Source organism: Natator depressus, chromosome 6 (genome assembly GCF_965152275.1).
Source record: "Natator depressus isolate rNatDep1 chromosome 6, rNatDep2.hap1, whole genome shotgun sequence".
Classification (NCBI taxonomy): domain Eukaryota; kingdom Metazoa; phylum Chordata; order Testudines; family Cheloniidae; genus Natator; species Natator depressus.
The window spans coordinates 71565404-71680882 of record NC_134239.1 but is presented as its reverse complement, the minus strand read 5'-3'; the positions used below and the strand labels follow the sequence as shown (position 1 = coordinate 71680882).

The window sequence follows — 115479 nt, the reverse complement described above, 5'->3', positions numbered from 1 at the left end:
GATATTGGTGATAAAACATGGTAATTGTACTTACTGTACTTTCATTTATCTGATTTAATTTGAAACACCTGTTTTTGACTGTAAATATTAAGTGATGTACAGGCATCTAAAATAACCAATTACAAAACAATCATTCGTGTAAAATAAACAGTATGTTTCAGGAGGGGTTCAAATTTGACTAATGGTTTGTTTACACAGGGAATTATTCCAGAATAGCTATTCCTGATTAACTCTCTGTGTAGAAGTTTTTATTTCAGAATAAATCCAAAATAGCTATTTCACTTTAAATTCACACCTTCCCTTAATCTGAACTAAGGCTTGTCTACACTCAGAAATTAAATTCATAGTGTCATGAGAAGGAAATCTTTCTGAGGAAACGCAGGGTATCAGTTTCTCTCCAGTTACTGATTTGGGACTGATTTCTGTGTAGTAGTAAGTGCAGAAGCCACTCAACGCTCATGGTGTCCATTCTTCATGTTCAGTCTTTACATCTTGCTTGAGTAAATCAAATTTGATGCTGGATTAAATTCTCCAAATAGCTGCAGAAGGATTAAGGTGAGGATGAAGGACGAGGATGAAGGTCACTTTGCCCTGTATTATAAATATTGTATTTCTCGTGCCCTCAACTTTTAATTTCCATAGGAAACATCTAAAACTCTGTCCCTAGGATAGATGCACTGGTTGAAAGAAAGTGCATGCTGCTCTCCCATTCAAGTCTCTGCCTTCAGGCAGGCACACCAGGTAGTGCCCCAACGTAGTATGCCAAGTGATTAGCCTACTCATCAAAGATAATGAGAGTGAAAAGGAAACTCTTGAGTTGGGATTAGATTTACATCTATCCCCACAGCAGAAGATCTAGTAAAAATCAGACTTAGAATAAAGCCCGATCTTGCCTGTGCCTCTGTCTTGTTGGGCCCAGTGCCTCTAGCACTTGAGGAACCAGGTTCTTTTTAAAGAGCCCCATGTGCCATTATACTTGTAAAATGACTAAAAAAATTTAAATTTTAACTTTGTGAAATACTAACTTTTTTTACATCACCTGCAGATATGGAAGCTACTAATATTTAGCTTCAATGTAAATTCCATTCTTTTTTAGGAACTCTGAGGAAAAAAACTCTTCTCAGGCTCCTGGATTAGAAATGGGGTCTCTAAATATGCTTCTCAGGGTTATGCTTTCAAAGTTACTTCCGTTTAACTCAGAATGACCTGTTTGGTATCAAGGACTTCATTACATCTAATGGCTTAGACTTTTGCACTTACAGTACACAGCTTATTAATTTTATTCAGATAAACTGATAATCCTGTGTAGAACTTTCTCAGCCAGGCTCCCAAAGCTGTGTATATTTTTTATGATTCCTCCAGTCCAGCCAATGAAATGCAGTCGTTGGTCTGGGTAGATATTTGTAGTTACTTCTCATTATACTTGTACCTTATTTTTCTAATCAAACCTATAAAGGCCCCTCTATCATCAGAACTACTCTATATGTTAATGTGAAAAACTGGGCCTGCTGCTGTCCTCCTTTTCAGACTGGTGTGGCTCTAAGCTATATGAAGCTCCTGTCTGTCTGACTGGGGCTCCAGCGCATGTGAGCAGTAAACTGCTCCTAACCTTTCCAGCCCAGTGAAAGTTGGCATGAGTGGTTCCAGGAGTCGGATTACAACTGCCAATAATTTCCTGCTCTTTCATCTTAGTGTTATGAGGTCAGCAAAGTTCAGTAATGAATCCAAGGCTGCAACACCTCTGGTAACCCTTTGGCTTCCTCTTGTGCTGGGGATTTCTCTGCAATGAGAGAAAATCAGGCTTTGAGATAACTAGTTCCCTTTTTCCTGTCTCCCTCCTGCACAGCCCACAGTTCTCAAAAACTAAAGCTCTCCTCAGAATTTGTAACCTAGTTTGGCAGAGGACTTTAAATAAAGCCTGTAAAATGATCTCTTTATATAAATTTAGTTGGGAGGTGGGGAGGCAGAATAGGTACTGACAGTGATAAGAAAGCCATGGTGGCATGATCAAAAATTTACAGTGGAAATGGCTTTTTGATTCTATATACTATAATCTGTGTGTGTTGTTTAAGGCTGATCATTAGGCAAGTACTGCTCTTTTCAGGACTTGCTTTTTATGAAGTTAGGCATTTACCATTATACGGTAGCTGCTACCAAATATAAAGTAGACAATTTGTTAAGCAAAAGAATAAGACCATTGAAAAATAATTAGCAGATCAAGTAGTACTTTCATAGTGCCACATACCTACATGTGGCACTTTACAAATGAGTTAAAGGTCTCTGCCTTGAGATACTTATGAGCTACATTGGAAGGACATAATGCAAATAAAAGGTAAGAAAGTGGTATCAAGTAGCGAATGGGGGAGGGGAGGCGGAGGGATAGAACATTCTCTACCTAAGATTCACCATGTTCTCCCCCCCCCACCCCAACTTGATACCACTGTTGACTTATGAGGGGGTGGCTCATGAAATGTTATGACTTTTAAACCCTGAATGTGAGTGCTGTGTATATATTGTACTACTTAATATACTTAATCCTAAAATGCTCTCTCTTACTACTGAATATGAGACAGGCTGTCCACCTTTAAAATCTTCTCTATTCTCTCTATGGATGGCTTACTGTTGCACATGTTCACATGCCTGGTAGTTTGCCAGTACTAAAAGACAGATTAAATATCTTAATGGAAATCATGAAGACTTAGAAGTATCTACAAACAATGCTATCCTGCTTAGGCAATGCTTTGTCTATGTTAAGACAATTTCCTGTCAGTGTCTATAATGATACCATGCCATTACATTTTGTCCTAATATCTTCCTTTTTCTTGTTGATCAGTAGCAGATAAATGCTAGGATGCCATACAAATCTTGGTCATTCTAAGGCATGCACCAATGAAATGTAGATACTCCTGTTTAAGCACACCCCTGCCTTGACATGTCTCGTTACTTTCGTTAAAATTATTTTTTATAATTATGAATAAAGTGGCAGTGGCATCTTATCAGATTATCTGTTAATTGGAACTTGTTGGCTAACTGGAGGCTCCTTTTCCTGACTTAGGTTCTAGACCTTGTCAAGTATGCTGAAAGGACAGCGGGGGGATGGGGTGGAGGGGAAAGCAACCAAACTGGGACAAATTGGAATGGCATTACTTGTGATCCTGTGCGCCAGGACACAATGCCACTCATTCAAATTTGGCCTGGTCACCCCTCCATGCCAGCAGGGCTCTGCCTTTATTCCACCCAGCTCTAGTCCGTGGACAAGGGGTGGGGCTACCCCCGCTCCCATTGCATCCCTCCTAAGTTTAGGTTCTCAAAAGTCGGGGAGGTCAATGGCCTTTTGTCCCTACTCCCCCATCTCTGGCGCCTATGACCATTATATGTTCCCACAAACAGTTAATGTAGTGACTCCATATCTCACCAACACAAACAATAGAAAGTAGGGCAATAAGCTGTTAATTCTTTGAGTAGTGTCTCTATGGATGCTTCACTTCAGGTTCATGTGCACCCCACATACCTTCAACTGGAGATTTTCATTAGCAGTGTCCATTTGGCCTGCACATGCACTGCTGATATCCTTGTGCCCTGCACCAGGGCTATATCAGGCTGTGTGGGCGCCACCCTCAGTTCCTTCTCAACCGCCTTGGCCTGAGACGGAGCTTAGCATGTCTGCATGGTGTGCACCTTAGCTGCTTGCTGACTTTAAGTTAGAACTGTTTTAGTTTAACTGGTTGATTAGTAGTAGTTACCAGTTATTTGAGAGGTTTTATTTCCTCTGGAGAAATCCTCCCAGTGAGGTGCATGCCCAGTTCAACAGGGGTTAAAGGTCGCCTCTCGTATAGAGAGGCTATCTCGGTCAGTGATGGACACTGAGTGTGACCGCTGCCAAGGAGAGTTGCTTGTCTCACAGAAGCGTAACTTCTGTTTAGCCCTCACATCTATGGCATGGAAGAACTGGGAAATCAAGCTGCAACTGTAAATGATGGAGTGCTCCCTTTATCCTGCTTTGGAGCCAGATCAGGAGAACCCCCTGTATATCGGTCTCTGGAGGTTTCTAGCACCCCTTCAATCTCAGTGCAACACTCTTAGAAGGGGAAAGCCTCAGACATCTAAAGATCCTAAACGAAACTCCCTTCTTAAGGAAACCACCCCAAAAAGACCTCGCTCTCCAAGCAGGGCAACAACCTCAGAGACTTTGTTCTCGAGGCTCAGTACCATAGAGGTGAAGGGCTCCTCCAGCACCAGTGAATCAAGAAAATCCGGTAGCTCTTTTAAGAGTAAGCATGACTCCAGTACAGTCTACTGGAAATGGCCAGAGTAAACAGAAGATTGGTACCATCAGACTTACCCCCTTTCTTGGTACCCTATCAAACTCTTCAGTAGTGTGTAAGACTAAGCCTCCATCTATGTCAGTGCTGTTTGTGAAGCACTCAGAACCCTTTGTACCATCCTTCAGGGACAAGCACACCACGCTGTTGGTACCGTAATGCTTCGCTCTACTGCAAGACTTTTAGGTACCTGAAGGGCTCATCTGTGACTGCTGAACCAGAGTCTCCATTGTTTGCAGGTACTGAGTGTCTCTCAGTACCAAGAATGACTTGGTCTCAGACCCTTATACATCCCCAGTACTGTTGTTTCCCTTTGCAGTCGGAACTCCCCTGTTAGAGAAAGAAGACGACAATGATGGAGACCTGCCTTCAGTATCATTGATATCTCTCTAGGGTTCTCCTACATACCCATATAGGACCGCTTTTCTTGGAGAAACAGTGAAGATGTCCGGGAACCTCATCACTCTTAGTGGGAGCAACCCTGGATGCCACCCCTTCTCCATTATGGCCTTTATGGTCATATTAGGATCCCTGGGCAGCTTATCATCAACAGTTTTCGAGAGCCCCAACCCTTTCCCATCGGGATGATAAAGAGACTCAAGCTTCCCCTTCCCCAAAACCAGAAGGAAACATTTGAGAACCAAGAGACTAGGGAGGACAAAGAGGCTACCCTTGAGACTACCATCTCATCTGATGAGGCAGTAATGTTTCCTCCTCCATCTGTGCGCAATTTTCAGCACTTTCAAGATCTCATTAAACAGATGGCAGATTCCCTCTGGATATCTCTTGAGAAGGTCAAAGAATTGCAACACAAGCTGTTAGATATTCTTCACTCTGACACCATCCAGAGTTGCCCTTCCTATCAACGAGGCTCTGCTGGAACCTGGAAAAGCCACTTGGCAAACCACAGCTACAGTAACACCTATGTTTGAGAGAGCTGAAAAAAAGTATTTTCCCACCAAGGACTCTGAGTACTTATTTTTCCTCAATCTCTGCCCAGTTCTCCGTTGGTAAACGTGGTGAATGAACAGTGCAAACAACACTGATGTAAGTCCATCCCATATGATAGAGACCAGAAGCACAAGAAGTGGAAGGTTGGACATATGACCAGGGAAGAGTATAAAAATATTGCTCGGGCATGTAGGAAAGATATCAGGAGGGCCAAATCGCACCTGGAGCTGCAGCTAGCAAGAGATGTCAAGAGTAACAAGAAGGGTTTCTTCAGGTATGTTGGCAACAAGAAGAAAGCCAAGGAAAGTGTGGGCCCCTTACTGAATGAGGGAGGCAACCTAGTGACAGAGGATGTGGAAAAAGCTAATGTACTCAATGCTTTTTTTGCCTCTGTTTTCACTAACAAGGTCAGCTCCCAGACTGCTGCGCTGGGCATCACAGAATGGGGAAGAGATGGCCAGCCCTCTGTGGAGATAGAGGTGGTTAGGGACTATTTAGAAAAGCTGGACGTGCACAAGTCCATGGGGCCGGACGAGTTGCATCCGAGAGTGCTGAAGGAATTGGCGGCTGTGATTGCAGAGCCCTTGGCCATTATCTTTGAAAACTCGTGGCGAACGGGGGAAGTCCCGGATGACTGGAAAAAGGCTAATGTAGTGCCAATCCTTAAAAAAGGGAAGGAGGAGGATCCTGGGAACTACAGGCCAGTCAGCCTCACCTCAGTCCCTGGAAAAATCATGGAGCAGGTCCTCAAAGAATCAATCCTGAAGCACTTACATGAGAGGAAAGTGATCAGGAACAGTCAGCATGGATTCACCAAGGGAAGGTCATGCCTGACTAATCTAATCGCCTTTTATGATGAGATTACTGGTTCTGTGGATGAAGGGAAAGCAGTGGATGTATTGTTTCTTGACTTTAGCAAAGCTTTTGACACGGTCTCCCACAGTATTCTTGTCAGCAAGTTAAGGAAGTATGGGCTGGATGAATGCACTATAAGGTGGGTAGAAAGCTGGCTAGATTGTCGGGCTCAACGGGTAGTGATCAATGGCTCCATGTCTAGTTGGCAGCCGGTGTCAAGTGGAGTGCCCCAGGGGTCAGTCCTGGGGCCGGTTTTGTTCAATATCTTCATAAATGATCTGGAGGATGGTGTGGATTGCACTCTCAGCAAATTTGCGGATGATACTAAACTGGGAGGAGTGGTAGATACGCTGGAGGGGAGGGATAGGATACAGAAGGACCTAGACAAATTGGAGGATTGGGCCAAAAGAAATCTGATGAGGTTCAATAAGGATAAGTGCAGGGTCCTGCACTTAGGATGGAAGAATCCAATGCACCGCTACAGACTAGGGACCGAATGGCTAGGCAGCAGTTCTGCGGAAAAGGACCTAGGGGTGACAGTGGACGAGAAGCTGGATATGAGTCAGCAGTGTGCCCTTGTTGCCAAGAAGGCCAATGGCATTTTGGGATGTATAAGTAGGGGCATAGCGAGCAGATCGAGGGACGTGATCGTTCCCCTCTATTCGACACTGGTGAGGCCTCATCTGGAGTACTGTGTCCAGTTTTGGGCCCCACACTACAAGAAGGATGTGGATAAATTGGAGAGAGTCCAGCGAAGGGCAACAAAAATGATTAGGGGTCTAGAGCACATGATTTATGAGGAGAGGCTGAGGGAGCTGGGATTGTTTAGTCTGCGGAAGAGAAGAATGAGGGGGGATTTGATAGCTGCTTTCAACTACCTGAAAGGGGGTTCCAAAGAGGATGGCTCTAGACTGTTCTCAATGGTAGCAGATGACAGAACGAGGAGTAATGGTCTCAAGTTGCAATGGGGGAGGTTTAGATTGGATATTAGGAAAAACTTTTTCACTAAGAGGGTGGTGAAACACTGGAATGTGTTACCTAGGGAGGTGGTAGAATCTCCTTCCTTAGAGGTTTTTAAGGTCAGGCTTGACAAAGCCCTGGCTGGGATGATTTAACTGGGAATTGGTCCTGCTTCGAGCAGGGGGTTGGACTAGATGACCTTCTGGGGTCCCTTCCAACCCTGATATTCTATGATTCACCTGCACCTTTTGGGGAGAAAATCCTACAATTCTGCACTGTGAATTCCCGGGCGCTGATGTCCAACTACAACTTCACAGTTGTAAATTATGCAAAATTTGGTTCCTTTTTTCAACATTTTCCTCCAGATCACCAGGAACAATTTCAGGATACCATTATTGCAGGGCATTTACTGGCTAGAAAATCTCTTCAGGCAGCTCTTGATGCTGCAGATACCACAGCCTATTCCCTCTCCACAGCAGTGGTGATGCACAGTTGTCTGATTTCCCCAGAGAAGTCCAGAATACAGTAGAGGATTTCCTGCTTGATGGACTGACTATGTTCATGGAGAATACTGACAAATCGTTGCATACTCTTAGATTACATTGGATTACGCTATCCATTTTACCTCCATCCCTCCTCCTCATCTCCTTACCCTATCTCCCTTCAAAAACCCTTGTCATGAGTTCTTAGTAGGACATGAAATAAACTCCCTTCTTCAGTTATAAGTGATAGAGCCAGTCCCTGCTCAGCACAGGGGAAGGAGCTTCCACCCAAGGTACTTTCTCATGCCAAAGAAAAATGGAGGGTAGAGACTAATCTTAGATCTAAGACTCCTAAACAAATTCATGAGGTCTCAAAAATTCAGAATGGTAACTGACAACTATAATTCCTTCTCTAGATTTCAGGGGGATTGATTTTCAGCCTTCAAGACTAATACTTCTGTATAGCAATACACCCGTCCCAAATAAGGTTCCTGTGTTTTGTCATAGGCCAGGATCACTTTCAGTATCGGGTGCTCCCATTTGTTCTCAAGAATGTTTACAATGGTCTGTCAGTGGTGGCTGCCTGTTTGCATTGTCAAGCAATTGTATTCCTGTATCTTGACAATTGGTTGCTCAAGAGTCAGTCCCACCAAGAGGTGTTGACCACTGCATGGGCAGTGCTTTCTCTGTTCTTGGACTTAAGTCTTCAGTTGAATGTGGGAAAATCCCCCCTAAACTCATGTTCAGATCAATTTATAGGGGCATCCCTGGATTCTTTGGCAGCCAGAAACTTACTTCCCAGGGACAGATTTATGACACTATTAAACCTTGTCTGAACTATTAATGGGAACCCCTAGACTTCAGTCAGAAACGGTCTTCAACTTCTAGATCATATGGCAGCTTGCACTAGTGTGACAGAACATATAAGATTATGCCTTTGCTTTTTCCAGGGCCGGCTCAGATCAGTTTACTTTACAGACACAGCCTAGACCAATGGGTCAGTGCAACAGGTGAATGCTCCCTAGACTGAGGGAAGGCTTATCACAGTGTAGGGGTGGGAGTTCTCTTCCTCCACCAGACACTAGTGCTAACTGTAACCATAGATGCATCTCTGTTTGGATGGAGGTGTACCTTAGTGCTCTCCTGGTACAGGGCAGATGGTCACCCCAAGAAACCATCCTCTATATCAGCCTGTTGGACTGAGTGGTCAGAAATGCCTACTTTCATTTTCTGCCTCTCACCAGACACAGGTCTATCAAAGTCATGACAGAAACATGCCCTGCATGTTTTATATCAATCGGCAGGGAGGAGCAGGATCCCTTTCTCTCTTTACCAAGACAATAAAGTTATGGAAGTGGTGCATAATACTTCACGTAACAATTTCAGCAATGTATCTCCTGGACAGGCAAAATGTCACTGCTGATACTTTCAGCAGGTGTTTTTCCCAAGACTACTAATGGGAGTTGGATTCCTAGGTTCTTGTCCGCATATTTCAGGCTTGGGGGCTTCTAGAAGTGGACCTCTTTGCCAGAGCTAAGAACAAAAAATGCCATCTAGTCTGTTCAAGGGGGAATTTAGGGGTCATAGTTTCTTGGGGAGTCCCCGCTTTCCTCACTTGGATGACAGAGAGGCACAATAACAGTTGACAAAAGCACTCTCCAAGGGCAGTTTATGGGAACTGCAGCAGTTTTTACACCTACCCAGGGAATCAATCAGACTCCTTTAGTAGCTGAGTGCATCCGGTCAGACATGGAAGAGCCGGCTTGGCTGTGCTCAGGGCTGCACCGTGCCTCCCTGCGAAGCGGGGGCTGAGATGCACAGTCCTGCCGGGGGCTGGAGCCGCTCTGCTGCAACCAGTGCAGAGGGCTCACCCCCGCTGGGCTCACTGTCATCCCCTCTGCCCCGGCCTGGCAGTGCATCGCCCCCTGGCTTGGCTTGGCCCCGCTCCTTCCCCTGCTTCCAGCTGTCTGACCCGCCTGTGCAGCAGGCTTGCCCCTGCGCAGATACCCCACTACCCCGCTTCTCCCCCCGCCCTCGGGAACGGCGGGGAACGTGGCACGGTGGAATCCAGTGACTCGAGGGCAACGTGAGGGCACCGGTTTCAACAGATGTTACGGAGCAGGCTCAGCTCTCAAGCGCATGCGCAGTAACACCACACGACCCATGGATTCCGATGACAAGGCAGCGCCAGGAAGAGGCGGGGCGTTGCGTCGCAGGGAAGGGGTCCCATCGGCGCGCGGGTGCGCACGTCACGTGACGGTCTGGCGGGCTCTTCCGAATCTGCTAGTGGAGTCGAGCCGACGGGGAGCACCAACGGGCCGGGCCGGGGAGCCGGGCCAGCTCCGCGGGACAGGAGCCGCCACCATCGCGGCGGGGTGAGTGCGGGGCGGCCTCAGCGCCTCCCGTCCGCTCCGGGACAGCGACGCCCCAGGGGTCCGGCCAGCAGCCCTCCCTCCCCGGGCCCGTGCCGGGGCAGCTGCGCGGCGTCGCCCTCGGGGCCGCGGCTGTGCGAAGCGGGGGCCGGGCTCCTCCTGCTCGCTGCCCGGCTGCTGTTTCTGCGGCGCTGTGCAGATGAATCCAAGTTGGGGCCCTCACGCTGCGGAGCAGGGCTAGTGGGAGGGCCCCATTGTCTGGACATGAATAACTCTGCGTGGGGCGTGTGACATCCCATTGACTTCAAAGGCCCGGGGTACATGAGTAAAGTTATTCGGGGCTGTGCTTGAGAGACTGGGCCCTAAACCGCAGTTATTTCGGATGGCACCGTTAGTTGCTGTACCAAAAAATATTAATAACTGCACCCAGCTCAGTACCAACTCAAGGAGACTTGGGTGTCACTGTAGACAAGTCAACAAAGATCTCTACTTAATATAGAGCTGTAATAAAACAAACAAACAGTGTTAGGATATATAAGGAATGGCATGGCAAATAATATGGAGAGTCTTGTCATATAAAATCAGCGATACAGCCTCCTCTGGACTATTTTATGCAGTTGCTGTCCTTCTCAAAAAGGATAATACAGACTTAGTAGGGGTTCAGAAAGTGATATGGGGTTTGGGGAAAAAAACTCATGGGGGAGAGAATGAAAAGATTGGGGTTCCTGACCTTAGAAAGGAGTTGAATAAGAGGGGACATGATAAAAGTGTATACAATAATGAATGGTATAGAAAAGGTAGTTTAGGAACTTCTGTTTTTCCTGCCTCATAGCACAAGAACATGGGGACAGTCAATAAAACTAAAGTGGGAAATTCAGAACAATAAAAGGAAACACTTTTTCACACAATGTGTATGTAATTAGACTGTGGATGTCATTGCTACTGGATGTCATTGAGGGCAAGAACTTAGGAAGATTCAAAAAAGGATTGGACATTTATGTGGATAACAAGAATATCCAGAGTTGTCATAATTTATGATAAAAATTTGGAAGGGATATTAAAGCTCATGCTCCAGGGATTTAAGATCATGTCCAAGTATTAAAGTCCAAGATGAGGCTTAATGGGAACAGATTGCCCCATTTGCTTGCAGTGAGATTCTTTCACCTTCTCTGAAGCACCTGGTATTAGTGACTCTTGGTACAGGGATTAGATGGTTTTTGTCTCTGATCCAGTATGTCAATTCTTATGTTCCTTCACAGAGGTCTCTTTGGTCTCAAAGGAGCTAATAGCAATTTAAAATCCAAAAAGCTATTTTGTGCATTCTGTCCCTATAAATATGAGGCAAACAGATAATGACCTAGGCAGTGTTGTTTCTAAATAAACAATTTTCTGAGTTTTCCAAGAGAGGTTATTGTTAAGGCTGTGAGTTTGTTATGGAAGTCACGGATGCTGTGACTTTCTGTGACCTCCATGACTTCTGCAGCTGCCACTGCTCCCCCCCCCCCCACACACAGCAGCAGGAGTTTGGATGGGGGGCTCAGGGCTGGAGGTTGGGAGGGGGTGAGGGCTCCGGGTGGCACTTACCTCGGGGGGGGCTCCCTGGAAGCAGCGACATCCCTCGGCTCCTAGAGAGAGGCCTGGCCAGGGGGCTCTGTGCACTGTCTCCACCTGCAGGCACCATGCCCCGTAGCTCCCATTGGCAGAGCTGCCTGGCCACGCCTCCACCGGAGTTGAGGGATGTCGCTGCTTCCAGGAAGGTGGGGAGCCAGGTAGGGAACCTGCCAGCCCCGCCAACCCCCGGGCTGTCCCTCCTCCCCACTGGCAGCGCTCCCCTGGGCTGCCCCCCCATCCCTGAGCACCCAGTGTGCACCACACCCACTCAACCCCAAGCACCAACAGCACCCCTGAGCTGCACCCCTCCCCAAGGTTTAGTCAGGGGTATATCGGACAAGTCATGGACAGGTCCTGAGCTGTGAATTTTTGTTTACAGCCCGTGACCGGTCCATGACCTTTACTCAAAATATCCATGACTAAAATGTATCCTTAGTCATTGTTTCTTTAACTGTTACAGGTCTTTCTCAGATCCCTTTTCCCAACATCCAAAACATCAGGCTAGATCTCTTAAACTCCTACAGATATATAGAGAAAAAATCATAAACTTCCCTGCCAGGAGACAAATTTGTTTAGTACGTGTTGGGGCCAGATAAATATCAGGGATTTAGTCTACTCAACATATGTCGTGAAGTGCAGACTTGATTCACATCTTCAGAATAATCTTTGTGATCCTTTAGTATGTCAAGGAAATTTGGTGCTAACATGAGTCTCCAAGAGTGGTGGATAATCAACAAGAAATCCTATAAAGAGATCTTTGATATCACACTCTTCATCATTTAGATTTAAAATTACATTTTGGAAAATTCCCTGTTAAATCCCCGATAGTTTTTATTAGGTGACCTTAACATTTTTTAGTGAGTTGCACAAAGAGAAAAATACACATAAGGAATTAATCATTCTCTGCAATATACGCACAGTTTAATACCATGTGGGAGAGAGAAGTTCCTGTGTTCTATGATGAAAAAGCTGTTGAACAAATGCAGTATGTTTAGAAACATTTGATTGTCTTGTGGAAGAGAAGCATGTTTGAGCAGTGGATTTTTGTGATGCTACAAATATTGTATTTTCTCTTAGGGAAGTTGTATCTAATATTTGGTGCAATGGCCATGCAAATGCAATATGAAGCAAATGCAGAGACATCAACTGAGGAAGAGAGCTTGGGTCCACAGCCCATATCTAGGCTAGAGGTATGTAAAGAGTGGCTAGCTCAGGAACTGTTTGCCAGACAAACCAACAGTCTTTATCTTTAACTAGAATTGCATTTAAAAGTTGCCACTGTCTTTGCCTACTTGGCTTTTGTCAAAGAAGAAAAATCTTATCCAGAAATGTATTTTAAAAATATGAAAGATTAACTTCAGCAATGCATTAATACGAAACATAATGTTCAGTTAACACTCTAATAATATACTGGTACTCCAGGGTTTGTAATAAATGCACTGAAACCAAATAAAACTAACTTTTTTCATAAAGAGGTTAGATTCTGAACTACAACATAAAATTACATGCCAAATATCCTGTTGGGGCAGGATGGACTCCTTGTACTGTTCCTTCTTCAATAGCTAATAAGCCAAATGGTGAATAGTGCCTGTTTCATATGATGTGCTATCTTTAACATTGATACTGACACATGCAAATAGTATACAGTATAAAGGAGAATTTATGGAGAGAAGCAGTCATTTCATCTATGGTTTTATTTGCAATTGAATGGGGAAGTGACACTCATTAATGTTGCCTTGTAGTATCAGACTTTGTGTCTGATACAGCTCCCAGTGACATCAATTAGAGAGTTTCCATTGACATTGGTGGAAGTTGGATCAGGCTGGATCAGTGTGTCTGCTCCTGAATGTCCTATGTATTTTTTTTCTTTCAGCAATGTGGTATAAATGCAAATGATGTGAAGAAGTTGGAAGAAGCTGGATTTCACACAGTTGAGGCTGTTGCTTATGCACCAAAGAAGGAGCTACTAAATATTAAAGGCATCAGTGAAGCCAAAGCTGACAAAATCTTGGTAATTATACTTTGCAGTTACATAAACAATTTAATCCAAGAATTTCAAAATGCTTTACAGACACTGGCCATGATTTTAAAAAGGGACTTAAGTGATCTTGGGGACCTCAATTTGTTGGTGCCTGGCACTTTTTGAAAACAAAGTCCCATTAAAATGTCTCAAGTGGGGCACCTAAAACCACTAATTACCTTTTAAAAATCTTGGCGCTTCTGGTGAACACTCTAAGCCAATGGGAGGGGGGCTCTCCTGTCGGCTTAATGACTGCAACTCAATGAGAGACTGTAGCTGTGTTGGCGGGAGAAGCTCTCCTGTGGACATAGCACTGTCTTCACAGGGGGTGAAGGTCAGCATAAACTGCGTTACTCACGGGTGTGGATTTTTCACAACCCTGAACAATATAGTTATATTGCAAGAAGTATGTAGTATGGACCTGGCCTAAGTTTGTTGTTCATGACAAACAATGTGAAGCCTACAGTTTACAGGGAAAATATGCAAAAAGCCACAGGGTCACATTGTTTTGTGAAAATAACCTTCGTTTTGTGAAAATAACCTTCGTTTTGTAATACAAGTATTTTAACATATTTACTTTTAAAACAGTTTAAAAACTCTGTTTATTATTACTTGGTTACGTTTCCGTATTTTCTTATAAAGCCAAATCTGTAAAAACTGATGGAAGAGTTCTTGCTTGGTGGTGGGCAAGTTGGGGATACAAAAAAGACAACTTACTATGAATAAAAAACCCTAAAAGTAAATTTTTTTTGTCATGAAAGTCATGATAATGACTAATAGAAACCTTACAAATTGGCTGGAAGGCCCTATTTACTAGTCGGAATGCTGTGGTGTGTGTTCTTGCTAACATTTGTTATAAATCAGTGGAGATAGTTTGATAAAACTATGCTGTGTACTAGGGGGCCCTGTCTACATTTGGCTTGTAACCATATTGACCAGAACAGTGTGTTTAAAAACAGTTTTTTAACACAGTTCTGCCTGAACATGGTTCAGTGTATCCACATTATAGCAATACCTATAAAACCATGCTACAACAGTGTTGGTACATTCATAGTGAGACCATTTGAGAACTGTTTGTTGTATGTTTTGGGACTTCTGTCCAACGATATCAAAACAGCCATGAACTCTGGGTTGACAATTGAGTTGGAAATTGTGAGTAATACAGATGTTGACACTGTGTGCATCTGTGCTACTGGAAGTGATAGGCCAATGGGTATTCTTTAAATTACTCCATTCTGTGGCACTGGCCTCTTTTCAGATTTGTCAACTGTGTACTATAGACAAGAATAGACATCTGCTGCAGTTGGTCTCTTTTGATTGAGTGAACCCTGAGTTACTGTATCAAGAACATTCTGAATTAGAAGATGCTACATAAGACACTGAACCACTTCTCATTTATCAAAATCTGAGCTGATAAAACTCAGAGCTTTCCTCACTGCGTATATTTGCTTATGTACTATAAGGAGCTAGCTAGCTTTGAAAATAAAATATGTGCACATGCTAAATATTTCTAATCGGGCAAGCTGTTTTTTGTGAAAATGATTGCTGCTGTAAAATAGGCAAAATAGATTCTGGAGATATTTCTTTGAATGAGATTCACTTCCACCAATGAGGTACAAGTAACTGAAGGTATAAACTAACAGAAGAAATGTGCTGAAATACATACCAATTTATGTAAATACTTCTCCACATTGTGGAAGAGGAAAATTCCTGTATTAGTTATACGAAAGATAATACAGCTTGTAAACCCACAATATGTCTCCCCTTCACCCTATATATAGTTTGGTTTTGTTATTCTTGTCTTCAGGCAGAAGCTGCTAAACTGATTCCAATGGGTTTCACCACAGCAACAGAGTTCCATCAGCGGAGGTCCGAGATCATCCAGATCACCACTGGATCCAAAGAACTTGATAAACTGCTTCAAGGTGTTAATTCTACTTATCTTTGTGCATTATTTTAGTTCTCCTGTCACTTCTGGAAATCATAAACCCCACATGAGAAGTGCATGGTATAAGGGGTTTTCTGCTATCTGCACTGGAATCTCCTTAGCACTGCTCTGCCTTGTAATGATCAATTCCCCTCAGCTAGCACCTCCAGAGAAAGTTGCAGGAGTAGTTCCAATAGGAAAGGAACTTCACTGGATGTGGGAGGACACAAGACAGTTTTACATTTTAAACACATTTCCTGTTATTGACTATTAGTAAATTTTTTTTATTGAGAAACAGAAGCAGGTATTTGCTTCTCCTTAATTCCCCTTCCCTCCCTCCCTCTCCCCTTGCCTACATGAGAAATGTAAAGTAGAATGGTATTCCCCTTAACTAACCTGTTCTCACAAGAACTTTATCTTGGCTTCTTATCAACAAAATGCACAAACCCAGGTACCCAGAACTGTTGTTATAACTAGTTAGTTAACTAATTAGTTAATTGAGTTTTGAAATGTAAGTGATCACTTCTAAAATAAGCTATGCAGATACAGAAAACATATATGACAGACAAATCCCCATAAATCTGAAATTATTTACTTGCGTTGTGCATTTATAGCCTATGATGTTAATATAAGTGCCATTGTTTTTTGTTTTCCAGGGGGAATAGAAACAGGGTCCATAACTGAGATGTTTGGGGAATTCCGCACTGGGAAGACACAGTTGTGTCACACTCTGGCAGTAACCTGTCAAGTGAGTGGTTGGTCATTTTATTAAAATCAAATATGTATTTAGAAAAAAAATGTTTCTGAATCCTTGCCAGTCAAAGTGCCTTTCTCACTCATGCAAATAAACATGCAGCTAAAAAGGTAGTGCAAAAAATCTGTAGTCATGTATACTGTACAGCAGAAACCATCCAGACTTTGCGACGCCATGGACTGAATTGGCAACTTGCTAGGATCTAGTGTACCATGCTTACTCTGCTTGCAGGGGTAACTTTTTAGTAGAGATTCAATGTATTTAAAAAGAAACCTATGATAGAAATCAAGCATGGAAATAAAAACCAAATTATGTTCAGTCGAACTACAGAAATAATAAATGGTACTCAGGAGGCTAGTTGTTGCCTTGCTTTTGGTTCTTTGAGGAAGTTTGGGAACAGAAAACAAACTTCCTGGTTTCTCTCTAACCTGGTCACCACACTGCAAAAAACCTCTCTCCTTGCCAACAACTGAGAAAAGGGAGGTGAAGCTGTTTACATGGGCCCAACTCATCCCCTGTCCAGCTGCTTGTGTTTTACATGTCTCAAGCTTCATCTCATGTCCTTTCATACAAGCTTCAATTGGCTCTTGTTATCAGACAGTACATCAGTGTAAGGTGGAAATGGTTACGTAAGATTGAATAAGAGGGTTGTCTTTAAATTAGATTCATATGCATACTATGACAAGGGCATAGTATTCAACTTGACCACTTAAGTTATGGTGCATAAGTCAGCATTTTTGTGTTCAAATTGGTTATTGGGTGCTCAGGTTTTAGGAATCTTAGTGCTGATTTGTGCACTTGGTATAGAGTTGACTACCCTAACTTATGTGTCCACTTTGAAAATTAGGCTCCTATAGTGGGGTTTTTCACTTTCCAGCTTAGTTCTCAGACAGAGGAAGGCTAGGACGTAGCGTTGTCCGCCCCCCCGTCCGAAGTGGCTGTTCCCTGTGGGCAACAGAGTCCCTGCTCCGCTGGGCGGGGCTGAGCTGCGCTGCACCCTGCCGCCCGTCGGAGAGCGCCCTTCCGCAGCCTTGCGCGGTGCCACCTGCCCGCCTCGATCCAAGCCCGGGGGGCGCCCCTCAGCCTCCTTCGCCCAGCTCTGGGGCCCCCAGCCAGTCCGGGGTGAGGGCTGCCAGCGCCGGCCGGTTTCCGCAGGCTTGAGCGGTGGGAGGGTTTGTTTTGTTTGCCTCCGATTTTAACTCGCTAGCACTGGAGTCAGAGGCTTGATTTTACAAACCCTTGTTAGTCGCTGTCTGCTGAGCGCACAGCCCGGTACCTGCCCCACACTGCGCGCCTGCTCCTGGGTGCAAGTGCGAAGGGAGGGAGGCATGGAGAGAGCTGGAAACTGTCCAGCCCTCTCAGGACCTTGCACGTTCCCTTGGCCAATGAGAGACACGTGTTGTTTCCCAACGGGATGTTTTTATACCCGAGTGACGTGTTGCCTTGCACTGTGCTGCACCTGCTAATCGCTAGTGGGAAAGGTCGTGGGTGGACCAAACCTCTTCGGATAAGTGAAGGGGCAGGAGCTTTAACACATCAGCGAGCAGCGTTTACAGCTTACTTTGAATAGTGAATTTTTAAAAGGTCCTGGTGTAGCTAACTTTTACACTAGAACCTCAGACTTACAAACACCTCAGGAGTGGAGGTTGTTCATAACTCTGAAATGTTCCTAACTCTGAACAAACCGTTATGGTGGTTCTTCCAAAAGTTTACAGCTGACTATTGACTTAATACAGCTCTGAAACTTTATTACATAAAGGGAAAGCAGCACTTTTCATCTATTTTTAGTAGTTTATGTTTAACACAGTACTGTACTGTATTTGCTTTGTTTTCCTCTTTTTTTTAATCTCTGCTGCTGCCTGGTTGCATACTTCCGATTCCAAATGCAGTGTGTCCTTGACTAGTCAGTTCCTAACGCTGGTATTCCTAACTCCAAGGTTCTACTGTAATAACTTGCGACTGATCATGCTCTGAGTCTTATATGCGTAAACTGATTGTGTAATTAAGCAACCTGTAGTTAGGTGGAGAACGCTGTAGGTAATAATCAGCAATATTCTCAGGGGGAATCTTCTGACAAATTAGTATGTTACATAACATCTTGAATCCCTGCTGTTGCTTTCAGTTATCCCATTCCAGTGTTGCCATGTGTTCTCCAGGTCCACCCTTTAAAACTAACAAACTTTTGATTAATATTAAAGGGTTTTTTTTTAGTTATTTTAAGTTCTGTAAAGAGATGTAAAAAATGTTTTTATCACTTAAGTATGGAGTAGTTTGTCACACATGCACCCTTGCCTTAAGGCTTTCTCTTTTAGGAAAATTCCCACAGTCCACTAATTCTCAGCTCCACAACACAATAGCATCTATAGTTATGCAAGTTAAAATAAGTGAGGTACTGAATCATAGAATATCAGGGTTGGAAGGGACCCCAGAAGGTCATCTAGTCCAACCCCCTGCTCGAAGCAGGACCAATTCCCAGTTAAATCATCCCAGCCAGGGCTTTGTCAAGCCTGACCTTAAAAACCTCTAAGGAAGGAGATTCTACCACCTCCCTAGGTAACGCATTCCAGTGTTTCACCACCCTCTTAGTGAAAAAGTTTTTCCTAATATCCAATCTAAACCTCCCCCATTGCAACTTGAGACCATTACTCCTCGTTCTGTCATCTGCTACCATTGAGAACAGTCTAGAGTCATCCTCTTTGGAACCCCCTTTCAGGTAGTTGAAAGCAGCTATCAAATCCCCCCTCATTCTTCTCTTCCGCAGACTAAACAATCCCAGCTCCCTCAGCCTCTCCTCATAAATCATGTGCTCTAGACCCCTAATCATTTTTGTTGCCCTTCGCTGGACTCTCTCCAATTTATCCACATCCTTCTTGTAGTGTGGGGCCCAAAACTGGACACAGTACTCCAGATGAGGCCTCACCAGTGTCGAATAGAGGGGAACGATCACGTCCCTCGATCTGCTCGCTATGCCCCTACTTATACATCCCAAAATGCCATTGGCCTTCTTGGCAACAAGGGCACACTGCTGACTCATATCCAGCTTCTCGTCCACTGTCACCCCTAGGTCCTTTTCCGCAGAACTGCTGCCTAGCCATTCGGTCCCTAGTCTGTAGCGGTGCCTTGGATTCTTCCATCCTAAGTGCAGGACCCTGCACTTATCCTTATTGAACCTCATCAGATTTCTTTTGGCCCAATCCTCCAATTTGTCTAGGTCCTTCTGTATCCTATCCCTCCCCTCCAGCGTATCTACCACTCCTCCCAGTTTAGTATCATCCGCAAATTTGCTGAGAGTGCAATCCACACCATCCTCCAGATCATTTATGAAGATATTGAACAAAACCGGCCCCAGGACCGACCCCTGGGGCACTCCACTTGACACCGGCTTCCAACTAGACATGGAGCCATTGATCACTACCCGTTGAGCCCGACAATCTAGCCAGCTTTCTACCCACCTTATAGTGCATTCATCTAGCCCATACTTCCTTAACTTGCTGACAAGAATACTGTGGGAGACCGTGTCAAAAGCTTTGCTAAAGTCAAGAAACAATACATCCACTGCTTTCCCTTCATCCACAGAACCAGTAATCTCATCATAAAAGGCGATTAGATTAGTCAGGCATGACCTTCCCTTGGTGAATCCATGCTGACTGTTCCTGATCACTTTCCTCTCATGTAAGTGCTTCAGGATTGATTCTTTGAGGACCTGCTCCATGATTTTTCCAGGGACTGAGGTGAGGCTGACTGGCCTGTAGTTCCCAGGATCCTCCTTCTTCCCTTTTTTAAGGATTGGCACTACATTAGCCTTTTTCCAGTCATCCGGGACTTCCCCCGTTCGCCACGAGTTTTCAAAGATAATGGCCAAGGGCTCTGCAATCAGCCGCCAATTCCTTCAGCACTCTCGGATGTAACTCGTCCGGCCCCATGGACTTGTGCACGTCCAGCTTTTCTAAATAGTCCCTAACCACCTCTATCTCCACAGAGGGCTGGCCATCTCTTCCCCATTCTGTGATGCCCAGCGCAGCAGTCTGGGAGCTGACCTTGTTAGTGAAAACAGAGGCAAAAAAAGCATTGAGTACATTAGCTTTTTCCACATCCTCTGTCACTAGGTTGCCTCCCTCATTCAGTAAGGGGCCCACACTTTCCTTGGCTTTCTTCTTGTTGCCAACATACCTGAAGAAACCCTTCTTGTTACTCTTGACGTCTCTTGCTAGCTGCAGCTCCAGGTGCGATTTGGCCCTCCTGATATCTTTCCTACATGCCCGAGCAATATTTTTATACTCTTCCCTGGTCATATGTCCAACCTTCCACTTCTTGTAAGCTTCTTTTTTATGTTTAAGATCCGCTAGGATTTCACCATTAAGCCAAGCTGGTCGCTTGCCATGTTTACTATTCTTTCGACTCATCGGGATGGTTTGTCCCTGTAACCTCAACAGGGATTCCTTGAAATACAGCCAGCTCTCCTGGACTCCCTTCCCCTTCATGTTAGTGCCCCAGGGGATCCTGGCCATCTGTTCCCTGAGGGAGTCGAAGTCTGCTTTCCTGAAGTCCAGGGTCCGTATCCTGCTGCTTACCTTTCTTCCCTGCGTCAGGATCCTGAACTCAACCAACTCATGGTCACTGCCTCCCAGATTCCCATCCACTTTTGCTTCCCCCACTAATTCTACCCGGTTTGTGATCAGCAGGTCAAGAAAAGCGCCCCCCCTAGTTGGCTCCCCTAGCACTTGCGCCAGGAAATTGTCCCCTACGCTTTCCAAAAACTTCCTGGATTGTCTATGCACCGCTGTATTGCTCTCCCAGCAGATATCAGGAAAATTAAAGTCACCCATGAGAATCAGGGCATGCGATCTAGTAGCTTCCGTGAGTTGCCGGAAGAAAGCCTCATCCACCTCATCCCCCTGGTTCGGTGGTCTATAGCAGACTCCCACCACTACATCACTCTTGTTGCTCACACTTCTAAACTTAATCCAGAGACACTCAGGTTTTTCCACAGTTTCGTACCGGAGCTCTGAGCAGTCATACTGCTCCCTTACATATAGTGCTACTCCCCCACCTTTTCTGCCCTGCCTGTCCTTCCTGAACAGTTTATAACCATCCATGACTGTACTCCAGTCATGTGAGTTATCCCACCAAGTCTCTGTTATTCCAATCACGTCATAGTTCCTTGACATCACCAGGACCTCCAGTTCTCCCTGCTTGTTTCCAAGGCTTTGTGCATTTGTATATAAGCACTTGAGATAACCTGTTGATCGCCCCTCATTCCCAGTATGAGGCAGGAGCCCTCCCCTCACAGACATTCCTGCCTGTGCTTCCTCCCGGTATCCCGCTTTCCCACTTACCTCAGGGCTTTGGTCTCCTTCCCCCGGTGAACCTAGTTTAAAGCCCTCCTCACTAGGTTAGCCAGCCTGCTGGCAAAGATGCTCTTCCCTTGGAATTTCCCTGAAATAGTTTGTGATCTGAAGATTCATTGCTTGTAGGGGTATAGAAGGCATTTCCTCCCTGCCCCTAATGCACAGCATAGTACAATTGATTGGGGTGCATTTAAGGGGCCTTGTCTTGAAGAAACCATTTTTGGCCATTGCTGATGGTCAGATACCAGATCAGATGGAGTTAGTGGTCTGATCTTATTCCCATCTAGGGAGATTCTGTGGCCTGCGTTGTGCGGGGGGTCAGACTAGATGATCATAATGGTCCCTTCTGACCTTAATATCTCTGAATCTATTTGGCTCACTGATTCTGGTGTATCACTAAATGTACTAGTATCAGTAGGGTATGAGGCAGTAATTGGCTTTAATTTCCGAGACTTGCAAACTGTGTTTAGTAACATTTATTTGTTGGTCTCATTAGCTTCCCATTGACCGAGGTGGTGGCGAAGGAAAGGCCATGTACATCGACACAGAGGGTACCTTCCGCCCAGAACGTCTGCTTGCTGTGGCTGAAAGGTGTGTACTTATGGTTAGACATTCACTGACGCTAGTTAAAACAAATGCATGCATTGCCTCATCAGTAAGTTGTCCAGTACCATTGTACATCAACTTGACTCCTTATATATACTTCAGTGGAAGCTGTATATGAGGACTGTTCCTACAAGATCTTCCCACATTACAACTGTCCACCTATATAGAAGCAGTTTGAAACAGTACGCATACACTGGCTTTTGGCAAACACATTTTGTGACACAAGTTCTCCGACTTTATTGAGCAGCAAGAATAATTAGCCTTTATTACAGCTGATGACACTAATTTACCTTTTAGTAGCTGTTCCTTGTAAACCCATTTCTGCCTAAAGTACTGTACATGCAAAAGATTTCATTTTAAGCTTAGCCTACAAATATTACTGTAGAAATAATAGAGGATCCCATGTGTAAACGTCTTCATGATACCTATTAGACCTAGGTTCTTGTCAGAAAAGGTAGGCCAATGTTCACCATCTCTGAAAAGCTGTGAAATCTACTGTCCCTTCTTCAAAACTGCAGCCGGGTCACTGTTGACCTCCATTTGAAGATTCTAAAATGCTTTACAAACTTGGATATATGCCACAGCTCTGATTATCTGCTTGGGGAGGCACCAAAAATCTTGTCCCTGCAAGGATTCTTATCAGTGTATAAAGCCTGAGTTGCTGGTTCCACTGATTAGAGACAGCCAAGTAGTTCTACTTCTGTGGAGCTTTAGAGCTCTGCAAGACTAAAGCACCGTGTCTGTGGCACCTAACTACATGTGACTGTTGCTTAAATGAAACATTAAGGGGTATATCTGAACTTCACTTAGTCTAGGTTCAAGTATATCGTTTGATGATATCATTCCCACTGGACTGCTGCAACTTTAACAGAGTAAAGACATGTCAGAGGTTAGGACAGTAAGTGAAGATATCATATGCAACTGAAATGGCAGAAGACTTTTAGGGAAGCAGAATGTAACTCCCCGGTTTGGAATTTGGCCGTAAATCTGAGGCTAACACTTCTAGTACTGTAATAATTAGCAGATCTAGTTAACTCATCCACTTTGTGAGTGACTAGAATCACAGCACTAGACCAGAGGGATCAGCAGCATTAATTAACCAAAACACCCTGCCAGCTGAACTTCCCAATAAAATGAACATTGTGTTTCTGGCCTGCAGCCTGTTGCATCATGCAGAAAGGCTGGTTTGATTTGGATACACAGGTTAAGATGTTCTGCAGAGATCTAACAGTAAAAGTATTCAGCTGGCTTCCTGCTTTCCTCTGGCTAACCTGCTTCGGGTTTGTGGTTTGTCAGAATGCTGTCTGCTTTTGGAAAAAACCTGCCATGCACCAATTTCCTGTCTTAAAAAAAAGCCCTTTACTTGTTTCCTTCTGGAGTAACTAGTACACACACAGGCAAGGTTTATCAATCTGTAAGTGACTGATCCCTCTCAATCTGCCCAAGGGTGTTTCCTTCTAGAGGCCTTGGCTGTCATTACAGAGACTTCCTCAGCACTATGACCTCCTCATTCCTCAGCATATTTCTTCTGTCATGCCTGACTAATCTAATTGCCTTCTATGACGAGATGAGGGGTTCTATGACAAGATGAGGCTCTGTGGATGAGGGGAAAGCAGTGGATGTGGTGTTCCTTGACTTTAGCAAAGCTTTTGATACGGTATCCCACAGTATTCTTGCCTGCAAGTTAAAGTAGTATGGGCTGGATGAATGGGCTATAAGGTGAATAGAAAGCTGGCTAGATCGTCGGGCTCAACAGGTAGTGATCAATGGCTTCATGTCTAGTTGGCAGCCAGTATCAAGTGGAGTGCCCCAAGGGTTGGTCCTGGAGCCGGTTTTGTTCAATATCTTCATTAATGATCTGAAGGATGGCATGGATTGCACCCTCAGCAACTTTGCAGATGACACTAAACTGGGAGGAGTGGTAGATACGCTGGAGGGTAGGGATAGGATACAGAGGGACCTAGACAAATTAGAGGATTGGGCCAAAAGAAATCTGATGAGGTTCAACAAGGACAAATGCAGAGTCCTGCACTTAGGATGGAAGAATCCCATGCACCGCTACAGAGTAGGGGCCAAATGGCTAGGCAGCAGTTCTGCAGAAAAGGACCTAGGGGTGACAGTGGACGAGAAGCTGGAGAGGAGTCAACAGTGTGCCCTTGTTGCCGAGAAGGCTAATGGCATTTTGGGCTGTATAAGTAGGAGCATTGCCAGCAGATTGAGGGACGTGATTGTTCCCGTCTATTCGACATTGGTGAGGCCTCATCTGGAGTACTGTGTCCAGTTTTGGGCCCCACACTACAAGAAGGATGTGGAAAAATTGGAAAGCGTCCAGCGGAGGGCAACAAAAATGATTAGGGGACTGGAACACATGACTTATGAGGAGAAACTGCGGGAACTGGGATTGTTTAGTCTGCAGAAGAGAAGAATGAGGGGGGATTTGATAGCTGCTTTCAACTACCTGAAAGGGGGTTCCAAAGAGGATGGCTCTAGACTGTTCTCAATGGTAGCAGATGACAGAACGAGGAGTAATGGTCTCAAGTTGCAATGGGGGAGGTTTAGATTGGATATTAGGAAAAACTTTTTCACTAAGAGGGTGGTGAAACACTGGAATGCGTTACCTAGGGAGGTGGTAGAATCTCCTTCCTTAGAGGTTTTTAAGGTCAGGCTTGACAAAGCCCTGGCTGGGATGATTTAACTGGGAATTGGTCCTGCTTCGAGCAGGGGGTTGGACTAGATGACCTTCTGGGGTCCCTTCCAACCCTGATATTCTATGATTCTAATGAGGGGGGATTTGATAGCTGCTTTCAACTACCTGAAAGGGGGTTCCAAAGAGGATGGATCTAGACTGTTCTCAGTGGTAGGAGATGACAGAACAAGGAGTAATGGTCTCAAGTTGCAGTGGGGGAGGTTTAGGCTGGATATTGGGAAAAACTTTCACTAGGAGGGTGGTGAAGCACTGGAATGCATTACCTGGGGAGATGGTGGAATCTCCTTCCTTTGAGGTTTTTACGGTCAGGCTTGACAAAGCCCTGGCTGGGATGATTTAGTTGGGGATTGGTCCTGCTTTGAGCAGGGGGTTGGACTAGATGGCCTCCTGAGGTCCCTTCCAATCCTGATATTCTATGATTCTGGTGGGGGTGGTCTGTGCCAAGACCCCATATGAGCTGTGTTATGGGGAAAGCCACAGCTGCTTCACTTGCTTTGGATGACTTCATAGTATGTCTGTAGTAAAATCACACAGCACAGCTATCATTCTATATGCAACATATACTCACTGTCTGTTTTCCTTTCATGACTATATTTGGTAAACCAAATATGCTGAAGGGCAACAAACTGGTACAACTACCAGCTTGTTGGCCAACACTCTTGTCTTTGTGGAAGGAAGTATCTTAACCAGCTGTTCTCCTCTAAATTTTAAGGGACCTCTGGGTCATTATCAATATGCCCAATGGCAAGAAATCAGTCATAAAGGTGGCTCCAACCTTTAGTAATGGAGCAGTGACAGAAGAATTGCAAATAGAGGATAGTTTATTACTCTTTACATAGATATCTCTTTAATTTATAATCAAATAAAATTCAAATTAGTTCATGAATCGTTTTTCAGTCTCATAATGTTTTATTGGAGTATCACACTGCCTTTAGCGTATTCCATGGCAGGATGGTAATTTGTGTGTTTTTTCATTCTCTTGTTCTCAAGTTTGTTTTGCAGAGGTGTCCTGGTTGGTGGTGGGTGGCTGCTGTTTCTAGGCAGTAAGATCCTGTAAGTTCAATGGGGAGATCGCTTTTATTTTCAAGTTAATTATTGTTTTTATCACCAGTTTTTATTTACCTATAAGAATCTCAATCTCTCTCTCGCTCTCCTTCCCCTTTACCTACTTTTGGGTCAGTTTAAGCTAGCCTTCAGGTACACCTGCTAGTTAACTGCTGTAGGCAAAGTTGTAGAATCTCCCAAGTTGTTCCCGTCTGATTTGTTTCTCTAGGTATGGCTTATCTGGCAGTGATGTCCTTGATAATGTGGCATATGCTCGAGCATATAACACAGACCATCAGACCCAGCTCCTGTATCAGGCATCTGCTATGATGGCTGAATCAAGGTAACAAAACTGACTAACAGAAATAACTTGTGCACTCTTAAATGACGATACTGCAAAGTTACCCAAAACGAAGGACAAGTGTGTAGCTTGCATAATTGCAAAACAGATTAATTTTTAATCAAATACTTTTAAACATATCTACATTCTACAATACCTGTCATGAGACCAGTCTTGATTCTTTTCAGAAGAGACAATGGGTCATCCCACTAAAAGAGGGATCCAGCCAATGAGCCTCATGTGAAACTGCAAATATTTGTAAATAAGAGATGTTCCATAACTGCTGGTGAAATTCTGGGTGATTCTGACTCATGCTGTGGTAGGTTGGAGAGGAGTATTTTACAAAGAATAGGTGCTAGAATTAGATGCAGTTCTAACTATCAGTTCCCATTAATTTTTAGGAGAGGGGAAATTGAATTCAAATGTTGAGTGTTAAAGAACTGTGATATAACCAGAGGGCTGTGATGGATTTTAGTTTAGAATTAAAATTAGTAGTTGAACTGGAGAGAAGAATAAACTGATGATGTAGGTATTTAAAACTGTTCATTAAAGGCTTGACCTTCCAAGGTGCTGATCACTCTGAGCTGATGAATCAAAGCATTAAAGCACATGCTTAAGAGCTTTGATACATGTGAGTAGCTCCACTGAAGTTGATGGGCTACTTACATCCTTGAATGGTTAGCTGAAACAGATCAGAGTGCTGAGCACCCTGTAGGACTGAGCCCTACTGTTCTGGAGACTCCATCCTGCTCCAGAATCTTCAAGCTTTGACTGTAGTGCTAGTTGTCATAGTTCCTAAACTCCTGCAGCCTCCTCATGCACCACAGCAAAGGACTGAGGGGGACATGCTAGGTGCACAGTGCTATGGGTATTGATGTTCAGTAAGCAGTGGGTTGGTGAGTTCAGCCCCATTTGAAAATGTATTTGGGTTGGTACCAGCTATGTTCTCCTCCCTAGAAAACCTGACCATTCTTGAGGAAACCCCAGCTTAGAGTGTGCACTAAGCCACAGCAACCCTGAGCAGCAATGGCCAGTGCCAGTCCTCTCTTATACTCTTGAAACAGCTGAGGAAAGGGGTAGGAGAGAAGAGTTTAGCACCATCTTAATTATGGGGAAATGGGTATGGCCTTTAGATCACTACACATTGTATAACTATTGTATTAGGGAGGTATCTTTTTAAAAATATAGCTCCTGATAGTTGGAAGGACAGTTATGTTGATTTATTATTTTGTTTCAGTAATGCCCATAATGTGCTGGACATTGTACAAAGACAAATGAAGGCATGGCTCCTGCCCTGAAATGCTTATGAGAGCTAGACAGGCACTGAAAGTAATACATATGCCATGTTCTCTAGGTATGCATTGCTGATAGTGGACAGCGCCACAGCCCTATATAGGACTGATTACTCTGGCAGGGGTGAGCTGTCAGCCAGGCAGATGCATTTGGCCAGATTTTTGCGTATGCTACTTCGACTTGCAGATGAGGTAAACTGTCACTGGACTGTCTCCTTCATTCCCCGTATTATTTCATTCTCTGAGTAACCACTTTCTGCAACATTTCCTCTTACTGGAGTTTACTTCATACACAGGATTTTCCATATATTCATACATCGCCCAATATCAGTCTGGGGGAGGAGGGTTGATTGGACCTCACTAGCTCTAGAATGGGAAAGTAGTGCCTACAGAGGAGATCTGGTTACCAGGGAGTTTGGCTTTTACTAGCTCTATCTGTGAAAAAGAAATGGAACTTGATTTTGTGCCTCTTTCCTAATAGTTTGGTGTGGCAGTTGTGATCACTAACCAGGTGGTAGCACAGGTAGATGGAGCTGCCATGTTTGCTGCAGATCCCAAAAAGCCTATTGGAGGGAACATCATAGCACATGCCTCAACCACAAGGTAAGACCACATTCCTAAATTCCATTCATGTTATTCTTCAAAGTCTTCATGAAGCCATAATTAACTAGACACCTAAATGTTTCTGATTTTTTTTTTGTTGTTGTTGTTGTATGGGGTCTGTCAGTCAATAGCTTTTCTGATCTTTTTTCAAAAACCTAAGGGCATCTTTGATCACTGAAAGGTGACTTTTATTTCCAGTTAATGTGGTGAAATTAAAACAGTGTGGTACAGCAATCATAAAAACCTTGGTGGTCCTCAGTGCATTGTAGCTTTATGCTACCAGAAATGTAATGTTGACTTACTGAAAGCCAACAGTATTTGAATAAATTGCTTTGTTTTTCTCTTTGTCAGGCTCTATCTGAGAAAAGGCCGAGGTGAAACCAGAATATGCAAAATTTATGACTCTCCTTGCCTTCCTGAGGCTGAAGCTATGTTTGCTATTAATGCTGATGGAGTGGGAGATGCTAAAGACTGAGGAGTCCATTCCATTTCACTTGTAACAGCATGAGGCTGTTGACCAAAGGAGGCTGCCTTCTCTATAGGGCCAACTTTTACTGATACTCTCCTACTGCAGCCACTGGAAAGGCTGCTTGAAGAATCTATCACATTTGTGTGACTACACAGATATGTTTGGGACACATCAGGAGCAGCTAATCCTGGTTGGAGGAGTATTTCTCTTGGGGATATAGCTGCATGTTAATCTAACATGGTTTCTTTAGAACACCTGAGAGGGCCATAATTCCCCCGACAACTGTTGCTACAGTTGGATACTGCCAATGGAGGTAGCACAGTAGTGTTGTTACTGCACTTGGCAACAATTTGTAATTTTTTTTGTGAATTCTGTGCAAGGTTATTGGGTTTGTCAAATGGGAGGAGTGATAACTCAAACATTTTCCCAGTTATTTGAATGATTAATTGAGAAATAAAACAGACTAGTGTTACAAGATACAGGTACAAGAATAACCGCTGCATCATGTAGCTCCAATGAAGACCACAACATACTAATTCTATTCTTTTGGCTGTTGAAAACATCCTCTGTTTTTGAATTTGCATTTGTGTGGATTTCTTTTGTATCTCAATAGCACTGAATGAGCATCTGTTTTCAATAAAGGAGTCATGAAATATTGGTTATATTAGTGGTTTCTGGGATTTAGACAGCCACCAGTTCAGACTACTGCGTTTTGTGCTGACCCAATGAGTAGAAAGTACATTAGTCTGCACTGGTGCCGCTGATTCCCAGAACCTGTATTACTAACTCCAACTTTTCTTTGTAGGTTCCTTTGCACAGCCACAGCGATGATAAAGTGTAGGGTCTCCATGTCTGCTTGAAACAGCTAAGCAAACTGTAGAGCCCTTTTGGGAGTGCTTTTGAGATTAGATCTTAGCCATGTAAATAATCCTTTTACACAAGGGGTAATTGTGATTTAGGATTGATTGATAAAATTAGTCATAACGGTAATGGTTGGCAGTGAAAATGGTGTCTCCTTGTTTCATTCTTTGTCCATACCTGGCTTCATAACTGTTTCTGGGGAATAGAAGGGAGGAAAACATATAATTGAGTCGCACTGTGACTATTAAATTAAACTGTGTACTGTCTTTATCAAATACTTCCCTTCACTAACATTAAGATGTTTTTATCCTGTCTCTTTGTATTGATGGCAGAAAACTGTCCCCCTTCCTTTTCCTTCATATAGAGGGGGCCATATCAACTGCTGTACTGATTACATTCAAAACAAGTGCACAATTATGCACTAGGACTGGCTTCAATGGAATTAACGTATTGTAAGAACCAGCACCTATATTGAAAAAAGAACAGGAGGACTTGTGGCACCTTAGAGACTAACAAATGTATTTGAGCATAAGCTTTCATGAGCTACAGCTCACTTCATCGGATGCATTCAGTGGAAAATACAGTGGGGAGATTTATATACATAGAGAACATGAAACAATGGGTGTTACCATACACACTGTAAGGAGAGTGATCACTTAAGGTGAGCTATTACCAGCAGGATAGCGGGGTGGGGGATCTTTTTGTAGTGATGACCAAGGTGGGCCATTTCCAGCAGTTGACAAGAACGTCTGAGGAACTGGGGGTGGAGGAGGGGGCAATAAACAAAGGGAAATAGTTTTACTTTGTGTAATGACACATCCACTCCCAGTCTCTATTCAAGCCTAAGTTAATTGTATCCAGTTTGCAAATTAATTCCAATTCAGCAGTCTCTCGTTGGAGTCTGTTTTTGAAGTTTTTTTGTTGAAGAATTGCAACTTTTAGGTCTGTAATTGAGTGACCAGAGAGACTGAAGTATTCTCCAAGTGGTTTTTGAATGTTATAATTCTTGACGTCTGATTTGTGTCCATTTATTCTTTTACGTAGAGACTGTCCGGTTTGACCAATGTACATGGCAGAGGGGCATTGCTGGTACATATCTCATTGGTAGATGTGCAGGTGAACGAGCCTCTGATAGTGTGGCTGATGTAATTAGGCCCTATGATGATGTCCCCTGAATAGATATGTGGGCACAGTTGGCAACGGGCTTTGTTGCAAGGATAGGTTCCTGGGTTAGTGGTTCTGTTGTGTGGTGTGTGGTTGCTGGTCACTCTCACAGATCTTGGGAGACAGGCCAGTCCTTGCTTACAGACAGCCCCCCAACCTGAAGCAAATACTCACCAGCAACCACATACCACACAACAGAACCACTAACCCAGGAACCTATCCTTGCAACAAAGCCCGTTGCCAACTGTGCCCACATATCTATTCAGGGGACACCATCATTGGGCCTAATCACATCAGCCACAATATCAGAGATTCATTCACCTACACATCTACCAATGGGATATATGCCAGCAATGCCCCTCTGCCATGTACATTGGCCAAACCAGACAGTCTTTACGTAAAAGAATAAACGGACACAAATCAGACGTCAAGAATTATAACATTCAAAAACCACTTGGAGAACACTTCAATCTCTCTGGTCACTCGATTACAGACCTAAAAGTGGCAATACTTCAACAAAAAAAACTTCAAAAACAGACTCCAACAAGAGACTGCTGAATTGGAATTAATTTGCAAACTGGATACAATTAACTTAGGCTTGAATAGAGACTGGGAGTGGATGGGTCATTACACAAAGAAAAACTATTTCCCCCTGTTTGTTTCCCCCACCCTGCACTGCTCCTCGGATGTTCCTGTTATCACCATAAAAAGTTTCCCCCCACCCCCTGCTGGTAATAGTTCACCTTAAGTGATCGCTCTCGTTACAGTGTGTATGGTAACACCCGTTGTTTCATGTTCTCTGTGTATATAAATCTCCTCACTATATTTTCCACAGTATGTATCTAATGAAGTGAGCTGTAGCTCAGGAAAGCTTATGCTCAAATAAATTGGTTAGTCTCTAAGGTGCCACAAGTCCTTCTTTTCTTTTAGCAGTAATACTGAAATTACTATAAGTTTGGTGCTTAGCACTTTAGCAAACACACTATAGGTGGGGATGGTAGCTCCTATTATTAGGCTGACATTTCCCCTTATAAGACTCCATTTTCAGTTTATCATTTTGCCAGATTTTTCCAGGCTGTGTCATCTTTCAGCTGAATTGTTTTTGTAAAATTTCAGCCAACACAGTTTGGATATTTTCAAAAATGAGGGTAGAGGAAAATACTGTGTTTTGCCCTTTTCTTTGAGAGAGTCTAGCAGCCAGATGCTTTAGACAGGGCTTGAAAGGTGGCAGGGAGCTAGCCTTTGGGTCAAGGATGTGCTTTTTGGTGGTTAAGGAGACTAGAACTGAGACAGCACAGACTACCTTAATTCAGCCATTTCTTAACTTTTGAGTGTTTGACTTTGCAACTTTAATGTTCTGTTAATAGTTTTTTGTATACAATATATAAAGTTGCAGTCACCTGTAGTATAAAACACACCTATTGTTAAATAGCACACATAATACTACACCACAATTTAGAAAATCACAAACATTATTCAGTTTGTAATTGCACACAGAATGTAATTAGCTGAAGTGAAATTTACCCAGTAAACTGGGATTAATATTTCTACATGAGTTTTGTTTTAAGTTTGATATGAACCCAACCCTCCAATAGCAGACTGCCCCTTCACATCATAACCAGCTCAATTCTAACTCAGAGAAATGTCACCTACTGAATCGCCAACACACTATTCTATTCTAGTTAGGTTCTTATATCACACATCACTCTGGTATCAGTGGCTTCTAGTAAGGCATTAAGCAACATGACTAACATCTGTCATGTGTTTATCCTCTAATCCTTCCCAGGGGGAGAAGCAGGTGCAGTGGATTTGTCTTGTTTTAGTAGGGTTATGCTGTGTGTTGTTATAAATTTGTCAGAGAAGGCAATGAGCCTTGCAGTTGGAACAGAAGATGGTCAGGTTTGTGATGATCCTTAGTTCCTGGTGGCATTCATTCCACAGTCTCAGACCAGCCCCCAGGAAAGGTCTGTCTCCTGCAGAGATGCACATTTTTACAACAGATTTTCATTGCAGTTGTCCTATGAAGTAGGAGCTAGATTTGACAGCTTAGTTTCTGAGATTTAATCTGAGAGCAGTTTGAGTTTAAAGGCCTCTCTTGTCTATGAAGACTTTTTTTGGTGCATAGTAATGCCAGCTTGTCTTTTTCTAGCAGATAACTACTCCTGAATTTGCAGAGAACAAGGTTAGCTTTATTCAGCCTTCAGCAGCACTGAAAGGTGAAAGTTCCATTTCCACTCTCATCCTACTATGTATTGTGTTGCTTCTGCTGTGCTTTGACAGCATCTGATAATTTAGTTATAGTCTCTATTTGGATCTCCCTGTATGTTAGCTCCATAAAATTAAACTGATGCTACTAATCCATTTTTTCCCTCTATTTCTATCTCTAATATTTGGTCTTTTGCACAATTGCAATTACTCCTGAAGTTCTTACCTGTATTGGTATCAAATTGCCACCCTCCATAAAAACTCTGGTTTCCACACTGTCTAAGAGCTGTCTAGATGTAGTTGCAAAACTTCGAGCTAAACATTTAGGGGGGAACAGAGGTAAAATTTTCAAAAGCACCTAAGTTACTTAAAGCCTAAACCTATTGAAAGTCTGTGGGATTTAGGCTCCTAAAGTACTTAGGAAATTTTGCCTAATGTAACTTTTGTTTTATCCATAGAGCTGGCCAGCTAGGCATTTCCCCATGAAGGCTGATAGTGCTCATCACACAGCAGTGATTTGTATGTTGAAGTAATAATCCTCTTTGAAACATGTTAAATACTTAAAAATAAGCTTGTCATCAACATATCCCTTGATCTCAGGGGAGCACAGCTAATACTGCTTTTCCTGTAAACACTCTTCCTAGCGTCCCCTTATAGCACTTTCCTTGACACTTCCAAAAAAAGGTGTCCTTGAGAGCACTGGGATGTGATTAGTCAACAGGGTGGTTATAAATTCAGAGAGCTGCTCTTTTTACACAGACCACGCTGTTGAAGACAATTTTGCTGAGTACCTAAATTGGAGTCTAGACATGACTAATTTGAAAGGATTATTGTTGAACTGAAAGTTTCACAGTGCATGACAATCTGTGTACTTAGAAGTATTGGTAGGGGAAACCAGGGGGCTGAAGTATTTGGATTAATTAAAAGCTATACATGCCCAGAGTGTGATATTTTGCTTTTTCTTTTCCCCCCTGAGGGCCATTGACTGTGGTATGGTGGACTGTAATATATCCTGCTGCCTGGACTGACCATAGTGGTTTCAGCACTGGTTAGTTACCAGTCACGAACGTCCAGCTGCCAGTCCTCTGAGGAATGACACATCTGCTTTGCATCTCCAGGAAAACTGGCAACACTATTGGCTACATAATTTGCATTTTGTACACAAATTGAAAAGTGGCATGATTCAAATGTGAAATGCAGAAACCATGGGGCCTGAGGAATTGAACTAGGCTCACAGTTGGAAGAATAGCATATAGTATCATGCTGTTGAGAAATATTTGAGTGTTCTCTCATAAGAAAACAGTTACAGCTCATAACTTGCTGCATCTTACTTTGTGGGCAGATAGCTGGCTGAGTTTATTCCATTGTGTGTGGTCAGTAAAGTTTTCCTAACTAGCCAGCTTCAGAAGCATATGCTAAATTTTTCCAGATGTAGACATGCTGGTGCAAGCGTAAAGAAAGCACTACTCAATGGCTCCAGTTATCCCTCTTTGTTAGCTTTGCAAATATACAAACCCACTGTGGGACAACAGAGCTTGCCTCTGGAGGGGATCTTTGCTAAAGGTCAGAATTCAGAAGGAAAACAGAAGCATTTCTGCACATGGTTTGTGTTATCTCAGCAATTCTCAAACTGGGTCGGGACCCCAAAGTAGGTCACAACCCCATTTTAATGGGGTTGCCAAGACTGGCTTAGACTTGCTGGGGCCCAGGGCCAAAGCCAAAGGGTTTCAGCCTGGGGCATCGTGGTGTAGGTTACTGGCCTCCTGCCTGGGGCTGAAGTCCTTTTGGCTTTGGGCCCCCCTACCCCGGGGTGGTGGGGCTCGGGCAGGCTCAGGTCCCCCCTCCTGAGGTCACGTAGTAATGTTTGTTGTCAGAAGGGGGTTGCAGTGCAATGAAGTGTGAGAACCCCTGTGTTATCTCATTTCAACGTTGCTCATGCCTAGGTTTCCTCACCAGAATCTGAGGTTGAAGCATCAGTCTCATCCACAAGGGATAACTCTGGATGCTTGCTTGTCTTCTCGCTCAAGTGCAGTCTGTGTCGTCGAGTTTAATATCCACTATTAACCTTAAAAAAAAAAAAAAAGCTGTCTCCTTTGAGTCCTACAGGGTCTATAATATAATGGTCATTGCTACCAGTGGTAAAACACTGGCTGTTGGTGCTAGTGGAGAGATTGTACGGCTGATAGTTACAGGAAGGGGATACAATTGTAGCTGCCAACAGGACCATGCGTTATCTGTTCCGTTCCCCCCCACAATCGGCTTCAGTATTTCCATTAGCTTTAGTCACTAGAATCTCTTTTATTTAGTTGAACAGGGGAAGATAGTTTAATTATTACAGTGAACTTTGGGCTTTGAAGCCCCATGGATTGCCACCAATCTTTTCCTTGTTTTCAGTAACAACTATTGGCATTCAATCACCTAAGAGAAAGTTTTCAGAGTAGCAGCCGTGTTAGTCTGGTTCCGCAAAAAGAAAAGGAGGACTTGTGGCACCTTAGAGACTAACCAGTTTATTTGAGCATAAGCTTTCATGAGCTACAGCTCACTTCATCGGATGCATTCAGTGGAAATCCACTGAATGCATCCGATGAAGTGAGCTGTAGCTCACGAAAGCTTATGCTCAAATAAATTGGTTAGTTTCTAAGGTGCCACAAGTCCTCCTTTTCTTTTTTCTAAGAGAAAGTGTGTCCTACTGAGATAAGCAGGATGTTGATTATCTAAATTCCCCCCACAGTGATAACTGTCTACATTATTCTTCACTCCCTGCCCTAAACTGTTCTATAAGTTTGTTCTCTACCGTTCAACTGATTCCATGTTTCTTCCTTGAGACTGCATGCACCGGTAGGTAAGGGCTATATAGAGACTCCCTTCATCTATCTCTCACATATCATTTGAAGCTTAGTTGATTAACCTGTGGAGCCCACCGAGCTCCTTGAATGAAAGATACTAACTGAAATACAAAGTAATTATTACCTGATAGTTCTACAGCTGAGTAATTCTTCCTTATAGTTTTTCGTAGCATCTGCAATTTTTGAGAGGGAAGAAAACAAATGTAACTGACATAACACTGAGGCTGAAGTTAAATTGATGGCCCACTTTAGAGCAAAAGTAAACATAAAAATATCTTCAGCTAAAAGGGATGCAGAGCTGGGGGCACCCTGGTTAAAATATCATGTATAGTACATTGCAGAAAGTTATTTTCTCTAGGTTTATGATAGCTATTCTCAATAATCATCTGTGCCTTGAATTACACTACTCTTTCTATGTTACTACTGAAAAGATGATCCTTCTGGAGACTGTACCTCTACACACATCATCCTGAGCATTCATTTAGCTCACAGATCAGCTAGTGCTGACGTTCTAAGGGTTTACCTCTTTCCCAGTGTTTTCCAGTGCTCAGAGAAGTTCTTATTTGGCTAGTGAGGTAGTGTCTAAGGTTTCTGGTGTAGCAACAGATCTCATCCCACCGTAACTGCAGCCAGGCCTGGAATGGCATGACACACTGCCTGTCTGAAAACAAAGGAAACATTTTCAGCATTAGCACGTTGCATGTGAATACAACTCACTGCTTGGTAGGCAGGCAGCTGTTTGTTAGTGGTGTCATCCTCAGTTCCCATTTACTTCAGAAGAAGTTGCTGCTGCTCAGGAACTTAGGCCCCAGATATCAATTTTTTTTTTTAAGGTACTTAAAATTCCAGGCCCCTTTTGAATAGTTAGGCCTGTCCTCATACTTTCCCCCTGTAAGTGTTTTGGAGCAGCTGTTCTAGTTTTTGTTGGGTGCTATTTAGCTGTTTTACAAGGCTGTGTACATCTAGGGTGCTATGTGAAGACATTTATATGTTTATATTCTATACAATGAGAGGTAGATGAGAGTGTTTAATATTTCACAGTGTTCTTTCTCTGCCCCCCTTCCCCCCCATTCTGAGTGTTGGAGTTCCACTCTCTGAACTGGGCAGCAGTTTGCTGGGGAAGGAAAGAATGCATTAGTGTTACAAAGCTCCATCAGTCCTGGAAGATTTGATGAATTAGGCTATGTCGACACAGTGCACTGTACAATGCCACGGCTGTGCCGCTGTGGCCACACCGTTGTAATGTGCGCTGCATGGCCGTTCTCTATCACCAGGAGAGAGCTCTCCTGGTGACAAAATAAAACCACCCCCAATGAGGGGTGGTAGCTTCATCGCCAGGAGCGCAGCTCCCGCCGACAAAGCGCTATCCTCACCAGCACTTTTCATTGCTAAACTTTTTGTCGTTCAGCGACAAAAGTGCCAGTGTAGACGTAGCCTTAGACAGTTAGTTAGTGGTGAGAAACAGCCTGTCGATCACAGGTTCCAATCCATCCCAGTTTGGCAGTGACCAAAATTCCTGTGTTAACAGGAGTCCATCACAACATGTCCAAGATTCTCCCATAAGTAGTTACTAATTTTTAGGGCTCTCTTTTTTCTACATTTAATGTAATCCTTAAAAAAAACTGAGTGAATTTAGTACTCTTGAAAGTTAGCAGACTGCTGGCCCTGGAGACAAAGTCCTTTAGTTGTCCAAGGAACAGACCTAGCATGGATGTGGGGGATGAACTTGGAGGAGGTAAGGTTGTTCTACCTATGTGCTCTATTATCTCTTTGTGGAGACTGGTATTGGTTTTACCAGTCTGATATGCTCACTTGTCCACTAGGAACGGGACTGAGCCAACCAAATCACATCAGAATACAGGCCAACACCAGCCTTCAGCCAGTAGCAACATTTAGTTACTACCACTCTGAAAGCCCCAGGGCCGCAACTGTTGGTATGTATCTGCTTTATTCGGCCTGTACTCTGAGAAACTTTGCTGTGTTCCCAGCAGAGCTATTTATCCATTGTGACTGCATTAGTCCACCTCTTTTAAAACAAATATCCATCTTAAACAAAAATTCCCACCACAGCAGCTCTTTTCCAATATTTGTCAAATCCTGAAAGTTTCAAGCAGGAAGTGGAACAACAGTCATTTGATTCCTCACATACTGTACTGCCCCCACAGCTTACCTCACGTCCGGTTACTGTGGAGGGAAGAGTGAGCCAGGGGCCCTGTAGAGGGCTCAGGGGAGAGCCAGTCTGAAGAGTGGCCACAGGGGAAGTGATGGGGGAGGAGAGGTTGGGGGTGCCTGTGAGAGACTGCCCCAACAGGAGCAGAGCTGGGCTTGGGGACTTACTTAGAAGGAGCACACTGGGGATTTTTAAGGTGAAAGCTAGACGTACACTGGAACTTTGAAGGGGAAGACCTTAGCAGAGCAGGGAGTAGCAGCAGACCATGTTCTGTACAGCTGGTTTGTATTTACAGTGACAGGATAAAAGCCTGAGTGCTGAATTGCTACCATTAGCAGTGTGGGTACATGAACTAGGGTGAACGTACGTCTGGTTGTGGCTGGGACAGTCCCTTTTTTAAGCCCTGTCCCAGCTGTCCCCACTCTCCCCCACCCCCCCAAAAGGAGGCATTTGTCCAGTTTGCTCCTGCTGACTTGATCAGTTAGCAAGAGCAAACTGGACAAATGCCCACTTTTGTCAGAAGAGTCAGGTGCGGTGCGGGAAGGGTTGAGCAGAGATGCCAGCCCCCCGCAGGTGGGGAGGCAGGGCTAGGGGGAGGCAACATTCCAGCATGTGGGGGCCCTGCACATGATTCCAGCCATGGGCATAAGCCTCCTGAGGGGGGCCCTGCAGGTTCCAGCGACTGGCAACAGCATCGGGGGAGAGGGGCCCCTCCGGATGTCCCGTTTTCTCATTGGGTAAAATGGTCACCCTAATGAACTGATCTATCAGGCTATTGATTGATGGCTGAGATCATGGGAGCTCCTGCTCTCTGAGAGCGCTGTGCAGCTGGAAGCTAGGAGCGGGGAGTTTGTGCTTCCTTCCAGTGCTAACATACCAAACCACTCTTGTAAAAGAAGCTGCCCTCTGAACAAAGCAGGCTTCTCGCATCTTGTTTCACTTCTAAACCCTGGGCCAGATTTCCCCTCCTGCCCCCTGACTCCTCCAGTCTCTGCACTCTCCCTCCCATGGACAGAAAAGAATGAGTTAAGAGAGCAGGTCACAAGGTGGAAGCTGGCTGGAGGAGAGAAGGAAAGCAGTCACGCAAGGAAAACAGAGCTCGCTTAAAAGGGGCAGGGTTCTCACGCATTGCCGTGTAACCCTGTCATCTATCTTGTTGCAGTCCAGCCCTCCTGTCAGCATTAATCCACAGCGACAGTGGATTAATCCTCCTCTCCACACACTTCCCTCCCCCCACACCCCCAGTGTGAGACAGTTGGGGGTGGGGGCTCTGTCCTTTAGCCAAGCAGCCTGCACTCCCCTGGCTCACACTTGCACAGAAACAACAGCGAGTTATACACAGCAGTGATTAGTTTTTGATTATGCATGCCAGAAGGAACTTTTTCATTTCAGTCCCTTCTTTTCACTGGCAGGACATGCTGACAACTCCCTCTCTCTGCCAAACACCCTCCCCCCCCACCCCCCACTTCTCCTCAGATTTAATTAGGGGAAGGAAAGCCCATCGGGCTGTAGGTAACATCCCTGGATGCACCAGTGAGGTCGTCTTACTCTAGCAGGTATAGGAGACACTGTTTAGCGTCAGGAGGATGAATTTCTTCCTGTGAAACGCCACTGCCTCCCAATGCTGGCTGAAGTTCACAGGCCAGAGTGCGAGGCTGGAGCATTCTGAGCTCTGCGGATGAAACACAGGTCCTGTCAAGACTGGGCCGTGAGCTGCGTCTGGAGGTTGTGTTTAAACATAGTTCCAGCTACACTGGGTTACAGCATGGCTTGCCCGCTCAGTGTGCATAGGGATGGACTGTTAGAATCATGTTTTCAAAACCTGGGCTTGCCTCAGCGGTAGTCAAACCTGTTAGAAATGGGTCTCACTGGCACTAGCTATAATTGAGTCTGGGTACCTGGTTACAAGACACATGGTAGTATAGACAAAAAGAAAAGGAGTACTTGTGGCACCTTAGAGACTAACCAATGTATTTGAGCATAAGCTTTCGTGAGCTACAGCTCACTTCATCGGATGTATTCAGTGGAAAATACAGTGGGGAGATTTATATACACAGAGAACATGAAACAATGGGTGTTACCATACACACGGTAACCAGCATGATCACTTAAGGTGAGCTATTACCAACAGGAGAGCGGGGGTGGGGGGGACGGGGGACGGGACCTTTTGTAGTGATAATCAAGGTGGGCCATTTCCAGCAGTTGACAAGAACATCTGAGGAACGGTGGGGGAGGGGAATAAACATGGGGAAATAGTTTTACTTTGTGTAATGACCCATCCACTCCCAGTCTTTATTCAAGCCTAAGTTACTTGTATCCAGTTTGCAAATTAATTCCAATTCAGCTCCATAGAGGGGACTTAATCACGAGTAGGGACCTACCAAATTCACGCTGTGAAAAATGCGTCATAGACTGTGAAATCTGGTCTCCACTGTGAAATCTGCAGGGGAGGGGCAGGACTGGGGGCCCCCCAGCTAGGGCTCCTACCATGTGCTGGGCTCCAGCTGCTAGTCCTGGCAGGGTTCGGGAGGGATGGGATTTCCTCTTCTCCTGCAGGGGCTGCTCTCTGGGAACCTCCCTTGGCTGCAAGAAGCTCTGCGACTATTCCCTGTAGTGCCACCCCCGCCACACTTCTACACTTCTGCTCTCCTCAGCTCCGGGCCCAGCACTCGGGGGTTAAAGAGGCGTTGGGCTGGCTGTGGGGGCAGGGAGGAGAACCACGGGACCCTGGGCAATCGCTCACCTGTAAGGCTGGCCCTGCCCCTGCCCAAAAAGTGATCCTCCCCCATACCATGGACCCCTCTCATCTGCACTGCCTGCTGCTCCCTGGTTGTGCAGCTCTGAAGGCAGCGCCTCCATCAGCAGCAGTGCAGACATAGGGGTGGCAATACTGCATCCCACAGCCCTCTTTTGGGTGGGGTCCCCCATGGTTATAACACTGTGAAATTTAAGATGTAAATATCTGAAACCATGAAACTGACTATTTTTAAAAGCCTATGGCCGTGAAATTGACCAAAATGGACTATGAATTTGGTAGGGCCCTAATCATGATGCCCTAACTCCTTTGAAACCCTGGACTGCCAAAAATCTATAGATGATTATGGGGGCACAGTTACAGTCTGTCCATAGTGCCAACTTTTAACAGGGCTAGAACCCATTCCTGCACACTAATAGGCTACAGGGCTTTAAACTGAGTTTAAACATGGTTTCCAAGCACAGGGCATGAGTCTCCCGTCACACAGCCTTGTGTAAATCAGGTGTCATGCCCATCAAGTCAAAGAAGTTACATCTGTGCAAAAAACAATGTGACAGGAGACCCAGGCTTTCATTTCCTACCCTTTTTTAATCAGAGGGTCAAAGAATTCAGTCTCCCCACCTCACTCTTGACACATCTCTGAGAGCTTGGCTTACAGTGCTGCTTATCAATCAAGCGAACCCCAGAGGGAATGAGCACAAAAGAAAACTTGAGAAGGGTAAGTCCTCTAACTAAACCTAAGGACTCCCCAGCACTGACATGGATTTTATGACCGATTTGGGCTGGCACAATTCATAACTAGCTGAGCACTGTACCTAAAGCAATAGCAACCAGCATCTCCCCTCAGCCACAGGAGTAATACCAGGAAACAAGAGGGAAAAGGAGTCACCTGAGATGTAAAACATTGTCAGTTTGGGTTGCAACAGGGATAGAGCGAAGATTTGGCAATCAAGTTTAAGTACCAGCTTGCTGTAATGAAAGTAGAGTAGCCACTACCACATTTTATTGCTCACCTACTATATTTGCGTTTCCTTGCATTATACCTGAATTCAATTTAGGCCAGGGTGACCAGATAGCAAATGTGAAAAATTGGGACACTTTTTTTTCGGGGGTAAGAGGGCATAGTTGTTTATATAAGACAAAGTCCCTAATATCGGGATGGGCCCAATAAAATCGGGATGTCTAGTATCGCTAAATTAGGCAGAAGGACCTTTTCTTGCTTTTCTGGGGAGGAGGGAACGTGAGGGGGGAGAACAGCGCCTTGTTTTTTTCATGGATATGTGAGGCCAAAGCAGCCTGATTCCAGAGCAGAGAACATGACTGGAATCTCTCTTTGATTAATTAGTGACAGCAACTTTGCATGAAGCCAAGCTGGCTAGAAATGCATGAACGGCTTCCTGAAGTCTAAGTATTCAGCCTGAATAATCTAAGCCATATTTAGACTCCTAGTGGGATGGAGGGGCTGGAGTGATCTTCCTTCAAACTGTAGCACACAATATAACAACTATTTTATCCTTGATTGGCTTGTCCCACAGGAGCAGGAAAAAATATTTAGGGATCTCCAAGGGGCTATAAGTAGAAGTAATGGGCTGCAATTAAGAAAAGGTAAATTTAGGCTGAATAGCCGGAAAGTTTCCTGACAGTGAGATGATTCATCTAGGGCAGAAAGTTGGGGCAGCCTGATTGCTTTGGACATTTAAAATGGGACTAGCAAGAACACCAGAAAATGCACTGTAAGAACAAACCTGCTCGGGTGAGGGAAAGACAAGGATGCATCAGCTCTTTACCATCTCTTATACTCAGCTGTTTTCTCGTTTTATTTTCACTGTCTGCTCAGAGAAATACCTTAACACCACACTCGCCGAAGGCCCAGCTACAAACAGTTAGTACTTTCCCTTTTTCCCCCTCTGTTATTTTATGCTTTCTAATCATCCTCATGCATGCTGACCTCTCTTTATAGGCTGGCTGAGTTTCTGAAGCCCAGAAAATCCCTATAAATCCATCTCTGTAGATTATTGCACTCAGGAGCAGCTTCCAATTCACCCTTTCCTTCCATTTTTCAAACTGTGTATCATATAACAGAAGTAAATCCTTCATGTTCCCATCCCAGCCTACCCCACTCCTTCCCGTCCTCTTATCCAGACCTTAAGTAAACTTATTTGGACTGCTCGTGGCTATCAATCTGAACAGATCAGACTTTCACCTGATTTTCAGTGCTTTCTGCGTTTGTCTGGATCAGAAATAGAACAGCAGCCTTTTGTGCTTTCCTGGTGCCTTTGCTTTTGGGGCTTTTTATACAAATACAACTTTTAAGAGCTTCAAGATCTGGGATCAAGTTTTGGGTGAAGGTTTAGGTTGACTGTTAGACCAGAACTGGTTCACATACCTATTTTAAACAGAACCAAGTAGCAGAAAAACGCTAAAAGCAGTAGTTTTCTGCAAACGTCTGCTCAACGTGCAGCAGCAGACAAAAAAGCTAACAGAACGTTAGGAACCATTAGGACATGGATAGATAATAAGACCGAAAATATCATAATACCACTGTATAAATCCCTGGCATACCCACAGTGTCAATGCTGCCTGCAGTTCTGGTCACCCTATTTCAGAAAGAGATACCAGAATTGGAACAGGTGCAGAGAAGGGCAACAAAATGATTAGAGGTATGGAACAGCTTCCGTATGAGGAGAGATTTTTAAAAAAATGGACTGTTCAGCTGAAAAAAATACATAACAGAGGTCTATAGAACCATGACTGGTGTGGAGAAAGTGAATAGGAAGTGTTATTTACCCCTTCTCATAACACAAGAGCTGGGGGGTCACCAAATGAAATTAATAGGCAACAAGTTTAAAACAAACAAAAGGAAGTAATTCTTCACACAACGCACGCTCAGCCAGAGGAACCCATTGCCAGAGACTGTTATGAAGGCCAAAAGTATAACTGGGTTCAGAAACAGTAAGATAAGTTCCTGGATGGTCAGGGATGCAAACCCATGCTCTCGGTGTCCCTAAATCTCTGACTGCCAGAAGGTGGGAATGGGTGACGGGATGGATCACGCAATAATTGCCCTGTTCTGTACATTCCCTCTAAATCACCTGGCATTGGCCACCTTTGGTCTGACCCAGTATAGCCACTCTTATGCTCTTATGTAACTGCATGTGAGATATAGGCAGATAAGGACTTGTTCTCTGAACCACTCTGAGAGTCACCTGTGGCACTCACAAAGATGTCACCATTCTCTTCAACACCCCTTTTAGTACAGATTTGACTTTACAGTCAGTAAGAAAATGACAAGCCTAAAAGGTACACCAATAGTTCAGATATTCCCTACTGCAGGTTTCACCATTCTTTGTTCCCACTAGAGTCGAGGGAGTCAAGCCAGGAGAGAATTTGACACACGTGTTTCCAACATGAGCGCACTGTATTTCTCTGGTGGTATATAAACAAGCCTGGGTGTATGACCATGGATGTGTGTTTAAATGTATGTCTGCTGGCATATGAATGTGATACCAACAATAAAAATAGTTATCATAAATTCATTATTCAGTGCCCTCTCTCCAAAGCACATCAAGAGCACTTCAATAGTTAACAGAATACCCAGGAAGCCCACCAAAGACACAAAATCCCAACAGCTCAAACACCACACAATAATAAATACTAAAAATAATAATCAACAATGCCTAAGGCCAGATTGTGAAAAGCTGTTACTGACACTTTCATGGGACTAACGGCTCACCCACGGGCACTGAGGTTTCACGGTCTGGCCCAAAAGAGATGGCATTTATTATAAACATGCAGGTTTACACCAGCAGCCATATGTATGAACACAAGAGATCAGGCAGATTGCATTCTACTGGAACTCCACTGACCTCCGGGGGGTTACATTAGGAATGGATTTGGCCCCAGGAGTTTAAATAAATGAGAGAGACAAAAAGGGTTTAGGAAAAAGGGAGGAGAATATGGCTAAAAAAATATGAGACTCCAGAGGACCTGGAACTCAAGAAGCAATTGCAGGGATGAGACATCCTGTTAGAAAGTACCTGGCGAGGAAAGAGTCCTCACTGAAACGATCACCCCCTGGCATATAGTAAATGGGGATGCCCACCTCAGTCGCCACCTCTGCGTAAGTTGTTGGCAAAAAGGTCAAGAAAATCCCCCAATCTCTACCTGAGCCTTCTGTGTTCTTAGCTTGTTAAATGTCAGCTGCCGTTTGGGTCACTGGTGGAGCAGCAAATCTTTCCAGAAGAGCGTCGAAAGAATCACGGAATACTAACCATCCAGTGACACAGTTCAGTTATGATCCTGGCTGTATGACAGAGAACTGTATGTCTGTAACAGGAAGGGAGAAAGAGAGACCTGCAGGAAGAGAATAAAAAAAAGAGAGTGAGAACGAAACACACAACTGCACTCACAGTTTTACTCCTGCAGCAAGGGCCTGGGAGCTCCAGCATTCACCTATAGTGACTTCTACTGAGAGTCACAGAGCCTAGCAATGGCAAAGCCCTATTAGGTCTTCTAGTTCGCCCCTTCCAGTCCAGGAGCGTTCCCTGTTGTATATTTGTTAGCATTTTAACCAGCCTGGTGTTAAATCCATCAATTAAGAGGGCTTCCCCTATTTCTCTTGGGAGACTCCTCCTTATCTGCAAGGTGTTTGGACCTTACTGTGTTAGAGAACCACAGGCCACTCACATTTCAAATGTATTCATATGCAGCCCATTTAAAGTAATCATAAAGCCATCTTGCTCACTCATCTGATGTGGGGGAAAATGTGCACAACTGGCATCTGAGTTGCAGGAAGATAGACCTGAGTGTAAGTCTGCCTAAGTTCAGAGAGATCTGCCCAGCAGCCTGGAGCAGAGAGATGGATGTGAGTGGAATCCAGCATTCTGGTTTGCAGAGGGCAGGAAAGCACACATGTTCTCCTAGGTATTCCTACTCCTTTGAAGCACAGAGAGCATAGAGCATTCTGGATGCAGTAATGCGAAGGGGGAAGGGGGCGGGGAGACCATCCACATCAGTGGGGGCAGAGGGGAGGTACCATGGACATGGCTGACCCCTGTTCCTTTGGGCATGGGGAGATCCCCATGGAGAGGCTAATTATGGTTCTGATCTATGGATCTGTGCAACATGAAATGCAAAGTATGACCAACAGAACGTGGAATAAATGCATCACGTTAATATTAGGCTGTCTAGCTCCAATTTTAGTTTTGTGCTGATCAGCCCCAGCAGTTAACGAGAGCGTCCGGGGTTTCTTCCAGTTGCCATAAAAATACAGTCGGGCTAGTCTGTTCAGTGTGCCCACAGGGTAAGCATATTGACTTGTCACGGCAGTTTTTACAAGTGTTACAGATTTTACCATTTAAAACAACACTCATAACAGTTTCATTTATAGTGTGAATTGCAAACTTGGATCATGATCAAACATTTCACTTATTGCATTTTATACCATGCTCCCCATCTGAAACTAATTTCACCAAATTTATTGGCTTATTGTTTACAATAGGGCAAGTCCTACAAAATACTGAACTAACTGTTAAAACACAACCTTCATTTGCTCGTGTTAAAAGCACCACATACCAATACAATTTGATCAAGCCCCCCAGTTAAAAGTCCATACCAATGGACTTTTCCTACTTTCCATGCTTGCCAAGTACCAGGAAATCTGTGAATAAAGAGAAGCATTTCCTGTTCTAATCAGCCTGCTCCTCCTGCCTGATTCATTCACAGATTTCTGAATAACCCAGCATTTGTGAAATTCCCATTGCATCAATCCCCATCACATGCCTTCCGATGGACTGTGATGTCACAAACACTGGATTGTGACATCACTAATGGAATCAGACAGGGAGGGCAGGCTTAATACAAAGGAGAAAGCTTGCATTTATACTCAAAAAAAAAAGGAGTACTTGTGGCACTTAGAGACTAATAAATTTGTTAGTCTCTAAGGTGCCACAAGTACTCCTTTTCTTTTTGCGAATACAGACTAACACAGCTGCTACTCTGAAACCTGTCATTTATACTCAGATAGCCTGGTAGTCATAGCATGTCTGAATCCAAGAGGTGATGCACGCCCCTCAGTTCCTAATGAAGGAACTGGAAATTGGGGGTGCACCTCTCATTATAGGGGTCTGCGACTGGAAAGACAGTAAAATAATAGAACAACTGAACCTGTTCTTACATGCCTTGTGCAACCCAAAGGACACAACTGGCTGCAGCAGAAATTGTTGGTGTCCAAGCAATGCACGATTAGGTCATCAATAGGGTTTTAGTAAAAATATAGGGCCAGATCCTCAGCTGATATAAACAGGCATAACTTCACTGGAGTAACTGGAACTACCCTACCTGAGGATCTGGTCCCAGGCCTTAACTCTCCTCTAATTTACACCAGTGTACCTCCACTGACTTTGTTGAAAGGTACCTAACAACGAGGGTAGGATGAAATCTTAAATCCAGAGCTGTTAGAGACCCCCGCTTGGCTTTGTTTCCATTCACTGGCGCTGTGTGATGGGGGGACGGGAAAGACATGTTTAGATTTACTTAGAACCACAATGTTTTATTATTTTATTTGTACACATGGGAGCACAGTAAGAAGTTTTGTGTTTGCTATGGAAGACAAGAGTGTGTTTACGTAGCCTCTCGCTCATGCCAATTCCATGTTTATTTTATACTTATAAAGATAGACACCTGTATTTGGGCTGAATTAGGTTTAGTACAAACTGTGGTTTTTAGGGTTCTCTATTTATTTGTGGACTATATTAGTTTGCCGTTTATTGGTCTGTCTAATATATAGGTAAAGATTACATACAAAACACTACATATATAAAAAACCTGAAAAGTTTAAAAAACAAGCTCTCAAAAGTTAGGAAATGCTAGAATTAAGATTGCCTGTGCAACCTTAATTCAACACCCCTTGTGCATATTACATTATGATACGGCCTTTAATTTTGTGATCACATTCTATTTTTTCTACAGGATTCCTGCCTCATTCAGTGCAGAGGGTGCATTGTGTTCATTTAATAGGAAGCTATTTCATATTTCTTTTTATCCTCAGCATTCAGTGTTTACACCCATGCCACATGTACCGCACACTGTCCACACCCTGCACTGAATACAGAATTAACTCCCCCATGGGCTTTTCAATGGTGCTTATGGTGGTATTATCCTCAGCTTACAGAGGGGGAACTGAGGCCTAAAGTTATTAATGTCAGAAGCGTCCACTAATTCTGGGCTCCAGTATGAGACTCCCAGATCCTGATTTTTCAGAGAACCTAGCGTTATGTAGCTCTTTATATGTTCAGAACACAGCTCTCACTGACTCCGTCTGCAGCTGTGAGTGCTCAGCACTCCTGTAAATCAGACCCCAGGGTGTCAGACTGGGGTACCCAGAAAATGAGGAACATGCAGCACAATTAGTGGCCATCTGTAAAAAGTTTGGTATAAGTGACTTGCCCAGCATCGCGTAAGAACTCTGTGACAGATGTAGGGATAGAATCCAGTTCTCCAAGGTAGCATTCAACTGCCTTAACCATGAAACCACCCTTTCTATTCCTGCAATTCCCTGCCTCAATCATTTATTTACAGATTTTCCAACTTCTGCAACAAATGAAGCAGGATTCTTGTCCAACAGTCAACAGTCTCCATCTCTACACAGCCCCGATTCATCTCTAGAGCAGGTCCCACTATAGGAGGATGAGACTCACATGTTGCCAGTGGGTTTCACAGATATTTGCGGCCAGCAGAGGAATTTTGAGACTCAGGAATCTTGGGTACCATTCCAGGCTTTGGAAGGGAGTGTGTTGTAGTAGTCACAGACCTTGCTAAGTCCTGTCCCCCTCAAGCCTGTCCTTTTTGGCTCCCATCTTCTAGCACGTCCCTTCCCCACCCAGTTTGTTGCCATGAGTGTAACAGCGCATTTGGACGAAGTAAATGAAGGAGGCCACGAGTACACTTCCAAGCCCTCTGAAACAAAGAAACCATCAATCTGAGAGCATGTAAAGGACGGGCAGCAAGAGGGAGAGAACACATCTGGGGAAGACAGTTGATAGAAATATTGATGCCCCCCCCCACTGCTATTTTTAATGAAAATTTTGTCCAATTAAGCTGACCATGCACAGAGACATCGCTGGGAACTTTAGGCAGCTAATAAATTATTCAAGCCCTCCCTGGAAATATAATTTGTTTTGAGACTGATTTATGGGCAGCAGCAACAAGCCAAAAAACAATTACATTCAGATTCTTTAACGGGAACACTGCAGATCTGTTCTTTATGACCAGACTTTATAACTAGAACAAAAACCGAAACATCTCAGGTCAAAATTGACAATATTTGCTTCCTCAGAGACCCCCAACATGGGCCAGATCCTGAAAACACACAGGCCATAACTTTACTCACTTGCATAGTCCCCTGAAGTCAACAGGCCTGATTCTCTTGCTGCCCTGCACCATGTACATTAGTGCAAAGTGGGTGTAAAACATCCCAACCCAGAATGCTCTAGGAAAACCATGAACATTAGTGTGCACAAGTGTTTGTTCCAGGAATGTCCAGACTGGTACGTACAAGTGTGTTAGGCAACTCAAGTTAACTGGCAATCAACTGGTGAGAAAAGTCTAGTGTAGATATACCAATTGAGTAGTATCTTACTCCACAAGTAGCTCCATTGACGTCAGAGGAACTATTCCCAGTGCAAAGTACGAATCCACACAGGTAAAGGTATCACAGTCTGCTCACTAATGACAAGAGTCTCAGCCTGAGATTTGAATGAGTGACCCTCCTTCCAACGTGGTGAGAGACCAGAACCCAGAATTGGGAGGTTTCTTTCACCTGGTTTTCGGTTCCTCCATCATAGTTTCATGCCTGACTTATTTGTGGCTGACCTGCACTCTGCACAGCTCAGGAGGGGAGGTGAAGGCACCTACACCGCCTTCGTGACCCTGGATTCTGGGTCAGCTGAGACCGGTTCCCAGTTTAATTGATGACCAGTGCTTCTTTCCCCCCCCCACTCCCCAGAAGCCACACCAGTTATACGACAGTCTGGTAGCTTTAGCTATTACTGGGTTGTTGTTGTTGTTTTAAACTTTCTTGTTAAAATTTGTGTGCTCTTAGTGCTAGTGAAACCTACCAGTCTGGTGGCCCTAGAGAGTGAAGTCTTCCATCAAAACTAACACAAATAATACTACTGAGCGAGATCTACCAATGAAAAATGCTAAGTAGAAAAAAGTACTTTACACCAATAGGTAACTGTTCTCCCTTTTTACAGAAGGGACAACCAATTTGCCCAAAGTCACCCAGAGCCAGAAGAGAGCCTAGCACCTTCTTCCCCCATCAGCTCCAACACCAGCCCTCTCATTAACATTGCGTGTCCTCGTCTGGCCAATGGATGCTAACTGTGACATACCTGGCCAGGACAGGACAGCTATTTTCAAATCTCCCGTTGTTAACAAGTTCCCATCCTCCACAGGTTCCCGTTGGAGGCATTCACAGTAATGGCTCCTGGCCTGTCAACTCATACCTGCATTGATTTACAATGGGAGTGCTACCTACCTAGAATTTTAAGTAATAGGACATGGAAAAGGACTCCTGGGTTATCCACTTCCAAATCCAGCATGGAGCAAGACTGTTCTCTACACTCTAATCCCCCAGGTGTTTTATCTAATTTACCCTGTCAAAATAAAAATCAGATTTTTTAAAAAAAAATGTTCCTACTGCATTACTAACACTAATGATTTTTATTATTAACACAGAAAGAACCTTCAAAATCCTCATTTATTTTTCACCATGTATGCAGCTTGCTTACTTCTTACAATTCCTTTAGCTTGTACTGTGACACTATCACAGATGGGTCTCTTTTGAGTCAGTTTCAGTTTCTCCCTATAGCTCACTCATTTGACCCCCAGGTTCTCGTGCCCTGGGATAATGCTGTTTTGTTTAGGTTTCCAGCACTGCAGGGGATTGGAAAAATAAGACATTTTTTAAAAAAAGTTGTATTCAATAAGAGCTGCAAAAAATAATGAAAAAAATTCTATTCACCCTGGTTTAGTAAAACTATTAGGGCCTTTGCTGGCAATCCTAGGATGCATCAGGCGAAGTATTTCCAGTAGAGATAGTTACCACCATTATAGAAGGCACTGGTAAGACTTCATCGAGAATAGTGTGAGCAACTGTGGTTTCCCATGTTTAAGAAAGATGAATTCAAAGTAGAACAGGTGCAGAGAAGAGCTATTAGAATGATCACAGGAACGGAGAACCTTCCTTACAAGAGGCTTAAGTAGCTTGGCTTGTTTAGCCTAACCAAACCAAGGCCGAGGGGAGATATGATTGTTTTCTATAAATACATCAAAGGGATATACATCAGGGAAAGAGAAGAGTTATTTAAGTTAGGAGCCAGTGGTGGCACAAGAACAAATGGATATAAGATGGCCATCAACAAGTTTTAGGCTTCAAATTAGATGAAGCTTTCTTACCATCAGAGGAGTGCAAATCTAAAACAGCTTTCCATGGGGAGCAGTGGGGGCATAAAAAAAAAAAATCAAACTTGTTTTAAGACTCAGCTTCATAAGTTTATGGAAGGGATTGTATAATGAGATTGCCTACAATGGCATGTGGCCCACCTGCGACTGCAATTAGCAAATATCTCCAACAGCCAGAGATGGGACTCAAGAAAGGGAGAGCTCTATACTACAGAGTTACTGTACAGAGAATTCTGTCCCAGGTGTCTGTCTGGTAGGTCTTGCCCACATGCTCAGGGTCTAACTGATCACTGTATTTGGGGTCATGAAGGAATTTCCCCCCAGGTCAGATTGGCCTGCAGGGTTTTCACCTTCCTCTGCAGAATGGGGCATGGGTCACTTGTTGGTTTGAATTAGAGTAAATGGTGGATTCTCTAACTTGAAGTTTTTAAATCATGATTTGAGGACTTCAGTAACTCAGCCAGATGTTATGGGCCTACTGCCAGAGAGGGTGGATGAGGTTCTGTGGCCTGCAATGTGCAGGTCAGACTAGATGATCATGGTGGTCCTTTCTGGCCTTAAAGTCTATGAATGCAAGTTAAACTGGTATAAACGGAGGGTGAATCAGACCCCAGTCCTACATTTTGGACCTAAATTATTTGACATTATCCCTCTAAACACCTCTAGAGATGGTGCCAAAAGAAGCCTGAGATCATCTTAATACCTAATTGCCCCTATTGTTAAGCAATTATTTTTAACACATAACCTAAATTTGACTTTTTCACTTCACAAGAATTGAGTAAACCAAGCAACACAGTTCATTTGGGAGAGGAAATTTAAGAGTTCCTTTGGGGAGCTAAATTGGGGCCAAAATTTTGCTTTCTAATGAGCATTTCAGCAATTAGAGACTGGCACAGGGGTAGATTTTACGCAAAGTATACTAGACCCCCTCTCCCTTCAAAATAGTTCATGGCCAAATTAAGGCCATCTGGACTGTGCTAGCAAGACTGGATTCTGAAGGACTCATTCCTGGAAATGACCCAGAACTGTCCCATCACTCAGAAATTCAGGTTTAAAGTCCAGAATTATTATTAGGTGTTAAAATTCAGCATTGGTTAAATGTGCCAGAATGACAGGCCTGGAGGCCTCCATGTATCTAAAGAACAGTTACAAAATAGGCAGCACTAGTGCAAGTCTCACCATCAGGCTCATATGTCTCAAAACCAATTTGACAGAGTTCCATCTAGAAGTGAGAGTGCACACTTCCATCTCCATCCCACTCAGTCCTTAGTCCTGCTGCCGAGACACTCAGCAGCAAAGATGCCCATCAGTTTAGGCTGTTATGGTGGGTTTTGTGCTGTGTATGCCTGTCCATCAGGAACTGAAGAGAGACAGCCAACTAATTTCACCAAACCACCATCAGAAGGGAACAACTTTGGTCATTTGCAGCCTGGGCTGGATTTAAATTAGTGACTTAGAGTTAAAAGGCTCCTTAGCCTATCATCAATGAGATATCCCACAATTCATTTAGAGTCTTGGAAATAGAGGCTACCTGTGCTTGGTGATCACTGCTCTAAGGCTGGTAGCATTGCTTCACAAGAGCCATTCCAAAATGTTTGGAATATATGTACCAGACATCATATTGCAGGATTGCCCTTGCCAGTTCTGCACCGTGTGCATGTATCTGGGGAACTTCAAGCACCAGAAGAAATGTATCTCCTTTTCTGAACACGTTGTTTACATGGTGTTGAAAAAACACCAGAATGCTAATGTTGGCTATGGCACAGCCATTCCATCACTCTCTGGAAACTGCACATGACCACTAAGGACTATTAAGATACCCAACCAACTGCATAGAGTTCACACAAACTGTAGGAGACAGACTGCAAAAGTGGGCCCATCACCCCCAAAATGAAGGGAATTACAAACCTCCCTAAGCTCACCTACTACTCTGAACATTTCAACCGCTGGAGACTGTCACAGTGCTAGGTTTCAATATGTAATAACAATAACGAGTTCTTATATAGAACTTTTCATTAGAAGATCTCAAGGCACATTACACAGGAGGTCACTAGCATTATCCTCATTTTGCAGATGAGGAAACCGAGACTCAGGGAAGGGAAGGGACTTGCCCAAGGTCACCCACCAACCGAGCCATGAATAGAAGCCAGGTCTCCTGAGCTCCAGTTCAGAGCTTTATCCACTGGACCACACTGCTTCCCATAAGGTTCTTTAAACTACTGTCTAAGGGTCAGATCTTGCAAAGTTCTGAGACCTTTCAGTTCTCACCAAGTCCAATAGAAGTCCAGGGCGCTCGCAATGTCACAGGAGCTGCTCACAGGATCTGATCTGAGAGGCAAAAGGCCCAAAGCTCCAAACTCAGCTCCTGAGCATTTTAGATTTGTTTGAAGTTTTAAAATACAAAACAAAAACTTCCTAGAGACAAACTGTTCCAGACCCTTACAGGAGGCAGCCTTGAAACTATGAGGGAAACCTAAATTTAACTCTCACTTTCACAAGTCCTGCTGCCCACAGGCTATATCTCCCAGTGTGCTGCAGTCATTAACCTTCCCATGTTCAGCACAAACGCTGACTTCATCTCTGATTCAGCTTTCCCTCAGTAAGCCCTTCATACCAACAGACTAGTTCGACTGATTATTCAAGTTTACTCCAAGAGGTGGAGGAGGAAAGAGAGACCAAGATTGTTTTGTTCCTACTCTTCTCAGCACTTGGCACTCAGATTACTGGTGACAGAGGCCACAGAAACAGAGACACAGACTATTGTCAACTCACAATTTTATTGCAAGCCTTGTGACATTTGTTGTTGTTCTTAAAGCTCCTGGAGTCACATGTGTACATGAGAATCGTGGCTTTCATTTAAAAAAACAAATATCTAGCCCTTCTATCTGCAGAGGAAAGCTTGAAAACAGGAACCCTACAGGCTCAAAATGCAGACTCCAAATAAAAAGAACCCCCCAGGTTATTATTTATCAAAATCTCATGATGGCTGTGGGGAACAACTTATGATTTTTAAATGTAAGCATTAGGCAATACATTTTTGGGGGCAGGGATCATCTTTTCGTTCTGTTTTTGTACATCACCTAGCTTAATGGAGTCCTCGCCCATGACTAGGGCTCCTAGATGCTACAATAATACAAATAATACTGAGATATACCTATCTAGAGATAGTCAGCTAGAATGGGGTCTCCAAACTTTTTGGATCGCGCACCCCCAGGGCCAGCTATGGGGAAGCAAAAAAAAAGAAGAAGAAGAAGAAGAAGAAGAAGAGCTGCCCCTGGCGTGCCGCCGAAGAATCATAGGTCCAGCAGTGCTGCTGCCGCCGTGCCGGCGGCGCTCCTCCTGCCACGCACCCCCAGGGACGGTCTTGCGCACCCCCTTTGGAGACCACTGAGCTAGATAATCAAACCCAGCTGTTATGTCTTCATTATGTCTCAAGAGAAAAAACACTAAACACATAACTTTTCATATCACTGACTAATGCAAACATTAACTACAACTGTATAAAATCTTTACAAGGAAAAAGAACCAAGTGTTGCCAGGTGTCCTGCACGGAGCCGCACAGGAGTCTACATGGTTTGGTAACGGGCAGAAGGGGGCTTGGCAAGGTGTGGTCATGCAACAATGGTGGAAAGAGGAGGGTAGGGAGAATGGCATAGTTTATGCCCATTTTTTCTGGAACAGCGGGCAGGGGAGGAAATGCAGGCAGCTGTGAGAGCCATTGACTTCCACATGTTTATAGAGTGTGTAAATCACCCCAACCACAAAGCTGGCTTTTAAGAAATGTGGCTAACAGTAAACAAATAGATAAATGGGTCTGACCTAAAGGGGAAGCAGTGTGGAAGCTGCTGGAGCATCCTGTTTCCTCCTCAGCCCTTTTCTAGGGCATGGCTTGGGAGATGCCTCCTAGCTGGTTCGAACTCACAGTTTTACCTCACATTTTCATGGAAGCGATTCTAGTACATTCTCCTGTTCTGCTCTTTCCTTCATTCTTCACCTTCCTCTGTTGCATTCCTAGCCTTCTCCTCACTGCTATTCTTCACCACTCTTCATTCTGTTTCCCTTTTCACTTCCTTCCCTAGTTCTCTGTACCTTTCTTGCCCCTCCCAACATGGCTTTGCTGCTTATCTTGTCCTTCACCCTCCCTATCAGTCCCCTCCCTAGGCAATCTGACAGATTCTTAATCCTAAGTGTGGTTACGTAAGTGTGTATCTGTACTGTAGGCATAATCCTATAGGCATAAGCATGTGCCTTTACGTGCCACACTGTTCTAAAGGCCCAGGCTTGCAGACTTGGTGCATAAGCAACGTTCTGCTGTTAATACCGAACTCTTCTTCTTCTAGTAATAAGAAATAGAGCTATATTCCATTTGCTGTCTAAAGCTCTTCCCTCCCATGTCCAACTCCCTCACTCCCTTCCCTGGCTCTGCCATCCTGGGAGTGCGTGACAGAAGCTGGGAGGAAAGGGAAATGAAAGCAGTAAACAGCGATCAGATCCAGAATGTACTGCCCTGGCCTTCGTGACAGCTCCTCGGCCAATTTTTTCACACGCAAAATTCAGCTGGAGTTGCCCCTGGGTCAGGTTCCCTTTTCGCAGCCAACTCTGCATGTAATGTTTGGAGAGGGGGAGGAGAGCTCCCAAAATGACTATGCAGTCTCCAAACACAGATGCAGGACGCCACGCTCCAAAACACACTCTCACTCTCTGTCTCTCTCCCTCACTCACACCGGCCAAGCTGGGAATAATTATGAATGACAATGCTCTGCAGACTGGAATGGATTAAATTAGACACAGGCAGACAGATGGTGCGCAAGCCAAAATTCTGCTGTAGAACTGGGAAGCTGACTCACATATGTAAAGCCTCAATGATGTTCCAGTCCCAACACAGAGAAATATGGAGGGACCAGACCAACCCAAAAAAATCACAAGAGTTGGTACTGACTGGCACCCTTGATGGAGGTCGCTGTGAGAGGCGATGGAATAAATGATCCTTTGGCTAAACTACCCAATTAACCCGAGAGTAAGTTCCTCAAGATCAGGGTTGAGACAAGGCATTACTACACAGGGAAGAGGTAAGATAGCTTGGGTGTCTGGTTCAAAGAGCGATATGCACTGAAACCACTGATATACGTTGCAACCTTAAAAGTTTTTTGTTTGGGAATTGCCTTTGGTTTTACAATAGCCATAACATAGGACGGGGGAGAAAAGGAAACTTGGCAGGGGAATCCCCCCTTCTTCCCTGAGGTCTGCAGATGGGGAGTGTCACTAATTAAGATCCTTTGGAAAGGACCTAGTCCCTTGCAGACCTTAGGAGTTGCACAGTAGTAGGGCGCTCTCTGTGTGTATAAGTGCATCAGCCTTATGGGGGAGCTTTATGAGGTCTGTTGGAGGTCCTTGAGCCTTACAGTTTTTAGGAGGTTTGTTGTTTAGGTGCCACAAAGGACCCAATAAGCTGCCAGATCTGACTCGCTGAGCATTTCCTGGGGCTTGGGGAGCTCTTAGCTGGGGCAGAGACAGCATATTCAGCCCCTATGGCACTCCCCAACAACTCAGCCCAATAGCATGGTAGAGTGGACAGGCACGTCAGGCAGGGAGAAGCAGTGGGCTGCAATGCACTGCATTCCAGCTATGGTTTGGTGTATGCTATGTCTACACTGCTTAGTAAACTTGGGTCTGTGGGACCTTGCCTGCTGACTTATGTTTCCAAGCCCACGGTTGAGTGTCCACACTGCACTATAAACCCAGCCATGGCCTCCCAACCATGCAGACGTGTCCATACCGCACTACACAGACCCTCACAAGGCATACTTTGTATAAAGATTATTACAATAGTGTGTAGGGTGTGGACACAGGGTGTAGCGGAGGCCTGGCCAGCCATGAGTAATTTACATATGCAGGGAGGCCTCAACTTTTGGAAGATAGAATTAGGGACGTAACTGAAGGTTGATGACAGAGTATTTGTGTTAAATAAGATAAGTAAATATGTCAGTAGGTTAAGACGACATAAGGACATAAGAACGGCCATACTGGATCAGACCAAAGGTCCATCTAGCCCTGTATCCTGTCTTCTGAATGCCAGGTGCCCCAGGGGGAATGAACAGAACAGGTAATCACGAAGTGATCCATTCCCAGCTTCTGGCAAACAGAGACTAGGGACACCATCCCTGTCCATCCTGGCTATTAGCCATTGATGGACCTATCCTCCAGGAACTTATCTAGTTCTTTTTTTTCAATCCTGTTATTGTCTTGGCCTTCACAACATCCTCTGGCCAGGAGTTCCACAGGTTGACTGTGCGTTGTGTGAAAAAAAAAATACTTCCTTTTGTTTGTTTTAAACTTGCTGCCTGTTAATTTAATTTGGTGACCCCTTGTTCTTGTGTTCAGAGAAGGTGTAAATAACACTTCCTTATTTACTTTCTCCACACCAGTCATGATTTTATAGACCTCTATCATATACCCATTAGTCACCTGACAGAATTTCTGAGCCAACTCAGATAAGAGGGAGAACACCCATATTTACTATGAACTATCTAACAAGGGACAAAATAAGTTAGGATTGTAGAGATGAAGTAAAGAGGAAGTCAAAACATAGACAATGCGAGGACAGCATATGCTGCACAGGGATTGGTTTCTACAAGGTAACCAAGCCAGTCAAAAAAAACATGTGATGCAATGTATAGTAAATGCAATGAGATGTGTAATGTATATAAAGGGACAGGGTTTCTGTGTAACTTTGGAGCTGTGATGTATCCTGCATCCACCCCCTACCCCCTACATTTGACTCTGATCAACTCAGCGTAGCACTGCTGTATGCCGCATAAAGATACCTGAGTGACGAAGTCTGGAGTTGAACTGAGTTCTTGGGAAGACAAGTAGAAAGAGGTCTCGGAGGGAATCCCAACATAAGCGGTGCCATGACTCAACCTGGATCCATTAATCTGGAGCAGGTAACATATAGTTTATTATACATGTAGCTTGGCTGTTAAGTTTTGCAACCCAGCAGCTCAGCAACGGCATTGGAAAGGTTCTAATTTGAACAGGTTTCCAGGACACTGGAGGAGAGGGTTAAATCCAAAGAATGCCCCTATGGACTCCCCAGAGATGTATTAGGAGGGGACTGGGACCAATTGGAAAAAGAACTCCAACAGATCACGCTGGATAAGAAATGCAAAAAGGACAAGCAAAAGACTATATTGTTACAAGGCTTAATATTGGGAATTGGAGCCTTGAATCAGCAAATAAATGACTTAAAGATCAAGGTCCACAAATTAGAAAAGGAAAAGAAAGGGCTGGAGGAGCAAAAAGGAGATCATTAAGGTACATGCAATACAATCACCTTCTTTGGTGGAATCTGGCCCCAAGGGCAAGAGATTCTTGGGGAAGGCTCAGGCTGATCAGGAACACAGAAGACCGGGGGTGCAATTTAGGCATCTTAAGAAAAAAAAATGAAGGAAGAAGTGAAGAGATTAAAAGCACTCCAAGGGGGCCAGCCCAGTGAGCAGCCTCAGTTGGTAAACTACCAATAAAACTTCAAGACCCCCACACCACAGCTGTCTTTTGTAGCACCCCTTTCACAGGACAGCTGAAGATGCCCCATGGTAAAAACCACTATAGTGGGGGTGGGGAGGTGGTAAAGGAAATGTTACTTAACAGCAGGGCAGTAATAACTATGACAGGGAACTTGTGAGAAAAGACAAAACAAGGGAGAATTCAGGGAGTTTTTGGAGTAACTCACCTGATTAATATCGGGGAGGGGGGAGGAACCAAACACTGGTAATAAGACCATGGAAAGGAGAATGTGTCAACCAATGAAGCAGAAGTACAGAAGACCAAGGTGTGGTTCGATGCCAAAGGAGCCCTAACTGAGCATCAAGTGGGATCTAAAGTCATGATCCAAGACCAAGCTCCCTACCACCCTTTTCCAAAGGCAAAGTGGTATGGGCTCTGCTTAGTGTTGGATTGACTTGGCCCCTCTGTATGCTTGGTAGACCAGGGAAGTAAAGGGCAGCGTTGGGTTCAAAAAAAGGCACTCAAAGCACACAAAAAATAAAGAAAAAAGAACTAGGAGTACTTGTGGCATCTTAGAGACTAACAAATTTATTTGGGCATAAGCTTTCATGGGCTAAAATCCACTTCATCGGATGTATGCAGCGGAAAATACAGTAGGAAGATACATATTCAGAGAACATGAAAAAATAGGTGTTGCCATATCAACTATAATGAGACTAATCAATTAAGGTGGAGCTTTTATCAGCAGGAGAAAAAAAACTTTTGTAGTGATAATCAGGATGGCCCATTTCCAACAGTTGACAAGAAGGTGTGAGTAACAGTAGGGGGAAAATTAGCATGGGGAAATAAAAAAACGAGGAGTACTTGTGGCACCTTAGAGACTAACAAATTTATTTGGGCATAAGCTTTTGTGGGCTAAAATCCACTTAGAACAACACTTCCTCAGCTCTTGTCCCCTAACACCCCTACTCTACTTACGCTACATTGATGATATCTTCATCATCTGGACCCATGGAAAAGAAGCCCTTGAGGAATTCCACCATGATTTCAACTATTTCCATCCCACCATCAACCTCAGCCTGGACCAGTCCACAGAAGAGATCCACTTCCTGGATACTACAGTGCTAATAAGCGATGGTCACATAAACACCACCCTATACCGGAAATCTACTTACTGCTATACTTACCTACATGCTTTCAGTTTTCATCCAGACCATATCCCATGATCCATTGTCTACAGCCAAGCTCTAAGACACAACCGCATCTGCTCCAATCCCTCAGACAGAGACAAACACCTACAAGATCTCTATCAAGTGTTCTTAAAACTACAATACCCACCTGCTGAAGTGAAGAAACAGACTGACAGAGCCAGAAAAATACCCAGAAGTCACCTACTGCAGGACAGGCCCAACAAAGCAAGTACCAGAACGCCACTAGCTGTCACCTTCAGCCCCCAACTAAAACCTCGCCAGCGCATCATCAAGGATCTACAACCTATCCTGAAGGACGATCCCTCACTCTCACAGATCTTGGGAGACAGGCCAGTCCTCGCTTACAGACAGCCCCCCAACCTGAAGCAAATACTCACCAGCAACCACACACCACACAACAAAACCACTAACCCAGCAACCTATCCTTGAACAAAGCCTGTTGCCAGCTCTGTCCACATATCTATTCAAGGGACACCATCATAGGACCTAATCACATCAGCCACACCATCAGAGGCTCGTTCACCTGCACATCTACCAATGTGATATACGCCATCATGTGCCAGCAATGCCCCTCTACCATGTACATTAGCCAAACTGGACAATCTCTACACAAACAAATAGACACAAATCAGACGTCAAGAATTATAACATTCAAAGACTAGTCGGAGAACACTTCAACCTCCCTGGTCACTCAATTTTAGACCTAAAAGTCGCAATTCTCCAACAAAAAAAACTTCAAAAACAGACTAACAAGAAACTGCGGAATTGGAATTAATTTGCAAACTGGACACCATTAAATTAGGTTTGAATAAAGACTGGGAATGGATGGGTCACTACACAAAGTAAAAACTATTTCCCCAAGCTAATTTTTCCCCTACTGTTACTCACACGTTCTTGTCAACTGCTTGAAATAGGCCATCCTGATTTCACTACAAAAGTTTTTTTTCTCCTGCTGATAATAGCCTATCTTAATTGATTAGTCTCATTACAGTTGGTATGGTAACACCCATTTTTTCATGTTCTCTGTGTGTATATATATATCTTCCTACAGTATGTTCCACTGCATGCATCCGATGAAGTGAGCTGTAGCCCACGAAAGCTTATGCCCAAATAAATTTGTTAGTCTCTAATGTGCCACAAGTACTCCTCATTCTTTTTGCTGATACAGATTAACACAGCTACCATTCTGAAAAAAAATAAAGAAAGAAGCAATAAATGGTTTCTTCCCTTTTTGTCTTACAGATTTGCAGTCATGAACTGGTGGAGGCTTACAACATTGTGTGTCCTGATGTGAAGGCTGTGGAGTTGGTCCCAAAGTTTAGAAACTCTCCAATCAGTGATTCTCCGGTCCCAAGACAGCCGCAGAAGTACAAAAGACTCCAACTGCACCATTAGAATGGATGGAAAAATGATCTACAAACCACCATCTAGAACTAAACGAAACCAATGTACCTTTCTGAAAAATGTGTCTTGTTTGTACACTGGGGTAATATTGGCGGCTGTTGGAGAACTACAATGGGTGCGTTTGGATGGTATCTGTGGGCCAAAATGGACAACTGGGGCAGGGATTGTATAGTTTGAGAGTTTATGGGTCTATAATACATTCCAGAAAGACACCTTTAAAAAGGTGCTGAATGTTATGGCATAGAAAAACCCAAGACTTGTTTCTCAGGCAAAACAACTGTACTTTAGTGGGCCCAGAATGATTGATGGATGAGTATATAAAGCTGTTTTGGTGGCGAATAATAACTAACATGCAACACCCCGCCCCAGCCTGCAGTAAGCACTTCTACCATAGAATATTTTTAAAAAGACATGCATAGCATTGCTGTCTGCCAAATAAAGATACCTGAGTGACGAAGGTTGGAGTCGAACTGAGCTCTTGGAAGCCGAGTAGAAAGAGGTCTCGGCGGGTATCCCAACACAGGGTGCATTCTGTCACACACTCATACGGATGGTTTGATTTATGTTTTAATTCATAGTTACTTCAGTCCTGAAAAAGCATTATTGTATGTAGATAAAAATCTGGGGTCAAATTTTCAACAGTGCTTCAAAAATGTGCCTGCTGGCTGAGTTACTACATACCTGAAGACAATGGGTATGCACAATTGTGGGGTTTTGCACAAGCAGACAGGTAAGCTCACATTTTTCAGGAGGTTCACTGACAATCTGACTCGATTACAGTTCATTTATCCAACACTCTGTTCGGCAGCAGCCATCTAACAGTGGTTAAGACTACTTTATGTTATGCTTGACAAAGTGTTAACATGTTACACCTATTACTGACCAGTGGGACGAGCAGTGCAAGTTACTATACTGTACCAGATTCTTACATCTGCGCTTAGTAGTATAGCTATTGTATTGGGTTGAATTCTTCACTCAGTTAAGCAAGTTTTACTCCAGTGCAACACCACTGATTTCGAGGATTTACATCAACATAAAACTGGTGTACTGCAATGAAGCATTAGGCTCAGCATGTCACATTTATAATGCTGCATTTCTCATGCATATTTTTATTATTTATGTTGCACCCAAAAGTATACGAGGTGCTTTACAAATATGTAGGAAGACAGGTCCTCACCTTAGCCACTTATAATCTGAATAGACCAACATACAGACCAAAAGAGGAGAGGAAATGGGACGTTACAAAATATTTGGGTTTTTTTTTATTTGTTTTCATTCCCTTCCAGCCCTTGTCTATTCTGGCCCTGACCCAAAGATTTGTTTAGTTTTTTGCTATCCTCTCCTATGTCCAGTTTTTATTCATACAGGCTCAGATTCAAAGCCCACAGAACTCATCATGAGCTTTTCCACTGAATTCAATCTGCTTTAATCAAGCCCTTGTTCTTGCATTTATCAACCATTTCCTATTTTATGTTATTGTTTAACTCCTTTAAATTTAAAACTTTTCTACTTTTTAAATCTGAAACCTTTTAAAAAAAACCCTATGTCTTCGTATTACTCCCATAGATTCACAATTCTAAAACAGTTGAAAGTAACTTTGTTTGTCTTAAATGAAATTGTGCTGATCTCTTTATAAAACCATATCATCTAAATATATTTATCACTATAAGTTACCTTTATACCCTTTCACAATACATTTCCCATTAAACATTCATTCATAGATACCGTGCTGTAGAAAAGGCCTCTGCCAAATAGAAAAGAGTTTTTTTGGTGTTTAATGAACGAAAGGAAGGGCTCATGCTAACTATTGCAAAGCGTCATTACTGCCCTTGCTCCAAAGAAATCAAATGTTGCCAGATTGCTCCGCAGAGAGCCACCTGCTGGAAAAGGCTAGCACTAGCCATGGGCTGCTCAAACATACATCTAGTTAATAACATGGCTATGTCTACAGTTACAGTGGCATGTAGAGTACAGGCACTACATGGATAGCTACACATTGCAGTGAAAGGCTGCGGCAGTGGGGAAAGACTCTGGCAGCAGTGAGGCAGCAGGATGCCACACAGCTAAAAACAGCTGTCTAGAAGCATGAGGCACAGCTTGGGGGCAGAGACAGCCCAGGTAGGGTATACACCTGTGGATTCGGGTGTATAGGGCGCTCTACTCACCTAAACTGTGCCTCATGGCCTCCAATGACATGTCTACCCAGGCGAGACAGGTGTGCAGTTTGTGTACTCTACACACCGCTGTAATGCACAGTGGATGCACACAATGCACCACCACTGTAAACCTTAACAATCTTACCTGATAAATTGTCTTCCTTTAGAGGCTAAGTATTTTGAGTATTAAATACGGTGTGAGAGAGAACACATGCTGGATTTAACAAAGACAAGACACAAGTTCTACAACTACACAACGTTAGTAAGGGTACCTCAGGCTGGAGTTGTACTGTAATTAAGTAGCATAGAAGTGGTATGTATTCCTAGAGTTAAGGAGTAGCACTAAAGTCACCCATTCTTTTTCTGATGTAGTAACCAAGTTTCCAAGATCATTCATAGTATTTGTACTTATATAGCTCCTTTCATCCAAAGCTTAGATATGCGGTATCATTTTACAAACATTCAGTATAATTAATCCTCACAATTCCCCCATGAGATAAGTCAGAGTTGTGGCCCATTTTACAGATACTAAAGCGAGAGACAGAAAACTAAATCATTCTCTCGTTTACACCAGTGTAAACCTGGAATAACTCCATGGAACATAACAGAGTTACTCCAGGTTTCAGAGTAGCAGCCATGTGATTAGGCCCTCACATCAGCCACACTATCAGAGGCTCGTTCACCTGCACATCTACCAATGTGATATATGCCATCATGTGCCAGCAATGCCCCTCTGCCATGTACAATGGCCAAACTGGACAGTCTCTACCTAAAAGAATAAATGGACACAAATCAGACATCAAGAATTATAACATTCAAAAACCAGTCGGAGAACACTTCAATCTCTCTGGTCACTCGATTACAGACCTAAAAGTTGCTATTCTTCAACAAAAAAACTTCAAAAACAGACTCCAACGAGAGACTGCTGAATTGGAATTAATTTGCAAACTGGATACAATTAACTTAGGTTTGAATAGAGACTGGGAGTGGATGGGTCATTACACAAAGTAAAACTATTTCCCCATGTTTATTTCCCCCACCCCCCACTGCTCCTCGGACGTTCCTGTTAACTGCTGGAAATGGCCCACCTTGATTATCACTACAAAAGGTTTCACCCCTCCCCCCCCCCGCTCTCCTGCTGGTTATAGCTCACCTTAAGTGATCACTCTCCTTACAGTGTGTATGATAAAACCCATTTTTTCATGTTCTGTGTGTATATAAATCTCACTGTATTTTCCACTGAATGCATCCGATGAAGTGAGCTGTAGCTCATGAAAGCTTATGCTCAAATACATTGGTTAGTCTCTAAGGTGCCACAAGTCCTCCTTTTCTTTTTGTGAATACAGACTAACACGGCTGCTCCTCTGAAACCTGTCAGTATTCTAACAGTGATTGAACGGGTGCCAGAGTGAAAAAAAAGTCTCCTCACTCCTCCTTGACGTTCTTTGTTTATACATTCCAGGATTGCATTAGCCCTTTTAGCTGCCGTGTTGTACTGGGCGTTTATGTTCAACTGATTATTCACCATGACCTCCAAATCGTTTCCTGAATCCCCGATCCTGTAAGTACAGCCTACATTCTTTGTTCCTAGACTTATGACCTTATATTTGTCTGCATTGAAACATGTTGCTTGAACACAGCTTAGCAACATCTGTGTCTCTTCTTGATCCCATTCTGACAACCACAACTTCTGAAGCTCACTAACCACTAATGACTTGGAGATCATATTTTCATCTGTTACTAAACTGTTTGGTGGGAAAGACAGGAATCAGTTTGAGACACCACGATTTGATATATTATTGAAAGGAACTGTCATATCACAAACACTGGACTGTGATGGGAATGACTGAATGGGTATAACAGCAGGAGTTAGCTGATGATCCCTAAGGAGAAAGCGTCTAGGTACACAAAATACCTTACAAATTAGCAGTGTTTGGAAAGGAAACCCCAGAAAAGTATAACTTCACGATGGGGATTCGAGAATACCTTTGATTTAAAGTTTGTCATAATGCAGTGTGGGATGGCTCTTAAAGAAGCTGCATGAGCTGATTGGCACTACGTAGTGCCCAGTAGCTCAAGCTAGCTAGGAGCAGCCTAAAGCCATGGTCAAGTGGTACATGGGTAGCCTGGTAGCTGGGAGGTCTATTGATATAGAGGCAGTCTGGGGCAATGGTCAGTGTTTCTGCAGGGAGGCAGTAGCCAAGAGATCCAATCCAACAGATCAGGCTGGCAGGATAGGTAAGCAAGGTCGGGCGAGACAGTGGGGCAGTAGGCCTGTTGCTCAGGGAGGTTCCTCTTGCTGTTATAGAGTCCAGATATTTAATGGGAATGCTGTCTGTGCAGCCAATCAGGAGTTGGGGTGTGGCTGTAGATCCTTAGCACTACGGCTGCAGGTCAGGGACAGTGGTTCAGCATCACTGCTGTTGCATGGAAGCTAAGGATGTTGTCTAGGGACCCTGAGGGCCTGGGTTTGATATTGGAGTCCTGGCACAGTAGCAGAAGCTCAGAAGATTTGAGAACTGTACAATCCATCTGTCACTAGAAATGAGCTGCACAGGTCCCAAGGGAAGCATGTTGTCAGACCACCCGTGGAATGCAATGATGCCTTCTGTCCTTGGAATTGAATGAGAACCATAAAACCACATCTGTAAATCACACTTGTTAGAACAACGGAAGAGATTACAGCACAGCAAGAAAAACACTAGTATGACTGTGTCAAGTAAACTTGCCTGTTAAAAACGGGTTCTGTGCTACGCGCTTCTGCTCCAACATGGGCTCCTTCATTTATAATATGAAATATATGTTTGTGTAGTTTGGAACAGAGATTCTATTGATAGGAGTTTGGGATGGAAGTATTACTTGCGAGTAAGTTAGCCAGTGAGTGCTGATAAACCCTTTACACCATCCCATACCATAATGTAGAGGGAAAAAATTAGAATATTTTAAAAACTATTAATATTTTTCTTATCTTTCCACTGTTAAGTTAAGACAGTTCCTTATTGCAATGAGCCCACCTGTCCGAGTCTCAGAGGGAGAGGAAAATTACAATTAATAATATTTATTACAAACGGCTATAAAATTACCCAAAGCATCATGATATATACTGCTATTTATTACAATAGCATCCCAAAGGAGACCAGGGCCTCATTGTGCTAGGCATTGTACATACATACAATAAGAGACCATCTCTATCCCAAAAAGCATATAGGCCTCTGTCCTGAACATGGCCATGGCCAATGTAATTGCAGGGGGGGAGAGATGTAGAAGGGGTGGGTGAGGCATGGCATTTCACACGTAATGGAGAAAATGAGACACTTCTTTGGCAGTGTTTGTTTATGTTAATAGCTGTCTGAAGCTGCTCAGAGAGCTGGAATGTTAGAAGTACAACCCAGATACTGTGGTGACTCTATAATTACCTAAGGCAGGTAGGTAGATAGTCCTGTAGGGAATACAGGCCTAACCCAAAGCCCACTGAAGTCAAAAGAACAACTCCCAAATGAGCAATGGGCTTTGGATCAGGTGCTTGATGTAGCTGTTAAAATGCATGGTAAATGTAGTTTAACTATTTAAATAAATCTTATTACATACTTATAATTTATGTCAACAGTTATGCCCAGCTAATGTTCTCAGTGCATTACAACATATATCATTTCTTTTAACAGGATCATTCCTTTAACTAGTATCAAAAGGCTTTTTTGGTATGCGAACCCTTTCATGGTGCTTTGAGGACCATTTGACATACATCCTCCAAAATGGTGTCTATCAATGCCCACTTTACGTGGCTGGAGTAGGGGACTGGGAATCAGAACTCCTGGCTTTGGTCCCCAGCCCTGCCACGGACTCTCCCAGAGACCTCGGCCAGGTCACCTCTCTGGATCTGATTTTGCCCATCTGTAAACTGGTATAATACTTTCTTTATAGGGATGTTGTAAAAATGAAACAATTGTTTGCAAATGGCTTTGAGATCATTGGGTGAAAGGCGCTAGTGCAAATTATGTATCTAAGAGAGAAAGAAATTATGATTATTATTCAAGTATTATCCTCCCCTTCTGTACAATTTAATAAAACTACTGAGGAACACGTTCTTTATCTTACTGTCAGTGGGCCTAGTCCTATAACCCTGATGCAGGCTAATGCCCACTCAATTGAATGGGAGTTTTCCCTGTGTCAAGGGCTGCAGCCTCAGACCCTTTGACACTGAATTCCAGTAAAGGACACAACGCCTCCATTTGGCAGGGAGTTGGAGGCCACAGTGCAACTGGTGAGCATTTGTGTCCTCAGCCAGCCAAGTTCCATCTGTTTTTGTTGGTCAGGAGTCTTCATTTTTCTTAATATTGCTGGATGCACACACAGCAAAACTTACAACTAAGACTCAAAAGCCTCCAGCAGAGTGGAAGGGGAAAACTATTCAGCTGACTTTATGTTCAACAAGCCTCTTTGGGCAGGTCTGCAGTGGAAGTGCTACACTGATGCAGCTGTACTGCTGTAGTGTGTCTGGTGAAGACGCTGTAAGCCAACAGGAGAGCCTTCTCCCGTCCACATAATTACTCCACCTCCCGGAGAGGCGGAAGCTATGTCAGTGGGAGAGCATCTCCCGCCCATGTAGTGCCAGTGTGGACAACACTTAGGTCGATGTAACTTGAGTTGCTCACGGGGGTGGGAGGAGGGTTTTTTCACACCCCCGAGTGACATAAGTTAGATCAACATAAGCGGTAGTGTAGACCTGCCCTTATATAATGAGATTATCTCATTTGTAAGCGATGTTACACATATATTATTATTTACATACCACTATAGCATTGTCAGGTCTGGCAGGCACTTTACAATATCTTGAATATATCATACTGACTATAGATTTGGTGTGTCTTGATTTCTTGCCCCACCGAAACACACGGCTCAATCCAAAGCCCAGTGAAGTTTTTCCATTTAGTTCAATGGGCTCTGGATCAGGTCCTTATACACCAAAAGGTAGGAAGGAGTACAATACAATAGAAACAAGTGTGATGAATGGTCGTTGTAAATAGAATGCACTGTGGGACTGATATATTTGGAGGAGCTTTTCAAAGGAAATTCAGAGGTAAATGGCTTTTGAGAGATGATCTCAGTTGCATGAACATTATTCCAGTTTATTGTTTAAAATTGAACTGCATGGACTGCACTACAACTTCAAATATGATCAACTGCCACAAACGGTACCTCACAGCAGAACTTACACTCAGTCATTCTTGTTGATAGTGAATACTAAGGTGGTGTTTGGAATCTGAACCTGGATCAGATCCTAATTCTGCAGCTGGCTCCAGCCCCACATCTGAATTTTGCAACTCAAGTCTCTCTCTCAAATGTTCGATGGCTGGTGTATCATGGGACTTTGTTTTATTAAAAACAAACAATTACATAATTTCATAATCCCCTTCTGTAATGCTCAGGAGAACTGCTACCATAACAGCTCACTGCCGGTCAGGTCTCAAATAACCCTCTCTCATTGCCATACAAATACTCAGCCAAATGTCTGGCTAAAACACATAAACTTTATACTATGCCCTGAAAGCAGCTAAGCCCCAGTGAACTATCAGACATAAACTCTAGGAATGGGCCCTGTATTGAATACATTTTGTTGCAAGTCTCAGAATGTTCTATTCTAGGAAACCACAAGTGCCACCAGAGGATAAGGAACAATGGAGCCATCACAGGAATAAAACTTGCAGGTACATATCAGAAAATAGCATTATATATGCAGATGATGTAACATTTTTATCTAAACCAAATACTTCCCTAAAATTAGTTTCTAAAGAAATCCAGGACTTTGGGAAAGCATCTGGATTTAAAGTAAATTATACTAAACCTGAAATGCTAACTACACATTTGCCAGACTCTGAAAAGTCACTCCTCCAGAAAACATTTGGGAACAAATGGACAAAAAATTCTATCAGATACCTGGGAATTTAAATCTCACACAATCTAGAGGAGCTCTGTGATTTAAATGCCAAACCACTACTTCCGATCTTTTTTCATTTCCTGGTGCGCTGGAGAAGTGTGCAATTTCTTGGTTGGGAAGAACAGCCACGGTTAAAAGTGCTACAGACTATATTCTGCCAAGGATATCTTTCTCATTTCAAAATCTTTCTGTGATTATCCCAGAAAAAACACACTAGCAATAATATAGAGGATGATGTTAGAATTTATATGAAACAAGAAAAGACCACATGTGAGAGCAGACACTTTGTACCAACCCATTAAACAGGGTGGACTAGCTGTTCCAAACATTCTCTGTATTACCAAGCCAGTCAACAAAAAGTGGTAGTGGATTGAGGGGAGGTCTAACCCAGCCAAACACTGGGTCTTTATTGAACAAGAAAATTGCAGCTAGGCTACCATGGATTAATAAAAAATCATGCCCGCCAGAAATTTACACACATCCTTTAGCAACCGTTCTCTATGAGTCTAAGCTAGAACTAGGGATGAGATAAGCTCTTTTCCCTCACCAGTGACACCACTGCAAATAATCCAGATCTTAACCCAAATTGCAAACCATTGAGCTTCAAAGGTAGGGAGAGTTGTAGAATAAACACGTTGGGCAGCTATTCAGTAAAGAAGCTTTTCTAACTAATTTAGAGATCAAAACTAACTTATAATTGGCCCACGCTCTCCTGGTACCCGTACTTTCAAGTCAGGCATTGTTTCTCAACTTTCTAGAAACCTGTTTTATACAGAAAGCTAACTTTAATAGAAGTGATGGCATCCGGTCTATTAGGAAACAAAAAGTATAACTAATGTATATCAATATTTGCAGACAGTTTCCCTAACCCAAAAGAAAAAAATAAGTGTCCATATCTGACAGGCTGGGAAAAGGATGTGGATAGACAAGTTGCCCCAGAGGAATGGGGTTTGATCTGGAAAAGAGGACCAGAAACCTCAGTCTGTAGCACAATAAAAGAAAATTTCTTTACAATACTGTTTCAAGGTACCTCATACCAGTTAGGTTAAAGAATAGAGAGATTGACTGGGGATAAATGTTGGAAAAATTGTGGTGAAAGAGGCGATTTTATGCATATATGGTGGATATGTCCAGTCATTAGAGAGTATTGGGATGCGATCTGTAACAAAATATCACAATTGTGGGATATTTATTACCCAACGACACTTTGGTAATCCTCCTAGGGCTTCCTAGCAGAAATGGTCATACAAAAGTAAATGAATAATTCACCTCTTATCTTCTAGTCGCCGCTTGGCCACTGGTAGCCTATTGGGGAAAAGAATAGCCCAACCATAGAAGAATGGTTCCAAAAAATATGGGAATGGAAAAATTTATACACCGTTTATGTACCCTGCAAAATAGGCAGAGGACAAATTGTAACCTGTGTGGTCAGTCACTTCCCCATCAGCTGAAATCCTAATGTCCCATTGCAGTCTGATAATTCTCTGCCCTTCTCAAAGCTCTTCACAAACAGTAAAGAACTAAGCTTTCCAAAACACTCTTATGAGACAGGTAAGGATTATCTGATCATTTGCATTGCTGCAGCTCCTAGGAGCCCCAAGTCATGGACCAGGACCCCACTCTGCTAGGTGCTGTACAAACACAGAACAGTGACTGTCCTTTTCTAAAGACCTTACAGTCTAAGTGTAAGGCAAAAGACAACAAATGGATACAGACAGACTGACGGGGGGAGCTCAATGTGAGAACACTGGTCAGCGCTTGGGCAGTGGGTGCTCTTAGCACACCAGCAACCTGTTAACAAAGTTTTTTTAAAGGTATCACAGCAGGTAGGACAGTTTTCAGGAGGGATTTGCTTGCAAGAGGCTAAGGAGTTAGTTTTGCAGATGTTCCTGTGGAGCTCCTCCTATGTATGAGGGTCAGCATGGGAGAAAGAAACTCTGTTGCTCATGTACATTCCATTCTAGGTGTGTGAGTGCCCACTTAAACAGTCATCTGAGATTTTTGCCTTAGCAGTATCCATAGGGTCGGCTGTGGCACCCTCTGGAGTGCCGCGCTCATGCGTCAGTATATTAGGCGTCACCAGCCCTACGTCCTCTCAGTTCCTTTTTCCCAGCAACTCCTACAGAGGGGCAAGTAATGGAATGGACATGAGCAACACATCTCGAAGAACAACAGTTACAAAAGGTAGGTAACCGTTTTTTCTTCTTCGAGTGCTTGCTCATGTTGATTCCATTCTAGGTGACTCACAAACAGTATCCCTGGAGGTGGGCTCGGAGTTCACAGTCGTGCAGCTTGCAACATTGCTCTACTGAAGCCAGCGCCGTCTCAGGCTTGCTGTGTGAGTGTGTAGTGAGATGTGAACTTGTGAACGAACGACCAGGTAGCGGCCATGCAGATATCTTGAATAGGTACTTGGGCCAGGAAGGCCACTGAAGAGGCTTACGCTCTAGTCGAGTGGGTGGTTACAATCGCCGGAGGAGGCACTTTCGCCTGTTCATAGCAAAAACGGATGCAGGCGGTGATCCACGATCAAATTCTCTCAGTGGATACAGAATGACCTTTCATCCTGTCTGCCACGGCGATGAACAGCTGTGTTGATTTACGGAACAGCTTGGTCCTTTCGATGTAAAAGGCTAGTGCTCTCCTGACATCTAGAGAGTGCAATCTATTCTCCTCCTCAGACTTATGAGGCTTTGGAAAGAAGACTGGCAAGAATATGTCCTGGCTCAGGTGAAACTGTGAAACAACCTTGGGCAGGAAAGCTGGGTGCAGCCGCAGCTAGACTTGTTCTTGAAAATCTTGTTCTAGTGTTCTTGAAAAACACTATATAGGGCAGCTCCGAGCTAAGCGCCCTAATCTCAGAGACCCTATGGGCAGATGTTATTGCCACCAGCAATGACACCTTCCAGGAGAGCAGAAGAAGGAAACAGAAAGCCAATGGCTCAAAGGGGGCCCCCATGAGCCATGTCAGCACTAGATTCAGGTCCCAAGGAGGGTCCTAGACATGGAAATGAGTCACTCCAGACCCTTCAAGAACCAGACTGTCATGTCGTGAGCAAAGACCAACTTGCCCTGGACTGGAGGGTGAAAGGCTGATATAATGGCCAACAGGGCCTTAATTAATGAAAGGGACAAGCCCTGGAGCTTACGATCATAGAATCATAGAATATCAGGGTTGGAAGGGACCTCAGGAGGTCATCTAGTCCAACCCCCTGCTCAAAGCAGGACCAATCCCCAACTAAATCATCCCAGCCAGGGCTTTGTCAAGCCTGACCTTAAAAACTTCTAAGGAAGAAGATTCCACCACCTCCCTAGGTAAAGCATTCCAGTGCTTCACCACCCTCCTAGTGAAAAAGTTTTTCCTAATATCCAACCTAAACCTCCCCCACTGCAACTTGAGACCATTACTCCTTGTTCTGTCATCTCCTACCACTGAGAACAGTCTAGATCCATCCTCTTTGGAACCCCCTTTCAGGTAGTTGAAAGCAGCTATCAAATCCCCCCTCATTCTTCTCTTCCGCAGACTAAACAATCCCAGTTCCCTCAGCCTCTCCTCATAAGTCATGTGTTCCGGTCCCCTAATCATTTTTGTTGCCCTCCGCTGGACTCTTTCCAATTTTTCCACATCCTTCTTGTAGTGTGGGGCCCAAAACTGGACACAGTACTCCAGATGAGGCCTCACCAATGTCGAATAGAGGGGAACAATCACGTCCCTCGATCTGCTGGCAATGCCCCTACTTATAGATCCCAAAATGCCATTGGCCCTCTTGGCAACAACAGCACACTGTTGACTCATATCCAGCTTCTCGTCCACTGTAACCCCTAGGTCTTTTTCTGCAGAACTGCTGCCTAGCCATTCGGTCCCTAGTCTGTAACGGTGCATGGGATTCTTCTGTCCTAAGCGCAGGACTCTGCACTTGTCCTTGTTGAACCTCATCAGATTTCTTTCAATCCTCTAATTTGTGTAGGGCCCTCTGTATCCTATCCCTACCCTCCAGCGTATCTACCTCTCCTCCCAGTTTAGTGTCATCTGCAAACTTGCTGAGGGTGCAATCCACACCATCCTCCAGATCATTTATGAAGATATTGAACAAAACCGGCCCCAGGACCGACCTTTGGGGCACTCCACTTGATACCGACTGCCAACTAGACATGGAGCCATTGATCACTACCCGCTGAGCCCGACAATCTAGCCAACTTTCTATCCACCTTATCATCCATTCATCCAGCCCATACTTCTTTAACTTGCTGGCAACAATACTGTGGGAGACCGTGTCAAAAGCTTTGCTAAAGTCAAGGAACAACACGTCCACTGCTTTCCCCTCATCCACAGAGCCAGTTATCTCGTCATAGAAGGCAATTAGATTAGTCAGGCATGACTTGCCCTTGGTGAATCCATGCTGACTGTTCCTGATCACTTTCCTCTCCTCTAAGTGCTTCAGAATTGATTCCTTGAGGACCTGCTCCATGATTTTTCCAGGGACTGAGGTGAGGCTGACTGGCCTGTAGTTCCCAGGATCCTCCTTCTTCCCTTTTTTAAAGATGGACACTACATGAGCCTTTTTCCAGTTGTCCGGGACTTCCCCTGATCGCTATGAGTTTTCAAAGATAATGGCTAATGGCTCTGCAATCACATCCGCCAACTCCTTTAGCACCCTCGGGTGCAGCGCATCCGGCCCCATGGACTTGTGCTTGTCCAGCTTTTCTAAAATAGTCCCGAACCACTTCTTTCTCCACAGAGGGCTAGTCACCTCCTCCCCATGCTGTGCTGCCCAGTGCAGCAATCTGGGAGCTGACCTTGTTCGTGAAGACAGAGGCAAAAAAAGCATTGAGTACATTAGCTTTTTCCACATCCTCTGTCACTAGGTTGCCTCCCTCATTCGCTAAGGGGCCCACACTTTCCTTGACTTTCTTCTTGTTGCTAACATACCTGAAGAAACCCTTCTTGTTACTCTTAACATCTCTTGCTAGCTGCAACTCCAGGTGTGATTTGGCCTTCCTGATTTCACTTCTGCATGCCCGAGCAATATTTTTATACTCTTCCCTGGTCATTTGTCCAATCTTCCACTTCTTGTAAGCTTCTTTTTTGTGTTTAAGATCAGCAAGTGTGTTTAAGATCAGCAAGATGTAGAAGCTGGTCCAGGATTGACCGCAGCTAGGCCCGCTCAGGCCCAATACCCTGGTCCAAGGCCCAGCACGTGAACCGTTTCCATTTGGCCACATAGGTTGCCCTGGTAGAGGGCTTCCTGCTGCCCAACGGTACCTGCTGGACACGGGCCGAGCACTCCTGCTCTTTGGCATTTAACCATGCAGCAGGCAAGCCGTCAGGTGCAGCGCTGCCAGGTTTGGGTGCAGAAGGTTCTGGTGGTTCTGGAACAGCAGATCCAGCCAGAGGAGCAGCTGTTGTGGGGCTGCCAATGAGAGATCCAGCAGCATGCCGAACCAGTGCTGGCAAGGCCAAGCCGGGGCTATTAGCTTCACCCTATCCTATTTTATCTTCATGAGGACTGTGGATTATCAGCACTGGTGGGAAGGCATACATCAAAGCCCCCAACCACAGGAATAAGGCAGCGTCTGACAGGAAGCCTCTGCCAATATCCCGAATTGAGAACACGTGGCATTTCCTGTTCTGACAAGTTTCAAACAAGTCCACCTGGGGAGTTCCCCACCTTTGGAAGATCACGCTGACCACCTCGGGATGGAGAGTCCACTCGGGGTGAGACGAGAAGGTTCTGCTGAGGCGATCTGCTAATACATTCCTGATGCCCAGCAGGTGCATGGCCATGAGAAGAATGGCATGCTGCACACAGAAGTCCCAGAGCCAGAGAGCTTCCTGGCAAAGGGCTGTTGACCTAGCTCCGCCTTGCTTGTCCGACAGGACTTGTACCACCTTGCCCTTCAAGTGGGACTGGAAAGCCTGGCAGGCCAAATGAACGGCTCTGAGCTCCCTGACATTTATGTGGAGGAAGTGACCGTCCCACGATCAACGGCCTTGCGTACTGAACTTGCCCAAGTGGGCTCCTCAGCCCAGGTCCGATGCAACGGAAACCAGGGTCAACGACGGGGACACGAAGGGAACCCCCTCCAACACTGATTCGGGGTCCAACCACCATTCCAGTGACAACCGGATTTGGTCCGGCACCCTGATTACCAGGTCTAGATCGTGCCTGTTAGGGGTGTAGACTGATGTCAGCTACGCTTGCAACGGCCGGAGATGGAGCCAGGCATGATGGACCACATAAGTACAAGATGCCACGTGACCTAACAACCTTAGGCAGGTGCAGGCTGTAATGAGTGGGTGGCCCCTTAAATGGGAGATCAAGTCCGACATGGCTTGGAAATGAGCCTCCGGATGGAAGGCTCTGGCCCGTGTGGAGTTGAGGACCGCCCTATGAACTCTATTCATTGCACTGGTATGAGGGTCGATTTCTTTTTGTTTACTAATAGGCCCAGGTATTGACAGGTAGAACGCACCAGATCGAGACACCTCTGCACTTGATCCCGCAATCTGCCCTTGATGAGCCACTTGTCAAGATAAGTATAGACATAGACCCCTTGACGTCTCAGGTAAGCGGTGACCAGGGCCATTCCTTTTGTGAATACCCGCAGGGCCAACAAATGCCATGAATTGGAAATGATGCTGGCCCACCAAAAAATGGAAAAACCGTCTGTGTCCTTGGAAGATGGAAATATGAAAATAAGCGTCTTTCAAGTCGAGAGTGGCATACCAGTCTCCTGGATCCAGGGAGGGAATGATGGAGGCCAGGGAGACCACGCGGAACTTCAACTTTTTGAGATATTTGTTGCGTCACCCGCAGGTCCAGAATGGGTCTTAGACCCCCTTATTCTTTCAGGATTAGAAAATAGCAGGAGTAGAACCCTTTCCCCCTCATTTCCCGAGGGACCTCCTCCACTGCCCCCAACTGCAGGAGGTTATCTACCTCTTGAACGAGGAGTTGCTCATGGGAAGGGTCCCTGAAGAGGGACAGTGAAGAGGGGTGGCATGGGGGTGGCCGAGAATTGCAGGTTGTACCCCAGAGATACAATTTCCAGCACCCAACGGTACGAGGTGACCTGAGACCAGGCTGAACAGCAGGGACAAAGATGGCTGAGGAAAGAATGAGGTGGATCCGGGGAGTTGACTGGGGCATTACTCTCGATTGCACCCTCAAAAGGAGAGCTTCTGGCCTCCGTGTTACGCGGGTGAGCGAGAGGAGGAAGGGCGGTGATGACTAAAACTCGTGTACCTATCCCTTCTCCTTGCAGACCTGGTGAGGTTGCCAAGGCCTGGGCACTGGGGGCAGCCGGAACTGCTTCCTTGTCAATTGCGGTGTATGCAGACTCGGCGAGCGGAGGGTGGCCTGAGTGTCCTACAGCCCATGCAGCCTCACACCGGTCTGCTCAGCAAAGAGTCTAACCCCATCAAACAGGAGGTCGTGGACTGAGGACTGCATCTCCTGGGAGAGGCCCAGAAGCCAAGAACTGTGCCTCATGACCATAGCTGAAGCGACCACTCTGGCCACCGAATCAGCTGCGTCCCACACCATTTGGAGGAGCATGATGCCGCTGTAGTAGCCTCCTCAACAAGGGTCCCAAATTTGTGGGCCGAGTAGAACTAGACTGCCCGTCTATCTTTCTCATTGGCTGTGGAAATGACCAACTACCCCAGGGGATGGTGGGTGTACAAGTATTCAAACCCCTTGGCTGGGACAAAATACTTCTTTTCAACCCAACTGGAGGTGGGTGGGATTGAGGATGGGGTTTGCCAGAGGCTTTGCAATTTTTAGGACCCCATCAGGCACCAGAAATGCAACACATGCGGGGGTTGATGGGGAGAGCACATTAAACGAAGGTGTCCGATTTCTCCACCACCTCCAGGCCTAAGTTCATGGCCACCTGTCGGAGCAGGGCTTGATGCTCCTTAAAATTGTCCAGTGGACTAGCGTGAAAGGGCCCTGCAACAGCCTCATCTGAAGAGGATGAGGATGCCTGGACCACCTGGGATAGGCCTCGGGGCTTCATTCCCCATGGGAGGAGGAGGTTTCGGGGTGGGTACTTGCTCCTCCACCCCAGCGTCCAATTGCGCTTTGCGCACCAAGCCCGGTGCTATCTGTTGCTTTTCTGAAGTGGCTACTGATGACTGGTGCAAGGAGGCATCGGCATAACCGGCACGCCCCAGGCACTCCAGTAGGGCCATTGCACCAGCCACTAGCCCTGCTGCCATGATGGCATCGTGGAGGTGGATGCAGCCTCAGGTGCCCAGTTGCTGCCTTGGTGAGGGGCTGAACCCCCTTTCTGTGCTGAAGGAATCCCCTTCTGGTGACCGCAGTGGGGCCGTCGACAGCTGAGTCTGGCAGCTAAGCTTCGCCGTGAGTGAACGGTGCCCTGAATAAGCGGATTGGTGCCAGGAGCGAGGGGATTGGTACCATGTTGGGGAATGTTCCCATGGTCTAAGTGCCGGTGACCTATGTCATGAAGATGGTTGGCGGGAGGACGACATGTGTTGGCCATACGGTGACCAGCGTCTCTCTCTGGGAGAAACTTGTCAAGAAGGTGGAGACCGGGAGCACAGTGCTGGTGATCCGAAGTGGTGAACCAGCCACCTGGACTGACACAGAGATCTAGGGCGCGGAGACGGAGATTGCTGTTTCGGCTCCGGGGCCTGGCGGCATTTGCTCGCCCTCTGGGAGGATGCTACAGATGGCTTGCCCTTGTACGGAGCCTTTGCCAGGACCATGGCCACATACAGTGCCGGCTGCGCTAGAAGAGTCCTTTGCTTTCTGGGCGCCGGGAGGGCGGTGGCTCCGCCAGGAGTCTGGGACCCCTACCGCTCCCTGGAGTTGGTGGCGGATCCCTCTGGCGGCTAGAAGGCCCCATAGGGGAGACACCCCCATGTGGTTCCGGTGTGGGCGAGCTGCGGCCCAAACAAGGTCCTTTACTAGATGCCCCTTGGTCTTTCTTGCTCAGTGCTGGGTCACACCTCTTCTATTTCTTCTTGGGCATCGGCGAAGGGGAGCCGTGCCGGGTAGACCCTAGTGCCAGGAGTGCACTGCGCACCGAGGCCGAAATACTGGGAGCCGAGTCCAGTCAGGACGGCTCCGAGGCTGGGAGGAGAGCAGACTTCATGAGGAGGGCCCTCAAACAGATGTCGTGCTCCTTCTGTGTTCTGGGATGATAGTTCTTACAGATGTTACACTTTTCTTTTACATGTGATTCCCGCAAGTACTTCAGGCAGCTGCTATGGGGGTCACTAACAGGCATAGATCATACTCAGCACAGGGCTTAAAACCAGTGACCAGGGCATGCCCCACCTGGGGCAAAGTCCCTGCCAGGACCCTAACTTACTAACTACAGTTCTTAACTACTTCACTAGCTAACAACTGTCAACAGAACTATTTACAAAGCACTAAAACACAAAGTGAAGGAGAAACCGCTAACCACTTGCTAGGCAAGGGAAAGAGATGCTCCGACCAACCGCCACAGGCGATAAGAAGGAACTGAGAGGGTGCAGGGCCGGCAGCACCTAATATATCAATGCATGAGCGCAGCCCTCCAGAGGGCGCCACAGCCGACCCTATGGATACTGCTAAGGCAAAAATCTCCAGCGACTGTGCACGTGGGCACTCACACACCCAGAATGGAACTGACATGAGCAGGCACTCGAAGACTATTAAGGCACTGCCCTCATTTTACGGAGGATGTCACTCATTCTGCATTTCCACCTAATAAGGATATGGAGGAGAAATTTTGGTGCACTGATACTTTTAAAAGTCTTTCATGTTTTTCTTCTCATGCTGCTACAGTGTTAAGCGGTTAAGTTACTGAAACCAAGATTTTAAAGATAGGAGCCCAAAGTTAAGATCTTAAACTCAAATTTAGGCATTTAAATAAGCCTGTTTTTCTGAAATGCTGAGCACCCAACAGCACCCTTTGAGGTCAATTGCAGATGGTAGGCACTCAGCATTTTTGAAAATAAGGTCACTTATTTAGGTTCCTCAAAAGCACCTACATGACTTTGGAGTCTTAGTCCCAATTTCACAAGTGATGTAAGGCACTTAGGGTATGTCTACACTACAGCTAGGGGTGAGGTTTCCAGCACAGGTAGTTGGACTCACATCAGTGCAGCTCAAGCTAGTATGCTAAAAATAGCAATTTGGATGTTGCTGCAAGGGCTCTGAGCTCAGGCTAGCCACCTGACGCCAAGCCTGCCAGACCCACCTGGGTCTGAGCTGCATGTCTTAAATATATTTAAAGGGACAGAGTAAAGAAAAAAATCATATAGTTAAAGAAATTCCTTCCCTCTACTGTTAATAGCACCTTCAATTATTCCACTTAAAATAATTCCTGCAAAACAGATTTGCTTTCTACCATTCAAGCTCTCTGGTTTTATTTTTGCTTTTCACTCAGAAATGGAGGCTAGTCAGTTTCACTCTGTTCGGGTGTGCTTGCTTAGCACAATGCTGTTGTGTTTCCAGTACTGCAAGAGAATGTTTAAAGGAAAACAAAGAGCTTCATGGATTTTTGTTATATTTCAGAGAAATATTTATATCCTATTAGATTCTGACTTCCCTTCCTACCCCCCATTCCCTTTCTGTGTTTAATTTTTTAAAATGCAAAGTTTGAACCTACGAGCACTTGGCAGCGATGCTTTCAAAGTGAGAGCTAGCAGGTGTAGAATGAAAGAACTGCTCAGACTTGTCCCGATGTTGTGATGATAAATATTCTTTCAATAAACAAACACTGTGTAAAAGAATTACACTTCCAGTGGAGCATGAATAGCAACACTCCTCAGATCATCCTGGCATCCAGCCTCAAACAAACACCCAGCAAATGTAGATTAAAAAAAGAGTCAGGAACACTGCCACAAATACAACAAAAACCCACAAGTCAAGACATATACTTAGTGTGGACAGATGGAAAAATATACTTAAAAACAGATCTTGTAATTAGGATTTTGAATATTCTCTGGGTCAGCTCTTCAGCTGGTGTAAATCAGTGTAGTTCCACATACATCCATGGAGTTACACTGATCACTTAGGGATGGGCCCAGCATCTTCTGATGCCAACAACAAACCCTGTTGTCTCCAGTGATCCAGGATCAAATCCTAAAGTCACTACAATGTACGAGAGAGAGAGAGAGAGTGAAAAGAAAAAAGAAAAAGAGAGATTATTTTCTCCTTCACCAATGCAGCTCGCTCAGGAACTCTCTTAGCTCTGGTTCTTAGTTAATACTCAAAGCATGTCAAAATTGAAAAACGTTGTAGAACTTCTATTTTTCATTGATCACTGGAAAGCTCTGGCTCTCAGGACTAATCGGTGTTCATCAGACTCTGGGCCCTAATTGTAGGCAAAGCTCCCATTGGCTTCAATAGCAGTTTGGCCTGAGTAAGCGCTACAGGTCTGAGTTTTTTCCTGTTAAAGTTTGCTAGTAGATTTTGTTTTCAGGGATAGCCGTTTCTATACAGTAGCTACTTTCTTTGAATAAACTGATAGCTATTAACTTGGAACAGACACTATAAAAGGCCCACAGGGAGCTTTCTTCAAGACAGCTGTTTAATTTAAACCTGACTGCTCCAATATGCGTTCTTTCATCTCACTGCCTTTACGTAAGGAAAAATAGGAGAGGAAAATACACAAACTAACTGTTCTAGGACCTTTAAGATCTCTTGTCATTTGCACTGCTGTGTGATGACAGCAGAACTACAAATGGCAAAAAACAAAACAAAACACTTGTATTTACATTACATTGTAACAGAACATTTATATTAAATAAGCAGTTAGCCTGGTTGTTGGCTTGAAGTCCACATGCCAAAGCCCCAGAACACTGAGGAAACAATGAAACCACATGATGTGGTGTTAACTCCCTTTTTGGAGTTGTTGGCTGAGGCTAACATTTTTCAGAAGTGTCCATTGAGTTTTGACTGCTCAGCCGAAGAAGCGTGGGTTCTACTTTTCAGAGTTGCTGAGCACTCACCACTGCCACCGACTTCAATTGAACTTGTGGATGGCTCAGCACTTCTAACCTGAGCCACGTCTGGCTTGATCCTCAGGGCACCCCAAATCAGTGGCCATTTTTGAAAATTTGGGCCTTAATGAAGTTGCAAAACAGTTGGCGAATAGCTACCTAGTGCAGTTGCTCCCAACCTTGATTTGCTGGAGCCCTCTTAGGCAGTGGCACCAATTAGGGGAGGCTGGGGTAGTATGGGGGAGCAAACACTCCCCCCCCCCAAGGTTTTTGCACTTGCTCAAAATTCCATAGGCCACTGAATGGAGATGGGGGGAGAGGGGAAGGGGGCAGGGCCCAACCACTTTTAAGCAATGGCCCCATACTAAATCAGTCCTGAGCCTCACTCTAGCTGCGTGGTCACACCACCAGTGAAATCTGACTCAGACAGCCCCCTGTACAGACGGAGGGGCACCCGGGCCAAGGTGCAGAAAGTGTCAGTGTGACCTGGGTCATGGGGTCACAGTACCATTCAAATTTGGCCCAACTGCTGCTCTCCCCACATGGAGGGGCGGCCAGGCCAAATGGTGTTGGGGAGCCTGTTCCTGTATGGCAGAGCACAGGCGAGTTGCTGAGAACTTGACTCCTGGCCGCACTGGCTTGTGCACTGTGTGGGTATAAGACAGGGGATGCTCTCCGGCCGAGGGAGACCCAGGGGCCCTGCGGGAGGAAGATGGGGGATGAACAGGGACTGGAACAAGGTCCCTGCACAGGAGCAGGGGGAAGGGTACTGGAGGGAGTCTGGACATGAATTAGCAGGCCCCTACCCCCACAAAAAATATGTGAACTGGCACCACTGCAGTCTTAGGATAGTTCGGAGTGTGAATGATCCCTCTTCATGGCGCCTTGTATCAAGTCCTGGCTGTCTCTCTTTCCGCTCCCTCACATGTCTTTGTCTGTCTCTTTCTCCTCCCCTCTCTTCCCCCCATGTTTTTGGTGACTTCTCCTCGTCCTCTCTGGTAGCTTCAGCTCCTCTCCCCATTCCCCAGGAAGCAACATAATAAGATGCTTGGGTTGGTGGGTCCTGCCTGAGCCTGCAGCCACCACACTTGTGAGCTGCTTCTATAGCCAGCTACTTTAGGGCTTGTCGTCACTGCTAAAAAGGTGCTTTTTTTTAACCTCAGGGTAACTACCATGCGTGAACTATGCTGAGGTAAAAAAAACACTGAAGGCCAGACACCTTTGTTGTATCATTAGATAAACAGTCCTGTACAACCTCCTGGAGTTGACTTTGGTGAGTTTACCTCCTGGTAAAACTGAAGTGCATGGTCTTCACTTTGGTTTTACCACACAGTAGCTCACAGAGGCTGGTTAAGATGAGGTAAATAACACACCTTTTTTAGTGAAGACAAGCCCTAAGAAACCTCAACAAAAGCAGGGAGGAAAGCTAGATAGTTTTAAAAGGAGCCACCTGCTGCTTTACCTGCAGACACCATAGCTCGTTTGGTGAGCATGTTGGATCTGGAATCCTACAGCTTTACCCGTTCACATTGATTTCTCCTCTGCTCCTACTCTTCTAAACTAGTCTGATACCCCATGCTCCCAGGAGGGCCTACCCCCACAATGGAAAACACTGAGCTACATACCAAATAGCACTTTGGGTGCTCACCTCTCTGAAAAAGCTAGACAGAGATCCTATTGTGTCTGCCACCCTGAAGCAGTGATCCTTATTTACTTTGATATGGAACAATTACCAGATAAACGACATGGTAGCACTACTTCTTACTCCTCTGACTCACCACAGACCCTGTGGTGAGTCCTCCCCTCCTACATCCCATGAAAATATGTGAAACAGCAAAGCCTATGGGACTGTCCAGGCCACTTGCATTACAACAAGTGACATAATCACTTTTTACTTATTGTCCATCTATCCCAGTTCTCAGATCAATATATTACCTAAGATAATATTGTACTGTCCAGTCTCCTCCTCATTATCAGTTATTTGAGAACAATGCTTTATCTGTCAGCGAAATTGAGCAGACCTTTGAGCATCTCCCATGCAGACACAAATGTCTGTTCACAGCATGATGGAACAATGCAGCTTCACAACCTGCGAGGCTGGACACATAACCTAAATCAGTTTCAGTATTATCTGAGGACCAGCAGCCTTCCTCTTTCAAAGAGGCTTTAGTCCCATTGCAGCCTTCTCCAACTCAAGGAGGCTCGCTGAGTAGAGCTTCCTCAATGTAACAGCAAAAAGGGTTTCCTCCACATCACATGATGATTTCACTAAATTCTAAATGTGAAAATAAATGGCATCTGAAAGATTCATTCTTCTGGTTGTCTATAAAAAGACACTAGGGTGCCTTGCCAATAGAGCTTTAGCACTTCTAGAGACTGTTCAGGTCAAACACACACCAGCACAGCCAACACCTGAGCAGGTCTAGTGTGGCCAGTGCTAAGACAACATGCTGAGCAGGAGGATCAGAGTTAGAATCTCAGTTTTGCCATCTCCAGACTGGCAGGAAGGGGGAACATCCAGGGAGTGATTCCTTCAACTTCAGGGATGAGGAAGGGCTTTATAATGCCACAGTGGCTCTCTTACCTGAGAACTTTGAAGTGGGAAGCACTGCTCTGAAGGGAGTCTGTTTTCTGCCTGCAGCTAAAGGATGTTGCTGCTGCAGCTTGGACCCGATGCAAGGAGGTATCAGGGATGCTCTTGCCGAATGGCTGATGCTGCAGTCTCTCTAGCAGGAGCAATTCTTGATGAGAAAAGCAAAGGATAACAAGGTAAACATAGCTTTTAACCAAGCTGTGAAGTTGGAATCTCAGAACTTCTTGCTGCCTGGGCATCAGATCTTTATTTTGGAAGGGCCCCATTGTTGCTAATCTTGCCATGGAATTCCCTGTTAGAATGGCAGCAAGAGTTCCTTCGACCCAACAACACATTTAAAAGGGCCGTCTGGTAAACAAACAATAAGCTTCTTATCTACCATTCCCCTATTACGGGAATTATTATGCCTCTATGTGAGGCAAGCAAGCTACAAAACAAATCAAGAGTACAGACAATTGTGGTGGGGGGAGGGGCGCATATGTTGGATAAGGTGGGCTTCAATCACACCCCTCCAAAAATTATCACTGGCTGCTAAAAGAGAACAGTCATATTAACTTAGCTCTATCATTGTGCAATGCTGCTGTCAGAGATATGAAGCAAGGTGCGTTGATGTGCTTTGCCCAAGGTTTGGTAATTGATTGACATGGACCATAAATCTGAACCACCAAACACAAACATCCCAAACTCCATTGCTTGAAACATTCACATGTCTTTCTGGATTCCTCTTCAACATCAGAAAAGGATTACATCAATCCTGGTACATGTCTGACTCCTTCCTAAAGCTGTGATGTAGCAAGACAGGTTTTTGACAAGTTCCACAAATGCCTCAGCCTTTCAAATTCTTAAAATCTACTTGAGATCCATAATAGTAAATGCAAGGCCAAATTCTGCATTTCTAAATGCATTCGAACATTCAGCAAAATCCATAAGAATTCTGACTAAGGACCACTGCAGGATTTGGGCCACAGAGACTGTTCTCCAAGTAGATGTTGGAAAATCAGTTTTAACTAAGGGCAATAGACCCAGAAAACGTTCCAGGGGAAAAGTCTGTCTGTGGATGTGCTCCTCATGGCCCAAAATCATCACTGGCTTATCTCTATTAACTACAGTGGAGTTACACTAGAGATGATCGCGATAGTTCTCCACGTACCCAGGACTGTCATCTCCAGCAAGAGGAAGTCTTTCTCGTGATCATGGGTGTCAGCTTCTTACCACCACCAGCCTTTCAGCTGTTCAAGCACTCTCCTCTGGACTATGCCAGCTCTGTCTTCACCTTGCAGTTTAACAATAGGCACACCCAAATCCCTTTGAATCATTCCCCTGTGATATCCAACCTCTGACACTGGCTATTCACAGAAATCCCAGATTGTCTCCCCCAAACATGCAGTGTACCCCAATTCACCAGTTTTACTGTAAGCCACTACTCCTGTAAATCTCACAGCACTTGTCAGTACTTATAATAAAACAAAAGTAGGTTTATTTAAGAAAAGGTAAAGATTTAACTAGAAATGAAGGAAATATGTGAACCACTAGTTACCATAAAAACAAAATCATAAGGTGCAAACCTGGGTCTACAGGGGACCCTTTCCAAGGAGTCTCTGCAGCACAATGACTATAGCATGTCCCCATGTATGCAAGTAGTAACAGTGAGCACCTCGCCAAAGACCTAAGAACTTTTCATGCCTTTGATTTTAGTGCCTGGCTAAGTTTCCCTACCCCTCGCCCCCAACTCAATACTGCCTACTGCTTAGAACAACTGTACAAAGAAGATCCTTGACAAATAGTCCATATGCAGTATTGTTGTAGCCACGTTGATCCCAGGATATTAGAGAGACAAGATGAATGGTCCCCTGAAATACATGTTAACTACTCATGCTAAACAATCTGTCCAAACCTTGTATTTAACAGTGACACTTTGAGATAGTTTCCCAGACCTGAGGAAGAGCTGTGTATAAGCTGGAAAGCTTATCCCTTTCACCCACAGAAGTTGGTCCAATAAAAAAAGATATTACCTCACCCACCTTGTCTCTCTAAATGGTCCATACACAGTGAAACCAATAAATAGCTAAGTACTCCCGCCCAGCCACGCCCCGAGCAACTTTACCCTGAGTTCACTATTACCAGAATTGAATTTTCATACTTTGAGGCCATTAAACAATTCAGGACTTTCTACCTCACTATAAATAGAGTTTACCTATATCCAAGTTCACTATATGCAGATTCTGCTATACTGAGTTGTTCACAAAAGACAGGTGGTACTATCAGATCAGCCTTGGAATCACCACATAGGAGCAATACTCCGCCCTCCCCTCCCCCAAAAGAAAACTATGTCTAATTATAGAAACATGAGCCCTTCTTTCTAAGAATATATTTATACACACACATATAAACGTGATTTTCCCCTAATGCTTGTGATATATTTCTAAAGAACTATCTCTCCTAGCCCCCAAAACATGTTATAGCTCAGTCCATGGCAATAGACCACAGCAGTCCATTAGAACATTCAAGCTTCCACAGTGACCACCACACGTTCTAGTGTCAAAGAGACGCTATTCCATTGGAATACCAGTACAGTAGTTCAAAGGTGATGTGCACAGGAGATGTGTGTTATCCCCACTTACTTGGTATGTTTAGCAGCAATACAGGCACAGCAGCAGAAGACTGAAAGGAGAAACTCACTGGTTGATGCTACTACCACCACAAGGCAGAAAAAGAGGAGAGCAGAAGAACGGTAGAGAGTGATGCTCCCCATCCACCCTGACTTCTGGGCATTTTCCATCTCCCTCTCCAGCTAAGGATGTGGAAAGTCATAGCATTTATTTAGCTTCTGCAGAATGGGATGGAGCAAAAACTGATCTTCAGTGACTTCTTAAGAACAAAAATAAAGAGAAGTCAAGGGAAAGTCAAAGAAGCAAACTCCAATGATAACCCCACTCATGTGAGGTAGATATTATTAGAGCAATCACTTTAAGGCTTAACAAATTAAAGCAATATGGTCTTAACTCCTCAGATAGCAGTTGATATAGTTAAATGTTAACATACCATAATAAACAATATATTGATATATATTTTAAGAGGAATATTTCCCTGAAGGGTAAGAAACAAGAGGTCATTTTGGTCTACAGGGCAAGTGCTTACTGATTATTTTATTTATAGTCTCCATCTGACTCATTGATCCTATAACTCTTTATTGAGTATCAAACAAGTCATTGAATGTTAATCATACAAGCACTGTTTACAGCTCCATAGCTAAGGCTGAGTTGAGGTTTTCACTAAAAGCACAGACCCTGTATTCTCCCCCTATCCCCAAACTAAGTAAGTAAATAATAATTAAATTTGAGTACTGAATGAACTTTCTGAGAGTTTACAAATAAATCAGTAAATTCGTTTATGAGTTAAAATTAATTAAAAAGTGGGTCCTTTAAGATATTTAGCACCCAGCATCAGACTATTTTTTCTCCTGAATGATCTCACCTTAAGGCATCTAGATAGGGCTACTGAAAAGCTTCTCAAAACAGTCACACATGTACAACAGGAAGTTTTCAAAGTTAGTAACTGCAGTGTTTTTAATTAAAATAAACACCAAAAGTCATTACAGCCTAAATGCATGCAACATTGTATGCTAGGAAGCAAAACTGGTTTTGAATTATAGGAGCAGAAAAATGCATCTTAATTTAATAAACTGCTATTGTTTGGCACTCATTATACAATCAGATTAATTCTGCTTTTCCTTGAAAAGTTTTTTTTAATAACTTGCTTATAGGCTGACACTTTGGACATTGTGAGCAGAGTTCAAACTTTGTGTTCAACTAATTTAAAAGTCCCTGAAAATCTGGATTTATAATGGAAGTGGTGACAGTTATAACTTTATTATTACACCATTAGAACATGTGAAACATGGCCTGTGACATCCAAAACATAGATGCAAAGATGAAGGCTGTGTAAAAGCTGCCAAAACTAAGTACTGTACATTGTCCTTGAATTCTGCTAGTCACCACCATTCTCTCTTGGGCATTCAAATTATTTGATCCATCAAATGCAATGACTATATGTCTTTGGCCAAAGGCATCCACCAAACCTATGCAGTTTCCATTTTTGTGAAGAGTGAAGTGAAACACTCCAAGACTAGAGACAAAGGGAAATAACCCACTGGGCATCAGTTTTGGTCAGTTGCTTACAACAGATGTTTAAAACCCACTGGTACATTTTGTCTTTGGTCTTCGAGCGTAGGCATGCCTCAAATAATTTGTTGTCCTCAAAGAGAGGCACAAGCAGGCAAGCATCCAAGCATGGATGCTTTGTTTACCTGACCTACACAGGTCTGCATTATAGCTCACCAAAAATGACTGCTAAACTTAAAGATGATGTACAGACTTATCACCTCAAACTTCTTTTATTTTGCTAATTATTTGGTGAAGCCATGTCCAAAAAGAGTAAGGGTTGAATATTAATCTTGAATCCCTCACTGAAACTGCCGATGGGCCATTTATTTTCCATTCTAAATTTATTTCATCTTTGCTTGCATAACTGGACAAATACACCAGGTATGGTGTTACTTCCCTTTTCCCTCAGTGAGTAAAAACTGGCTTTCAGATGTTACTGTATCAGTTCTTTTAATGTCAGCATAGCTATGACAGTAACCAAGTCAGAAAGCATGAGTAACACTTTTCTGTTAGCACGGCATCCCATAAATATGGAAGGACTTCTGTGTGCAGCCATTTTGGTATGTTCATATGAGATAGTCTGTACTGAGCACATCAATTTCTTGCAAGTGTTCATGATTTGACTTTGCTGTGTCACATTTTGGAAGCATAGTTAGCATCTGTCAGGAAACCCAAACCTATGTTATCCTTCTCTTCTAACACTCAAGCTGTTTTAGAAACCACATCGCACCCATGGCCCCCTGCAGTCATGGAAGCTTTGTCACGCCACACAAAATGTGCAGAACAATCAGTTTTCACAGGATAGTCTAATCTGCAGAATTATTACAAAATCCAAACTGGATACTTTGCAATGTAGCATCACATTGTCCTGATGTTGTATTAATAAGTGATTTGATTGTATCACAACTGTCAGACTGAGGCAACCCTATGATGATAAGACCCAAACATCACAACTTGGAATCTATTGTATTTAGAGCGCTAAACCCAACACTAACATTGAACGGGACCCCAAAAATCTGGCAATTAGTTCTGCTAACACCAACCTCAGAAATGAGTGCAATGGGCTTGTGAACATTTCAGTATCCTTGTCTACAGTGAAATAACTCTGACTAATTGACTTGGAGAGTTGTTTGTTTTTTTTATTAACTTATGGTTTTTGAAATCCTTCTCCGCAAGATTATACAGAGACATGCAATTTGTGTTCAGAGGGCATTAACACTGGAATCGGTTTCTTTCGGAGCTATTCAGTTGTAACATGAATCATATTTGAAAGAGAAACTACACTTCCATAAACTGTGTGCGGCTTCTATAGCACAAGCTCTGACTGGCTATTGTTAGGTACTGAAGCATCGCATGCAAGGCCTCTCCAACTTCAAGAATGATGACAATTACTTTATCTGACAAGATAAACCACCTTTTCAGCTTCATGTCCGACTGTAACCTTCCTTGCAAATATATATTTGGGTTGACCTTCTCAAGCAGCTGCTAGAAGGCTGCAGCTTATATGGCTGTGCTCCTGAACTCTAAATCGAGCACTGCTAGTTGAGATAACAAATAAAGCACAATAATCTGTGGTGCTTAAGTACTCTTGCAGTATGATCTTTTTTATCATGCAGGAATGGTACGGTGGCAAGCATCGCTTGTACTTAATCTCTTCAGTGGTCATTTTAGCATGGAAACCAGTAACACTGAACTTGACACCAGGCCTCTATCTAGTCCACGAGGGGGAAAACTACGGCCTGTGGGCCGGATCTGGCCCATCAGGGCTTTCAATCCAGCCCGCAGGATTACCAGCCCCGTGGTGCAGCAGGGCTAAGGCAGGCTCCCTGTCTGTCCTGGCCCCATGCCTCTCTCGGAAGCGGCTGGCACCAGGTCCCTGCAGCCTCTGGTGGGGGGGAGGGAAGGGAGAGAGAGACAGAGGGCTCCGTGAGCTGCCCTCGCCTGCAGGCACTACCCCCTGCAGCTCCCATTGGCCAGGAATGGGGAACCGCAGCCACTGGGAGCTTTGGGGGCGGTACCCGCAGGCAAGGGCAGCATGCAGCGGAGCCACCTGTGCCACCCCATCCCCAGGAGCCACTGCCAGACATTTCCAGGAGCGGTGCAGGACACGAAAAGGCAGGGAGCCTGCCTTAGCCCCGCTGTGCGCCACTGCCACCCTACAGCCACACCCTGAACCCCTCCTTCACCCCAACGCAAGCCCCCTGCTGCACCCCTTCTGCACCCCAACCCCCAGCTCTGAGCCCCCTAACCCCCTGCCTTGAGCCTCTGCTGCACCCCTCCTGCACCCCAATCCCCTGCCCTGAGCCCCCTAACACTACACATCCCCTCCTGCACCCCAGCCCCCTAACCCCCTGCCATAAGCCCCCTAGCACACCCCTCCTGCATCCCAAGCCCCCGACCCTGAGCCCCCTAACCCTTGAGACCCCAGTGCACCCAACCCCCTGCTGAGACCCCTGCCACACCCCTCCTGCACCCCAACCCCTTGCCCTGAGCCCCTTCTTACACACCGCACCCCCTCCCACACCCCAACCCCTTGCCCCAGCCCTACATTCATGGCCCTGAATACAATTTCCTCACCCAGATGTGGTCCTCAGGCCAAAAAGTTTGCCCACCCCGATCTAGTCTGATACAGCTAATTACATGCAGTAGAATGTGTCTGGGAAAGCAACACAGCACATGGAAACAATAAAATATGACAGGTAGATGATATAGTGACATGACCAAGAGTTTGCTGAAAGCTAAAGCCCAGATCCTCACTGGTATTTAGGCAACTAACTCCCATAAATTTCAGTGGGATTTAGATACATAAATGCCCTTGAGGATCTGGGCCTAAGTGCTTTGAGCACTCAGAAATGCCAGTCTAATGCATGGCTTGGGAGTATGTGGGTGCTTTAATAAAATGTTAGGGTTGTTTTAAACATCAGACATTTAACTTCTCTGTTTCTCTTCTTTGATAAAAACAATCCAGCTTGTTTATAACATTTTAAAAGGAAAATGAGTTCGTTTACCTACAGCCAGCCATGAAGCTCTAGATGCAGGCTAGGGGGTTAAAGGATTTAATACCTTCTCGCCATCATATCCTCCTCTCTTTTTTTCACCAACTCATCTCGCTCAGCAGTCCTTTATCTCTGTAATTGTATCCTTTGAAAAGGCATCCCTGTTTCTGCTCTGTGGGCCTCTTTAGTCCTCCAGTGTGCCCCAGATTCCTGCATTACCTGGTAGTTCAAAGAAGGTGGAGCTGAAAAGAGTGCAGAGGTTTCAGGGACATATTTAATCTGTATGTCATTGAGCAGAAACAAGGAAAACGTTTGCGAGGATCTGGTGGACAGAAAGTTTGCTTACAGAGAATGATTTGGGTCTGTCCTGTTGGTGATTAGCCATGGAGGTCCCCTTATTATTCTGATTATGCCCCATTATATGTTGCACATTAGGCAATTACTTACTTAGTATGTGACTAAAGATGTCCTTCGTAATTCATAGAACATATGAACAAGTACTAATGACTGCATCTTGGATCTATGAAGAATTCTAAGTGAAGTTTTTTTTCCTTTTTATAAAATAATCGTAATACCACTTTTCAATTACAGATATCAAAGTGCTTTACAAAAGGTGGGTAGGTATTTCCATTTTACAGATGGAACAAGTGAGGCAGAGACAGAGTAAGCCCCAATGGCCTCTCCTTTGGGGTTCCTAACTTTAAACTTTCAAGGCCTGACTTTTCAGAGGGGCTGAGCCCCCACAACTCTAGCTGAAATCAGTGAGAGCTACAGGTGATCAGCACCTTTGAAACACTGCTGTAAAATTAATACATTCCCATCTACTGAAACACTTTCTATAAAGATAACATAAACAAAAAAGCATTCTGACTTTGGGAAGGAACAGTGAAGGATCCTAGGATCCATCATCATGCTAGTTAGTGTCATAGCCAGAATTAATACTGGTTAGGCCACAACTGGAGTACTGACTCCAGTTCTGGGCACCACATTTCAAGAAAGATGTGACAAATTGGAGAAAGTCCAGAGACGAGCAACAAGTTTAAAGATCTAGAAAACATGACTATGAGGGAAGATTGAAAGAATTGGGTTTGTTTAATCTGGAGAAGAGAAGACTGAGCAGAGACAAAACAGTTTTCAAGTACATAAAAGGTTGTTACAAGGGGTATGTCTACACTACAGAATTAGGTCGAATTTATAGAAGTAGGTTTTTTAGAAATCGGTTTTATATATTCGAGTGTGTGTGTCCCCACAGAAAATGCTCTAAGTGCATTAACTCGGTGGAGTGCTACAACAGTACCGAGGCTAGAGTCGACTTCCGGAGCATTGCACTGTGGGTAGCTATCCCACAGTTCCCGCAGTCTCCGCTGCCCATTGGAATTCTGGGTTGAGATCCCAATGCCTGATGGGGCTAAAACATTGTCGCGGGTGGTTCTGGGTACATATCGTCAGGCCTCTGTTCCCTCCCTCCCTCTGTGAAAGCAAGGGCAGACAATCGTTTCGTGCCTTTTTTCCTGAGTTACCTGTGCAGACGCCATACCACGGCAAGCATGGAGCCCGCTCAGGTAACCGTCACCGTATGTCTCCTGGGTGCTGGCAGATGTGGTACTGCATTGCTACACAGCAGTAGCAACCCATTGCCTTGTGGCAGCAGACGGTGCAATAGGACTGGTAGCCGTCATCGTCATGTCCGAGGTGCTCCTGGTCGCCTCTGTGAGGTCAATCAGGAGCGCCTGGGCAGACATGGGAGCAGGGACTAAATTTGGAGTGACTTGATCAGGTCATTCTCTTTAGTCCTGCAGTCAGTCCTATTGAACCATCTTATGGTAAGCAGGCAGGTGATACGGATTGCTAGCAGTCCTATTGCATCATCTTCTGCCGGGCAGGCAAGCGATGAGGATGGCTAGCAGTCTTATTGTACCATCTTCTGCCAAGCAGCCATGAGGTGTGGATGGCATGCAGTCCTTCTGCACCGTCTGTTGCCAGCCAAAGATGTAAAAGATAGATGGAGTGGATCAAAACAAGAAATAGACCAGATTTGTTTTGTACTCATTTGCAAACCGCCCCCCGGTCTAGGGGACTCATTCCTCTAGGTCACACTGCAGTCACTCACAGGGAAGGTGCAGCGAGGTAAATCTAGCCATGTATCAATCAGAGGCCAGACTAACCTTCTTGTTCCAATAAGAACAATAACTTAGGTGCACCATTTCTTATTGGAACCCTCTGTGAAGTCCTGCCTGAAATAGTCCTTGATGTAAAGCCACCCCCTTTGTTGATTTTAGCTCCCTGTAAGCCAACCCTGTAAGCCGTGTCATCAGTCGCCCCTCCCTACGTCAGAGCAACGGCAAACAATCGTGTATCTGAGTTGAGAGTGCTGTCCAGAGCAGTCACAATGGAGCACTCTGGGATAGCTCCTGGAGGCCAATACCGTCGAATTGTGTCCACACTACCCCAAATTCAACCCGGCAAGGCCGATTTAAGCGCTAATCCACTTGTCAGGGGTGGAGTAAGGAAATCGATTTTAAGAGCCCTTTAAGTCGAAATAAAGGGCTTCATCATGTGGACAGGTGCAGGTTTACATCGATTTAAAGCTGCTAAATTCGACCTAAAGTCCTAGTGTAGACCAGGGCAAGGAGGAGGGAGAAAAATTGTTCTTCTTAACCTCTGAGGATAGGACAAGAAGCAATGGGCTTAAATTGCAGCAAGGGCAGGTTAGGTTGGACATCAGCAAAAAATTCCTATCAGGGTAGTTAAGCACGGGAATAAATTGCCCAGGGAGGTTGTGGAATCTGCATCATTGGAGATTTTAAAGAGCAGGTTAGACAAACACCTTTCAGGAATGGTCTAGAACAGTGGTTCTCAACCAGGGGTTCAGGGTCCCTGGTGGGGGGGGGGGCCATGAGCAAGTTTCAGGGGGGCCACCAACTAGGCCCAGTGTTAGACTTCCTGGGGTCCAGCACAGAAAGCCAAAGCCTCACTGCATGGGACTGAAGCCCAGGGCCCCAAGTCCTGCCACCTGGGGCTGAAGCCAAAGCCTGAGCAATATAGCTTCACAGGGGCCCTGGGCAACTGCCCTACTTGCTACCCCCTAACGCCGGCCCTGGCTTTTAGATGCAGAAAACCAGTTATTGTGGCACAGGTGGGCCATGGAGTTTTTAAGCATGTTGGAGGGACCTCAGAAAAAAAAAAGGCTGAGAAGCCCTGGTCTAGATACCACTTAGTCCTGCCATGTGTGCGGGGAACTGGACTAGATGACTTCTTGAGGTCCCTTCCAGTCCTACGATTCTATGATTAAAACTCAGGAATGTCTAGCCCTGAGCTCATATCACATTGTTCTTCTCCTTTTACACTTACCCCAACCCTGCCCTTAGCTGATGAGGTACAACCCTGTCCTTCCAGAAGGAGGATGAGCGGTCTAAAGCAGTCAGCTGATGAGCCATCTTCCTGCACAAAAGGAAGGAGTGGGAAACCTGAAAACAAGGGGAAATCACAAGCTTCACTGAAGTTTATTTTAACTTTTGAAAGAAGCTAGGAAACAAATTCCCTCAATATATTCACATAGGGCTTCTCCTTTTGTCAATGTTCTCTAGTCAAAACAACAACACTTTCTAGTCCAATAAGAGTTTCTTTTAAATGATCAAAATCAGAACAATGATTTTTTTATCTTGAAAATGCTTCTCTTCTTTGCTTGCCCTATAACCTAGCAGTAAGCTCATATTCCCCATGGCCCAGATCCACAAAGGTATTTAGGTTCCTCACTTTTATGGATCTGAGGAGCCTGAATGCCTTTGTGGATCTGAGCCCATGTGATTGGGCTAACATTCAGCAAAATGAGACACACACACACACCTGGCATAGTTTCCTAGGTCCCTGCCCCCACTGTGCACTGGAAAGGCTGCCTTCCCCTTCCTAGCTGGCCAGTGGCCTAGCGTTCTTAGCTATTGGCTCCAACTCCCTGTCTGGATCAGTTGCCGTTCCTTGCCAATTCTCCCCTGTTCCTGGCCTCAATTCCTAATGTGGCCTATTTCTTACTCAGACCAAGAGTAGTGTCTAGAAGTGGCAGCAGGGCAAAGTGAGTCACTGTGACGAGCAGGTGGTGAGGAGAGACTCCCAGACATCCAGAAACCTTCCCGCTTCCTTGCCATAACATAGCAAACTCCCAGTTGACAAATACCTGGAGGCTAGGCTCAAAAGGGTTAACTTTAAACTTTTTGATCAGGTCTGCAAGTGAGCCCAGATCTGATCAAGTCAATTTCTTTTTCTAACTAATTGATTAAAGCATGTACTGAAAGCACACCTATAAAAGAGGTTGGGGAACAGAACTGCTCAGTTTGCCTGTGCAATTATAAACAAGATTCTAACAGCTGGGGCTGAAATTCATTAGGTGATTCTACCTACTTCTTGCTCTCTCTGAGTATTATGAGGATTCAGTAGGCAATGGCTGTAAAACCCTTTGAAGATGTGATGGTATCATCACTACAGCATGTGACAAAACAATCTACTTGATTTTTTTGTACCATACACCACAGAATGCTGTGGAGGTGACTAGAATCCACAGGATCAGTTCTGACCCTCTTCACTAGTACTCATCTCCCAGCTGCTCTCTCTCCAACACACTGTGCTAATAATCTTTGATTCTTCTGTTAAGGACATTCTCAGACACAGACCAAATTGAGCCATTAACAACACAGATATCATACAGTTATAACTCACACACCACTCAGGAAACATACCTGGTAAGGGAATGAATTCTGACAGCCACCTGTTTTTATCTTGTACTTTGTTTTGATTTGATTTGCCTCTTTATGCCTCCTGGTCTGAATATTTTGTATGGGCACAACTGTATCCATAACTCAGCACTGAATGGTAAGAGTTAGCAATACTTAGCTCATATATCTGGCTTTTCATTTCATCTGTAGACACTAAAACACTTTATTTACAGACAGGGAAACTGAGGGATGGGGCAGCTTTATGATTTACTCCAAATCACACAGCAAGCCCTTGGTAGAGCTGAGAACATAACAGAATACTGTACCTCTACTTTCCCCCATCACCCTGCCCAGGCTGACTCCTCCTTGTTCTACATCTGGTCTTAAGAAAACCGTGAATTTACAATGTATCCTACAGGCAACTTCTGCAGATGTGCTATCAAAATACTTTGCACTTCTGTAACTCCTTCCATCTAGGGATCTCAAAGCCCTTCACAAACATTCCAGCCCCATTTTATAGGGGGAGAAAGTCAAGCACAGAGAGGAGAATGACTTGCTTAAGGTGACAGCCAGTTATTGTTAGAACTCAGGTGTCCTGGCTCCTAATCTCATGGTAGACTAAATCTCACTGCTTGGATGTTAATTATATGCGATGCTTGGTAAGGGTGACAGAGTGCTGGAGAGATACGTGGCCCTGCAGGTGAGATGCAGGTCCTTCTTCATAGACCGTCAGCCATTCAGCAGCATCCTCTGGGCAAAGAGGGAGAGGCGGCTCTATACTGCAGCTTTTGCTGCAATCAACAAACTTGGAAGTTAGAAAGAGCCTCTTTCAAAGCACAAAAGAATATCCCTTCCTTGTGCTGAAGTCTCCCAGTGGGGAAAGCCTGTTAAGGCGCCTCACAGAGACCAGTGGTAAAAGCTCTTCTCCTCCTCCTGCTCCGGGAACCGTGTTGCCTTTGGCACAGGGAAGAGTTTGGAAAGTTGCAGACTTTCCTCTTTTGATGGATGAATCTGCTGTTTCAATTCTCTCCGGGACGAAATCACGCAATCGCTTCGCACGGACTTTTCGGGGGACTCTGGGACCACCACAATGGGAGGAGAAAGGCTCAGCCCCTTTCAAGGCAGCTATAAAGCCAGGGCATGCACCCTTCCCAATCACCAGAGCAGAGCGAAGGATCTTAGAGAAGGTTAACACAGGACGGGACTGAAATTACTAGGCAAAGACACAGGCAAAAAAAAAAAAGGGGGGGGGGGCTCTCTGGTACTGAGTCTCAAGGATCAACCTGACAAGGCAATTTGAAGAAACCCATTCGCTCACGCAAAAACTATAGGAACTCAGGATGAGATTATGAGACCCTGGAAACTGCAGAGGGATCTATAGGCTGAGAGGAGATTTACTGGGTCTCCAAGCTCAATAAGGAGCCATCTCCCGGCGAGCGCACAAGGGGATTCCTAGACGGTTCAGGTGCTGCACTAGTGACTGGCTGGACTGAAGAGATTTCCCCCCAGACAATTTGGGGTCACAAGAGGCTCCCTAGACTTTTCCCCAGGCCGGGACCCGGAGTCTGGGCGGGGTAAGAGCTATGGCCACGGGAGGGGAGAGCAGCGGCGGCCGCCCGGGGGAGCCAGCCCCCTGGCTCAAGGACACAGTCCGGCCCGCCCTGCTCCTCGCCAGCGCCTTCTTCCTCTGCCTGTGGGCGAGGAGGCGCCTGAGGCCGCCGAGCGGGAGCCCGCCGGGTCCCTTCGCCTGGCCCCTGCTGGGCAACGTGCTGCAGCTGGACCGCCTGCCCCACCTCACCTTCTGCAAGATGGCCCAGCGGTACGGCGACGTCTTCCAGCTGCGGCTGGGCCGGCGGGTCGTGGTGGTGCTCAACGGCGAGGCCGCCATCCGCCAAGCCCTGGTCCGGCAGGGCGGCCAGTTCGCCGGCCGGCCCGACTTCCCCTCCTTCCGCCTGGTGTCCGGCGGCCGGAGCATGGCGTTCGGCCGCTACAGCGAGCTGTGGCGAGCCCACCGCCGCCTGGCCCACGCCAGCCTGCGGGCTTTCTCCACCGCCAGCGGCCGCAGCCGGCAGCTCTTCGAGCAGCACGTGGCGGCGGAAGCGCGGGAACTGATCCGCGGCTTCCTGCGGCGGGGCGCCGGCGGCGCCTACTTCGACCCCTGCCCGCTGTTCACGGTGGCCAACGCCAACGTGATCTGCGCCCTGTGCTTCGGCCAGCGCTACAGCCACGACGACGGCGAGTTCCGGGCGCTGCTGGGCCGCAACGACAAGTTCGGGCAGACGGTGGGCGCGGGCAGCCTGGTGGACGTGCTGCCCTGGCTCCAGGCCTTCCCCAACCCCGTGCGCCGCGTCTTCCGCGACTTCCAAGCGGTCAACCGCGAGCTGCACGACTTCGTCCGGGCCAAGGTCGCCCAGCACCGGCGCACCTACGACCCGCGGCTCACCCGGGACATCAGCGACGTCGTCATCGGCAAGATCGAGCAGGGCGGCGGCGGGGCGCAGGAGGGGCTCAGCCGGGACTACGTGGAGGGCACCATGACCGACATCTTCGGGGCCGGCCAGGACACCACCTCCACCGCCCTCTGCTGGGTCCTGCTGCTGCTGCTCAAGCACCCGCACCTCCAGCGCCGGCTGCAGGCCGAGCTGGACCGCGTGGTGGGCCGGGCCCGGCTGCCCACGGCCGAGGACTGCGGCTGCCTGCCCTACCTGGAAGCCTTCATCTACGAGACGCTGCGCTTCAGCAGCTTCGTGCCGGTCACCATCCCGCACGCCACCACCGCCGACGTGGTGCTCCAGGGCTTCCGCATCCCCAAGGACACGGTGGTCTTCGTCAACCAGTGGTCGGTCAATCACGACCAGCACAAGTGGAAGGACCCCCACCTCTTCGACCCGGCCAGGTTTTTGGACGGAGAGCAAAAGCTGGACAGGGACCTGACCTGCAGCGTCATGATCTTCTCCATCGGCAAGAGGAGGTGCATCGGCGACCAGCTGTCCAAGCTGCAGATCTGCCTCTTCACCGCCATCCTCCTGCACCAGTGCACCTTCGAGGCCAACCCGGCCGAGCGGCTCACCATGGACTGCATCCACGGGCTAGCCCTCAAACCTCTGCCCTTCACCGTCTCGGTGAAAATGAGAGACACCCCTCCGAGCGGCTGGGCTGGGGATGCCCAGTGAAGAACCACCCTACTCCGAGCTCTCTGGCTGCACTCTGTTTGCTGCGCTGGGCATGCCAGCTCGCCATGCCTACATTCAAGAGCAGATATCTGCCAGTGGGAACGCTCTTTGTATAGCTTTAGGTAAGATCACTGCTTGTATGCAGGGTTTTCTCCCCCGCGCAGGGCAGTTACTCCCTTTCCCAGGAAAGTCAGAAGCCCTTTACGGTGAATTTCTGTTACCTCCCCTTAGAAAGCCTCCAGCCGGTAAGGAGGGAACAGAAAGCCTCCGGCAGCGAGCGATCCTTTCTGCCCGCTGCTTCCCACCAGCCTTGTTGCTCAGTAATCTTCTGTCTGCTCCGTGTTAGATCAGCTCTGACTCCGATGCAGTTTAATTCCATTTCCGATGGGTAGTGACAGCACGTGGAGCCAGAGGCGACCTTAACACGGCGCCTACTGCCAAGTGAGCTGTAGTTACCTTGAGGATGCCTTTTTGCAGGTCCGGAGTCTCAGCGATTTTCGCTTTCTAGAGATCAGACGTTTCCGATCTCTGGCTACACAGGGGAAGTCCTTCAACCTGGCTTCTGTATGTGGCAGAGGTTTGAGCAGCAAGCTCAGCCTGAAGGCAAAAGGATGGAGAAAAGAAACGCTGTCTTTGCTAAATTCCCTGAATTACTGTTGACATAAAAGGGTCGGCGTATTCGCACTGCCCCTTATTAAAACTTCAGAGCCTTACAACAGCTCATAGCAAGAAGTGAAGGGATCTAGATTAATAATGATTTCTTCCACGTAAAGCAGACCGTGGGCGTGTAAACCACCTGCGAAATGTACACTAGCCCCTAGAACTGCATAAACAAACCTACCAGCAGGCAGTCGGATACTCACCTGTCCTAATTATTTGCATTCCGATTCGGACAATGAGCTATCATTTTCCCGTCCCTGGAGTCTAAATTGAAATTCGGCCGGGTATTAAATGGTTAATGCGATTTACCGGTAGCCTTGCAAGTTGTGTTCAGAAGTTGACATTGTGACATTAACTTTGGCATGAGATCAGCATCTCCATTATGTATATAAACAGCCCCACCACTAGCTTGGGTTGCCTTCAGATTGCACCCTCTCCGTACAAAGAGTGTCTTGGTTGTTTCCTGCGGTGTGGACAAAGTAAGTTTGGCAAAGCCTGTCTGGGTTTTAAACGCTTTCCGAACGAATGCAAGGAGGTGAAAGTCATCCTTGTTGGACGCCACAGCAGACTGCCAAGTTTTGCCTTCCGCTGAGTCAGTCCTTGGGGAACAAGTGCGTGTCTAGCTTGTCCTGAGTGACTCTCTAAGCAGGAGGAGAATTCAAGCTGAGTAGCACTTTGTTCCCGGCAGCTTCCCCCTCTGCCTGGCAAACCCAGAGCTTGGAGAACTTTTAGCTTATCTAGATAGCGCTGCATACTCTCTGAGATTTTACACGCAGCATTCTCTCTCCCCCTACTATTAAGCTTTGGACACATATATTTGTCTATGGTGCTTCTCTGAGTTATTCTTTTGTAATATGAATGATTTCCATTTTAATTCATGGAATAACAAAATGTGACTTTGTCCCTTCTCAATAAAATATCTTTGGCACAAATGTATTGCATTGCTGGTTTTGGTCGGTTGGGGGAGGGAAGCAGGGGGGTGTAATTTCTACCTAGACTGAGTTTCCCTGCTCTGAAGAGCTACCCTGAATTTGGCCACAAAGATAGCCAGCAGAAAAATCTTCCAGCAAGTAACATATGAGGCTCTCTCTCTCTCTCTGTGTGCCTTAGTTCTCCTGGCTTGAAATCACTATCCCAAGGGACAAGGATATTAGGGGGGGACAATGTTTTCTGAACCCTCATGCCCACTGAAACAGCAGGGATCCCATGGATTGTGTGTAATCAATGGCAGTCATAGCCTAGGGGCAGAGTAAGGGTAAGATTGTGCCCTCCATTTATTATTTGCGGATAGGGCCCTACTAAATTCACAGTCCATTTTGGTCAATTTCACAGTCATAGGCTTTTTTTAAATCCTCAGTTTCATGGTTTCAAATATTTATATCTGAAATTTCACGGTGTTGGTAACCAGGGGGCCTGGATCCAAAAGAGGGGGTTTTTTTGCAAGACTATTGTAGGAGGGTTGCAGTATTGCCACCCTTACTTCTGCACTGCTGCTGACAGGTGCTTCCTTCAGAGCTGAGCAGCGGGCAGCACAGACTTGAGGGTCCCATGGTATAGGGGGTCATAACTTTTAAAGGGGGGGACAAGGCCAGCCTTACTGGTGGTTGACTGCCTAGGGCCCCATGGTCAGCAGGGTTCTGTGGTCTCCCCCCCCGCCCCCCCAGCCCAAGGTCCCTTTAGCCCTCGAGCACTGGGCCTGGAGCCCGGAAGGGCATGGCTGAGGGCAAGGACGCCAGAACCTTTGGAAAAGTGGGGGAGGTAAAATTGGTGCTGGAACTGGGATGGCTGGGGGTCAGGTCCCCCCACTTTCTAACGTGGGTGTCGTTTGGGGGACAGAGGTGGCATTACACACCCCTCCAAACTGCAAGCCTCAGGCAGGCATGGAGCAGCACTAGCAGGGTCTGTGCTTCATGCTAGTGTTGACCCCCAAAACTGTAAGCCTTGGGCAGGTTCAGAGTGGCACTGGCAGGGGCTGCACTTCACAGTGGGGGAGCTGATCACCATTATCAGCTCCCCTGCCATGAAGAGCAACTCCTACCTATTCCCCTGAACAATGCCATGTTAAAAAGTGGTGGGTATGGCCCATGACTCCTGCCTCCCCCCGCAGTTCCAGCACCATTGGCTGGGGATACCCCAGCCCAGGGCTCCTACCAGGCTCCAGCTGCTAGTCCCAGCCAGATTAGGGAGGGACTGGAAGGGACGGGACTTCCATTTCCCCTAGATGGGCCACTCCTGGACCGGGTCAGACCCACATTTGGGAACCTCTCCCAGCAGTAAGAAGCTCTGTTGCTACTCCCTGTGCCGTGACTCCTTCCCCCCCGTGACTGGGGAGCGATGGGGGCAAGAAGAGGGGCAGGGGTGCTGACCTTCCTGAAGATGGGGGAGGTTCCCGGAGGTGGGTCTGATCCGGCCCCAGAAGCAGCCCCTGCAGAAGAGGAAGTCCCATCCCTCCCCACCCCTGCCAGGACTAGCAGCTATAACCCGGCACATGGTAGGAGCCATAGGTGCCGACTTCCCCTCTGCCCCGTGCGTGCTGGAAGCCCCCCTAGCCCCACTCTTGCCCTGCCCCAATTCCACCCCTTCCCCCAAGTCCCTGCCCTGCCTCTTTACTGCCTCCTCCCCACTCCTCCCCCAATCTCCCAGAAAGTCCTAAGTGCTGCCAGACAGCTGTTAGGAGGCAGGCAGGAAGTCCTGGGAGGGGAAGGAGTGGGGACGTGGTGCGCTTGGGGGAGGAGGAGACAAGGAGGGGGGGAGGCAGGGAGAGCTTGGCTGCCGGTGGGTGCGCAGCACCTGCTAATTTTTCACCCTGGGTGCGCCAGCCCCGTAGCACCCACGGAGTTGGTGCCTATGGTAGGATCCCTGGCTAGGGCGCCCCCAGCCCTGCCCCCATGGGCAGCACATAACTCCCACATTCGGAAGCTCCCTAGAAGTGGGAAGGGCCACTGGCACCTGGACCATGGCTGCATCCTGAGGCCCACTCCCGCTCAGCCCCTGAAGCCCTTGCCATTTGTGCCTCTTCGCCTCCTCCCCCAAGGACACCTGCTGCTCGTACCTTTTCAGTCCCTCCCCCAAGTACCCCGTCACCCACCACTCGTGCCACTCTGCCCCCTCCCCCGAGCCCTCCCTCCCACCTGCCAATGAGCAACGTGCAGGGGTGGGGGGAAGAGGCGGAGTGAGGGCAGGACCTCAGGGGAAGGGGCAGGAAGAGGAGCAGTATGGGCAGGGCCACAGAGGAAGAGGACAAGCGGGAGTGCGGCCTCGGGGCAGAGTGCAGGCAGAACTACTGCCCAGGCATCCTTTCAGCAGTGGCAGTGCTCCAAAGGTGGCAGGCTGGTGCACCTCCAGCAGGAGATGCGCCACATCTTGTTTGGGTAGGCTTAGCCTCCCCTGGCTTCTTATACCCGCTGCCCATGCCTGCCCCTTCCCAGCAGATTTCACAATGGAGACCAGATTTCACCATCCATGATGCGTTTTTCACAGCTGTGAATGTGGTAGGGCCCTATTTATGGAGCAAAGGCACTGCACAAAGCTAAGAAGACAGGATCTCTGCTCCAGGGGTTGTGATCTCGTTCACACATGGACAGAACTGTGTGACGGCCCAGGTTTGTGAAGGAGGGGAAACTGTGTAGTGAATACACTTGTCAAGATTCACACAATCGATCCATTTTAAGGATATGAAGGTGACAAGGCACTGTTAGGTGCAGAAGAAGAGTGGCTTTTCTGAGTTCATGGGGCAGCACTGAAGAAGTGTAAAGCTGGAGACTAGAAAGTGGCAGGTAGAGGGGGAAATGACCCCCTAGCACGGTGATACCCAGACAAAGGCTCACAAGCGCTTCTGTAACGTGTCTCCTGGCTTTTTGTAGCACATGATATTAAAATACTGTATGATTTAATTATTAACCAATCTAAGTTATTATTAGAATCATAGATGGAAGGGACCTCTGGAGGTCATCTAGTCCAACCCCCTGCCCAGAGCAGGACCAATCCCCAACTAAATCATCCCAGCCAGAGCTTTGTCAAGCCTAACCTTAAAAACTTCTAAGGAAGGGGATTCCACCACCTCCCTAGGTAACGCATTCCAGTGTTTCACCACCCTCCTAGTGAAAAAGCTTTTCCTAATATCCAACCTAAATCTCCCCCACCTCTTTCTGCCCCACCCCCACTTCACCCCTTCCCCCAAGCCCCCGCCCTGCTCTGCCCCTGCTCCACCCCTGCCCTGCCTCTTTCTGGATTCCAAACCCTCCCGACAGACGCTGGGAGCCAGCGGAGCAGGGTGGGGGGGGGGGGGCTGGCACCAGGCCCCCTGCTAACCCTCCAGGCCGCCCTGGATCCAGTGTCCACCTGAAGCGCTGGGCCTGGGGTGGTTGCCCCAGTCCGTCCTATGGATGGGATGGCTCTGCTTGGACCCGTTCTGGGCATGACCAAAAATTATACAAACCTGGCACCCATGGTCCCAGGAACTTACATTTTAAGTATAAAGTTCAGAAAGAACCATATAAAAACCCTACTGAACTGGATTCTGTTGATTAAAGTACTGCATCCAATTGAGACTTGCAAGCTTCCCCAGTGTTCCTTCCTGCCAGCATCTGCTGAATGCAGATATAATTTCTTATGGGGTGAATTTCATAACTTCCACTAGTCATAACGGGGGTAGCAATAGGTTATCATTGATCAACTTTTTGTTTTTTTAAACAGGAAAAACAGAAGGTATGCTGGAAAAGCAAAACTTGCAAAATGTAGTACAACCTACTCTGCCATGGATGCTAATAACAGAAGCTGGGAATGGGCAACAGCGGGTGGATCACTTAATGATTACCTGCTCTGTTCATTCCCCCAGAAGCACCTGGTATTGGCCATTCTAAAAAGCAGGATATTGGGCTAGATGGACCTTTGGCCCAACCCAGTATGGCCATTCTTATGTTCTATCAGTAAAGTCTGTAGATCAGGAAACAACCCAGCCAATGCACCTTTTCAGCAAGCAGTCTATAGTGGGACAGATACCTCACACTGGTGCAAGTTCTCCCAGTGCTTCAGCCATGAACGATTTCCTCAGCCAATCCCACACAGATACACATGAGAGAACATCTGTTGGCCCTTTCGCCACTTGAGAGATGTGCTCTGTTTATCTGAAATGCTAGTTATTGCAAAGACTTTTGAGAAAAAGTTCCTCAGAGTCAGCTTGAAAACGCGTGCAAGGGTTTAATGCAGCTGAAGTGGTTTATTCCACTGGACAGGGAAGCAGCTCAGAATTTGACTGAGACCATCTGTCCTGAAAGTACAAGGCTGGAACTAGTCCAATTACAGCTTGCTTGTTGGAGCGCTTAAAAACTACTGATCTATGTGGGGGGCATATGTACCGTACCCCTCACATGCTATATGTAATCCAAGGAATATCTCAAAACAGTTTAACTATTTAAACTCCATTAAGTACTGTACATTATTCCATATCCAGACCTCGTGTTCATTTTACTAAACACATCTGTATTTGCAAACACTGTAGAATAGGTAAAGCACTGTTATATTGAGAAGGAATTTTATTCCTAGCTCTGGCACTGACTTGTTGTATGATCTCACCTGCACTTAGTCACTCCAGCTCTTTGTGCTTGATTCCTCACCTGAAGTCTGGGTATAATATATACTACCTCACAGGGGAGCTATAAAGATACAATAAATATTTGTAAAAGTGTTTTGAGATCCTCACATGGAAGGCACTGTATAGAAATGCAAGAGAAATATTTGCCAGGCTGTCTAAACCTATTATATCCTTTAAAATTAGAACACAGTCATTCTCAAACTTGCATCCTCTCTGTACCTCTCATTGTGCTGTCCTGGTACCAGTTCATCAGACAGAATATATTTTTGTATGGGGCTTTCTAGCAGCAGAAGGTTGTTTGTTTGTTTGTTTGTTTGGTCTCTCTCTTTTTTGCTTTTTTTAATCTGCACTAAGAAAACATCCCAGGTGGAAACCAACACAGAACTAGTCTCCTTGCCTATAAACCTCCAACATAACTGGAGAAAAATTTTGGAAGGCCTGAACTGGACTCTTAAAACTTTTGTAGAATTGCCATTAGGGAAATTACATGGAATACAACTCTTATTATGTTCTTTCCCCAACATTTAGCCTTTTAATTAAATTTGGCAAAGTGACTTGCATTTTTTTGAAATGTTCTTTCCTATTAGTGCAAAGAATTAAAATCCCACAAGCAGTGAGCAATTAATAAATGCATAACTCAGAAATTACTGTTTTCTTCTGCTGCTGCTGCTATTAACTCCTTCATGCCAGACTTTTCCATACTACTTTAAAATGCATCACTAATTACATAATTGGATAACATATCTAATCTAAGATTGGATACTGTACTCTTCATCACAGTATCCAAGACCCTCCATAGCTTCCTGTCCCAAAAGAACAACATAGAAATTATCATACTAAACTAGACCTGTGGTTTGTCTAGATACCAGATGCTTCAGAGCATGGTGCAGAATATCCCAAAAGGAGAATGATGGATTAATCTGCCAGCAGAGGAAGTTGCTACCTAGCTCAAGGCAGTTTGTGTTTGGTACATCTGGTCAAGATTTTTGGTAGAACAGTTTTCCAATGGAAAATGCAGTTTCATCAAAATCAAAGCATTTAATGTGAATGTGTTGATTTTGACACTATTTGAGACTCATTTTGATAAGGCAGAAACATTTCATTTCAACTTTATATTTTCAATTCATTTAGTTACATCTCTAGGTTCTATTAACTGTATTATAGTCACACATATGTATATTTGTTTCAACATTACCAAAATGAAATGTTTCAGTGTTTCCAACTAAATTTTTCAGAATTTTGTTTACATGAAAAAATTCAAATTTTGATTTTTCCTTCCAAGTCAGAATGAAAACAATTTTTCAAAAGGTTAGAATTTCTCACACAGTGGAAATCCAGTTTCCTGATCAGCTTGAGTTGGCGGCTTATGCCCCCAACCCCGAGTTATATCCATTACACATATTTTATAATATGTAACCTAATTATGGATGATCTTAAAAGCAACATAAATACCAGGGGTGAGACTTGGGGCTGCACCTCTAAGAAGTGCAGCACAGAACTCACAGCACAGGTTGTGTCATTAAGTGGTTTTATGTCATCTTTGCACCTCCCTATCCTGGGCTGTTTTGCAGGTCTGGAGAGGTCTGAAAAGTAATACAGACAATCCTGGGGGGGGGGAGGGGGGGTGTCTGTCTAAATTACATCAGCTTCCTTCGGCTTCAGCACTACCCAGAATCTCTGCAGGGCTGCATCCCTGCCCCCGAGCACCATGCCTCCTACACCTTGTGAGGGGGTCCTCTGAGGGCAGCCTTAAAGCTGGCTTCTGTAGTGCTTGCTCAGGAGGAATCCTCCTTTGGCAGGAGATGGGTTTTTTAGGACTAATTTACACCATTCTGGTCCTTTTATCCAGCATAAAGAGGCTAGAACTGGGATGAGGATCTCACCCCTTCTCATTCCTTTTTAAATCCTACCAAGCTTTATCTCCCCCTCTCCCAATGAGATAGTCTGCTAATGAGCTTACTTCAAGACTTGTTGTTTTTTAAATTCATTGGCTGTCCTTTTGTTCTTGTACCATAGGGAAGGGCAAACAGGAGTGCCCAACTTTGTATATCACCAGCATGTATGTCCTTTTTCATTTGTCTCCTCTCTAAACTAAGCAGGCCCAACCTTATCACTCTCTCTTCATACGAAAACCTTTCCATGTGTCTAAGCTTTTCATCACCATCTCTTCCCTCCAGAAGGTTTGAAGAGTCCACACTGCCAGCCATACTTTTTCCGTATTTGTTCTTTTGACTATTTGCTCCTCCAAGTCTCTCTCTGCCCTGTTAATTGCCATTTTACCTACCACAGAAAGGTCCATAAACTAGGTTTTTGACTTGGACTACATTTGTATGTTGAATTATTCCTTTTAATAAATAGTAAAAGGCAAGTGAAAGTGGGGACTGGGATAGAGACAGCCATTATCGGGAAGCCCCAGGAAGAACGACCCCATCATCTAGCACTTGGGGAAGAGGCCAGGAAATTGATAACCAGCTGGATGGTACAAGTTCCCACCCCCTCCCCCCAAACAGGTGCTTTGAGTGTACGGATCATCATTGTGGAGTGCACAAGAAGAGTGCTCGGGTTGGTGACAAGCTGTTACAAAGACTCTTCAATTTTTTCTTGTTTGCAATATTGATGAGATTATTTAAATGGAAAAGAATACAAATGACTTAAGAAAATAGTTCAAGTTGTTTGAGTAGCTGGAAAGATACTGCACAGCTGTTCATTCAAGTAAACTATTTTCCCCCCTGCAAAAAAAAACCAGCCAAGAGTACAAAAAGTCTTAAAAACCATTTGAGAAGAGTGCACTTTGGTATTTCAATGCTTTCCAAGTAATTTAGGGTGTGGGAGTTACAGTCAACTACCACTTAGGAAACACCAGGATTATACAGGCTTATAGATATCCTCTGTGCATAGTTGCTTCAGGCCTAAGACTGCTGTAAATTATGAATTCAGATTAAAAAATGTCCATGTGAAAACTTTACCTGCTCGCCTGCCACATCCAAAAGAGAGGTGACTGCTACAATGTCCCCAAAATCATCATACACAAAAGCTTATTCTAAGATATTATTGAATATGGGCAGAAATAGAACAGTAGGTTTTACATCCCTGCTTGGACAAAAAGGTCATAATTCATGAAAGTCTCCATTACACACACACACACACACCCCTCCTGTGAAGATAAAACCAATATTTTACAGCACACTGTTACATATTGATTTATAGTGGAGTGATTTTTTAATTAATAATGTTAGTGCAGAAAACATTGACTTACATCTGTAATAAGGCTAGGAGCAAATGCAAATTGACTGTAGCACAAGAACTGCTCTGCTTCTTTCACAACAGTAACCCACAAATGCAAGCAAAAACCAGCAGGGACAAACACACGGTATTTCAGTCTCCCAGGTTGCTTGTGGTAGCTGATGCACTGAAAATGAAGGGCATATTTCTGCTGCTTCTCCAGTTTGCAAGTGTTTTACTTCTGTTTTTAAAGCAGAGCATCTTTTGTATTTCTTCAGGCAGGGGCAATTTTCAAAATGTGTATGAAGTACTTAAAAGTAAGAAATGTGCCCACCTAGATCCTGATCTTGCAAAGAATGCCATGTGGGGGAGGCAGGCAGACCCCTGAATGCCCTTGGAGCCCTACTGAAGTCAATAGGAGTCTACCAGCATGGAGTAGCTGGCAGAATTGGGGCCTAGACTAGACTAGAGTCTAGCCTAGGAGAAGAAGCAGGGTGTCAAAACAAAAAGGGAAGGTGGAATGGTGGTTTACGGACAGCCTTTTGGACCAATAGCAGACGAGTATTTAGGTAAACCCCAACCATCAGGATTAATTGATTTAAGTTTGCTCACTATTTCTGGTGAGAGCGAGTGCCTGTTTAACCTTTAAAAAAGAAAAGGAGTACTTGTGGCACCTTAGAGACTAACCAATTTATCTGAGCATAAGCTTTCCTGAGCTACAGCTCACTTCATCGGATGCATTCAGTGGAAAATACAGTGGGGAGATTTATATACACAGAGAACCTGAAACAATGGGTATTACCATACACACTGTAACGAGAGTGATCAAGTAAGGTGAGCTATTACCAGCAGGAGAGCGGGGGGTGGGGGGAAACTTTTTGTAGTGATAATCGAGGTGGGCCATTTCACTACAAAAGGTTTTTTCTCCCCGCTCTCCTGCTCATTTAGAGGGACAATTTATATTTATCACAAAATATTATATTGTATGATTATTGGACCAAATAATACAAGGCCTTACAGCATATTTAAGAGGGAAATGATTTACTTTGTCCAATGAATGGGACAAAGCAATTTCCTAATTAAACTCAAATAAAAACTACGTACATAAACAAGCCAGCATTCAGCAACTGTTTCAAAATGCAGAATTTTAAAAGCCCTAAATCTCATTTTCCTCCTGCTCTTCACCCCAGGCTTTTGAACGTGTCTTAACTACTGGCACGCAAAATGTCACTGGAGATGCCAGACAGCAGCATTCCAGCACCGTTATTGCACAGCTCAGAGTTTTACAGTCCATGTACCCCAGCTCTGTGGACAATCTCTGGTTTTGCAATCCAGCTGGTGACTTACTTGATATCTAAATCTACCCTCTGGGCGATGCTGGCATTGTAGACTGAAGGACCACCTTTTATTGAGTAACAGCCTTTTTGACTGAAAGGTAAAAATTGGTAATCAAGCAGGGTCGCCAAACTTGTCAGGGATGGTCTAGGTTTACCTGGTCCTGCCTCAGCACAGGGGACTGGACTTGATGACTTCTCAAGCTCTCTTCCAGCCCTACATTTTTATGATTCTATGAAAACAGCATGGAGGGGAAAAACATGGGAACTGCTGCAAGATCATAGTCCTCATTTTCAAATGAGCGCAGTGGATGAGGACTCAGCTATCTCCAGGACCATCTCTCTCTGCACCCCTCCAACATTACTATGATCAACAGGACCACCCTGGCCAACAAAACCTAGAATGAAAACGCTGGAGGCGAGAGGCATCAGCTCTTGGCTGTGGAACTTCCTGCAAGAGCCTGAGTTCAGATCACAATGCAAGATTCAACTCTGTGCACAGGCTTCCACACAATAATGGTTAAGCAGTCCAGAGCCATTTGCAGAACCAACACCTGAGAGAGAGGAAAGTGGTCTCAGCTGAACCAAAACCATGATGCCACTACTATTCATATTTGGCCCTTCAATACTACAGTGCTGGATATGCATTAGGAATCCACACATACAGATTCATGTGTGCTCCACAGTTCAGTGGCTTTAGGATTACTCAGTATTGGCTTGCAGAACTGTGTTTTGTTTTGATTAAATTTCTAGCTCGTGAAGAAGCCTTCTTATGTGTCCATGTGGCCTTTCCCCATTTTTTGAAGTATATCAAGTTGGGGGCCCCCCCAACAACAACTTCTGAAGATTTAGGCCTAGATGTCTGTATGCAACAGTAAATCTTTCCTTTGCTGTGCCAGTTGGCAGCACGCTGTTGCAGAGCAGGTTGGCTACAGCTCTTTTCTACAGGGAAAAACTGCTAAAGGCAGTTATTTGAACAATTTTGCAATGCTTTGTTGACCAGATCATTTCTCAAGTGCAGGGCCGGGGGAAAGCAGGCAGGAAGAGAGATTCCCAAGAACTGAGATTTTTTTGGGAAGCAGGAAAAAGGCAGAAAAATCATCCAAGATTACAGCAGTATTTGCAAATGGCTCATAAAGGTTTCAAGACTTGAAGCTCTGCAGACTTGACACTAACCTTGCAGAGGATGCAGAACAAACTAGTTCCACAGGAAACTCTAAAGACCTAAGAAGTTGAGAAATGCAGGGGGAAGAGAAGTATGAACTGTGATGGCAAAACAATCCCACTGGAGAAAGCAGATCTGACAAATATACCTTGTCTTACAATTAAGCAGGTCTGCAATATGGAACGCACGCAGGCTTTTGGAGAGTATGCTCTGCTTTTAAACAAACAATCTAGTGAGTAGAATTTGATTGTGGATTAAAACTATCCACTCAGATCAAGACTGCACCTACCTCCACAGAGATGCCTTGGTGGAAGATGAATCAAGCTGTAGTGTAGAGGCATGTTGTCCACATGAAATTAATGGTGGAATTAAACCAAGACTGAAGACTTTAGTTCAAGTGGGAGAAACCCTTTCCCCCAAGGCTCAGATGCAGTGGATAGGCAGCAGAACAGCACACTGATACCTCTTTCATGTTTCTGCCCTTATTTTTGTAGAATCTAAAGCTTTTAATTTTTATTTTTTAAAAAAGTCTCTAGCTACTTTGGTTGCTGAGTAGTCTTAACAACATGATGTCTGCCTGCGATCGTAGAAGCTGAAGCAATATCTCAGAGATGTGATCTGCTCCATTCATTTCAATGGGCACTCAGATGCCACAGCTATCACTTTGATGTCAACATTGTTAGCTCCTCAAAAGCACATAAAAAAACATGTTCATACTACGCAGATCTGCCCAATCTGCTGGGACTGACAGCTCATTTTGGCAACACCAGTGAGTGGGCTTGAGGGTGCTGCCACTTTTCCACCCATGCCCAGCCAAGGAACCTAGCAGAGCCCAGTGGATTACCCGAGACCACAAGGGGAGACGAGCTCAAACAGCACAGCAGGGTACATGAGACTCACCAGAGAAAGAGCCAAGCTAAGCCCAATGGTGCATTCAGATGCCACTGACAGGGAACTCAGCCCAAGGTCCCCAGAGAGTATGTGGAACTATTTTAAACATTGTTCACAGTAGATTTGTGCCAGTGTCTCATGTGCCTGGAGCCTAGAAAGGTACCACTAACTTTTTCCCCTCCACACTGTGACCGATTTCCTTTTACAGTGAAAATATGACTTCCACTGGTCACTTTGTTCAGCTGGAGAAGTTTTGCGGGTGAGACACCAATTATACAAGCAGAAACAACATACACACGTTAGCTGTACCATTTGCAGTTGGAAAAAACTTTGATTACCCATACTGATATTCAGGAGACCTTGCAATGGGATTATGATTAAAAAACCCCTCAAAATGAACCAGTGACTGCTCTGACCACTCAACAAATATCACAAAGGAAAACTTTAGTGATGTCAGCAGCAGGGTTTGCTGTGGAAAATGAGAGAATGCACACACAGGAAGTTGCATGCAACCACCCTCTCAAATTCAACAGGGTCAGAGCAGGTCAGTATTTGCCAGAGATGTTCCAAGGAACAGTCTTGTGTTGTAGAAAGTAAAACAGGTGTTGTAGGGCCCATTTCTATTGGAAATGTTGACCCTGTTACTTGTCACTGAAGGCTCATCTACAATTACAATGCTGTTGTATTGCTGTAGCACTTCTGTGTAGACACTACATATGCCAATGGGTTCTCCCATCGGCATAGGTACTCCACCTCCCCGAGAGGTGGTAGGTGACCTAACACTATCTACCCTGGGGGACTTAGGTTGGCTTAGCTATCACTCAGGGGTGTGCTTTTTCTAACTTTATTTTCTAGCTTAGAAAGTCAGAACTTACCCAGAACATCAGGAAGAATTCAGTTATGCTTAAGATTCTGTCTTTGCTATGAGATATAAAACCAATTTCCCCAGCACTTATGGTAATTGATGGTTTGATGGCACTCTTCTAGGAGTGGGGTATTAGACCAGGAATATGATTAAAATTCAGGCTTGGATAATTACATTATACCTAAATTCCTCCTGGAGCTTCATTTAGATACAGTATTCTTTGCTTTCCACAAATGTTATTACTCTGCACTGTTAAACAGTTAGTGCATTGCACTCCAGAGGGCAGTTGAATTTCAGCAAAGGCAGAAGTGATTGCTCTGTATAGTTGGTATATTCGTTTGCTGGCATTGTGTAATGCTTTAGAATAAAAGGAGCTATAAAATGTAAGATTCTAAAGAGTTTAAATGCTAAAACTAACTTAATTTAACACTTGTCACACTTTCTGAAGGGGAAAGAGCTGGTCATTTGGGTAAGAGAGGCTAGAGACTTAGATTACTCAAATCCTCATCAGTACAAATGATTAACAAGACAAATTCACTTTAAATCAAGTTGTGTGTATAAGTAACATTCCTTTTTTTAAAAAACAGGAAGTGTACATATGTATTACAGTGAAAGTATCAGCAGCTATGTATATATACACACTATATCATCTACAAGCGTAACACGTTCTCCCCTCCCCACCACCCCCCAGCCACAAAACCGTGACATGTTATGCTCCCATATGTTCATTATGGTATTTTCAGTATTATGCATGCATATGCATTCAATGACTTTTTAAACAGAAAGCTGTATTTCTGTCAGTGGACTTGCTCAATTACCTAAATCATTACTGTAAAGAATAAGGTGTCAACACTACAATTAAATAAGGGGAAATTTTCTCCTTAGACACTTGAAGTGTTTTATTTCAAACAAGACAACACAGTGAAGTTAAAAGCAGTTTGGTCATTTCACAGTTATTCTTTAACACAATACTAATTAACCACAGACAGATATGCCATAAAAGCAACACAAGACGAGTTGCAGGAAAAATAATTCTCATCTCTGATCCCTGCAATAAATCTTGGAAAAAGGCTTCCGAAGTGTCTTTCAATTAAGATTTACTCATCCAAATCTCCTGTCTCTTATGGCCCTGGAATGTTTACAGTGCAGTCAACTTCATGAAATTAACAGTAACATCCAGGACTGGTCAGTAAAACATGTGCAAATGTAAAAAACAAAACAACCCAAAACAATCTCTGTGTTTACCTGAGGCTGTTAAAGTGCATCCCCCTTTCTAACAGGAGGAATAACCCCTGCCACCTTTCCCTGCCTGCATATAAAAGCCACTCTCTGTCAGAGTATCTTAGGTTTATCCTCTCAAGAGGAGTCTTAAAATTTAGTTGTTTAAACCTAAAATCCCAAACAGCATGGCTAGGAGTGTGTTTTTAATTAAACTTCCATGATTCGCCACATCAATCTGAAAGATATGCTGTTCATTAGAATTGAAACTGCATTCCTCAATCAGATTTCTTATTCGTAACCAGCAAGAAACACAGAAAGCTAGAACCTTTAAAAAAAATTCATTTGATCCCCAGCACAGCATACCAAGGATCACTGCGATAGATCGGGGTGGCCAACCTGTGGCTCCAGAGCCACATGCGGCTCTTCAGAAGTTAATATGAGGCTCCTTGTATAGGCACCGACTCCGGGGCTGGAGCTACAGGCGCCAGTTTTTCAGTGGGCCAGGGGATGTTCACTGCTCAACCCCTGGCTCTGCCACAGGCCCTGTCCCCACTCCACCCCTTCCCTCCCCTGAGCCTACCATGCCCTCACTCCTCCCTCCCCCCCACCCCAGGCTCCTGCATGCCACAAAACAGCTGATCAGGTGGTGTGGGAAGAGAGGGGGAGTCGCTGATCCTCATGGGTGGGAGGCACTGTGAGCAGGGGAGTGTGGGGGGGCGCTGATGAGGGGCTGCTGACATATTACTGTGGGTCTTTGCCAATGTACATTGGTAAATTCTGGCTCCTTCTCAGGCTCCGGTCGGCCACCCCTGTGATAGATGGTCAGGATGGAAACGGCAAAAATAGAGCCTTTGAGCTTGAAAAGAACTGCAGACTTTACCATCTCCTTTCCTCATGTTCTTAGAGCTACATTAATTAGTTTCCAGCAAACATATCTGATTAGAAAATAGTGTGTTGAATTCAAGTCTCCATCCAGTTGTTAAGCCAGAAGTGTAGCTTCCAATGGAAATCTTCCCTGTACATGCACAGCCCTGAATATTGCAGCACTGAACTTCAAGTTCCCAATGAAAAAGCACAATGGGTAAAAATTAAATTAAAATGGAATTCCAGACCAAGATTTTTTTAAGCAACAAATGGAAGCCTGCTTTTAAAAAAAATGCAACTGAATCAGGGAACCAAATACATAGAAAGCCTAGAGTAAATGTTCACAAAAAAAATGGAGGGATAAAATAAGGGGTAAAGAGAAGACAGCATTCATCATTTGAAGTAATCTAAAAACTAGAGCTCCCACTAAAATGTTAAAAAGAGGAGAGGACATCCCTTTCCTTACCTCATTACTGCCCTCTCCCCATTCAATGAAGAAATTTAAGCTCTCTCAAAGCTAAAAGAGGTCACACAGCCCAATCTTCCTTAAATGTCTTTTTTCAAGGCATTCTATCTAATACCCCACAAGACTCAATTCAACTTTCAACCAATGGAGGGAAAAAAAACCCTCTCAGATTTTGGTATTAACATCAATCCCTGCCTGCCTAACCTTTAACTCACAGCTACATTTGTGCAAGTCTCCTCATGAGACAGCTACGTTTGTGCAA

The 115479-nt window shown here is 45.0% G+C and overlaps 1 protein-coding gene, 1 long non-coding RNA gene and 1 pseudogene across 4 annotated transcripts; 2 read left to right on the top strand and 1 right to left on the bottom strand.

Moving 5' to 3' along the window:
- Nucleotides 1-9777: 9777 nt before the first annotated feature.
- Nucleotides 9778-30106, top strand: RAD51 (RAD51 recombinase). The gene is made up of 10 exons (XM_074955693.1): nt 9778-9945; nt 12631-12743; nt 13427-13564; nt 15381-15498; nt 16157-16248; nt 22099-22193; nt 26189-26302; nt 27654-27783; nt 28073-28194; nt 28546-30106. The coding sequence occupies exons 2-10, from the start codon at nt 12657-12659 to the stop codon at nt 28667-28669; spliced, it is 1020 nt and encodes a 339-aa protein (XP_074811794.1). The 5' UTR covers nt 9778-9945; nt 12631-12656; the 3' UTR covers nt 28670-30106.
- Nucleotides 25751-84900, bottom strand: LOC141989258 (uncharacterized). Of its 3 annotated transcripts, XR_012639949.1 has the most exons (8): nt 61695-61827; nt 58462-58556; nt 57953-58063; nt 44829-45017; nt 36263-36400; nt 35864-35912; nt 34847-34958; nt 25751-25966 (listed from the first exon to the last, which is right to left on the bottom strand). It is a non-coding gene; the product is annotated as an uncharacterized LOC141989258 (long non-coding RNA). The 3 variants fall into 3 exon arrangements; XR_012639948.1 differs by lacking the exons at nt 57953-58063; nt 58462-58556; nt 61695-61827 and adding an exon at nt 83890-84429; XR_012639950.1 differs by lacking the exons at nt 25751-25966; nt 57953-58063; nt 58462-58556; nt 61695-61827 and adding exons at nt 26465-26508; nt 83890-84900.
- An 11781-nt stretch (nt 84901-96681) lies between these two features.
- Nucleotides 96682-100519, top strand: LOC141989256 (cytochrome P450 1B1 pseudogene; annotated as a pseudogene).
- The last annotated feature ends 14960 nt before the right edge of the window (nt 100520-115479 follow it).

Bases quoted from the DNA above. Each gene is read 5' to 3' on its own strand.
- RAD51 (XM_074955693.1), top strand. From the start codon at position 12,657: ATGGCCATGCAAATGCAATATGAAGCAAATGCAGAGACATCAACTGAG. The intron at 12,744-13,426 runs GTATGTAAAGAG...TTTTTCTTTCAG, and splicing joins AGCCCATATCTAGGCTAGAG to CAATGTGGTATAAATGCAAA. The intron at 13,565-15,380 runs GTAATTATACTT...TCTTGTCTTCAG, and splicing joins CCAAAGCTGACAAAATCTTG to GCAGAAGCTGCTAAACTGAT.